The 116,884-nt window shown below is 40.9% G+C and overlaps 2 protein-coding genes across 2 annotated transcripts; both read left to right on the forward strand.

Annotated features, from left to right (window-relative positions):
* Window positions 1–34,332: 34,332 nt before the first annotated feature.
* Window positions 34,333–46,423, forward strand: TMIGD1 (transmembrane and immunoglobulin domain containing 1). Its single transcript, XM_046674671.1, has 5 exons — window positions 34,333–34,414; window positions 36,279–36,557; window positions 39,995–40,273; window positions 45,281–45,384; window positions 46,370–46,423. Exons 1-5 carry the CDS (start codon window positions 34,333–34,335, stop codon window positions 46,412–46,414), a joined length of 789 nt encoding a protein of 262 aa, XP_046530627.1. The 3' UTR covers window positions 46,415–46,423.
* Window positions 46,424–65,162: 18,739 nt separating this feature from the next.
* BLMH (bleomycin hydrolase) lies at window positions 65,163–109,545 on the forward strand. Its single transcript, XM_046676433.1, has 12 exons — window positions 65,163–65,330; window positions 65,652–65,849; window positions 68,847–68,956; window positions 69,748–69,889; window positions 70,492–70,580; window positions 71,931–72,023; window positions 88,707–88,862; window positions 89,734–89,892; window positions 90,003–90,070; window positions 91,141–91,258; window positions 93,912–93,981; window positions 108,577–109,545. Exons 1-12 carry the CDS (start codon window positions 65,318–65,320, stop codon window positions 108,726–108,728), a joined length of 1,368 nt encoding a protein of 455 aa, XP_046532389.1. The 5' UTR covers window positions 65,163–65,317; the 3' UTR covers window positions 108,729–109,545.
* Window positions 109,546–116,884: the final 7,339 nt, after the last annotated feature.

Genomic DNA, 116,884 nt, shown 5'->3' on the forward strand with positions numbered 1-116,884 from the left:
CCTCCGTCCCGGGAGTGCTTAATCATTACACTATGCACTTTTACAATAATCCAAATCAAAGAAGCCCCAGGGGACGTGTTAACCTCTAATCAAATACTTCCTTTGCTACCATTTTCACTCTCCTCTGAAACCTCTTCCTGCCACCTCTCTCCTGCAGCCTCCCTGGTGAGGTAGGCTTGCATTGTAAACAAACAAGCAGGAGGACAATAAAATAATGTGGTGTAACTTGAGCTAGCGCCCTCCTAGGAAGCCCCAGACCTCCCATGGAGCGTTTGCAGTCTCTTTCAGGTCTGGAGCCTCCATCCTTAGCGGATACGCTGTGTCACTTGCTGGAAGTGAAACCCAAAGCTCCTGACCCCATCACTGCTCACTACAGGGGAAACCTCCAGCTAACCACCTCCAGCTGTCCCAGAGAAGTCTTGAACCTTGTGACAGGTGTCCCTTTCCTCCTCTCCCCAAAGAAAGTGTTGGCCTCACCAGTGAAGGAACTGGGAAAAGCTTGAAAGTAAAAAGGCTTCCTGCTCACAGAAGCACAATAGTAATGACCTGGCTTTTCAAAAACAGGACAAAGCTGTTGGATGGCCTGCCTGACTTCGGTAACCACTTTCTTTAAAAGACTCGTAGGTAATTGAAAGTACAGGATAGATCATGAACTTGTTTGTAAACGTCGCAGTGTCTGGCACAAACACCCACAGACTTTCACATTCAGTTTGACAAACGTTTATGGAGCACCCACTCTAGTGAAAAGTCTGCCTTGCTGGGCGCAGGCAGACTGGACAATGAACGAAGGATTCTCCTCTCCCGGGAGGCCAGAGTGTAGAGAGGGATAGAATATAGACAGGACAGGATGTGTCCACAGGGCCAGAGCTATGTAATAGGCACTGTGGTTAACGCTTTCCGTTGGTTGATGCATTTAATCCTCAAAACAGTCCTGAGGGGGCCGGCCTTGTGACCGAGTGGTTAAGTTCGTGTGCTCTGCTGCAGCAGCCCAGGATTTCGTTGGTTCGGATCCTGGGCACGGACATGGCACTGCTCGTCAGGCCATGCTGAGGTGGCGTCCCACATGCAACAACTAGAAGGACCCACAACTAAAATATACAACTATGTACTGGGGGGATTTGGGGGGGAAAAGCAGAAAAAAAAAAACACAGAGATCCTCAGAATGGTTAACAAAAATAAAAAGCACAATTAAAAAAAAAAAACAATCCGGAGGTAGGTACTATTATCATTCCCATTTCAAAGACAAAGAGACTGAGTCACAAGTTCTCACAGCTGGCGAGCCACGGATCCAGGATCAAACCCAGGGAGTCTGGATTCAGAGTCTTTGTCTTTAACCTCTATAATAAAACTGCTTCTATGTAGTGAAATAAAAAACAAAAACCCCCTGTGGTTTGGACCCAGAGGAAAAAGCAATCAACTGGAATGAGGAGTCAGATAAACTTCACCAGTAATGTTAGATCATGAGCTTTGGCATCAGAACTGAGTTCAAATCCTAGATCAACCATTTTCTAGCTGTTTTAACTTGGGGATGTCGTTTCATATTTTTGAGAATTATATGAGATAATACACTTATAATATTTAATGTAATACTTGGCATATAATAAGCTTTCAGAAATCATTATTTTGTGTTTAATAATGAGAAGAATTCTCAAACAGGAAAAAAAAAAAAAAAGGAGAACAGAGTTCTCCAGGCAGAGGAACCAACAGGGATAGATGGTCAGAGGCATGTAGTGAATGGTGGCTGGGATATAAGATGTGTTGGGAGGAGCAGCAGGAGCAACAGCTATGAAGGTAGGATGGTGCCAGATGATGAATGGCCTTGAACACCATGCTAGGGGGGTTGCTTTATTCCACAGCAAATGGAAAACTTACAGAGCTGTTTATGAGGGGAGTGGTGAGGACCACATCCATGTTTCAGCAAGAGAATTCCAAGGGCTGTGTGGGGTAGACTAAAAAGCAGTTACCATGCAGACAAAAGCTGATCCTGGCAAGATTAGCAAGCACAGAAAGGAGAAGATAAATTAGGAAGATGTTTGGGTTATTGGGTTGACGACAGTTTGCAATTGCTTGGGTAAGGGGGGAGAAAAGGAAGTAAAAGATGATTTCACAAGCTAGTGAGGATGACCAGGTAGATGGCCTTGCCATTATCCAAGACAATGAAGACAGGAGAAAATCTCTTTGAGATGAGGACTAAATTGAATTGACCTTTGGATTTAGCAATGCAGAGGTTAGTGATGCCCTTTATAAGAGCAGTTGTGGTCAAACTGTCAGGGAAAACCTGGACGGAGTGGATTCAAGAGAGACTAGAAGACGATGAAGTAGAGTTGGTGAAATAGTTCTTTTGAGGAGTCCTGCTATAAGAGGAGTCGAAAAATGGGACAAAACTGGAGGGGATATAAGGCCAAGAGTTTTTTGGTTTTTTTTTTTTTTTAAGATGGGAGAAATTACAGGTTGTTTGTATACTGATAGGAATGATGTAGTAAAGAGGGGAAATTTGATGATGCATTAGAGAGATGGGGAGCATTCCTGGAGCCATGCCTTTGAACATGAGTTGTGGAGAAAGGGTGGGATCTAATACACCAGTGGAAGGATTGTCCTTAGGGAGGAGCACAGACACTTCATCTGTAGTCAAGATGGAAAGGCAGACTATATGGGCATGGGTACAATCCGGTGAGTAGGTGAGGTGTTGAGAGCTGGTGGATGTTCTCTGCTGATTGCCTCTATTTTCTTAATGAAATGGGAAGTAAGGCCATCAGCTGAGAGTAAGGATGTTGTGGTAGGTGTTGGAGGTTTGAGGAAAGAGAGAAAGGTGTGAAATAATCATCTCAAAGAGTCGGGGAGAGATATGGGCCCCATGGCTGAGTGGTTAAGTTCACACGCTGCGCTTCATCGGCCCAGGGTTTCATGGGTTCGGATCCTGGGCACAGACACGATACCACTCATCAGGCCATGCTGAGGCAGCATCCCACATGCCACAACTAGAAGGACCCACAACTAAAAATATACAGCTATGTACTGGGAGGCTTTGGGGAGAAAAAGAAAAAAATAAAATCTCTAAGAGTGGGAGAGAGAAATGAAGATTAACAACAGGTTTCAGCCATTGACACTTAGTAGGGACCAGCTGTTTTCTAACATATCCTCTAGACCTGAAAGCTAATAAGACATGGAACAGAAGGGTTTTTTGTTTGTTTGTTTGTTTGTTTTGTTTGTTTGATGAGGAAGCTGTCTGGTAGTGTGAAACGTGTGGTTAGAGTCCAAAGAATTGGCTTCTGAAAAGCCAGCCTTAAGGGCATGGGAGGTCCCTGAGAAGATGCAAATAGACAAGGGAGAGGAAGGGCTGCATTACGGTTAAAAGTTCCATTTCAGTTTTGCTCCATGCCCCTGTCCTCCTAGTGTTAACTCCCCCAGACAAGTGACCACTTGCTTTGCATCACCTCTGCAAGAGAAAGGCAAATCCTAGCAACTTGCAGCCCAAGAAACACTAGTAAGAGATTAAATCATTTCAGAACCCCAAAGCAACCATCTGAAAGAAAATTTGGGATTTGAAAGATAAATATCGTGTCAATCACAGTCTGCATAATAATATCACCTTATATTTACATGTGCTCTCTTGTATGTTATCTTATTCAATGCTCACAACAATTCTGAGGGGTAGCAGGGCATTCTAGAAAGCTTCTAGTTTTAAGCTGCCACAAACCAGCTCAGGCACACAGCAGAGCTCAACTCCAGCCCTATCTGCAAAATCTATCCAGAGCTCCTGCCATCACACCCCAGGGTTCATTGCCCTTAGCTGAGTCTGAGTTATACGCGCATCGTGTGCACATCTAAATGACAATGAGAAAGAGTGAGAGAAAGAAATAAGCAACCAAACCTAAAACAGATATGTAAGTTGGTAAAAAGTGTGGAAAGAATGTGGGAATAATTTTAAGGGTTTACTGATCATTAGCAAAGAAATGAAACACACTATTCAGGTGACCAGACACATGGTTAGTGCCTGTGGAGGAAGAAACTGAAGAATTTACTGAGGGCCAGAGAGACATATTAACTTAAAGAAAAATTAGAGGAACTGACAAAAAGTTGTCTACAGGACACAAGGATGATGAAAACATGAAGCTGCATCCAATTAGAATTTTCATAAGTTTGCTGATGTGTTCGAAGCAGTAAAAAAAACAAGAACGATTTAATTTCTGAAGAAGAATTTTTTCAATGAAATGAGGCCTCAAAATGGGCGAAGTATGGGCATTTTCAAGAGAAACTTTGACCACATTGGTTCTTGCAGGTCCTGTTGGTTCTCTGCTCAGATCCTCTTTACTAGGCCATCATACCCATCCCCTAGCTGCCAGTTATGCCTGCACCCTCTTCCAGAAGATTTCCCTGAGCTGACAGGAGCTCCTTTGCCCAGAAATTCCTTCCAAGTTACATACGCTACCTGGACCCTGCCCCCGCCAAGGTCATCCTACTGTGTCACAGATGCAGGGGCCATTGCCTCTAGATGGGATAAACTTTGGAGCAATTTATGTTCCAGAGATTTCTGTGGAATCAGGCTGCAGTGAGAGTTCTTTCATCTTCACTTAGCTTCTTCCCCTATCTTGCTGCCCTTAATCCCTTATAGTCTTTTCCTAAGGGCACTCCTTCAGTAAATCATTCACACAAGCATCCCTGTCTCAGACTATGCTTCTAGAAAACCTGCCTTAAGACAGCCAGGCAGGATGTAACTCCATAGTATTTCCCTCTATGGGTTGGATGGAATACTTTTTGTTTTATGTTTTTGTTGTTGTTTTTTGTTTTTGTTTTTACAGAGTTTGCTCTTACTTCCTAGGAGGCTTTATCTTTCCAGGCCAAAGAGAAATGAAAGGTGTTTATTGAAATCTCCTTCAAAATTTGCCCTTGGCTAGGAAAGCCTGTTCTATTCTAAATTTTAGTTAGGCGTGTTTCTAGGGCGTAGATATGCTGGTGCCCGATCATGAGGCCATGACAGTGATTTCGATTTGTATTTCCAAAAGACTCACTATTAACCAGTGCCGAATGGATAGCAGTTCTAGTCTCATGAGGCAGGGAGGGAGGAAAGCAGGTATTAGATTCTTTCGGTTGTACACGTCAGAAAACCTGACTCATTCTAGCGTGACTAATTAATGGGATTTATTGGCTCATATAACTGAGAAGTCCAAAGGAGAAGTCTGGATTTAGGCATAGCTTAATCCTTTTGCTAAATGGTCACCGAGCACCTGGTTTCTTTTTGTCTCTTGGTCCTGCCTTCTACAATGTTCACTTTATTCCAAGTCTGACTCTCAAGAGGTCTGTGGTCCCAAGAGGGCTGCTAGAAGCTCCCAAAGCCACATACTTTCTCATTCATACTCAGCAAGAAACAGAGGATGCCCTTGTCCTATCAATATTGCTGGGTTTCACTCAGATTGGATCAGCGGAGGTCACATGCCTACTTTTGAACGAATCAGTAGGGCCAGGGAGATGGAGAATACTGATTGGCTTAGCTTAGGATATGACCTCTATTGCTGGGGCCAGGGATGCAGTCTGCTTCCCAGGAATTACATGGATCCCCAGATGGAAGTCAGGGCTTACGGCAAAGTGGAAGTGGGCAAAGGAAGCTGCAAAGACGAGGAAGCAGTACCAACCTGCTTCACCATACGAGAGAAAGCAGCAGAACATTTTATTCATTCAACATTATGAGCTATATCTGTGTGCCCTGTCCTGGGGAGCATGTAACTGTGTATGAGACAGAAGGAAGAAAAGAGAGAGGAGGAAGAAAAAGTGCTGCAATGCAGCGAAATACATAACAGTATATACAGAGTGCTGAGAACTAAAACTACATGGGGCTTAAGAGTTTACAGTATGCTTTTCATACAGTTTGTCTCACTAATCCTCACAATTTGAAAAGGAACGTTTGTCCTCTTTTTTTTTTTTGGCTGCCCAGCCTCTCAACCCCTTCCTTCCTCTGGGGAACACTCTACCTTAGGAGTCTTGGTGGAAGGCAGGGTCTTTTCCCACTACACAGGCTGCAAGTGCCAGGTGCTTGCCCTCTCAGGATATGGGCACACAGCCTAGGTTTGGCCAAGCAGATGAACCTGTGACCGACTTCAAATCGAGAGCTAATGACACAAAGAAGCAGAGACTGTGGATAATTCTACTGGGCTGTGGTGAGGTGAGCATGGCAGCAACATAGAGCTTCTGAGGTGAAAGGGCAAAGAGGACAGCCAGCTCCCAGTGCCAGTGGTGGTGGCAGGACAAGCTGCAGCAGCTGGGACTTGATGACAGTAGCAGCCATTTCCTAAGTTCTGCGGCTTGCTCTGGGGCATTACTCCTATCTTTGTATAACCTTTGATTTTTCCAACCCTCCTAGCAATTCTGTGAGCCAACCAATATCTTTTCAATAATTCCATTTTTAATCAGACTCAGTTTCTGAGGCTGAAACTTATTGAAATACAACCCTTTGAGGTCAGTATTATCATCCTCATTTTTCAGGTGAGAATACAGGCTCTGAGAGATTAAGTATCTGGTGCCTAGGACCACACTATCTTCCATCTTCAAACCCCAGACTTTTTTCAGTATATGCCTCATTCGTATGTGAAGGGGAAACTGAGAAAGGCTCCTCCATTCCCAAAACTGTCCCTTCCTCTCCCTATATGTCTAGTGCCTAAAATGTACCATTAGAGAGGGGTTCCTCTGAGTCTGAAAGGTTTTTCCCTCAATCAAAAGGCAAATACTCCAGGGATCTTAGCAGCTGACCCCAGGGATGGGGTGGGAAAGGTGGGGATTCTTACCGTAGAAAGGACTTGTTTAACAGCTGCTTGAGACCAAGGGCCCTTGAGAGTGGGATACAGGTGAGGGGGATAGGAGAGGAAGAGGAATACTAAAAGAGGAATAACATTGCCATGTGATGGGGGCAAAAACCAGAACTTGCCTCTGCACTTCAAAGGAGGATCTTTGGTCCAGCTGCTTAGCCCACAGTGTAAAGAGTGGAGATGTCTGTAGGGAAGCCCCAGGAAAGACTAGATTGCTTGATACTGATGGTTCTCAACCCTGGTTACCCTTTAGAATCACCTAGGGAACTTTTACAAAATACAGGTGCAGGGGGAATGGGGAGTGGCTGCTTGATGGGTACGAGGTTTCCTTTGGGGGTGATGAAAATATTGTGGAACTAGATAAGGCTGATGGTTGCACAACATCGTGAATGTCCTAAATGCCGTTGACTTGTAAACTTTTAAAATGGTTTTATGTTATGTGAATTTTACCTCAATTATATTAGAAAAAAATATTAGCACCCTGCATTCCCTGAGAGGCAAGGGTATTAAAGAGCATGCAGGAGGGTGGAGGAGTTTCCAAGAGAAAAGGAAGATTGGAGAAAGCTCCTGAGAAGTGAGACTTTCGGAACGAGGGTGGCTCTGCAGTGGGCTCTGTAACTTCCTTCTAGATGCCTCCAAGATAACTTCAGTGGAGACTGACCAGACTTTCCTTTTCAAGGCTTTTACAGGAGCTGGATTTGGATTCCTTTTAGCTAAGACAGAGCTAAATATAGTTTAGTTTTAGTTGGATTATACCTTATACCTATTTTACAGGTTTGCCTAAGGTTGGCCCTAGATTTAGCAACAAATTCAAGTGGGACCAAGTGCTCTCTTGCCCAGATGTAGTGAGGTATGCCCAGATCCGAAGACATCATCCAATAAAAACAGCAAGAAACTGAGACTGTGCACTCTTGCATAAAGACATCAAGTGCAACTCACGCCCCCTAACCAGAAAAAATATTCAGTTACCAGGGAGGCTCCGGCAGCCAGCAACTGCAGCCTCTAGTTTTGATGAAAACACTTGCCGAGACTGAATTGGCACAAATAAAGCACATTCACACCCAGCCAGCTGGACTCCATCTCAAGAGCACAGGATGACGCTCCAGAAGGTGAAGAGACTGATGCTATTTATGGGAACAATCTGCAGTCATCTCTCTGTTGTAGGTCTGGGTGAAGACGGTGCGAGGGAATTATAGCAGCTACAGGGAGAAAGCAGCTACTGAAATGCTGCAAGCCCACACAAGAGCCAAAGCTCCCCAGGAGACCCCAAGTGCTAGGGACACAGAGCAAGGCAGTGTGTTTGCAAAATGACCCTCGTAAGAAGCAATTACCAGCTCATTTGGAAATACTTTTCACAGCACCCAAAGAAAGGAAAGAAGAGAAAATGAAGCCAGATAAGACAGGGTGAACTGATGCAAGCAAAGATAAGACAGAACGGGTGGAAATTATAGCAAATCTCGGAGGGCACCATAGTAGATGTTCCTGTCATGTTCTCTAATGCTGCTTCGCAATACCACTCCACCCCCCATTCCCATCTTTGTCCCCTTCCCAGCACTTCATTCTGCTCTGCAGGTCTTCTGTCCATTTATTAGTTCATCCAGCATGACTTGACTAAGCATGGTCTCTATGCTAGACCCAGTACAAGGCTCTGGACATATAGAAGTGAAGAGAACACAATTAAAGCCAGGTTAAGAAGACCCTCAGAGGCCTTAAGCACTGAAGAGATTACCTCTTCCCCCAAAAAAATTCAAAATAAAATTTTCTTTTTCAAAATGATACAAACCTTACATATACGCTAAAATTAAAATAGCTTCTTTCTAGATTTGAGGATTACAAAATTCAGATTACATTAATTAAAGATGAGTGTTTCCCTCGCTCTCTCTTTGGTGTTCCTGCTTTGCTGATGTCTTAAGCGGTGACCCAGCCATGGACACTTTCCCTGCCTTTAAAAAGCTCATGGGAGGATGACTCTTACTTTTCTGGCTACTATGACTGCACTTCTCTTTCTCAATTTCTATTAGCGACCATGGTTGTTAATGAGTGGGAGGAGGATGGGGTGGCAACAGGGGAGGAATTAACATTCTGGAAAAGGGGCCAGCCTGCTTGCTAACAAAATCATTAGTCTCTCATGTGGGGATGCTGAGTGAACTTTTGGTAGTTGTGTTTCAAAATGTGAAGAAGGTTTTGAAAAGAACACCAGTATATCAGAGGGGCAGAATGGCTTCCATCTTAGGATGAACTAAATCATTTCATACTTTTTGAAAACTATCTAGAAATAGAGAAATTAGGAGATTATATGACCCAAATCATAAAGATATGACTTCATCAAATTTGGCCTTGTCCACTATATCCTTGAACACTAGAATTAGAGGTCACTTCTTGAAACTGAACTCGGGTACCAGTGGAGTCCAGAGGCTAAAGTCTGGAGATAATGTTAAACCAGGCAAGACTTGATGGATGGCAAGTCCAGAGAAAAGGAGTATAAGAGGAAGGGGTCAAGGCCGGAGAGAAAAAGAGAGTTCCCAAGATGGCTTCTAATAGCCAAAATTAGACTTAGAACTTGGGAATTGTAAAAAATAAAGTTTCTAAAGTTAAAAGCTAAACAATGGAAGAGGAAATAAAAGCCAATGATTTACTGAGTAGCGTTGTGTTCTAAAGGCAAGATTAAAGAGCCAAAGGAGTATATGGGAAGAGAGAATGTCAACATGTTAGCAAGGTAGGGTAGGCCTGCTAGGAGGCCTACGTGGAATTTTGGCTACTAGGCCCAACAGAATGTGGTACTCCTCTTCCAGTTCTTAAGTTAGCCTGAGAGGTCATACAGGCCAAAACCTAAATAGGATTTGTTCCAGTATGGCTACATAAACTCATACATCCCTGACTCATGGTTGTCAGTGAATTGAAGAACAAGAGCTCCAAGACTTTTGGATTTCATGGAAATATAAACTTTTCTTAAAAATTAGGGTGAGTATATACACGTGTATTATTTTACCTCCCTCTAAGAGTATTCTCCTTCTTTGGAACTGCCCCTTCGCCATTTCAAACACAGTTATGGTGGGGTTGCCCGATCATAGTTTCTCCGTTCTTCAGTTACTGGGTGGGCACACAACCCAGGCTAGCCTCCACCGTCAGTATGGTGATTGGTTCAGGGGTGGCATGTGTCTCAAGCCGGAATAATCAGAGTTTCTAACAGGAATTGATGGGAAGACGCTTTCTTCTCTATTCAGTTGGAAGACTGTGTAGATGAAAGCCTAGACCTGCCTGAAGACAAGGTTCCAATTTAGTGGGGACAACTGAATTTCGAGAATGAAGTCAACATGCAAAGAGAAGCAGAGAGAAGAGGATATAAAGAGGTGATCTGAAGATGATTTCAGCCACTCCCGAGGGCAGCTCTGTCCCTGCCCTCCAGGGTTAGGGTGCAGGAAGCAGTAAGTTCTGCTTTCCACTTAAACTAGTTTAAGTCGTGTTTCTTTAACTTTTATCCAAACAGTCCTGTCCTAGCAAAAAGCCAGTCTGGCAATATTCCTTGAAATTAATTGCCTGGGGGAATTTATAAAAAGTTGCACAAGTATCATCACACACCAACTAAAATGGTTAAAATTTTAGAAACTGACCATACCAAGTGGCAAAAATATGGAAAAACTGTGATTCTCAAATGTTGCTGGGGAGTGGAGGGTAAAATGGTAAAAAGAAAACACTTTGGAAAAGTTTGGCATTTTCTAGTGAAGTTATACATACACCCCTCCTATGAGGGCAATTTTATTTCTGGGCATTTACCCAAGAGAAATGAAAAAATATGTCCACAAAAAGATATACAAAATTGATCATAGCAGCTTTATTCATGATAGCCCAAAACTGGAAGCAACCCAAATGAGAATGGATAAACAAATTATGTTTATAGTCATACAATGGCATAACACTTAGCAATAAAGAGGAATAAATTACAACAGCATGGCTGAATCTCAGAAACGTTATATTGAACAAAAGCCAGAGACAAAAGAGTACATACCGTATAATTCCACTTATTTTAAGTTCTAGAACAGGCAAAACCAATTTATGGTGATAAAAATAAGAATAGGCGTTGTTTAGGAGGAGAGATCGAAAGGACAAACATGGGACTTTTCTAAGGTAATGGAAATGTCCTGTATTTTGATTAGAGTGGTGGTTTTGTCGATCAATATATTTGTGAAAACTCGTCAAACAGTTCACTTAAAATCTGTGCATTTTATTATATGTAAGTTACACCTCAATTTTTTTTTTAAGATTGGCACCTGAGCTAACAACGTTGCAAATCTTTTTTTTTCTGCTTTTTCTCCCCAAATCCCCCCAGTATATAGTTGTATATTTTATTTTTAGTCGTGAGTCCTTCTAGTTGTGGCATGTGGGACGCCACCTCAACATGGCATGATGAGTGGTGCCATGTCCGCGCCCAGGATCCAAAGCAGTGAAACCCTGGGCCACCGGAGCAGAGTGCACGAACTTAACCACTCGGCCACGGGTCCGGCCCCTATACCTCAGTTTTTAAAAAGGATGTTTGTACACTCTTGTTCATAGCAGCATTATTCACAATAGCCAGAAGGTGTTAGTACAAGTGTCCCTCAACGGAAGAATACATAAATAAAATATGGTATATACATAAAATGGATGATTATCCAGCCCGAAAAGGGAAGGAAATTCTGACGCATGCTACAACATGGAAAAAACTTGAGGACATTGTGCTAAGTGAAAGAAGCCAGTCACAAAAACACAAATTTTGCATGATTCCACTCATACGAGGTACCTAGAGTAATCAAATTTAGAGACAGAAAGAATGGTGTTTGCCGGGGATGGGGGAAGAAAGAACAGGGAATTATTGTTTAATGGGTACAGAGTTCACTTTGCAAGATAAAAAGAAATCTAGTGCTAGACGGTAGTGAAGGTTGCACAACAATGTGAAGGTACTGAACTGTATACTTAAAAATCACTAAGACGATACATTTTAAGTTATGTGTATTTTACCACAACTTAAAAAAAGGGTATTGGAAAAACGTTGCATAGGGACTGACATGAAGTTGTCTACTTCTTACTTTGCCAAGTAAGGAGACTGAAGAACAACAAACAACCTGCCATCTACTATCACCTGCATCTCATTAAAGGAGGGATATTTTTGAAACTGAAAAATGTAATAAGGGCATAGTCTCAGGATAAAAACAGTTCTTTCCCTAAAACTGACATTTGGACATGTTCTCCCACGTTATTCTTACTCTTTTCATTTTATTACAGATTAATAATTTTTAAAAATTCCTCCCACAGCAGCGTCAGTTGGGAGACCAGAGTTTGGAACTGCTCCCAGTAGATACTACAAAGTGGGAGTTGATGGCACCACCAGTGATAAAACGCCTGAGCCCACCGAACTATTATTCTGCCCCAATATGATATTTATGGCGTCCTGAAAGCATGCTTTCATTCACGTGTAGAAGAACATCGTGCACGAATGTCCCAGAGACAGCTATTGAAAGACTGAAGACCAGAGAGGACTCTTCACCAGAGAATGACCACAAGGGCTGGTGCTTCTCACACTGACGCTGTCAGATATGCACTTGTGGCTCTCCTGCACCTATGTTCTAATTTGTGTGCCTTTTATGGGGCGCCTGCTTAGCCAGCAAAAGCTCTCACGGCTGCGGCTTCCCAGAAACCAGGAAGTGAAGCAACCCAAAGTTGATACGGTAGGGGAGGCTGAGCCTGCATGGGTGGTGGCAGGGTGAGAGGAAAAAGCAACAAGTGTGAAACCACAAGGAAATTCATAGTTGGTTCCAAAGGTCAACCTGTGCAGTGAGTAGAGTCTCAGAATAGTCTGGGAGCCTGAACATTGACTAAGCTTCATGTGCCTGCTTAGGAAAGAGATGAATGGGTATTGCAAAGTGGGGTGGTCCAGGAACTCTCAAGGTCTACATGCAGTCCACCCACTTCATATTCTTTAAGTAGTATTAAAATATTTTATTAAATTAGCATAACAAAATTTCTTAGTGATATATCCAAAAATATTTATGTATGAGAAAAGCAAGACATAGTTGAAAGGAATCAGTGTCATGTGATTAGTATGATAATCCCAGCATTTGTATACATATACATCAAATAAGACTTTAAGTACATTTTCTATGTTATTTCCTCCCAGGTAAGTAGCTGCAATATCAGAAAAAAAAAAAAATCTGATATGTTAAGGCACATTTTAAAAAATAGTCACACACTTTCAGAAAAATCACAAAGACAAAAAAAAATTTTTTTATAGGTATGATCCAAATATGGGAATTTTTATGTTCTTTCTTAGTCCAGGTCTCAGGTACTAAAAACTTTAGTATGTAATGTCTAGAATGTAGACTACAATATAGTAGGCTGACATTAAAGATAACATAATAGCCAATTTGTTTTCCAAGAACTACAATGACCAGACAGTAATTAGAACTAATTTTTATTTAATGCTTAAATAATGCTTAAAAACTGTACAAGGCAAGGACATAAGCACTTTACACACATTAGCTCATTCAATTCTCACAGTAGCTATTTATAAGTGCTATTATGCCCTCATTTAATAATGAGGGATCTAAGCCTTGGAAAAGTTAAATAAATCACCAGAGTTGCCTTCTACTAAATGACAGAGTGGGTTTGGAATCTGAGTTTCTTAAAGCAGCGTCTCCACTTTAACCTTCTATATTCTTTCCCTCACCTGTCTTCTACCAAAGTGGGAAGTCCTGAAGGAAAAAAAGATGTGTGTGCCTCTAAAGGGTATTCATATTTTAAGAAGTCAAATCTGTTGGTTCCCAAAAATGCATATTATCTTTACAGAAGTATATGTTAGAATTGTAAAACATATGGACTGTAAAACTTCTCTAAAAAGCCATTTTTAGCCACTGTCACCCAGTTTATTTTTTCAGCTGCTCCTTAGATCGTCTCACTTAATGTCCCAAAAGGCATTCAAGTTCAACATATTTAAAATGAAATTCACTGTTTTATTCTCCAATAACTTTTTCTTCCTCTCAATTCAGTCACTGATACCTCCCTCTCCCGTGCTTTCTACATGCCCTTAGTGGTCAAAGCTGATTGTTTTGGTCTTCTCCTTACTTCATTTTCTTGAATCTGTTCCTTTCCATTCAAAATGTCACCACCCTAATTCAGCCTCTATTTCCACTGACCTGGAATGTTGCATTGTAGGGTGCCTGACTAGTCTCCTGTTTTGTCATCTTTCTGCCATTTCTTCTTTTTTTTTTAATCTCATACATAGGTTCAGACTTTCTAAGCAGTGGTCTTCAAATCCTTTTGAAAGCACACTCTATCAATAAAGATGTTTGAGCACGAATCTCCAGTATATTTATTTATTTACTATTTCTGAATAATGTACACATATGACTAAACATATATGTACGTTGTAAAATGTGCACAAAAATAGAAATTAAAAGGAAATAGAGAGGTAATAAATATTTTAATTTAAATTTTTATTTGATTTCTTAGAGGTACAAAATATTTTTTTCTCCCTATACTTGAATAAATTTCACTGCTTTTGTTTTAATATTGGTTTAATAATTTGTGATTCAGGGGGCCGGCCCCATGGCTGAGTGGTTAGGTTTGCGCACTCCACTTCGGCAGCCTGGAGTTTCACCAGTTCGGATCCTGAGCGAGGACGTGGCACTGCTCATCAGACCATGTTGGGGCAGTGGCCCACATGTCACAACTAGAAGGACTCACAACTGAAAAAATATACAACTATATACTGGGGGGATTTGGGGAGAAAGAGCAGGAAAAAATAAATAATTTGTGATTCAGAGATTCACAACCATATTTCTAACTGGTTTATTTCGAAAATAAGTTTTAATTGTTATCATACCAGGAAAAAGATATTACCAAATTTGTTACATAGTTACAAATGCATCTAAATTGCATTACTAAATCCTGATATTCATTTCCATCCACCAATTATGCAAAGTTTTATTGAAATTCAGCCAATAAGTTTATTGATGTCAAAGAATTATTCTTGCAACCTAACTGAAAGGCATTATAAGTCTATGTCTGGAATATTAATAGGTTAGAAGTCTGTTTCCAAATTTTTTTGGGGGGTGGAGAATATTCGCCCTGAGCTAACATCTGTTGCTAATCTTCCCCGGTTTTGCACATGAGCTGCCACAACAGCACGGCCACCGCAGAGTGGTGTAGGTCCTCACCTGGGAACTGAATCCTAGCCACTGAAGCAGAGCATGCTGAACTTAACCACTAGGTCACTGGGGCTGGCCCTCTGTTTCCAAATTTTTTTAAGCATGCAGATGTAAAGGTTTCATAGGTAATGACACAGTTATATCAATTTCAGGAATGAAAAATAGTGGAAACATATCCAGGCATCCATTTTCAAAATGCTCTCTCAATAAAGAGTTTCTTTGCAAAAGCAGTTACTTTTACATTCACTGTTAAACACCACCTCTTCCTTAAAGGGACTGATTAAATGTATTTATTATTTTTAATTTTTTTTTTTTTGGAAGATTAGCCCTGAGCTAACTGCTGCCAATACTCCTCTCTTGCTGAGGAAGACTGGCCCTGAGCTAACATCCATGCCCATCTTCCTCTACTTTATATGTGGGACACCTGCTAGGTAGCACAGAATTGAAAGGCTCTTGCATAACAGAAAAGGTAAAAAATTTTGGAACGCTAGTCTTTTTGTAAGAGACAATGTGTGTAATTCATCTTAAACTGACAGTTCTTTTAAGTCTTTTTCTCCCAAATGACCTGTGAACCTGTTTGATACAATTGATTTTTACAGTCGCTCCACATGTCATTACACAATATTAGAAAGATTCTACTACTTAAAGGTCTTGTCTTTTTGTTTTGGGTTTTGTTTTTACAAAAATAGCCTTAACAATGATACCCTGCAGCACATAAAGTCATCTCAGGAGACTTCTCTTACCATTTGTGACATTTGACTCATGTACAGACAAGTGTGGCTGCCAGCATCAATCAATATATTAGACATCAGTAAAATTTTATTTTTTTAAAGAAAAATAAATATTGTCATATTTTTTCTGTACCCCAGGGCAGCATCTAATGCACCCCCAGGAACGGGCACACATACCCACTTTGGAGACCACTGTCATAAAGTGCTGCTCTGACCCTGTCACTCTCTTGCCAGAGGACAATGTCAGCAACTCACTGTTTGGCCTGAGGCAGTCTTTCTCCGGGCACGGTCTGACCTTAGCATCTTAGTTCCCAGTTACGGTTTTCCTGCCTTGTGTTCTCATACTTCAGTGCTTGGGTGGGAGCCCCAGATTGAATAATAATAAAATAATCATAATCACCACCACCACCACAATAATAGAAATACGATAGAGCTTACTCCTTGCCTGGTATTATTCTGAGTGCTTTACATATATTTATTTATTAAATCCTCATAACTCCATGAAATAACATTATTATTATTCCCATTTTGCAGAAGATGAAACTGAGACACAGAGATTATATAACTTTCCCAAAGTCACTAAATAGTAAGTGGTGGAGATGAGTGGGTGTGAGTCAACACAGTCTAACTCCAGAACCTCTTGATTATTCCGCCCTGTCTCACGCCGACTTGCCACGGCTAATTGTGGTAGGGGTGGAGAGGCATTTTTAAGCCAGACGGCTTTAGCCAACAGCACGGCCAGGACTACAAGTCCAACACCGAGTGCAATATGAGGCAGTGCTGCGTCTGAGTGGCTCAGATACTCAAGTTCAGGAACAGTGGCACTGGTTGGGAACTGAAATATGAAAGAAGACTAGGAGGTAGAGATGGTATAAAACCCAGAGTGAAAAACAGAGACGGTGGCTGATTCCAAGGAAAGCATCTGGTGGCCAAGAAATAGGCTGACAGAGGATTATGAACAATAGTTACCAGTTATTAATGTTTATTATGTCCCAAACACTGTCTTATTCACCTTATGTTCATTGTCCCTTTAACTCTCACAATGACCTTGTAAAGAAGGTACCATTATGTCTTCATTTTCTAGGCAAAGAAACAGAGGCTCAGAAAATTCAAGTAATTTTCCTAAGCTCCATAGCTAAATTAAGTGGCTCAGACAGGATTTGAACCTACGTATGTCTGAATTATGTTCAAGGGTGGCTTGCATCTTCATAATTTCCATTATACGCCCAAAGCCACCCGCAAATAAATATACAATCTAAGGAAAAACAATGTGTTAACTCTGTAAACATAATTTTATCACAAGGCCTCCTCCCAACCGGGTTGCTGCATCCTCGAGCTGCCCCAGCCTTATTCCAAAGATGGGCTCTTAACCATGGAGCTCCATAACTCCTCACCACTGGGAAGCATCAACAGGTAAGAAAGACAAGACTAGAAGTGCCCTTGCACCTTCCTTCTCCCAACTTTGAATTGAGAGTCACACAAAGAATCAGGAATTGGTTATCGTGCCTACTGGCAGCAGTGGTAGCAGAAACATCCATTTGCAGAGGCTCCAGTTTCAACAGCGGGGCAGTGTCCAGTGCATCTGGGGACAATGGCCCAACCTGTGGCATTCAATGTTTTAGCAGTCGTGGTCACAGCATCTTCCTGGATTGATTTATGGCAATATTTAGGCGGTGGTCCTGGTTGCTGCTGGGAACCCCCCGTCGTTCTGACCATTTTCAGTCTATTTCACCATGCTTCCCAGCAATATCTTTTTAGTACACTTTTTTTTGGGCTTAAGTCACCTAGAGTTAGTTTCTGTTGCTTACAACTAAGAACTCTGGCTGAACAATGATTAAATCTGCAACGTTCATTGTTACTCTCACAGTGCGCTATATTTCCAAAATTTAAAAAAAAAGGTTTAGTAGCTCAAAAGTGGTTCATTAAAATGTTAATATAACCCACATCCAATACTATACTTAATAGTGAAAGACTGAAAGCTTTCCCTTAAAATCAGGAATAAGCCAAGGATGTCCACTTTTACCACTTCTTTTCAGCATTGTACCAGATGTCCCATTTAGGGCAATTAAACAAGAAAGAAGAAAAAAAATATTTTCTAGATAGGGAAGAAAGAAGTAAAACTGTCTCTATCTGCAGATGATCTGATCGGATCTTATGTATAGAAAATCCTAAGGAATCCACCAAAAACTATTAGAACTAATAAACAAGTTGAGGAAGGGTGCAGGATATAAGATCAACATGCAAAAATCAATTGTATTTCTGTACACTAGCAAAGAACAACCTGAAAATGAAATTAAGAAAACAGTTCCATTTACAATGGCATAAAAAAAATTAAAATACTTCGCAATCAATTTAACAAAAGAAGTGAAAGACTTGTACAATGAAAATACAAAACATCATTGAAAGAAATTAAAGAAGATCTAAATGACTGGAAAGAGATCCCACGCTCATGAATTGAAAGACTTGATATTGTTAAGATGACAATGTGCCAAATTGCTACACAGATTCAATGCAATTCCTATCAAAATACCAGTGTCCTTTTTTTGCAGAAATTAATAAGTTGATCCTAACATTCATATGGAAATGCAAGGGACTTAGAATAACCAAAACAATCTTGAAAAAGAAGAACAAGGTTGGAAGACATACTTCCTGATTTCAAAACCTAGTAAAAAACTATAGTAATCAAATAGTGTGGTAATAACATAACAACAGACATATAGATCAATGGAATGGAAGTGAGCATCCAGAAATAAACTTTCCCATTTTTGATGGATTGACTTTTGGCAAGGGTGTCAAGACCATTCAATGGGGAAAAAATAGTCTTTTCAACAAATGGTGCTAGGACAACTGGAATGAATGAATTTGGATTACTATCTCACATCATATGCAAAAATTTAACTCAAAATGGATCATAGACCTAAATGTAAGAGCTAAAACTATAAAACTCTTAGAAGAAAACACAGGGATAAATCTTTGCATCCTTGGATTAGGCAATGTTATCTTTGATATGACAACAGAAGTATAAGGGACAAAAGAAAAAATAGGTAAACTATTTTTTCTTGTAGGAAACTAGATTTCTTCAAAATTAAAAACTTTTCTGCTTCAAAGGACGCTATCAAGAGTTTGAAAAGACAATCCACAAAATGGGAGAAAATATTTGCATATCATATATCTGATAAGAGATTTGTATTTAGAATACATAAAAAATCTTATAACTCTACAACAAAAAGAAAAATAACCCAAATAAACATGGGCAAAAGATTTAAATAAACATTTTTCAAAAGAAAATTTACAAAAGCACATGAAAAGATGTTCAACATTATTATTCATTCTGCAAATGCAAATGAAACCACAATGCGATTGCTAAAGGTACGGAGTGTCTTTTGGGCATGATGAAAACGTTCTAAAACTGATTGTGGTGATGGTTGCACAACAGTGAAGGTACTAAAAGCCACTGAATTGTACACTTTTAATGAGTGAATTGTATGCAGGTGAATTATATCCCAATAAAGCTGTCACCAAAGATCCCACAACGAGATGCCACTTTACACCTACTAGGATGGCTAACATAGAAAAGACAGAAGATAACAAGCGTTTGATGAATATGTAGGAAAATTGCAAACCTCATATCCTTGCTCGTGGGATTGTAAAGTGGTGCAGCCACTTTGAAAAACAGTTGGCCAGTTCCTCAAAATGTTAAACATAGAGTTATCATATGACCCAGCAGTTCGACTCATAGGTATATATACACAAGAGAAATGAAAACGTGTCCACACTAAGACTTGTACATGAATGTTCATAGTAACGTTATTCATAATAGCTAAAAAAATGGAAACAATCTAAATGTCCATGAACTGATAAATGAATAAGCAAAATGTGGTATATCCATACAATGGAATAATATTTGACCATAAAAAGGAATGAAGTAATAATACTTGCTACAACATGGATGAACTTTGAAAACATTATGCTAAGTGAAAGAAGTCAGACATAAAAAGCCACACATTGTATTACATTTCTAGGAAATGTCCGTTATAAGCAAATCTGTAGAAACAAAAAATAGATTAGTGGTTTCCAGGGGCTGGAAAGAAAGAGAAAATAGGGAGTGACTTGCTAAGGGGCACAAAGTTTCTTTTTGGGGTAATGAAAATGTTCTAAAATTAGATAGTAGTGATGGTTGCACAATTCTGAATATTCTAAAAACCAGTGAATCACACACTTTAAAAGGGCAAATTTTATGTGAATTATACCTCAATAAACCTGTTATTAAAGTTTTTAAAAAATAATTATGAATATAGTAATATGAATACCACAAATCAGGATAGCATTATAGGGGCCGGCCCAGTGGCACAGCAGCTAAGTTCACACATTCTGTTTTGGTGGCCTGGGGTTCACCAGTTTGGATCCCAGGTGTGGACCTATGCACCGCCATGGTCTGGCAGGCATCCCACATAAAAAGTAGAGGGAGATGGGCGTGGATGTTAGCTCAGGGCCAGTCTTCCTCAGAAAAAGAAGAGGAGGATTGGTGGCAGATGTTAGCTCAGGGAGAATCTTCCTCAAAAAAAAAAAAAAGAAAAAAGAATAGCATTATAAAGTTAAATACTGAACAGGACTCTAGTGAAAATATAGAGTATGATTCTGTATGTTATTGGACAAGCATCTGAAACTATGATTATTTTGCACAAGTAGCCAAAGAATAACAGTGCAAATAGTAAAAGAGATGATGAGTATCTGAAAATTGGCTTTTACTGAGACAGCGTTTATTCATCTCTATTCCCCAGTGTACTGTTTATCACGGACATGTTCATGAGTGAGCATACAGTCACCCATGATTTTATTGTCTCTTTCAAACAAAACACAGTGACCTCTCTAATAAAGAAATGATTTTTTTCTAGACTAAGAACAAAATAATACATTCCAAGTTGATGACTTTTGTTTCTAAAGGCAGACAGAGAAAATATCAAAACTATAGCAACATCATTGACATCTACATTTCTTCAGCAAAACAAGGCTATAAATCACTCTATTGCTACAAAGGTATAAATCCAATTACAAAGCTAATGATTCATCTTATGTTTGAGGAGAAAGCACATAAAAGTCTTTTATCTAGTGACTCTTTAGGCTGTTGCAAAAATTCAACAGCATACAACGTGAAAGAGCAATTACTACCGTGTGCATCCTGGAAGAAATTTCTCTTCACGTAGGAGGGAAATGGCTGATGTGCTATGTACGAACCAGCCCTTGGCACATATGTGCTACAGATATGATGGAAAAATGCTTCCTGATATCTTACTCTATTTGTCATTGCAGACTCATGCTACAGGAGAAGAGATTTTTCATCTATAATCATTATTTTGTGACAAAATATATGTTGGAGTCAGTACTGATGGAAACCTGGCCGTATGTTTAGCAAAGAGTGTTACTATAGGAATAAAAGGTAGCACCTAAACACCAATCTACACACTGCTTCATTCACAGAGAACAATTAGCAGATAGCATGCACCCTGACCTTGAATCAGGGATGAAGGAAAGAGTGAAGATTGCAAATATGATCAGGTTACAACCACTGAGTCAATGTCCTTTCAGAAAGTTGTGAGAAGACATAAGACTGCTTTTCTATGCAGGGCATGTTGTCTGCTGGGGAAAGGAGCTCCCGCAAATATTTTTAAATAAAGGAAATGATTTATAGTATTTCTTTGTGACACTCATAATGCCTGTAGAGATATTTCTCTATTTTCAAGTGGAGTATCTCGGCTCTGTGGTTACATTCTTGCATGATCTGAAGCTGTCACTTCAAGACTGACCTAGCAACAAATTTGAAAGTTGAGAATGAGAATAAACTAGCAGAATTTCTTGATATAATCAACACGTATTTGTTTATTGCTGCATAACAAATTACCTCAAAACTTAGCTTAAAACAACAAACATTTATGATCTCATGGTTTCTGTGGAGCAAGAATTTGGGTGCAGCTTAGCTGGGTGATTCTGGCTCAGGGTCCCTCATGAGGTTATGGTCAAGTTATCGGCTGGGGCTGTGGTCATCTCAAGGCTTGAGTGGAGAAGGATCCATTTCCAAGCTCACTCCAGTGGCTGTTGGCAGGCCTCGTTCATCCTGGCTGTTGGCTGGAGACGCCAGTTTGTTGCCACATGGGCCTCCCCAAGGGCATCTCACCACATGGCAGCTGGCTTCCCCCAGAGCAAGTGAACAAAAGGGCAACAGATGGTGAGAAGGACGGAAGCCACAGTCTTTTTTTTTTTTTTTTTTGGAAGATTAGCCCTGAGCTAACTACCGCCAATCCTCCTCTTTTTGCTGAGGAAGACTGGCCCTGAGCTAACCTCTGTGCTCATCTTCCTCTACTTTATATATGGGATACCTACCACAGCATGACTTGCCAAGGGGTGCCATGTCCATACCCGGGATCCGAACCGGCAAACCCCAGGCTGGTGAGAATCAGAACATGCGAACTTAACCGCTGCACCACTGGGCCAGCCCCAGCCACAGTCTTTTTGTAACCTAATCTCATAACTGATATCCCATCACTTCTGCCTTATTCTATTTGTTAGAAACCAGTCAGTAGGACCCGCCCACACACAAGGAAAAGAGATTACATACAGGTATGGATACTAGGAGGTAGGGATCATTGGGGCCCTCTCAGAGGCTGCCTACCACAGAACCCACATACTACCGTAGGTGCGGCTTTACCTGGACCAGGGTGCCACATGAGTCACTAGGTCTTGGTCAACGAAGCTCTCTACTGCATCTGGCACGGCCTGGATTCTCAGTGCTCTGTGATCCAGCAGGCAGAACTTGACCAGCTTTGTCAGTTGCTGAAGATGTGTGCAAGGTCTAAGTCAAATCCTCGTTTAGAAGTCCAGTGCCCTTGGGTACACATCTATTGTAGAGCTGATGGTTTCCCTCTGTCCCATCCAGCTGGCATGGCTGTTTGGTGGGACAGGTCTAAGCCTGTTGTTCTTCTTTTCCATGGCAGAGACAAAGGCTGTCTTTATTTAGCACGCACTCCTAGCCAGGATACATTGAAAACTAATTCATCCCAGTTCCTCAAATGAAGTTGGTTTGATCTGACCTAAGAGGTCAATGGAATGGGTTTAACCTGAGAGGATGTTCTATCTTTAAGGCTTGGGAGTCGGCTCCCAAGCTTTAGGCATTGTTCGTTTAGAGTAGTCACCCCAAATAAGAGCAGCCTGAACTGGGGCAGTGACTCTCTTATTGATCTGCTCCTCTAGGGGTTAGAGACTGCTGATTGTACCCCAATTTCCATTTTCCTCTTTGTTCTTAGTAACAAAATCCCCAATTATAGGGGATTATAATTATAGTTATTGCCTGGAGTGAAGACAACAATGATCGGGTTTTCTTGCAGTTAGGTATGGTCATGTGACTATGTTTTGGCCAATGAGATATAAGCAGTAGTTGGTATGAGCAGTATAAATAGTTGGTATGAGCAATTTCCAGGAAATGGCCTTAGAGGAAAGCAGTATGCCCTGCTTTGCTCTTCCTTGTGTTGGCTAGAATATGGATACAATGACTGGAACTCTAGCAGTCATATCGAACCATGCGGTAACCTTGGGAATAGAAGTCATGCAGGATAAAGCAACATGAAAGAAGGACAGTATGGCATGCCACACCAATCCTGCAATGACTATCTTCGGACTTCTTAAATATGAGAGAGAAATAAATTTGTATTTTTCTTTAAGTCATTTCTAGATTTTTCTGTTACTCCTAACTGAATCTAATCCTAAGTAATGATGTCGCTTTGTTCAAGTCCAGATCCTAAACGTATGCAATTCAAATCTAGTCTTGCCGCAACCTGAGCTGCCCCACTACTTCCTAAAGTGTTCTCCCAGTGGGCAGGTGTTGTCTCTAAATATAGGGCAAAAAGTTATAGCAAACACAACCAGGTTCCCACTGGTAACGGGTGAGGACCTAGGATGTGCTGACCGGCTGCATCCAGATCATGGGACAATCTATAGAACTGGATGCTTCTGCGGAACTGCAGGCGTGGGGCAAGGTCAGGGCAGTGGCTAGTCCTTGGGGTTCTCTTCAGGCAGCAGGACTAGCAGGAGGCTGTGGGGTCCTGAACCAAGCTCTCCTGCATCTGCCCTGAGTGCTGCCCGAGTCCAAAGGCCTGGCAGGTTTGAGATCTGCAGGGCAAGTCCCTGTCTAACTTAGACACACAGAGCCGGCAGGTACCTTTAAGAACGAGGAGTGGGAGTTGCCAGGGACAAGGAAGTACAGATAAAAGACAAGTGAAGCTGTCTTCTGGAAGAAGGCAGGGAACAGACACAAACAAAAAGTCCGTATCAAGCACCAACGTGGACAGTGTTTGCGTTGTGTGCGCAAGGCCAGCCAGAGGGCCCTGAGAAACAAAGGCCACGTCTGTTTTCCTTTCATGGCCTCTGCCCCACGGTGTCAATGACTTTCTCTAGTGAAACCCACACCCAGGCCTATGCCAGGCTATGCTCAGCTCCCATTCTCCTTTTCACAGCATGCCAAGGAAATCGCTTGCCTCAGGGCACACATGGAGGCATTTCTGGGGTATTTTGTGCTGATGATAAGAGTGGAGAACCCAGAGTATCCACCAGTTTCTTTCTTTTTTTTTTTTGAGGAAGATTAGCCCTGAGATAACATCTGCTGCCAATCCTCCTCTTTTTGCTGAGGAAGATTGGCCCTGAGCTCACATCCGCGCCCATCTTCCTCTACTTTATATATGGGACGCCTACCACAGCATCGCCTGCCAAGTGGTGCCATGTCCACACCTGGGATTTGAACCCACGAACCCCAGGCCGCCGAAGCGGAACATGCAAACTTAACCAATGCGCCACCGGGCCAGCCCCTCCGCCAGTTTCTTATGCCCAAAGTATCCCTATTGTAAAATGCAAGTCCTGCCTGTGGAAAGGGCGGGAATTCACCTTAGGGAACAGGAGATTTTCAGCAAATTATAACCTGCCATCAAAGTTCTGGACTATGCATATTTTTTGGAATGCTTCTAAACGAAACTTTAGTTTGATAAACTCACTCCATTATCTTCAGACTGTTCTATCTTGCTACACGCCGGCCCAAAAGGCCTCTAGTTCAAAATCCACTTCCCAGGGCCTATTATTTTCAAATATATTTCCCAAAATTAGGCAGAGGGACACTCACTGGTCCAGAAGTGCTCAGTGTGGAAGGCACAGTGTGGAACAGAAAGAGCGTGGGTCCTCAAGTCAGGCAGACCTGCACTGAAACATAACTCTCTCATGTCAGAGCATAAACATATTATCTTCGGCTGTGGAACAGGAAATAAAGGAAAAGGAGCACATCTTAGAGTTACAAAAGTGGCCGGTTGAGGAAATAAAAATATTGGTAAAACCTTAATGAGAAGCACTTGGGGAGGAGAAGGGGCATACTGTTAGTGCACTAGGTCCTTATCTCTTGTAGCAGCAGGTCAATTGATAAATCAAGAAATGATGGTATTTTTTCAACAGATATTTATGATGTGCCAAGCACGGTTCTTGGCTGTGAGGATACAGACATAAAATAAACTTCAAAAAGTCGCTGCACTCATTATTCTACTACTAAGACTATGGGTTAAAGATAGAGACATTAAGGTGACTACCAGAAGAAACAGTAACAAGTCTAAAAAGAGTTGCCTTAGGGAGTGGATTTAGGCACCGGGAAGGGTGGAGAGAAATAGGGCAAAGGATTGTTTTTCCTGACAAGCTCTGCTATGCTATTTGATTTTTTAAGTATAGATAGATAGGTAGATGCTTAATACTTAGATACAAAAAAATTTAAAATTATTAACAAAATATTCTACTGCCTGCTAGCTATCTATTCTTGAATAGATTACTTAAATTCCCTGGGCCTCAGTTCCTTTGTATGGAAATTGGGGATAACAACACTTCCCTCAAAGACTATTTGTTACAGAAGTCCCTGGCATAAACTAGGCAGAAAAATGTCAGTCCCCTCCTTTTCATCTCCAATGTAATATTTTGCAGCTCAAGGTTTTCAGGCTGAGAAGTGACATCCATCCTTGGGTCTGGCCTGAGCAAGTTGCATGACTTTTCTTTGCCTGCTTCTGTCCATCTGACACAAAGATGCGCATCTCAGATTTCTCTGAGTGCTGGGGGAATGGGATGTACATTGGTGACAACTGAGTGTCTTCAAAGAACTCTGACCAAAGATTAACACGTTTTCCATTTGGACAAGACTGTGTAGTTGTTGACAGCATCTTTGCTACACACTTAGGGACAGCTAAGGTAATTTGTCCTGACTATATTACTGCCTCAGAAGCTTTCACAATCAGCTACTTAATCCCTGAGGAACTGAAGGCCTCGGGGTGTAAGGGAGAGAACAATTGTGGACTCAAGAGAGAGATCACTGTCTGGGATAAGGATGTAATTAATAGAAGAATGTAAAAGACGTCAGCAAGACAGAGCAAGGAGGGGAAAAGGGGAAAGCTGTAAAGGGGAAAGTGTATATATGTGATCCTCTGCGTGTTCATGCACACAAATACACAGGGAGACGTGCTTATAGGTTCTCTGACATATCAGTGTGTTTGTGGGAGGGTGGGAGAGTAGGTTGGGGTGGGTGCAGGCAGTAATGTGCTGGTAAAGGTCTAACAACCAGTCCTGGAGAGGAGAGCCCTAATTTGTAGCAGTTGCCAATTTCACTGGTGTAAATACTCCCACCATGGCCAATTTCAAGCTCTGAAATGGAGGTCCGTGAATGCAGAGTTGAGAAGAAATGCGCAGAGTTGAGAAGAAATGCGCAGAGTTGAGAAGAAATGCGCAGAGTCAGTGCTCACTAGTCGGTACAGGCCAATTTTAGCACATTGCTGGTTGCAGGTTTCCAGCACCATTTTCTTTCAAAAATTGAAAAAACTCCCAGCTCCTTAACACTGACGTGCTTCTATAGTTATGGATATTGCTTTAGCTTTTATTCTAGAATCCATCTATACACCCCCAGCAGAATTGTTCATTCAACCCTGATTGGTTATTTACTCCTTTGTAAAGTTCATGGCTCATAGGAACTCTGGTTTTGTTTTCCAAAATCTACACAATGGTTGGCAAGACCATTTGTTTATTCAGAAAGCAGCCAACAGGATGCTACAGGCCTGTCAGTGAACCACCATGCCCTTAAAGATTTGCCCAACTCCTGCGGCCAAGGAAAGCTCTGAGCAGGCAAGAGGGGGCTCCTTCACTACCAGGACCTCACGGTTACAGCTCTTTGGAAATTAAGTGGCTGCCTGGTTCTTTGGTGCATGTACGAATCTCTTCATCTCACAGGAAACCCTCTCTCATTAGCCTGCAGGAGGGCTTCCCTTTGAAACTGCCCCCACCTCTTTCCTCTCTGAAATCCTGCATCCGGAGCCAGACAGGGCTAGGTCCAGGCCCTATGGGGCCTGATGTTTATATACTTTGGGAGGCCTTCTTTAAGGAAAAGAACACAAAATTGCAAATATAAAGCTACAGGGTCAGGGGCTTTAGAAGGGGCCTGTGCAAATGAGGATCTCGAGCAGAAGCTTCATTAACTTCCAGTAAACACGCTCCTGGAGCCAGACTATATTCAGAAGGAAATTGGATGTTTGCCTGGTGACAGTGAGTGGTGGAATGTCCTGAGTTTTTTTTCCTTTTGGACAAGGAGGAAGTTCCAGAACCCTGCTCCTGCTTGAATACTCTGCTTTCCAAGCCTGATACTGAAAAACGTTATCCAACTTTTTCTCGGGAAGCTATTTTATTCTGCATCACTCCTACTGCAGCACACAGCTACTCCTCCACTGCTTGGGACAGAATGCACCAGTCATGCCTGTAGCAGGCAGAGATTCGCCTCACTGGGCCGAGGAAATATCTTCTCTAACCCCCAGCCAAGTCTAATTTCAGAATCACAGTGGACGAGAAGGGACCTCTAGTGGTCAATCCCAAAGGTCATGTCACTGCCAGCTTCTCCTACCTATTCTCTTAAAGGTGTTCTGGCCTGTCAACTCTGGGTTGTCAGTTCCAAGAGGTGGAGAAAGGAAAATATAGGATAAATCAGAGGAATTTTTGTTTTTGATATAAGTAGGCCGTGGAGAATAGGATGGCTTCTGCTGCACGGCATGTAGAGGATGTAGTGGATATCCTTCTGTGTACTTGCAGAAAAAACCTACCTGTCTCCCAGGATGATTGGGCCCCGTGCTGAGCCAAGGAATGAAGGGGTACAGGGGAAGCTGAAACATGACCTCAGCCCAAAGCAGTAGATGTTCTGCATTTTGAAAGCAGAGCATAATACTGTGAAAGTGGATTTTATTCTTTTTTAAAAAATCATGACTCTTTTGAGAAGCTAATTAAAAATCAGAGACCATCTCCCCATAAAAATACCCATGTGCGCTTGCACACACACACACACATCTTTGCCTAAAGTTCAGGGATTTCACTGACACTCTAAAGCCCATCCACAGGGGTTCAAGAAGCCAAGTTAAGAAACTCTGAAATAAGGCATTTGGAAAAGGATACAGTGTGGCAGCCAGGTATCTTGAATGGATTCTAACTCCTGTGTTACTTTGGACAAGTAACTTCACCTCTCTGAACTTAATTTCCTCACCTATTTAAAAAAAGGGAGAATTAGCCAGATGTAAGATTGCCAGATAAAAGACAGAACACCTGGTTAAATTTGACTTTCAGATAAGCAATTTTTTTAGAATAACTATAGATCAAATATTGGCTTTGTCATGAATTAACAGATAGTGGTGTCATGGGACAAACTTATATTAAAAAACTATTTGCTGTTTACCTGAAATTCAAATTTAATGGGGTATCCTGTATTTTTATATGCTAAATCTGCCAACCCTAGACAGGTGGCTTTGCAGGTCTTGATTTAAGGTCTAAGATTTTTGGAGGATGGGGAGTTAGAGAATCATTAATCATTGCTTATAAGCTGGAAATTCTGAAGTGCCATGACCAATTTTAAGCAACTTAGTGGATACTGTGTTGATTCTGGATGGAAAGTCCCTACACTGGGTCCCTGCATTGCTCAAAGAACCACCCTATCATTGCTAGGCTGTGACTGCCAGATTTCTAGCTTTTCTGTCACTTTAAAACCCTCAGTGGTATTCTCAGTGACCTGGCCAGATGACCCTGCTGGCCTGTGACCTCCAGCTTTCTGAGCTGCTGCCTCTGTCACATCAATCTTGGTGACAGCAGATGTGAAGGCTGCAGCTTGAAGGCCTTTGGGGACGGTGCTGGTCAGCAGTCAACTGTGCTGCCCCTGAGGCTTTCCCACCTTCTGGTTGCTTGTTTCCCTCTCCTGTTCTTCATTCCCACACAGCAGGAAGCACCTGTGAGAGGAGTTTTTCCACAGGGCAGCCCTGTGTACACATTCGCTTCTGGGGCAGAGCACCCAACTGGCACCTCTAATTTATCTCCAAGTGGGTATCTCCCCATCCTTTCCTCTCTCCCTTCCTTTCTCCTCTTCCCCTCCCCTCCCTCGCACCTTCCTGCCCTCCTCCCTTCTTTCCATCTTCCTTCCCTCCCTTCCTTCCTCCTTCCCTCCTTTCCTTCCTCCCTTCCCTCTCCCTCTTTCCCTCCCTTCCTTCCTCCCCCTCTTCCTCCCTCCCTGCCTCCCTTTCTTGCTCCCTTCCTGCCTCCCTCCCAACCCTTCCCCTTTCCTTCTTCCCTCCCTCCCTCCCTCCCTTCCTTCCTCTCTCCCTCCCTTCCTGTCTTCCTTCCTTCCTGTCTTCCTCCCTCCCTCCCTTCCTTCCTCCCTCCCTCCCTTCCTTTTTTCTGCTAATGTTTCTTGAGGACCCACCATGTGCTAGGCACTGTGCTGGGCACTTCCCCTTAGCTGAGGGGCTTCCACCTTCGTCACCCTCATCAATGCTCGGTCCCATAGTTCGTGGTTCTCAAAATAAGATTCCTGAACCACTGCGTCAGTCACCTGGGAGGTTATTAAAGATGAGATTCCTGAATCTCATCAGGACTGATGAAGGAAAGGTACTTGGAGTCTCCCCAAGTGCTTCTGATGCTCACCTAAAACAGAAAGGCCATGGCTGCCAGTTCTTGGACCCCTACCTCTCTGTCCAGAAATGCATGGGCCTGATGTGGAGCAGAATGTTTTCTACTCCCAGGAATTTCCAGATTCAAGGCCGCCTCTCTTCCCTCCGTCTGGGGCTGAGCTACCTATGGAAGACGTGGAGCACTGGACTCTATTAATACTCCAACTAGCCAAACTACTTAGGCTTAATGGTTAAGCACTAGGCTTGACTACTTATAGCGAAATGGCTTTCCCTCTCTGTAAGTTTTAGGAAAGAGGAATGTTCCAGGGATGACTTACAGGACCTTGACCAATCTCATCACTTCTTTGACTCTCCAGAAGGGGCGCCATGATACCATTTTCTCAATCTGAAATCCCTTCCCAGCACTGAGTGCTCTCTACCTAGCTCCTAACCACCTTAACTTTTCCCTCTAGAATGAAAGACCCTTGAAGACCAGGAGATTTGTTTTGCTCACCTTTGTGTCTCCCAGGGTACCTGCTTAATGTTGTGGAATTCAGGGAGCACTATTCTTCATATAGTTATTAAAACAATTCTCCACAGATGGCAGTAGAGTGACTTGAGAAGCCAAGTCTCTTACTAATTCATGCCAAAGATACCACATTGCCTTGGCTGGGACTGGCATCCGCAATGCTCAGAGTACTCAGCACAGAGTAGACACTCAAAAAATATCTGCTAAATACTTTTCCCCAAAATTTTAGTAATGAAAATGTCAAACATACAGAAAAGTTGAAGGAACAGTACAATGAATATCTATATACCCCTATCTAGATTCTAGATTTAGCAAATGTTAACATTTTGCTATATTTGCTTTGTGTGTGTATTTATTTTTGCTGAGTCATTTGAAAGTCAGTTGCAATCTTCATGACACTTAACCCGGAAATATTTCAGCAGGCATCTCCTAAGAATGAGGACATTCTCCCACATAACTACAATACCATTATCACACCTAAGAATAATTAACCATTGTTTCCTAACATCATCTAATATCCAGTTGTAGGAGTTGATATTACTGCCCTACCCACATCCTCTTGGCCTGCCTAGAGGTCACTTGCAAACTATTCCCATATAGCAGGTGACTTCCTGAGTGTCTTTGCCTGGACATTGGCAGCTGGACTGAGAGAGTGCATCCGCCCTCACAGGGCAGCTGGAAGAGCTGGGGAGTCAACACCCTGAGACTGCCCCTCAACCAGTGATGGACAGAAGTTGGTGGATAAATTTAAGCTTCCTTCCCCCTCTGGAGTTGATTCTGAGGTCTGTTCCACAGAGCTTGTCAAAGGGTCCACAGGGACAGTTGCCCACAGCAGTAACCTGTTCATTAACATACCCTTCATTAGTTTTCCTTCCTTCCTTATCTCACTTCCTTACTGTGCTGCCTGAGATCGCCTTTAAATAAACTACCTGCATGCAAAGTTTTATCTTAGAGTCTGCTTTGTTGGGACCTAGAACCTAGACATCAATCCATGCTAAATTCATTTAAAAATGGTAATAGTAAAACACATTACTCTTAGATCCATTCAGCAGTAAACTCAAAACCTACTTAGATGGTGCCTGCAACCCAGCCAACAGGAACTGCTCTTAGTTATGATTCTTACTAAAAGAAAGCTATAGTGAGGCTGCATTTATTTATTATATTCTACCCAGCCTATATTAACAACAATAATAGCCACTGCTTATTAAGACCTTACTATGTGGCTGCTTCACATGCTTTATTTCATTTAATCTTCCCAGTGACTTTGTAGGGAGGGCACTATTAGTATGCCCGTTGGATTGATGAAGAACCTGAGGCTCACAGGGGTTAAATAACTTTTTGAAGTCACACAGCTAGTAGGAGGCAGATCGCTGGTGTGCTTAACCAATGCATTCAAATGTTCAGATAAATATAAATATTCTTTCATTCTATTCTTGTATAAATGAGAAAAAGAGTACTTGCCAGATAAAATTAACATTGTAACAACACCATAAACATATGTATTTTTTAACCAGTAAGAAAAAATGTTATCCTCAGGGCTGGCCCCATGGTATAGGGGTTCTGCACATCCCACTTCAGCAGCCGGGGTTCATGTGTTCAGATCCCAGGTGCAGACCTACACCACTCATCAGCCACGCTGTGGCGGTGACCAACATATAAAGTGGAGGAAGACTGGCACAGCTGTTAGCTCAGGGCTAATCTTCCTCAAGAAAAAAAGAGGAAGATTGGCAACAGATGTTAGCTCAGGGTTAATCTTCCTCAGCAAAAATAAATTAATTAATTAAAAAAAAATGTTATCCTTGGGGCCGGCCCAGTGGCACAGCAGTTAAGTTTGCACATTCTGCTTCAATGTCCCGGGGTTCGCCAGTTCGGATCCCGGATGCAGACATGGCACTGTATGTCAATCCATGCTGTGGTAGGTGTCCCACATATAAAGTAGAGGAAGATGGGCACGGATGTTAGCTCAGGGCCAGTCTTCCTCAGCAAAAAGAAGAGGATTGGTGGCAGATATTAGCTCAGGGCTAATCTGCCTCAAAAAAAAAAAAAAATGTTATCCTCAATTGCTAATTCTTGAATGCAAGGATTCTCCCATCAGGTGAGAACCTCAAAGGGATAAAACTTGCTTCTGCCATGCCTGGCTGGTACAGTTTACACGCTGCGCTCGGGTTACCAGTAGTAAGTAATACTTTTCCAGCGTTGTTTAAGTTGTGTGGAATCTTCCAAAGTTTTGGATGCATTGAAAATCAAACCTGTCCTCAGACTTGCCCCATCACAATTCTTGGGCTGTTAGATCATCAAATCACAAGTATCTAACGTGAGCATACAATGTTCAGTGAGACGTGCTACAAACTTTCTAAAAGGTCAGGCTTTCTTGGAACCATTACATCCCTATTAGTAATATCTGGCCCCACCTAGTGACTTAGGTACACATAAAATCTTAGATCTTAAGAAGATGTCTCTCCCAATTACTGTGTTCTCTAAGAATCCATAAGGAGAAACAGACTTTGAACCCAATTTATCTTATTTACCTGACCCTACTGTCATAAACTGTTCAATTTCAAGTACTATAAAGATGGTAACAGGGAAAGGATTCAGGGTTCCCAGATGGAGGAACAATTGGCCAAGGAAGTCAGCTTTTCAGAGCTCAGCAGGTAAGCGGCAAGACTTCGTCTTGTCTAGAAAGACAGTCATGGAAATTAAAAACAAGTCAGGTGAGGGAAATGCATTTTGAAAGGTGCTTTCTTGGTGGGTCGGAAGGAAGGGAAGATATGAATCTTCTTCCTTAATAGGGTGGGGGGTAAGGTCTGCCAAGAAGCCCACACTCTCAGTTTTTATTGAGCACCTGCAGTGCAGCGTGTTTGAGAAAACTCTATTAATGACCAAATTCTGAAATCGTCATTGTTACAATGCTTGATAGAAGTCTTTTGGGAAAATTTTTTAAATTGCAAAATAACAAATATTAGCACCAATTGCATCTTATTGAAAGATTGATGCAGGCTTGCCAGCCCAAGAGGGTGAGTCTGGCGAAAACAAAACTTGCTCCTGTCAGGACAGGCCTGGGATGGGGAGGAGCAGAGCGGGCCCAAAGAAGTCGTAGGTATGTTCCAGCTCTTAAAGGTTTATATCGTATTAAGGGGACAAAAATCCAAGTTGCTAAGGTCTGTAGCGAGGCCAGGGACTAGAAGGGTTTAATGGCAGCTTCTTAAAGGAAGAGAATATTAATCTAGGCCAGTTGGGGTGGTTAAGATCCTGGCCTTGGGAGTCCTAGGTTCGAATCCTGGCCCTGATAATTATGGTCTTTGGGATCTTGGGCAAATTACATGATCTCTCCAAACCTTGAGAAACAACTTCAATAGGGGTGTTAGAGGCTTAATTGAGATTGAAATTAATGTATGTAAAGTGTTTAGCGCAGTGTCTGTTGCATAGACAGCATTCCATATGTGTTTCTACTCTATTCGTAGTGGTACCCCTGAAAGGAAATCATAAATACATGTTTTTCCTAGATAGAAATGGAAAATATCTTAGGGAGAGGGATGGCAGCAGCAAAGCACAAAAAGAGAGAAAAAAGGCCTTTATTATTTATTATTTTTAGTCCATACAAGGTCAAGGGAAAGGAGTATCATGAGGTGGCGAGTAGCGGAGGGATGGAAGAAAGCAGAGATTAACATGGTTTAAGACCAGAGGCCATGTTTTGATGGAGTCTTTTTCTAAGGTACAAACCATTTGAATCTATGGGATTTGGAACACTCTCCAAAACTCTCTATTAGCAGAGAGCAACCTTACAAAAATGATGCAGGGGAGGCTTTCAAAACAAGAATTACTTTTTTTAGTAGGGACCATCTGAGAATGAAGCAAGTTTCATTTCTCTTACTGTTCCAATGACATTCTACCAATTTCTCCAGGGAAGACCGGTTTTACCTAAAAGTACCTTGAACTTAATGGTCAGAACAGGACTGTTTAATTAAAAACTAGAAATAGTACCGTTACAGCTGGGATGACTCATCCGGGACTTTATTTCAAATGTATAATAGACAAGAGGAAGGTTCATAAACTCAGTGTAGACCAAAGTACGGAACCAGCAACGCTCTTTTTCTGCCAGCAGATCAGACTCAAAAGTCATTAAAGATGACCTGGAAGAACAACGGCCTAATGCTAATGTGCAGATTTCTTCTGTTACTGATTTTATTTCTGCCACGTGAGATGACAAGTAAGTGAAAATTCTTTTTGGCCTCTTTTTAAATATTGAAAATTTTAGATTAAAAAATTATCAGTGGGCACTGGGATAATCCAAAATCCAAATTGGGATGTCTACACAGTTGGTAGTACAGGCTTGGAGTACAGGAGTCAGATAACATAATAAAACATTAAATGGAAAAGTATTTCTATGGTTCTGATATTATAAGCCACAGCCAGAATTCTCCTACATTTTAATGCATGTCATTCCTAATCACATCCCAAATGATCTTCTGCTGTTTACTCGAACATACCACTTACATGAAAATCTTTCCTGCATTTTGTCCCCGCTCCAACCTGGAAGTAGCTTTTATCCCCCTTGATTTAAAAAGTAACACATAGTCATTGCAAAATAAATTAGGAGTAAAAATCTCTCCAAAACCCATCATCCAGAAAAAAACCACTCAACATGTTGACGGATATTTTTCCAGATTTTAAAAAAATCCTAGGCAACAATCTCATTATTTTCACCAGTAATTTATGCTTTTTAAAGGAAAAGTTAATGTGTTTACAGAATAGATTAACGAATGTTATGTAGGGGGTAAATTTGTGGCAGCTGAAGTCATTTTTTAGCTTTTGTTGCCTGCTTCTGAACCAGGAAAGTAAAAACTGAAATTTAGGTATGTTACTACACAATGAACAGATTTCTAAAAATCAGAGATGAAGGGGCTGGCCTGGTGATACAGCAGTTAAATGCACCCGTTCCACTTCAGAGGCCTGGGGTTCGCCAGTTCAGATGCCGGTGCGGACATGGCACTGCTTATCAAGCCATGCTGTGGTAGGCGTCCCACATATAAAGTAGAGGAAGATGGGCACGGATGTTAGCTCAGGGCCAGTCTTCCTCAGCAAAAAGAGGAGGATTGGCAGTAGATGTTAGCTCAGGGCTAATCTTCCTCAAAAGAAAAAAAAAATCAGAGATGAAAATAAACTGCTATATATCCTAATCATCCACCCCACAGCATCTTGTCTACCCCACAAACCACAGCTGTTTAAACATCTTTTTATTTTACAACACTGCCAAAACAATATTAAAACATTAGAAATGCAAGACCAAATTCAGCCATAATCCTATTGTCTAGTCAGAAATGCTTTCAGATCAGCTTTTGCCCATATGCATATTCAATTTCGATATACTTAGAGTAATAAGTAGAGACATAATTTACATTCTGCCTGTGTGAATAGGGAGGTGACTAATGTTATGTCTTAAATTTTTTCCATTTTGCTATAGTCCTTTTTCCATTATGTTTCCCCACTCCTGCCCCTTACTGTGCTACTTCCAACACTCTGAAGTAAACAATTTAAGTTTAGTAAGTATTTTCTCACGTTTTTTCCTATTTTTGTCAACCGTATTCAATACATATAGATAGGATTTTTCCCAAGACTTTCCCTCATACATATGTGTGTATGTGTGTGTGTAGACATATAAATGCGGTAATTCTGTACATATTGGTTTCTAACCCAGTGGTTCTCAAACTTCACTGCAGCACATTAGAATCACTTGGGGGTCTTTTTAAAAACTGAACGCCCAGGTTGCACTGATGTCAATTAATCACAATGTCTGGGGGTGGGAGCCTGGCATCAGCACGTTTTTAAAGATCCCCAGGTGATTACAGTGTGCAGCAATATTTGGTAACTATCATTTTAACCTTTTCCTTTTTGTAGTTAATATTACATTATGGATCTTTTTCCTTGTAAAATCATACAGATCAATATGACTATTCTTAATTGTTGTAGAGTACTTCATTGTACTGATATAACATAATTTATTAAACCTATCCTCTGTCGATGGCCATTTAGATTGTTCGCTCTATCGTAATAGTTTCTTCCCACACTCCCAGGTTCTATTTTAACCGTGAATGGTAAAACTGAGAACTATGTTCTGGACACTCAGATTGGCTTCCAAGAATCTCTGAGATGTGCTGTTCAAAACCACACCAATGAGGAAGAACTTCTCTGGTACCGAGAGGCGGGCACAGTGGATTTGAAATCTGGAAACAAAATCAACTCCAGCTCTGTCTGTGTCTCTTCCATCAGTGAGGATGACAATGGAGTGACCTTCACCTGCAAGCTGCAGAGGAATCAGTCGGTGTCCATCTCAGTGGTGCTGAACGTCATTTGTGAGTGAGGGGGAAACTCTGAGTCAGACTGTGTTGTCTACACTACATTAAGTGGTAGCTGAAATCTGGGTCTAGAGAGTATGTGCATTTTAACGTTTGCTTGATATTGCCAAATTGCCCTGTTTATGCTCCCACAACAATGCACGAGGGTGCCTATTTCCCCACACCCTCATAAGCCCTGAATATCCTCAAACTCTAAGAATTTTCCAGACTGATTTGAAATTTTACTTTCATTTTCTAAATTATGAACGAGATGCTCCCCTTTCATTAATGTATTGGCTGTTCATGCTTCTTTTCTGTGAAATGCCTGCTCATGTCCTTTACCCATTTTTCCATCGGGTTACATTCCTTTTTCTTATTGATTTGTATAAGGGCTTTGTATATTAAGGAAAATAGCCTTTTGTCATTTTGGATTTAAGTATTTCTTCTACTTATTTTTGACATTCTTAAATAGTTTTTTGGCGGTATTTAATACGTTGAATACATGTTTATGTATTTAAAATTACCAATCTTTTCCTTTGCGGTTTCTAGCTTTTGTGTTCTACTTAGAAAGACACTCATTGGGAATCTTTTAACATCACCTTAAAATCCAAAAAGGGACACTCTTTGATAGTTGGGTTCCAGGTATAGGTAAACCATTGGTGGAACTCTGTGGGTTTAGGGGGACTTCAAATGAGTCTGTGTCGGTGATCATATAGGTGGTTTGGGTGGAAAGCTGGTTCTCCACGAGGGAGGTATGGATGGTGTGGCGAGGGGCGCTGTGGCAGAGGGTGATGCGCTGTGATTTGGTAGAAGGAGCTCTGGACTAGGAACCTAGTCATAAAAAGTCAAGGCCATTTGACCCCAGTGAGCTCAGCAAACTTTTCTGTGAAAAACTGATGCCACAGTTCCTGAGATAAAAGTAGGTAATGCTGAGGAATACAGCTCTGAAAAATACTGGCATCCAGCAGCTTGAGTTTCCGCAATGAATCATTCACATGTTCCTGGGCAAAGGAGATTTGTTTTTTATTTCCTACGAATTGATAAAATGTGATTTTTAGCAAGCTACCTCTTGGCTACTTTGATATAATCCAAGACCATTGGGGAACTTGGAGGTCTTGTAATCCTTATAAAATGACAGGTGAGGAAACTGAGGCCCAGACTGAGGGCCCGAATTGTCACAGCTGGAGCTGAGAACAGAATACAAGTTCCCAGGCTCCTAATCTAGTGCTCTTTCTTCCTGTTGTACCTTCTTAAGGGAGACATGGCAGAAATGCTGACAGTATCGTTTGGTGGTTTAAAGAAATGATTTTCAGTTTTCTGGACTGAATTCACTTTTAAAGCATCTTTATAACAACCTCCTAAATGTTGTTGTTGCTAAGCACATATATAAGAAGACCAGTTGGTCAGTGATTCATGGTGACAGTAACTGACAAACTCATCAATCAATAAGTCAAAATGAGCTCATAGAAAGTGACAAGAATATCATGTACAATCCTAAGGAAGTATTATTATTGTTATAAATAGCAGATCAAGGACTAAATGTAAGCTTGATAATACACTATTTGGAGGAGGGTGTGCAGAAACAGGTTCCCTCATATATTACTGCTGAAAGTATAAACTGAGACTTTTTTTGCAGTATCGATCAAAATTTAAAGTGTACCTGACCCAGGAACCAGCATTTCTACTTCTAGATGTTAATCCTGGAGAAACACATGCACATGTGCATAACGAGACAAATACAGGGATGTTTATTGTGGCATTGTTTACCATTTTAAAATTGAAAATAACCTAAGGCCCACTAAAATAAAATGATTAAAGAGTCATGTATTATACTGTAGCAGTCTCAAAGCGATGAGCTAGATCTCTGTGATTCAACGTGGATATATCTCAAAAACACACAAGTCATTGAGAGAATGAAGTGTTTTATGTAAACCCCTTCTCGGCCTCCTAAAACAATGCAATTTATTTCCTATGGGACATTAAATGGATAGAAAACTATTCTTTTTAAAAAAAGATCTGCAAGGATTTATATCAAACTCATAGCAGTAGGCATCTCTGGTGAGTCAAGAAGGGAGCAGGAGCGAGTCAAGGAAGACCTTAACTTTATCTGAAATGTACTAATTTTTTTAAAAGGAATACTCATGTATGGCTGATGTGCTTAAAAATTCACTTTAAATAGTTAAATAAAAAGAAACGACTATTAGGACCTGTTCACAAGTGAAACTTGTATATTCAGGAATTATGTTCCCTATTCTAGCAGCTTCCTACATCTCTGAATATCATATAACATCCTTGCTGGATATGGATGCAGAACTCAAACTCATTCCAAAGAGCAACAAAATGTCATTCTTCTGAGAGAGCTATTAATAGCACAGCCTACTCAGGGTCTAATTATTCAGCGTGCAGATTACACATGCTTCTTTTTTCCTCTTTCCCCTGCTCTACCTCTTCCCTGCCGCCCACTTTTCAAGTATTTTATTACTCTTTTGCACCTTGGCTGGAAAATGCAAGGGACATGGAGAAGAGAGGAGAGCCAGCTCAGCCATTTCTCCTCACAGTTGATGGAAAGCCCTGGTTGGGGTGAGGGTCGGAATTATTTGGTGAAGATAAATGTGTTTGACTATCTATGGGTCTATAGCTGCCCTTATGATAGAGGGAGTCAGGAGCTGCTCACACAGACAGATGAGAGGGACTCAGAAGGTCACACTCACCTTCCATCAATGCCAGAGTTGCCACAATTGGAACACCTTCTGGGAGGAGGACATTATTTCTAGAGGATCATTGAGGAAATGCAAATATGCATTGGTATATATGTGGCCAGAGCAAAAGTGGTTAAGTAAAATGCAAAAATAGAGGGTGTGAGGAGCCCTCAAAACCACCACTACCACCACGATAATAATAGTAGCTAGCAATGTGGTAAATTCTTTACAGGCATTATCTCATTTAATCTTCACAGCAACTCATGACGCAGGTGTTATCCCACTTTTTAGATGAGGAAACTGAACAGTTACTTAGCAGTTAAGTAACTTTCTCAAGGTGACAGTAGATAAGTAGTGCAGATGGAATCAAGACTATCTGCACCACCTGACTTCTTCATATTACACTGTTTTATCCAACACTGTATTAACTCTCAGAGAGCATAGACTCAAGGCTTATACTCTTGGGTAGTGTTACAAATTGTCTACTTGGTACAGATTCGTTATTAGATATGTTTGTTTCATGGTCTGTCTTCTCCACCACATTAAAAGTTCTATGAGGTCTGGGACTGGGTGTATGTTATTTACCATTGTACCCCCAGTTCCTACTTAGCCCAGTGCTTGGCATACAGTAGGTATTCAGCAAATTTTTGTCAAATGAATGAATGACCCCACAAGATAGACTGAAGGAAGATCTTGAACACTGACAGTAAACCACTGCTTATCTGCTAATGAAACCTAAATGCTTGAATCTTGCAGTTCCTCCTCTCCTAAGTGGAGACGACTTCCAAACTGTTGAGGAAGGGAGTAATGCAAATTTGGTTTGCAATGTGAAATCCAACCCCCAGGCTCAAATGATGTGGTACAAAAACAGTAGCATCCTGAATTTAGAGAAAAACCATCACCAAGTCCAACAGACAAGTGAGTCTCTTCAACTGTCGATCACCAACGTCAAGAAATCTGACAATGGAACCTACAACTGTATTGCAAATTCAACTTGGAGAGTGGAGACCAAAGACTTTCACCTCATTGTCAAAGGTAACTCTCTTTTGAAGTCATATCCAGCACAGGGCAAAACTCAGAATAGATGCTCAGTCAATATTTTTTGTGACAACAAATTATGATGACAATTATGATTAGAAGTTAGGATTTTTCTGTGAAGAATTGTCCTCATCCAAAGAGTTTTCCACTAAGAATTCTAGTCTTTCTTTTTAGAGGAATTATGCCCATTCCATATAGGACGCTGCTCTTTGAGGAAAGGTCCTTTTCTAGAATCAAGTGGTAGAAGACAATTCTGGTTGGCTTTTAGGGAGGAGTATTTCCATCAATTCTCCCGGGCAACAAGATTTGTAGGAGCTGGACGTTCGAGTTCACAGCCTAATGACAAACAGAAGAGAAGTCAGAAACACACAGAGAAAAAAATGTGACTAGATACTGACTAGATGAGAAAATAGATCTCTAAAGTCACTCCTCACTCTGAAATTGTAACCTGTAGGCTAATCGGAAGAGGGAGTGGGGGGAAAAAGTTCTTTCTCTTGGCTTCACGCCTCTCCTACCCAGGTTTAATACCTGTGCAATAATAGGGAACAAATGAAGCTCCAAGTGTTTTTCCCCTCTCATATTTCTCGTTCATACAAAAAGAGAAAGGCGAGATACCTGGTGTAGCAGATGCAGAAAATGCTCATGCACACATTTCCTGGTCTGGGGCCAGTAGGCTTGCAGCAGCCAAACAAGCTGAGGCTTCTATATCTTGTTAGAACATTATTCACATGGTCATATGCCTCCCTGTGCCCACTCATTGCTTTTCTTGCCAATCCCCAGGAAATCAACTGAACCCTTGCCAGAAGTGTTGGACTGATGTGACCATAGCGCTTATTATTTTCTCCCCCTCAGGGAGGTCTGGGAAACCAACAGAGCGGCTGGTGGGGAGGAAGAGCTGCTGCAGGTTGAACATCCGTTCTGTGATTACTGGCATGTTCAGTAATTTGTCCTGCAGAGCAGTGACAGTATACCCACTGGCTACTCACTTTAAAAACCAAACCCACAAATAACCCAAGTACTTACCGTATAGAAGCAGTGGAAAGGGCACCATATGGAAGCTTGTGGCTATTCACCCCACCCAGGATCACAAAAGCATGATTAGTGTAGCCTCAGGTTATGCCATTCTAACAGGCTGTAAAGACCACATGGAGAGAGTAGGGAATTATGTCGTCCCTCTTGGTTAAGAAGGAATCATAATTGCTTTGTGTCACATAAAAAACATACAGCTTGTGTGGCAAGCAGCATGCCAGCTTGGCAAATTGGCTTTCAGGAGGGCAGAATCCTGTTTCGGGTGGAGCTCTTCCAAACCAACTTGTTTTTCCTATTTATTACTGCTTTATTACTTCCCTGGCTGTTGGCTGCCTTTGCAGCATAAGCATTCTGCTGCTGGTGCTTAGGCTAAATGCCCAGTTTGCCATGAGCCTCTCCCAGCTTCACGGCTCAGTGGGGTAGTTTCTCAATGAGGCCATGCCAAGCTGGAAATGACATCATGGCTCTTTTTTTTTTTTTTTTCAGTTTTACTCATGGCTAAGATTTATTACAGTAATGTAGTAAGGATATATAGCCAGATCATAAAGGAAAAAGAAAAAGACATAGACAGAATCTGGAGGAATCCATGTGTGGACTTCCCACAGTGGTCACAGAGGAAAAGTTTCTATCAGTTTAGAAAATTGTTTACCAGCTAAGTTCCTAGATGTCAGCCAAGGGCAAACCTCGTAAGTAGGTCTTTCTAAGGATAGCAGTCTCTGGCCCACTACGTTAACTCTTTTCTGCACACCATCCACTTATTTTCTTTCATGAAATGTCTGTTTAAATATTTGGCCCTCTTTTTTATAACAGGATTTTTTTTCTCCTTATTGAGTTTGGAGAGTTTTTCATTTATTTTGGATATATGTCCTTTATCAGACACGTGATTTGCAAGTATTATATCCCAGTCTATGGCTTAACTTTTCATTCTCTTAACAGTGTCTTTTGAAGAACAGAAGTTAGTAATTTTGGTGAAGTCTAGTTTAACAATTTATTCCTTTATGGGTCATGCTTTTAGTGTCAATCTAAGAAATCTTTGCCTAATTCAAGGCCACAAAGATATTCTCCTATGCTTTCTCCTCCTTTTACGGTTTTAGATTTACTTCTGGGATTCATCTTGAGTAATTTTTGCTACGGTATGAGACATAACTAGAAGTTCACTTTTTACATATGAATATCTGATTTTCCAACACCATTTGTTAAAATGTTTATTCTTTCTCCACTGAATTGCCTCTGCAGTTTGTCAAACATGATTTGTTTGTATGTATGTGAGTCTATTTCTGGACTTGCTGTTTTCTTTCATTTTCTACTTGGTTATCTTTCCATTAATACCACACTGTCTTAATTACGTCACTTTATAATAAGTCTTAACATGAGATATCATTAGTTCTCTAACTTTGCTCTCCTTTTTCAAAGTTGTTTTGCATGTTCTGGGACATCCTGAATCTTTTCTTGAGCATAAGATTTTAGCCCGCGATTATTTTAGCACAAGATAATTTTACCCTAATGAATATCAGGAGAAAATACCAGGGCTGGTTACAATTGAGAGAGTAAAACAGGACAAGAGGGGAGATGCAGTTACATTTGCCAAAGTCACTTTCAACAGAAACTTGGAATCCAAAGGGAGCCAATGAGTCAGGCCGTTTATTTCAGCTTGTTTGTGGTGTGAAAGCTGTCACATATGGCTTCATTTTATTCAGCTTGGTAAAAAATATTCCGAACTGTGACTGAATTCTGATTTCTTTCCCTAGTTGTCCCAACTTTGCTTCTCTTTCATTTTGACATCTTTCCTCGGTACTGCGGGTAGAGGGGGTCCCCAGTAAGGTGAGGGCCATTTGGTATGTCCCAAGGCTGTTTATTACAGAGCCAGGGCTTACAAGAAGGCCCATTGAGCAGTTTCTCCAGAGGGTTGATGCAACCCATACCCTCGTGAGAGTAATTTTTGGTAACAGCCAAAAGAGAGCAAGAGTAAAGGATGCTTAATCTACTTACTCTCCAAAATTATCCTGGGCAGGAAATGGACAAATAGTGGAGAAGAAAACAATTAAAAGGTAAGTGGTTAGCGTGCCATACAGTTACGGAGGGATAAACCCTGTTTCCTCATCCTGAGACATATATGGCTTGGGCTTTGAAATTCGATTTATCTAAAGTCTTCTATTGGGGCCAGCCTGGTGGTGCAGAAGTCCAGTTCGCATATTCTGCTCCTGCAGCCCAGGGTTTGCTGGTTTGGATCCCCGGTGCGGACCTACATACTGCTTGGCAAGCCATGCTGTGGTAGGCGTCCCACATTTAAAGTAGAGGACGATGGGCACAGATGTTAGCTCAGGGCCAGTCTTCCTCAGGAAAAAGAGGAGGATTGGCAGCAGATGTTAGCTCAGGGCTAATTTTCCTTGAAAAATAAATAAATAAATAAAATAAAAATAAAAGTAAAGTCTTCTCTTCCCCTCTTCCCTGACTTTCGCCCCTCATATACTATCTCATGACCCTGTGTCTTTTATAACACTTACCGCAATCTGTAGTTTTTATTTGTTTAATGTCTGTCTCTTCCACTAGAATATGAACTTCACAAAGCCAGGAGACCTCCACGTGTGTCCTCTTTTTTACAGGGCCGAGTACAGCGCCTAATACACAGTGGTGGTTCAGTAAAAATTTGTTGACTACACTCAACCCACAAACTCAATTTTACAGTAAATAGCACACTCTTTATTTCCTACAAATTCCTAAACTTTTACCTTAGCCATGATTGGAGCCCCTACCCCTCCTAGGATGGCATCAGAATCCAGGGGCTTCGACAGGGTCATTTAAATACCTTTGTTGACCTTGAGCACTCTTACTTTTGAAAAAGTTTCATCTCATATCATATCAAACTTATTAAAACAAAGCACATTAAGGATACTTTTTTGCTGTAAAAATTTTGAAATGATTTTTATAACTTGTGCACATTTTGAATTTTATTATAAATGTTGTTAATTTGGTTCTTAAAGTTTAAGCATTATTTAACAGTTGGGTATAGTTGACACAAAGTTACATTTTATAGATGTTTAAACATTTATTAACGTTGATTAATTTTGCCACTTTATTTTCATATTTGGGGGCCAATACTTCTTTTGTTCAGTTCTCAGGTATTTTCATAGGCTCTTGGAAGGCTTGCAAGCACAGACACTGTGCCTGTAGTGCCTGATGACCAATATAGCTCTAAGCTTACCTGGTGTTTAGAAAACCAGGGACTGGGCTTTCATTTCCAGGCCGTCATGGCTGTTGCTGACCTCTTCCTAGTCCAAGTTAGACGTAGACTCTCTGTCCTTCCACGCCATTTAGAGAGGTATGAAAATCTTGGCCAACGTTGGGCCAAGGCGGGTGCTTAGAGTTCTACTTCCCTAGGGGCTCCCTGCAGCCGCCATCCGTAATGTCTTGTCACCTGTTTGGGGCACTATTGCAGTACAGCTACAAGGTCCCCACTGCTCCTGGGGCCCACAGACCTCTCTCCCCTTGGTCCAGCAGGCTCCTTGCCTTTCCTCTCTTGCTCTTAAAGCCTTCTTTCTTCTCCCTCTCCCCAGGGATGCCTCCTAATTTGGGCTTTTTCAAAAGGCAGGAAAAACTATTGACTTCAGCCTACTTCTGCTTTTCTGCATGGCAAAAATTATGGATGAAGAAAGCAGAAAATGTTCTGACTACCTGTTTTATGGGAATTTTTCATATTACAATAAGTTAACCTTACACAAAGGAATGGATTCAAAACCTGTCTCTGCTATTTACTAGTTCTGTGACTTTGGACAAGTAAACGAACCCCTCAAATCCCCTGGTTCCTCACCTGTAAAATGAGGATAATACACCCACCTTTTGGGATTGTTGGGAGGGTTTAACTAAGAGAATGATAGACGTGAAGTGCAAGGCATCGTGGCTGGGACATATCAGAAGTACCTAAATTACAAGCATATAAATGTTAGTCCTCGTTCCCTGTGTTTGCATTTCCAACAGATAAAGCTGTGGTTGTACCAAAAGAACCCATTATTGCTGCCTGTGTTGTGATCTTTCTGACACTGTGCTTTGGATTGATTGCTAGAAGAAAAAGAATAATAAAGGTATCTGAGTATTCTAAGCTATTTAGGTAAAAAGTCATCTAAATAATGGCAGAGAACTGGCTATCTAAGTGACTATAGCATAGGAACCACACTTGGACAGTCTGGTCTCTCTACCATGACATCTCAAATGGAAGTTGCTCAAAGGAATAAAATTTGTACATATATTATGAATACAGCTTTACAAAGACTAGAAGTGCATATGGACAAGACCTGCATGAAAATAGCTGTGGTGTCAGGGGTAGCGGATTTGGGGCTGCTTTTTCTTCCTTTCAAATTTCCCTTTATTGTTGCTATGGTGCCTTTGGTACAATAAGTAAATATAGAGAGGAACATCTGCTCTGGATTCAGAGACCTGCATGAAAAAGATGGCACTTGCTGCCCACTTCTTAAGTACGGCCATGAGCCCCAGCTGCCCTGGGCTGGAGTTTGAACTGTTGAATGCTTAACCTTGTTGGTTAGCATGATGCAGACTATGTGGGTGCAAGGTTAATGCTATGCATTTGACTCCAGTGCCAGAGGGAGGCAAATAAGGCGGAAAGCCTCTAAGGAAAGGCCAGTGTGGCCTAGGCTGAGTTCATTATCCAGCCAGAGGCATTGTCCTTGAAACATATGGTAATTGGGCGTTATTTAGGGCAACAATGTCTCCCAGGGAGAAATTCACCCACCCCTTGTCCCAATATAAAGCAGATTTTCCCTACAAAAAAAGAAACACTCAACTATCCAAGAATCTTAGAAGCATTTTAAGAGTTATATCTTCTCCAAGTTCAATAAAAATAATTAATGTGGCCAAAGAAATAAGACCTGGATCAGTGCAGAGGTGGCTATATTTCCAGCCACCTCTGTATCGGTGTGTATTTTTCTAGGTAGGAGATTAACAGACATTTGGGTTTCCTGTCCCTTGAGCCATCTTGATACATTCAAAATGTTTACCCATGGGCCTTAGAAAAGCAGGCAAACTCACTGCCCTTGTTGTATTTGCTTTTAGCTCTGCATAAAGGATAAAGATTCTCAGGGAGAAACAGCTCTGTAAGTACTTTGGTCTGGGGCCATGATTTCCCCTAAGCAGATGGGTAGCAGTGATGTGCATTATAAAGCCTATCCCGAGCAAACTCTTCCTGAGATGGAAGGCGCTGGAAGGTGGAGGGGTTCAGCGGCGAATGGAGAGTAGAAGAGAATCTGCCTCCACTTTAGAGGCAGACTGGTGAGGCTAGGTTAGAAGGTTTCCTAGAAGTGAGGATACCTTTGGTCTACTCTCTCTTTAAACACTTTTGGGCTAATGTTTATGCAACTGCATTTTATTGCCACACAATGTAAATAATTGAGAGGGCCTACCCTGGGGGAAGCCATGGCTGCATTCTCTTCCCAAGATCTGAAGCCACATTCCTCATCCTAAGTACTACCTTCTTTTAGGAGCTTCCTTTAGTCTATTGGCTCCAGCATACATGAAGTGGGCAGTGGGTAAAAAGAACGAAGACATTCTTTCCAAGAGTATGAATTTTGTTTAGAATTTTTTTTCTTATTGCTATGATCATCATTATAATTAATTTCTTGAATCATTTCAGATGAGAAAGCTGAGATGCCATCTAATGCAGCAAGAGTTTTGGATCAGGACTTCCTTGATTTATGTAGTCCCATCTGTATTTATTGCTATTATTAAATTCACTCCTGTCAAATTGTCAGAGGTTATGAAGAAGTGTTTCATTAAGCACTTAACAGTAGTTGTTATGACTAATTTGATATACTTGTGGAAGATTTTTGTGGAGAATGCTGTTAACAATGAAAAGTGAGATTTTGTGAAGTTTTCTCCTTGAAGGGTATGTTAATTAATTGAGATATGTTCCGAAAAAAATGTTGGTAACCATTTAGTGTGTGTTTGTCTAGGTAGGAAATTAACAGACATTTGATTTTGCCAAATCAGTGCAATTACCAAACAACAACAACAAAACAAAACTGGGAGGGGCAACATGGAGTGACCGGTTTTTAAAGTTGCCAAGGAAGCATGTAAAAAATATCAATTATCATCTACCTTCACTGTCATTTCACAAAAGAAACATTTTAGGACCAAAAAAAGGATATAATCTCAGAATATAAAACACTCCTTTAAATGGAATAAATTTAGTATTATGAAAAACTAAGCCTATGTCCGTATTTTTCTTATCTCATCATGGTTGACACGGTCACAAACTTTGTGAGCTTTATGTGGTGAGGAAGATGAGAACAGCAGGGGACAGGGGCTGGCCAGCATATTCGTTTACAAGTACCCTTTACTCATTTTGCATAGTCATTGCATACCCTTAGCTCTATTAATTATGTCAGCCTGTGCTCTGCTCACATATCTCAATTTTAAATTGCAGCTCTCTTATCATTTATCATTGACTTTCCCCACTTCGATCCTTTCTTCACTTTTCTACCCCATAAGAATCTCTGCTTCGCTTTCCCACACAACCAGGGTGAGTTAGGGGGAGAGGCAGCCCTGGCCAGAACCACCTTTGATGTCTCTGCTGTGCTTCCCCTCTGTCTTAGAAAAAACATTATTTTTGGTCTAATATTGCAGTAGCTGAATGTGCCACAGCCAGAGAGAGATCTGCTGTCAGACAGGTGGTGAAAAGCCCTTTATTGACATCGAAGCAAAAAGAAGAAATGAGCAGAATGCATGACTTCTCAACAGTCTTCTTTCTAAGAGGAACAGACACATCCTCCTGTTAGGCTTCTCTTTGCTTCCTTGGAAACTTCAGCCTGGAATGGAGAGAGAGAGAGAGAGCGGTCAAGACTGTGGTTTGCAGATTTCTCTGTCTCCTTGGAGACCCCAGGAGGTTTTTGTGGGGAAGCCTTCAGATCATGTTCCTCATTCAGGATTTCTCAGAGTAGGACTTGGAAGCCTTGTGAAAATGCTATAAGGATAAGGTAGGAGGATTGTGGAAATCTGAAAGTTTAGACAATTAAGTAGAAGCCTGGAGACTATTTTAAAAAAACCCGAAAAACAAAACCAGACCTCAGGCAATGGTGGGTTGGGATAGTTTAAAGTGGAAGAGGAGGGCCGGCCCAGTGGCACGCGGTTAAGTGCGCACATTCCACTTCGGTGGCCCGGGGTTCACCGGCTCAGATCCCCGGTGTGGACATGGCACCGCTTGGCAAGTCATGCTGTGGTAGGCGTCCCACATATAAAATAGAGGAAGATGGGCACGGATGTTAGCTCAGGGCCAGTCTTCCTCAGCAAAAAGAGGAGGATTGGCAGCAGATGTTAGCTCAGGGCTAATCTTCCTCAAATAAATAAATAAATAAAGTGAAAGAGGAAACAGAAAAATTTATATATTTAAGTGGACTTGGAATCAGGAGACCCAAATATCAGTTTTGGCTGCGTTACCTTGGGTAAATCCTTTTCCCTCTCTTGGGCCTTTAAGAAATGAGGAGGTTGGATTAGGAGGAGGATTAGGATTAATTTTCATATCATCTTGAAAATTCTGTGATTCTCAAAAGATTCCCACATAGTTTAATTAATTGCTGGAAGGAGCTGGCAAGAAAGATTGAAAATGTAATACCTTTGCCCCACCTAGTAGAATTATGAATCAGCTTTGCTCTAGGGCATATAACAATCCTTGAGAATGACAGGTCATCAGTAGAGAGTTTCTTCACCCTTATAAAATACAATGACCTTGCATGTCAGCACAGACAAGGAACATAAACTAGTTTTAACAGAGCACAGCAATACGATAAATGGTCATTGTATTTCATTTTGCCTTACAGTTTTGAGAAAAAGCAGAGCTTGTATTAAAAACTATATTCTTTATCTAAAATTAGAAGTTAGCTGAGAGTCTGACTTAGAAAGACATGAAATTCCAGGACTCAAAAGAAGCCCCCTAGCCTTTCCCTAAATGTCTTCTCTATTTACTATGAGATAGCTGAAATTCCAACAGTCATTCATCTGGTTTTGACCCTTTGAACTACAAATACCAGCAGAGAAGTGATAGACAAAGCCACGTGCTCCCTCCTCAACCTTTCTACCAATAAGGACAACTTTAATAATTATTATCTTTCTCCTTCTTGAGCCTCATTTTTTGAAAGAACTGGTCTATCAAGCAAACTTTATTTATTAAATAATAATAATCTGGGGCCGGCCCCATGGCCAAGTGGTTAAGTTTGCACGCTCCGATTCTGTGGCCCAGGGTTTCACCAGTTCAGATCCTGGGCGTGGACATGGCACTGCTCATCAAGCCACGCTGAGGCAGCATCCCACATGCCACAACTAGAAGGACCCACAACTAAGAATATGCAACTATGTACCATGGGCGCTTTGGGGAGAAAAAGGAAAAATAAAATCTTTAAAATAAAAAAATAATAATAATCTATTTTCTCAACTTTTAAAAACATTTATCATTGGTATCTAAGTGCCAGTCTGAGCTTCTTTTATGGCAACACAATTACCCAGTTGATGTAATTCCGTTCAAAAGCAAAGAAATCTGGTACTTTACTTAACCTGTGCAGTCTTTTAGAGGTTAACAATATAATTATTGCCATTTGGTTTTTTGAATCATTGATAATAGCTTACAAACGCCCTTCTTTACCAACTTTACCCCCATCATAACCACCATAGTGCCCACCTTCCTAAAATTATTGGCCAGCGGTCATAAGCTCAAATTCTTACAGGGGTCAAGCAGATCAATGAGTGAAGCAGGCTAGATATAAAACAATAGGGAGTGGTGGGGACTGTGGCAAATAGCACATCTATGTCTAAAGGAGGACTAATAATCTGTTCAACTACCATGTCTACTCAGGCAAAGGAAATAAAAGAAAAAATAAACAATTGGCTCTACATCAGACTAAAAAGCTTCTGCAAGGCAAAGGAAACCATGAACAAAATGAAAAGACAACTTAACAACTGGGAAAAAATATTGGCAAATCATATATCCAACAAGGGGTTAATTTCCAAAGTATATAAAGAACTCATACAGCTCAACAACAAAAAACCAAACAGCCTGATCAAAAAATGGGCAGAAGATATGAACAGACATTGTTCCGAAGAAGATGTACAATAGCCAACAGGTACATGAAAAGATGCTCAACATCACTAATTATTAGGGAAATGCAAACCAAACTACAATGAGATGCCACCTTACACCTGTTAGAATGGCTATTATTACCAAGACAAAGTATAACAAATGTTGCAGAGGATGTGGAGGAAAGGGAACCCTCATCCACTGCTGGTGGGAATGCAAACTGGTGCAGCCACTATGGAAAACAGTATGGAGATTTGTCAAAAAATTAAAAATAGAAATACCATATACCCAGCTATTGCACTACAGGGTATTTATCCAAAGAACATGAAATCAACAATTCAAAGAGACTTGTGAACCCCTATGTTCATTGCAGTATTATTTACAATAGTCAAGACATGGAAGCAACCCAAGTGCCCATCAACTGATGAATGGATAAAGAAGATGTGGTATACACATACAATGGAATACTATGCAGTTATAAAGAAAAGACAAAATCATCCCTTTGTTGCAACAATATGGATAGATCTTGAGGGTATTATGTTAAGTAAAATAAGCCAGACAGAGAAAGACAAACACCATATGATTTCACTCATATGTGGAAGATAAACAGATGTATAAAGAGAACAGATCAGTGTTTACCAGAGGGGAAGGGGGTGGTGGAGTGGGCAAAATGGGTAAAGGGGAACATATGTATGATAATGGATAAAAATTAGATTATTGGTGGTGAGTACAATGTAGTCTATACAGAACCTGATATATAATAATGTACACTTGAAATTACACAATATTATAAACCAATATGACCTCAATAAAATAATTGAAAAAAATAAAATAAAATAAAAGAAGGCTAATAGTTACCATTGAGGACAGATCTTCTGATTTTTTTTTTTTTTTTGAGGAAGATTGGCCCTGAGATAACATCCGTGCCCATCTTCCTCTATTTTATATGTGGGACGCCTGCCACAGCATGGCTTGATAGGCAATGCTAGGTCCACGTCTGGTATCTGAACCAGTGAACCCTGGGCCACGGAAACAGAGCACACGAACTCAACCACTATGCCACCAGGCCAGGCCCAGATCTTCTGATTCTTTAAGAGAAGTCAGAAATCTGGATTTTTATGTGTAATTCTCCTAATTAAAGAAAATTCTTTTAATTTGTATGTCCAGGAGTAGAAGAAGCCTCTCACCCCAATATATGCCATTCTCTGTTAGGTAAAATACAATCCAGTGTTGACTTGGGCTTTCATTGTCTCATGGAGATTTTTGTGAATCAGCTCTTGTAATTTTCACTCATAGCCTTCTCCCCCCAAAGCTCAGGCATGATCACGAGGAACTAAGTCAGAGGACAATTGGTTATACTATGCCAAGGGCTTGACCTGCATTATTTGATCCTGTAAACAACCCTATAAGTAGTCATGATTGTCCCAACTTTGACAGTGAGGACACTTGGGCTCGAATGCTTAACTCAACTATAGAGAGTGACTAAGCTGGGGTTCATACCAGGCTACTCCAAAGCCTGGGGCCTGAAGTAGGGGAGAGGATATCACAGAACGGGCAAAGGTTGAATAATAAAGATACCTCTCTCATAACTTGCCAAGAGTGACATCAGTATCGATCCTACTTTTTTTTTTAAAGATTTTTAATTTTTCCTTTTTCTCCCCAAAGGCCCCTGGTACATAGTTGTATATAGTTCTTTTAGTTGTGGGTCCTTCTAGTTGCGGCATGAGGGACGCTGCCTCAGCGTGGTTTGATGAGCAGTGCCATGTCCGCGCCCAGGATTCGAACCAATGAAACCCTGGACAGGCGAAGTGGAACGCGCGAACTTAACCACTCGGCCACAGGGCCGGCCACTTGATCCTACTTCTAATTATCTACGGAGAATTTATTTTAGTAAGTAAAGGGAATTTAAAACAATCTCAGTTGGAGAGCCTTTTAAAAATGTTACGACACTCCTTGAAATAATTGGAGCTGTCCTGGAGTGTTGCAGGATTGGAGCTGAGAATTGCTGCCCTAAATATTTGCTTGTCCTTCTGATGATAATAATCACCAAGTATTACTCTTTGCCAAAGAGTTTGCATAGATCATTTCTTATTGTTGCAACAACCCTAAGAGGTGGGTGTTGGAATCTCCATTTGACAGATGAGGAAATTGAGGATTAGGGAAACAAAATAACTTGCTCAAACTCACACAATTAGCATGGGGTGGAGCTGGGATTCAAACCCAGGGCAGTCTGACCCCACAGTTTATGTTCCTTCCTCTACACTGCACTGTTCTGGGGTGAGGGGATGGCGATAAAGGTACGGAGATGTGACTGAGGGCATCTCAAGGCTTTAGGGGTTGGGGTTGGGGCAGAGATACTTATCATTCACTGAATATCCTTGTGCTGTTCACATTTCCCTGCCCCCTTGCCATTAGAGAGTCCATGTGACTAGATCTGGTGAAAGAGCTTTGGATAGAATTAATGCCGTCACTTCGGGGCAAAGCAAAGGAGAATGGGTGCATGTTCTATAGGTTCTTTCTTCCCCTGACATGGCAACTGTGGAGAGATGTTAGAGCATCTTTCAGCCTGGGATTCTGAATAACTATGTGGAACAGCACCTGCTCATATCTAAGTGAGAAACAGGCCCTTATGTTAAACCATTAGATTTTAGGGTTAATTTCTTACTGTAGGATAACTCAGCCTATCCTGACTAATGTAGGTATTTTCATCATAATAAGAATTCAGGAGAAAGTTTAATCTAGTTCAATGAAACAATTTAATTTCAGGGGCAAGTTCATAAGAACCCCCATCTCTCCCACCAAGGATGCTGAGTCATATAAAATGCTGAATAACCTACAATAAAATCATGTTTTTCCCTTTTCTTTCTTTCTTTTTTTTTTTTTTTGAGGAAGATTAGCCCTGAGCTAACATCCGTGCCCATCTTCCTCTGCTTTATATGTGGGACACCTACAACAGCATGGCTTGCCAAGCGGTGCCATGTCAGCACGTGGGATACAAACCAGCGAACCCCAGGCTGTCGAAGCGGAACGTGTGCACTTAACTGCTGCGCCACCGGGCCAGCCCCATGTTTTTCCCTTTGAATAGACTTACATCTATTGACAACACATCCTAAGGAAATACGGTAGCAGTAGTGCAAGCCAGAAAAAAAATCAATTTGTCTCATTTTATTAAAAAATCCAAATTATACTTAATCTCATGCCAGTGATTATAGAAAACAAAATCTATACATTAATCATAAATTCCTCAACACTCAGGTAATCTTTTCTCAAGAGCTTATCAAGGTTGGTAAATAGCAAACAACTTACATCATAGGTAGTTCTCATTTATATAATACTGCTGTACACGGGTTTGCCAGGAGTTGGAATAAACTCAATGGCACTAATAACAAAAAAAGCCTGAAAAACATGGAGGACACTACTGTGAATTCCCAAAAACCTGAGTTCTCACTCAGAGAATTGTGTGCACATCAAGAAAAAGTTGGAGATCTGGCATTCCTGCCAACAGATTCCTACAGTAAAGTGTTGCTGTGAAAACTCATGAATTATTTGTCTTTATTTCTTCAGACACTTTTGATAGCAACAATAGTGTCAGCCTCTGTTTAAACTATAGGTATTAACAACGATCTCTTACATTTTTATGTTACCTGTTAGTTTATAAAATATTTTTATACATATCTTGTTTGATCCTCATGGCCACTCTGTGAGATAGGTAGAGCTGTCATTATTTGTGATTTGCAACAAGTTCAGAAAGGTTAAGTGATCTGTCGAAGGTCACACAGCTAGTAAGAAGAGTGAGTCCGCCCATCACCCTGCCTTTTGGCTCTAAGTACTACAACTGCTCTCAGTTTTGTACAGGATAATCATTCAGCACTTTTGCCTTAGGGGTGATCACTGCATGCCAGGAAGAACGGAGACAATAGATGAGAAATTAAACTAGTACACACACAATTCTAAGGAAGTGTCAAAATTGAGTTCTCCGAGTTACCCAAAGTACAGTGACATCACACAACAATAGTCACACGCCTATATATCTTGTGCTGGCCTGAGCACTTTAAATATATTGTAACTCACTTAATCCTCATAATAATCACATAACAAGGTCCTATTTTTATCATACCCATTTTACAGGGGAGAAAAACTGAGGCACAGAGAATTTAAGTCACATGTCTTGGGTCACACAGTTTATCAGTGGCTGAACCAGAATTTAGACCAAGAAAGTATGGCTCTTCGGTTCTTAACCACTAGGCAAAATTGCCTCTTACATTAAGAACTAACTTATGTAGTACTTCCTATATGGCAGTAACAAATATATATAGACTCATTTAATGCTGATTACTGACACACTTAACATTTGAATTTAAATAGAAGGTAGACACAGAAAGACAGGGAGGGAAGGGAGAATGGGGAAAAGTGGGGGTAGAACAGAGAGGGCGGGCGGTGAGCGAGAGAGAACAACTTAAAAGTGCCTGTGATGAGGTCTGCCATTCCACTCAAAGAACACGTGACCTGCAGTGAGCATGAGACGAGGAGGAGAATCAGCTGGCCAGTCCTAGTTCTCTCCCGCTCTCCCGGCTCTCAAAGTGTGAGTATCTCGTGTGCTGAGGATGAGTCTAGTGTTCGAGCATTTACTTTTTACTTACAACATGGCCCCTAAACACAAGCCAACCTCTTCATTTGGTTCTCAGCCAAAGAAACAGCAATCTCTTCCCATACTGGAAATAAAAACCTGCTCTGCTGTGATTTTGAAGAGTTGTTCGGGTCTCTGAAGTGATATTTTCCCAAGGAATTTCCAAGGACAATTTTGACTACTATCAATTTTTGCCTGACTTTGTAACTTAATCCTTGAGTAAGCCACACCCATCTGCATCAGTGAACATGATGGTTGGCGAAGGGAGCAGTTGGATCCCCCTAGTTTGTAATGCAACTCTGCTGTGTATGTTCAGCACTGCTTGTATAAAAGTTTTACCTACCAGATGTCCGTGAAGCTACAAGACGTACGAACGGCTGCTTTGACAAACAGGTCTCTCATACTAGCTTGGCCTCTAATGAGCTGTTCAACTGAAGGATGTCTCATAATCTTTCAGAGACTCCAAACTGAGGGACTAGACCAAAAGATAACCTCTAAGATCCTGTGAGCCGTCATATTATATGACTGATATTAAAAAGAATTTAATGACAATAAAACTACTCTTAGGAGCCCTTACTACCTCCTTGTGTGTCGTTTTGCAAACTGTATGTTCCTACTGCAACAGATTCTCAGCCCCAAACAGGTCATTTTTCACTGCAGCTGTCATATGTGGGTTTTATAAGCAGCTCAAGGGCATCATTTAAAACATTCCACTAAGGAGGATATAAACTTTGTTGCTGCTAAGGAATCACAGCCTTGAATTCCTGAATTTTATAGTTATGGTACTCATAAAAGTGTTTAATAACAAACTTGGCTCACTTGGAAATCACCAGTCTAAAGGACTTTGCCCCAGTTTGAGATGTGGATCACATTTAAGAAAATATTTAATGATTTATTAACAGGTTCATATTTCTGCTAAAGATTTCTGCACAATCTCTTTTGATCACTCTAAATGTAGGCATAATGTGTTTTATGATCCCACAATACTATTAATTGTCTAATTAAGGCTTCTATCATTGATCCTTGTTTGTCACGTTGAGTGGTCATCCTGAGTTTCTACGTGTATCAGACAAATTTAAAGAGGCCAACGTGAAAACTTAACAGCTGCATAGGTTATGTGCCTAAGAAAAACTTCCGGATTCTATTCCATTTGTCAAAGGCTATAGTAAAACCATCCACAAATGGAATATCCACAATGGCTGCTTTGTTGCAAACTGAAAAACGACGCACAGCAACACTCAGCAATTTATAAATCTACAGGTTTATTGTTTAGACTGACAGGTGTAAAGTACTTGAGTTTCAAAATGCTTTCACTTACATTATATCTTTCGATCCTTAGGCTTAGCAAGCTTAAAATTCTCAGTCTCTGGAATTAGACTATCCGGGTACATATAGAGTATATCCTAACTCTACCATTTTACTAGCTGTGTGATGATGTGCAAGCTACTTAACCTCTCTGTTCCTGCATTTCCTCAACTATATAATGGGGACTGTAATAGAATCTACCTCCTGACTTAGGGTTATTATGAGGATTAAATGAGCTAAGATTTGTACATTGTAAGACCTGTAGCATAGTCAGCACTCACTAAATTTTAGTTATTACAGCCATGCCCCACTTTTCAGAAGAGGAAACTGAGACTCAGATTAAATGACTGTTTCTGCCTATAAATAGTAGTTGAGACTTGAAACCAGATCTAATGGACTTCAAACTTTGGCCTCTTTTCTTCACTCCATGCTACCTTTCTTATTTAACATAGAAATCAGGTTTTCTAATTGAGGGCTATTAAGGAACATATTCTATTTTTTTTTTTCAGTCTTTTTAAAAAGAGAGACCAATTTTTTCATCCACTTTCATGGCGAGGTGCATGTTATCTTTTTTTTAATTTTTCATTTGCCCTGTGAATGCGTTCATTTTTACTTTTATCTGATTAATTATTTTTCTTGGAACGAGGAAGAAACAAAGTTAAATGAAAGAAAAATAAGGCGAGATGCAAAAATGGAAACCTGATGAGAAAATAGTATAAGGGCCACGCATTGGAAAAGGTAGATTTGAGTCACTAACTCCTGCATGTTAACTTTATTTCTGAGATTTTTATGCTTTGTCTCAAGAAACACCTCTGAAAAGAGGACAAGAATGCCTTAATTATACTTAAATATTTGTGTCAGATGGTAAAGAATGTAGTTCACCAACAAAAGAAATGAAAGAATTAAAGAAAGCTCTGGTTTTGTTCATTGCAGCTTTAAGGAAAACCAGTCTAACAGCATTCCTAAAAGGAAACCAGGATCTTGGTCCCCAATGGTATTTAATTATTATTTTCTCTCAGGTCCAATTTCTCCTTTTCCATCAGTATCATTTTCTCTTCCACATGCCCTTTTTTTCCTTTTGTCTTCATTTCAATCTTTCTGTAATTCTACAAAATTTAGGTTTTGGTGATCATCATATAAAAAATGATTAGTACAAAGAGAAGCGTTTCAGAGTGGCCCAACCAGGACCGCCTCGTGGCTAGATTCCCACAGCATTATATCAGTGTCTTATTTTTTTTTTTTTCCCTCTAAGTATCTGGATTTCTTGTTTTTTTTTTTTGGAGGAAGATTAGCCCTCAGCTAACTACTGCCAGTCCTCCTCTTTTTGCCGAGGAAGCCTGGCTCTGAGCTAACATTCGTGCCCATCCTCCTCTAGTTTACACGTGGGACGCCTACCACAGCATGGCTGCCAAGCAGTGCCATGTCCGCACCCGGGATCCGAACCAGCGAACCCCGGGCCGCCGAGAAGTGGAACGTGCGAACTTAACCGCTGCGCCACCGGGCCGGCCCCATCAGTGCCTTATTTTGTTGTTCACATGGATCTTCCTTTCTCCCTGGCAAAAGAAAATAAAAATGGAGGCAGTTTCCCTGCACCTTCCAGAATAAAGTCTCAACCCCCCAGTGGCACAGTTGGCCCTCCCTGTGTGGCCCCTGCTCTCTCTCTCTCTAGTTCCAGTTCTGCTCAGTCTTCAGTTCACAGAGACTTGCTGCCTTAAGATCTTTGCATAAGCCATTGCCTCCAACTAGAGCGCCTTTCCTCAGTCTTCTTTTTTTAAAGATTTTATTTTTCCTTTTTCTCCCCAAAGCCCCCCAGTACATAGTTGTATACATTTTTAGTTGTAGGTCCCTCCAGTTGTGGCATGTGGGATGCCGCCTCAGCATGGCTTGATGAGCAGTGCCATGTCCACGCCCAGGATTCAAACCGGCGAAACGCTGGGCCGCTGCAGTGGAGTGTGCGAACTTAACCACTTGGCCACGGGGCCGGCCCCTCAGTCTTTATCACTTAACAAACTCCTAATTGTCCCAAACTCAGATCACCTGTCATCTATTCCAAGAAGTTTTCCCTAAAGCTCCCAGTCTGACTTACATATTCCTCTTCAATGCTCCACATTACACCATGCAAACCTCTACCAGAGCATAATGGTTAGGGTTAAGGTTAGGGTTAGGGCGATTCATCTCCAAGATATATCCCATATTCATCCACTTCTTTTCATCTCCACTGCTGCCGTCTTGATCCAGGTCACTATTCACCTTTTGCCTGGACAAATTATAGTCTCCTAAGAGGTCACCTGCTTACATTCCTGTCTCTCTTCAGTCCATCATTTATACTACAGCCAGACCAATCTTTTTAAGAACAAATATTCATATATACAAAAATATAGATAATGTATACAATTATGGATAATGAATAAAATGAACATCCACGTATTCACCACCAGTTTAAGAAATAGAATATTGTCAATATCTTTGAAGCTGACTTTCCCAAAGGTAAACACTATCTTGAATTTGGTGTTTAATATCCTCTCGTTTTTTGAAAAAAATTTTTACCATATTCATATCTCTAAACAATATATTATTTGATTTTGCTTGTTTTTGAACTTTTAAAAAATGGTCCCACGCCTTCTTTGCAATGGGTACTTTTTGCATTCAACATTATGTTTCTGAAATTCATCCATGTTGATTTTCACTTCTGTTTAGTAATCCATTGTGTGAATATGTCACAATTCATGCAAATTCCTATTGATGAACTAGTGGATGTTTTTCCAGGTTCTATGCAATCACCAACAATGCTCAAATAAACAGTCTTGACTATGCCTCCTAGTGCACATACACAAGAATTTCTCTAGGGTGGGGCTGTCCAATAGAACTTACTGTGATAATGAAAATGTTCTATATTTACACTGTGCAATATGGTAGCCACATGTAGTTATTGAACACTTGGAATGTGACTACTACAATTGAGAAATTCAATTTTTAATTTTAATTAATTTTAACTAATTTAAATTTAAATAGCCACGAGTAGCTAGTGGCTACCATATTGGACAGAGTAGCTTTAGAATACATATCCAGGAGTAAAGTTGCTGGCTTATAGAGCATATGCATCTTCAACTTTACAAAATACTGACAAATGTTTTCCAAAGTGGTGATATTAACTTATACTCCAACAAGCAGTACGTAAGAATTATCAGTAGAACTTTTTAATGTCTGCCTTTAAAATTTTTGCCTATCTGGATTTAAAGCGGCATCTTATTATAATTCTATTTTGCTTTTCTATCGCTACTGTTCATTTGCCAGTCATGCTTCCTTTTTCGTGAAATGCCTGTTGAGATCTTTTGTCTATTTTTCCACTGAGTTCTCTTTTCTCTATTTATATTTAGGAGTTCTGTATACATTTTTGATTTTTTTTCTAATTAAATGTGTTACAAATCTCTTCAATGTATCCTTAAAAGCATCATCAGATCACGCCCCTTCACTCCTTCCCATTGCACTTAGAATAAAATCTAAACTCCCTGCTATGGTGTCTTGAACTTTATGGTTGACTCCCAACTTTCCTCCCACCCCTTCTGCACTCAGGAGAAGCTGTGCAGCTTAGGGAACTGACTATTGCACTAGGGCTGTGCCTGACTGATAGAAGAGTAATCCCATTCCCCTAGGCAATGCCAGGTTCAGGAAAAGGCACACGACCTCGTTTTGGACAATAAACTTCAGGAGAAATTTGATGAAAGCCTCTGGGAAAGGTGGTCTTCACTCTCAGAAGGAGTGAGAAAAAGCCAGACTTTTTTTCCATTGGACTGGAAGGAGGAAGCATGAGAGAAATGAACCCAAGGATGGTGCTAACACTGGGTGGCAGATCCCAGTGATATCGACCCTGATATCAGTTTCCCCACATTAAACCCGGCATATATGAGGTTAAAACCAAAACACTCATTCCCTGCTTACCCTCTGGCTTCCTGGCTCCAGAATCCACTATCCTCCATGGAGACAGACGCTGTCAAGGACAAGCACCTGGATCATCTCCTCCCTGCAAAGAGATATAGGCTGGTGGGAAAGCTCCGACCAGCAAGGCCATATGCTCCCCCTCCCCTACCTAAAGCCCCAAATAAAAACCCTCCTTTTAGCTTTTCGGGGAGTTTGGGATTTCAGCGTTAGCTGCCCTCTCTCCTTGCTCAGCGCTGTGCAAAAATAAAATTCCTACTTTCTTCCACCACACCCGGTATCAGAGATTGGCTTGCTGCACAATGGGTGACCGAACTCACTTCAGGTTCGGTAACACCAGTGCCAGAAAGAAGCTGGGTTCTTTATCACCTTGTTGGGTGCTGCCTGTTCCTATTCTGAACTTTATGCAAGAGATACATTCCTGAAACCTTCATGCAAAATTAAAAATGTCCATAATTCAAGACTATTTAGCAATAGTATTTAGCCATAGTATTTAGCAATAAATGTAAATTTATCAATGGGAAGATACTATTTTACCAGCTAAAATGGCTCTGCCAAGTGGCAATAGCATAAACAGTTTCTAATTCACTGAGCCATCACCAGCTTGGAAAGTATGCAGTTCCTGACAAATGTTAAACATTGTGAAGGCTTCACATTGCTTCAAATTCTGTGCATATAGTAAGATGTTATTAATAGTTTATGATGAACTATGTCAATTTTGCATAATTCAAATACTCACAAAACTTGGCCAGACTTTCTCATTGTTCCTGAATCACACTCAAGCCCATTCATGCCTCTTTGCCTTTGTGTATACTGTTTCCTCTGCCTGGAATGCTCTGTGAATTGCTAGCACCTAAAATAGTGAGTGAGTGGCAGAAATGTCATATCCAGAGGTAGGAATAAGATTGCCAATATAACAATGTTGTTTCAGAACACTGGACAATGTTTCAAAAAAAAATGGACATAATTTACAACTAACATGGAATATGTCGAACACAAACTCTGAATCTGAAGGAAGGGAGGGAAAGGTTGGATTAAGCCTACATGGAGTTTAGGAGTGGCAGGGAAGTTAGAAGTCCTGAAGCTGCCAGCTACCTGTACTCAGATGGGTACAATTTATGTACATCACTACGAAAATTGTAGTGAAGGAATATAGGTTCCTCTGGGCCCCCAAAGTCCCAGGATCCAGTATCTGAAAACCTTAGCAGTCAGCTCCTGCTGGCTTTGCTAATCCTAGGGAGGCAGGAATTCTGGGGTTAAGGGTAGGGATGAAGGTAGAAGGAAAGAGGTGGTCCTCCCAAACTTCATCTAGGTCACCCTAAAGCAGAGGTTGAAAAACTCAAATATCTATAGGCAATAAACGTAAATGAGTGAAGCAAGCTAGATATAAAGAAAATTATGCAGGCCCCTTTGATATGTTTTTTGTTTTTTCACTTTTGATGGAGAAAGGGCTATTATGGGGAAACAACAATATTTTCAAGGGAAACAGCAACCCAGATTTGTATACAACCCTTTCCAATTCTAAATATTGGCTCAAAAAGCTTAAAATATCATGCAGGCCAAACAATACATCTAGGAGCTGAATTTGGCCCAGGAGGACACCAACATGTGAACTCTGAAGTTCAAGATCAGATCTGGTGAAATATCAGGAGGCTTTCCAACCAAAGCAAATCTCAGAGTTAATTGGGGCAACAACACTTAAATGTGAATAGGTTTCATAGAATTGCAGAACATTTGTGTTAGATTCTAGTCCAGACTTCACCGAACGTAAAAATCTGGACTTTTCCATCAAAGTAGTAGCAGTGAGCCAACATATGTCAAAGACTGGTGGACAGCAAAGGCGGGGAGGCAGGATGGAGAATTTGCCTTGAGCCTGGACCTGTTTGCTTTAACTGGGAGGAGCCCCATGGAAGCAATAGGCCGAAGGCATATCTGCAATGGCAGGTGATGCCACTTCACAAGATTTATAAAGATTTTCTTTTCTAATACTGTGGATTTTGAACTAGAATTCTGTTTCTGATTGCCTTGTCCCATGAGGTGTCACAGAACCCACCACCACCTCTTTTGGATAGAGTTAGAGGGGTAGGTCCTAAGAATTCTATTCTTGGGGAAATGTCTTCCTGGGTAGGTCATTTGGAGCAGACCGATTGGGAAACTAGTTTTCTTCTGCACCTCTTCTCCATGCCCACATGGGGCTGAGTGTATGGGTGTGAGTTGCTGGGTGGAAAGCTGGTACTAAGGGTACCACCCTGACAATGAGGGCAGAGCTTCCCTGATATTTTCTTCTCTCTCAACTTACTGCAATGTGGCTTCCACCCACCCCGCCCTTCCACTGAAGCTGCCCTCTCTAAGGTCACCACTGACCCAGTTGCCAAGCTTTTCTGAAGCTTTCAGTCCCATTCAACATTTTCTCTTGCCCTCTTGGGATTCCAGGACATAACACTCCAGGTCTTCTCTTACCTCTCTGACTGCTCTTACTGTCTTTTTCTGCTGGCTCCTCTGTCTTCACCCATTCCTGAAATTCCTAGGTTAATGGTACTCCCCATATGGCATCCTTGTAAGAAGTAGTAAAATGTGCACCATAGTCTGGGCACAGCCCTGGGCCAGGTGCATGGCTTGGCAGGCAGAGCTTGGACTGGAGTTCAGGCTCCATTCTCCCCACTCAGCCTGGTACCCTTGTGCCGTGAATACCCTGTACAATTGCATGCTGCCGTCCAGTGTACTATTCTCAGTTCTCATCTCCTTTTTGCTCTACCCTCTTTCCCTCTGAAACCTTGTTGACTTTCAGGCTTTTAAGACCTACATGTGTCTTATTTAATCTCTAGACATTTTTTTTATCTGCCTCCTGCACTTCTCTTCCTGGGTGTCCTGTGGGTACCCCAAACTTGCCAAGGCCCAAAATGAATTCATTGTATGCTTACTCACATGCTCCCATATATGTCTATTTTTCTGTACTCCCTCTCTTGGTTAAGGATGCCACCATTCATCCTCTCATTCAACTCAAAACTTCACTTTTCTGTGCCTCTTCCCTTTCTACAGTTTAAGGCTTTTGTCCTCTCCCCAGGTGCACTACTTACTGGAATAGCCTTCTGACTAGCTTGTCTCTCTCCAGAATCTCTCCCCTTCAAGTCAGCCTCCCCATTCCCAATGGGATTCTTTCTTTACACAGAACTGAGCATACTGTTCCTTTGTTTAAAAACCTATTTGGCTTCTAATTAACCATTAGTAAAGTCCAGATGCTCAGGCATGGCCTATAAAACCCTTCACATCCTGGCCCAAACCTACCTTTCCAGCCCTACACCTTGCCCCTGACCTCGACACCGTCCTTGCTCTTAACCACATCAGACTATGCTGCACAGTTTCTTGAACATGATTTGCCATGTATTTCAATGCCTCTGTGCCTTTGCTGGTGCCTTGCATGCCCTTACTCTGTTTTTTGCCTCTAAGATTGTACTCACTTGTCACCTCTTTTTTCAGGTTCCTCCAGCCCTAATTAACACCTCTTTCCTCACTGTTTCTACAGCTCTACTGGTATGCTTGTACAGACGGTCCAAAGTTATTTTGCATCTCTTTCCCGATACACTGTGAATTTCCTAAGGGCAAGATTAAGCTTTGTTAGTCTCCATTATCATCAGCAGCTTGCCCAGTGCCTGGTACTTGGTAGACAATGAATAAAATTTTGAGTTGAACTGGGCAGGATACTTGAAGAGCATTTTATGAAAGGACTAATGGTTTCTTTCAGCCTGTTCCTTTTCTTCAGAAATCAGAAGAATCTCAATGGGACAGCTGACCGGCCCTGTTGGAAATAGTTGCTATATCGTAACCCCAAACTTTAGCTAGGTCTCTCTATGGACATAGAGACTGTGATTTCTCAAATGACTGATTGGCGTCTGAGTGCATATTTTTCCAGATATTAGAGTTTCTCAGAACCAGTGATTATTTTCAATTTAGGACCTAGATTCTAGGTTCCACAGAAGACTCTCCTTGTTCTGAGTAGTGGAGACAGGGTTTTCAAGGATACGTTAGATTTATTTGTATTTATCACGTTTGGGTCCCATCCCAACATCTCACTAAGGATTGAGACTTTAGGGCACGAAAAACAATATAATAGGGCTTCACAATTTCAAAACTTTGGAGAAACGCTGAGTTATTTTGAAAGGCGGGCGAGGGCGGGCGCGCTCATCGGCAGGTTTTGTAAAGGGCCTGGCACAACCGTATGGATGCCTGAGACCGACTCCTGTCATTCCCCTTGGTTAAACCCCACAGTACATGCTGGGCCAGGTAGAAGACTCACCGACTCCATTAATTAAGCCCAGAATGGGTAGTTTTCTTGAAAAGAGCAGATGTCTATTTGTAGAACCGTGCTAGTAGCTTCTGAGCAAGTGGGAAAGCGCTGGCTTCCAATTTCCCCTCAAATACGAGAACTTGGTTCTGACTAGAATCCAAGCAACAAGTTGCCATTGAAAATGCAGTGATGGGTCAGCAAAGGAGGCCTACAGGAGGAGCCTCTGGCTACATGTTTTGCGACGAGTCAACCCATCCTAAGCCCTGTGCTTAATTCTGCGGCTCCTCAGCTCCACCCTCCCGCCTCCAGTCCCCTTTCGGCTTCTGAAAAGGCGGAATGGGGTCATGCCCCAGCGCTGGAGTATTCAGGCTGTGGGCCCAGCATGGAACCCCTCCGGCCCCCCGCTCGGAGCGGTCCTGATCCCGGGAGGGCGCCCGCCCGGCCAGGGAGCCGGATGCAGGCTGGTCCAGGGCGCCGGCGCCTCGCGGGCGGACTGCCGGCTTCGCCCAAGTGGAGCGCGTCACGAGCCCGCCCCCGCGGGCCCTCCTCTGGGCGGGACCAGCCCCGAAGGCGCTGACTCAGCAACGCGTGGGGGGGAGTTTTGTCCCTCGGCGGACCCCGTTTCTCGCGGCTTCAACCCTCCCCGGCCCTGGAGCCGGTTTCCTCTTTCCGGCGTTCGGGGTACGAGAGGCAGGTCGGGCCGCAGGGCAGCGAGCTGCAGTACAACCCCGGCGTTCGTCTGAGGACCCCCTAAACTACCGTTCCCTCCCGGGCAGCGTGGGCGCCATGAACAGCGCGGGTGAGGCGCGCTCCGCCCCGCCGGCGTTTGCCGGGGGCCTCGGTGGGCGCTCAGCTGAGCCCCCGGGCCCCCGCGGCGGGGAAGGGCCGGGGCCGGGGCCGGGGCTGGGGCCGGGGACGGTGGCGGGAATGGGGCTTTCTGGGCGGGCTGGAGCGGCCTGGAGAGAGAGGGCATCTTGGGGGAGGATGCCGGGGGAGGGCTGCTCCGCTGCTATGGTCACCTGAGGATGCTCTTACGAAGTTAGAGGCAGGATGTGCGAGTCCAGGATCAGCCCTCTTCAGCTTCTTTTTGGTGTTATAATCCCATCTGGTCTTCCAATAGGACTGAATTCGGAGAAGGTAGCTGCTGTGATCCAGAAACTGAATTCCGACCCTCAGTTCGTACTTGCCCAGAATGTCGGGACCACCCACGACCTGCTGGACATCTGTCTGAAGAGGGCTACGGTACAGGGTGCTCAGCACGTGTTCCAGCACGCTGTGCCGCAAGAAGGCAAGCCAGTCACCAACCAGAAGAGCTCAGGTGAGGTCGTGAGACTTCTAATTCTTGCATTTCATGTTTTCTTCATCTTCTTTACTTCATCTTCTTGACAGCATCCCATTTTGGTGTCTTAAGAACAGTCTTAGGAGAACAGAGGTTTGTATTGAAAGAACTTGCAGTAAATTCCTAGAGAACAGTGTCGAGTAAAGGCAGGTTCAAGAACATTACTCTGTGAATTGTGTTGTGCTCTGTGGCTCGTTAGCATATTTGATTTGAGCACTAAAGTGACAAGTCTACGGTCATCTGTTTGAATGTAATTCACTATAGTCTGTGCTGAAGTTATGTGATTGCAGGCCCGTGTCTTGCAGATATATGCTCTTGGTACAAAGCAGACCATGCAAAATGTTGGTGCTCTAGAGAACATCAAAATTGTCCTGAAGGCCATATACAAGTCTATAAAATGGAAAAGACATAATGTAATTGCATAAAAATGTCATCAAGTGTTATTTTAAAGTATGCTTTTTGGTTGCAGCTTGAGCATATGTGCTCATGGGCACGGTTCCCACCAATAGACCAATTTTTTGTAACAGAAAAAAATTCAGTTCTCATGCCTTACTGGTCAAGAGCTCTTGTTTTGCTATCTGCTACCACTGTCAGAAAAACAGCTACAATGGAAGATTGGTTATCCAAGACTCTAAATAAGAAGAGTATTCTCACAGTAAAATTGTACCAAAAGGACTTTTTAAAGTCTGTGCATTTTTAAACTACTTCTAGTCTATTAATTTTGACTGAAAGCAGATCAGTGCTTGCTTAGAGGCAGACAGAACTTAAAATGTATGTTTAACGCAGACGTGTTTTATTGTATGTAAATTATACTTCAGAGAAGTTGATTTTTAAATTTTACGGAAGAAAATCATGACCTTGCAATAATTAATGTTTTACCATAATAGGTGGTTTTTGGGGTGGTATGGACCATCAGGGTATAGTGATCCGGTTAATAATGTTACAGTGGTCCTACATAGTTTAGATTACAGTGACCTCTTAGGGAAAAGCCTGGAAATGTTCATTTGGAACAGATCAGGTCTTATATATTCTGTATTGTCACTTTTATCTACAAAAGATACAAATAACACATGAGCTGTGTAGTTTATTTTCATGCAGTTTTCACATTAACAGTTCAAGCGGATTCCCTTTACCAGAAATATGTAATGTATGTGAGAGAGGTGGCATCCACATGGGAAAGATGAGCTATGCTAAGTCATAGTGACTTTTGAAAAACAGTCCTTATTTTTAATTGTTTTTCTTGTTACAAAATTATTGTTGCTCAATGTGAAATATTTGCAAAATACCGAGTAAGTATTTTTTCTGTTAAGTCTTTATTCTGTGCGTTTGTGTGTTTAATACGGGTGGGTACCTACATGTTGTTAGATAACCTACCTACCTTTTTTATTTACCAATATATTGTGAATGTATTTTTCTATCAGTAAAAAAGGTATGGGCAAATAAAGCCAAGTTTTTCTCTCTAAATTTTTTTTCAGGAAAGAGAGATTTACCTTATATGTGAGACTTTCCAGAGACTGTCATAATGAGCACTCTCAGTTAATATATTTTGAAGCAGAGTATAATTTGGCAGACATTACTCTGAAATGACCTCAGTCTGTGCTAGCTTTGGATACTTATAGAGATCATTTGATTAAATTAGTTTCTTAAAAAGGTGAAAAATTTGAACACACTGTATTCCTAGGACGTGACCTCACATGGAAATGTTGGATATCATTGTCAGTACGCCTTCTAAAGATCACTTCAGTCAGTACAGGAGATGGTGACATTGAGGAGTTTGTGATTATCCAATTACAGGACAAATGAAGAATGTAATTGTATAGTTGAGGTTTGGCATAAAATTTTCAGGGACAGCGTCATGCATGAATTCAAAACATTGCCGTGACTCAGACATACTAGATGGAAGAAAGATGATGTGTTCTGATTGAAAGAGTGGATCTAATAATGGCAAAGGCACCAATGGCAAAATGCATGTGAAGAGAATGAATCAGTGTGAAAATGACCTGTGAAAGTGGAAAAAACAATGCTTCTACATCAATTTATTATGTTAACATGGTTTTAAATATCTGTGTATATTTAAATTCCTAAGTTAAGTAATACAGGTGTATGCTACTATTTCATCTATATCTTTAAATGTTTATGTAACCTAGTTAGCTAAACAACTTGTTTTTGGAATTGTCATTGGGAGAATGGGGGATTGACTTATGTTAGGGTCACCTTATATTGAAGCATATACTGTATATTCCAGATGAAAGGGAAGGACTTGTTAAAGCTTTTGCCATGTATTGCCGAATTGCCCTCAGATATTTTGTACCTGTTTATGTTCCTATCCAGAGTATATAATAACGTTGTTTCCCCAAGTCCCTGCCAATATTGGGCATTATCAATTAAAAAATGATGTTTCCCAACTTAACAGGTGTTTTATGATGAACTTTAAAAAATATTTCTTTGCTATTTGTGTCTTTTTAGCCATTAAATGATCTATTCATGATCTCTGCTCATGTTTTTCCAGCTCTTTTTTTTTTTCTTGGTGAGGAAGACTGACCCTGAGCTAACATCTGTTGCCAGTCTTCCTCTACTTTGTGTGTGGGAAGCCGCCACAGTGTGGCTTCATGAGCGGTGTGTAGGTCTACACCCAGGGTCCAAACCAGCAAACTCAACCACTATGCTACCAGACTGACCCCTCATTTATTTTTCTAATGTGATTTTCTTTGGTGATTTGTAATGGATTCTTTATGTGATAAGTAAAGAGACTTTTTAAAAAATGTTAAGAATATTAACATATATTTTTTCCATATATGTTGCAAATAGTAATTACTACCTTTCTTGTTTTGTTGGTTTCTTTTAATGTTTCTGCTCTGATTTAGTCTGAAGTTGTTCCAAGACCTTTTCATCAGTTCAATGTTGGGAAATACAGTTGTAACAGTGTAATCTATGTGAACACTTGTCATAATTTCTTGATTTGCCTTCTTGTTTCAGGACGATGCTGGATCTTTTCTTGTCTGAATGTTATGAGACTTCCATTCATGAAAAAATTAAATATTGAAGAATTTGAGTTTAGTCAGTCTTACCTCTTTTTCTGGGACAAGGTATGGGACTGATCTTGCAAGGTTCTTTCTGTTTCAATATTAACCTATTAATATTAAGTAGGCACTGTCTCTTCCTTTCTTGGTTTTTCATTGTTGTCTACCGTTCCATTTTGGATGGGATACCATTTATTCTGATTTCTAAAGTATCAAAAATTGACTCTTTCCAAAGGCAGAACTGCTTTTGGTTGGTAGATGGGTGCTTTTTGCAATGAAATAATAAGCCTACTGACTCAACCTGCTGCTTTCTTGTTTCTTTCTTATTTAAAATTTTTAATTTTGTTTTCAATAATTTCCTCTTTTAGCATCTTTGTTTAGGTTATTTGGTCTTTCTAGGATCTAATTTCTGTAGGTAGTACTTGTCTGAAAAACAGTAAATAATTTTACTCCATTTTTTAATCTTTAAAATGTATATTATGTAAGTGTCCGTTAGATGTTTATTAATTGTAGGCTCTACGTATCAGTTTTTATTTCAAAATGAAGCAAAGCCTTGTTTTGGATAAACTCTTGGAATGTATACACACAGATATTGATATTTAATTACCAACTTTAGTTTTTTAAAAACCCTACTGTGTACACCTGAAACTACTATAATGTTATGTCGATTATACCTCAATAAAAAACAAAAAAAACCCACCTGAAAGTAATAGAATGTTATGTCGATTATACTCAATTAAAAAAAACCTCTACTATGTTGGGTCTATGGTAGTTCCAAGACTCCTGTTCTATTGATAATGTCAATGAAGGTATTTGCTTTCTTTTCCTTTAATTTTGTTTAACTTCTCTTACTCTAGGTTGAACGTTGTTATTTCTTCTTAAATGCTTTTGTGGACACAGCCCAGAAAAAGGAGCCTGAAGATGGGAGGCTGCTACAGTATTTGCTTACGAATCCTGCAAATGATGGTGGACAATGGGATATGCTTGTCAATATTGTTGGTAAGAGCCTTCTCTAAGGGAACTGAAACTCAGCATGATCAAGCAAGGCTCTGTAGTTAGTTAGGCATAGGCCATTTCTTTGGTAGTTATGTACAGCGTAATATAGGTCTCCAAGAAGGGTATACAGTTAGCTGTAAGAACCTTTATCTCATATTCTCATGTATAAAGTACCTTTCTTAAGTGAGAAGTACAGACATAGGTACTCTGAAGGGTGGGTTGGAGAAGAAAAAATTGTATTAAGTAGGACTAACTTTCTATGAAAAAGCTTATCTCTTGTCCTGGTGTAATTAAGAAACACATTAAAACTGCAACTGTTTGAAAATGTCTTCATTCAAAAAAGTTTTGTCTTTTGGGAAAACTTCATCATGCTGAGCACTTTACAAAGTATGATAGATAAAAAGAATAGAATTAATCCTAAACTAGATGGATAAATATACAAGTTAAATAACCTGTCTAATAATATGAAGCATAAGATTGTTAAGTTTTCTGAGTTAGTCCAGCAAAATATGGCCTATTTTTTAAAGCAATAGCTATTTTTGCCAGGGTTTCTAATGCTAGAATATACTTTTACCTTATTAACGCTAAAATTTGTTTTCTTTTAGAAAAATATGGTGTTATCCCTAAGAAATGCTTCCCTGAATCTTACACAACAGAGGCAACCAGAAGGATGAATGATATTCTGAATCACAAGGTACCGCGTGTGGAGCAGGGTGGGATTAAGTTTAGGACACTTACCTTAAACCTCCTAACTGATTTTCCAGGGGGATTCCTGGGCATTTCAGTGTACACAGTTTATGTACAAGGTGGCTACTCAGTGTCTTTCAAAAACACTGTAGCTACATATTAACTTCAAAAATAATTGAGATTAGGATGTTTTTTTCTTTTTTAAAATCTTCCACTTTTACTTCTATTGATTTTAATGTTTTCTTATGGGTTATCAGGAAAGAACATCCCATCCTCAATTAATTCGGGCCACAAGCACACTGGGTACCGTGCCTCTCACTTGGTCCCAGTGGAGGTGGGCTAGGGCAGCTTTATGTACTAGCACTTCGGTATTGTGTACCAAAAAAACTGTCTGCAGGATTTCCTTAAAGAGTATGCTGAGTTCAGAGGCTTCCCCAAACCACATCAGGGTGGTTTATCCGCTCACTAAGGATGTGATGTTGTCCCTGAACTGCTCTGTATTGCTTCAGTTATCTTAATAGATCACTCTCTACATAACCCATGTTCCCAGGGAGGATTATAAATCCTATAGAGATGCTGCTCTGCCAGCTAGACATCTTTTTTTAGAACTGGGAGTTGCTGGAATCTGCTGTCTGATCTATGAGGCTAAAATTGGATTTGTCATCCCTGGGAGAAAGATTACATTCTAAAATAAACTATAGCTGTGTTTCCCTAATATTAAAAGTAGGTTATTTTCCACCCAGGAAACTCTGGGAATTCTTCTCTCTAGGCCAAAACATCATTAATAGTATAGCATTGGATTCCATTTCAGATGGGATCAAGATCCTCTTTAGCACTGCGGTTAAATTTCAAACTCACTTTTATCTTAGGTATCTCTCAAAATTGAAAACAACAAAAATGAAAACTATATTGGGGATTGGCGTAGCCGTGGTTATCATGATTTGGCAGAGAAGGAAAAGTGGACAACCAGTAAAATTCTAAATAAAAATCTGTTAGAGTGATTTGGTGGCATAATCGTTTTCAGTCTCCTGGTTTTTCTGAGGGTGATAGGCATGATGGAATCAGATATTTTCCCTGTACCCAGCACCTTCTGTTACAGAGGGTACCATTAGCTGCAGAACAGGAGCAGTTCCATCTAGTATTCCTTGGGAGTAATCCATGTCTTTTCTTCTTATGGAAAGTGTTTTTAGTTACGTAGTTAAGTGGACTGGTCGGGGAAAAATACATTTGCTTTTACAAACTTTGGCCTGGGTCTTGGCTGAGTTATACTTCAAAATAAGACCAGCATTGGTCTGTTAGGCTCATTTACAGTTGAATTAGGGTAACATTTGGAGTGCTGAATACGTTTCTGTCATAGATGAGAGAATTCTGTATACGACTACGGAACCTGGTACACAGTGGAGCAACCAAAGGAGAAATCTCAGCCACACAGGACGACATGATGGAGGAGGTAATAACAATTATTTAGATTTTTTGTGAACCTTCTAAAGAACTCTCAGAATGTTTCCATCTGTTAAACTGATTGGGAAGTCTAGTCACTGCAATAAATGTTGAATTGAATTGAAAATTACTTATTTTACAGCAGAGAAAACTGAAGTATGAACTTTGCGTTTTGTATGGGACTTGTACTTATATCTTCTAATTCCCAGTTTAGTAGTCTGTGTAATTCATTCTTTGTTCAGTTCATAAATACTGAATACCGTCTGTTAGTTTCGCACTGTTGGTTTGTAAACTGGCCCCCATACTCACAGAGGGCAAGGAGAAATAGAAGAGAGAGGCAGCCCACTCCAGGTTTGGAGGTGGCAGGTTTAATAAGCAAGGGAACTTACTTACGAGGCTTGTCTTAGGCGGCTGCAAGACAAGTAGGTCTCTACACCTGCCTGCTAGTTTCTTAAAAGTTTATGTAGAGGCTTTAACTGGATTTAGTCACATCCGCAGTCCAGATGGTCTCAACAATACCTTACTCGCTAAGGCTGTGTCCTTGGAACAGCTCCCACTGTGGGAATGGTAGGCAGAGTGTACCTTCCAAGGACAGGGGAGGGGTGAGAAGCCTCTGATTGCCCAGGTCCAGATCTTGAGTCAGCCGGCAGTCACGTCCTCGTGATTGACTCACCCAACAGGCACCAGGGATACAAAGATGAGAAAGACACAGTCTCTACTCTCAGGAAGGTTAGTCTCTTGGGGGAATAAAGCACATGAATAATTATAATAAATCCTCTGCTGGAGATGTATGGGAAAGGATTTGGTGGTCATAGAAAAGGGAGTGATAGTTTTAATGAGCTGAAGGTTTCATGGGGAAGATAGTTGAACCAGCTCTTGAAAAAGTAGTAGAAATTTGTCAGACGAGTAATAGGGAAGATCATTCCAGACAAAGGGAATTGCGTGTACAGTGGCATGAACAAAGGTGGACTCTCCAGAGAATAGTGTAGCTGAAACATACGTTTTATGAGTGTGATTGGTAGCAATTTAAGCTAGAAAGGCAGAGCTGTGAGAGATCTTAGGCAGATACCAGGACTTTTGACCTTTTCTCTAGGAATAAAGATGAGAAGCTATTGATGGTTATATTGGTTATAGTAACATATGTGAAAACATTCTGGAAAACCTAAAAAGCATTAAACAAATATAATGTAATATTTATTTTCAAAGCAGTTAAGAGTCTTTATCACTTAGTACTATCCATAATCCAGGTGAAGTGCATAAAACTGAAATTGCTTTGAGAAAAGAACAGATATTTCCCTTTTTCATCATTACTTGGAATCACTGAACCAGCAGTCTCCTGTCAAGACTGTTGTGTGGAATTAAGATGGCCTAATTTTTTTCACTGCAGTGGACAGCATTAATGCTTCACTCATGTTTGCTTTGAATTTTAGAGAGGCAGTAGAGTGTAGCTGAGAGCATGGTCCCTGGAGTCAGACTGTCTGAGGTCTAACCTTCTCATTAGTTAACAGTCATGTTACTTGGGACAGGTTCGTTAAGTGTTCACCTCTCAGTTTGTTCGAGTGTGACATGTACACTTTAGCTCAGTGCTTGACATAATAGCTGTCTCTTAAATGTCTGTTGATTGGATGAATGCAGAGGTTTCACCTTGCCAAATGCATTTCAATTATCTCATATTTACCTCTTTCTATACTTCTTAAATGCTCCTATTTAGGAGAGGTATCTGAATGTAGTAGAAAAAAATAGGCTTTGGAGTTAGATGGACATTTCTGGCTCTATCGACTCTCTCACTTAACAGCTCTGTGATCTTGGGTAAGATACTTAACCTGTCTGAGATTCAGTTTGGGGTTTAAAATATATTCCTCATTGAGTTTTTGTGGGGATCAAATAAGGAATTAAATATAGAAACGTAAGGCATAATGCTTGGCACATAGCAGTTGTCCAGTAAATAGTAGTTCTCTTCCCTTCCTGCTTAGAATGATCTCTCTCGTTGAGGCCATATGTCCTGCATAGTTTGCCTTCATTTATGATTATAGTAAGATGATGAGGTGTAGTAAGGATGAAGTTTCCATAAACAGGAAAAGGGCCAACATAATATTTCTTACAGATCATAAGCATCCTGTTGGCTTTTGATATTTGCTTTAATGATCTTTTAAATGATTTATCTAAGATCCATGTCCTGACCATCACTGATAAGAATTAGGGCAGGTGTATTTCACATATCTATCCTCCCCTGCCTCTGCCTGGGAAAAATAGTAAGACACCACCTTACCTGAGTATGGATGATTTTTGGGATTACTTACTTAATGATTCTACCTAAACTGTTGACTACAGAATTCTTTGTGATAGATTTTTAGATTTTTACAATCCACGAAATGAATCCTCTTTATTGAGCCTGACTCTTGGTAATTAAGAGTCTAACTATGGTTTTAAAGCCACAAATTAGTGCCTGTGATTTGCCTAGCCTTGTAGGCAAATCAAAATTATGACGTAAGTCAACAGCCATGAAGAGCAGATGGCTTTGAATGAAAGGTGTTTATGCTAAAGGCATTTATGGTAAGAAAAGAGAACTGTAGGTTGCTTGCTGAGATGACAGACAAGGCAGATATTTTGGAAATGTTTTGTGACCTCTATTGCAATTGTGTCTACTCTTTCTTAGCTTCCAGATACCCTTAGGATTATTAATGTATTCCTTACCAAAACTCTCTCTGTTAACGATAAAACATAAAACAAAGACCAGAAATAGTATTTGTGAATGCCATGAAAAAAGGCAGGATGCTATTAGGATTTACTTGGGAAATTCTAGAGCAGTGGCTCTTAGGTCTTACAAACAGTATATAGGCCTAGGCTTGCTCTGAAACTACAAAATCAGTTTCCTTGAGAATGGAGCCTAGTTATCTGTATTTTTTATTTTTAAGACTTCTTTGAATTAAAAAAAAAAGTTTTTAACATCAAAAACATAAAAAGGTATCCAGTAAAAGTCTTTTTCCTACACTGTTCTCCATCTGTTGAGTTCCCGTGCATTCCCAAATTACTTTTTTTAGTTTGTTATTAGTATTAGCTGTTAGTTATCCTGTCAGAGATTTTTTTTATAATCCAATACAAATATATATTGTTTTTCCCCTCCTTTTTTTGCACAGATGTTAGCATATTCAGATTGTTCTGCATTTTTTATTTTTATTTTTTACTTAATATGTCTTGGAAATCTTTCCATATTGATACACAAAGAATTTCTGCATTTAAGAAAATATTTGCATATTATTCCATTGTCTGGATTACCATAATTAATTTAGCTGGTCCCTATTAATGGATAATCTGGTTGTTTTCAAACTTTTTTTAAAAAAAATACTGCAATAAATAATCTTGTATATACATTATTTTGCATATGTGCATGTATACCTGTAAGTTGCATTTCTACAAGTAGAATTTTTGAGTGAGAGAGAATATACATTTGTAATTTTGATATATAATGCCAGTTTGCCCTCTTGGGGGATTATACCAGTTTACTCTCATCAGCAACATCTATAGAACCTGTTTCCCCTTAGTTTTATCAAGGCAGTGTGTTTATCAAATAATCGGATTCTTACCAATCTGATAGGTAAACGATCTGACATCTAAACTATCTCCTTGTAGTTTTAATTTATATTTTTCTTACTTTGAGTGGGGCTGAGCATTGTTTCTGTAAACTGTCTTTTCATATCTTTTACTCATTTTTCTTCTTGGTCTTTTATCAATTTCTGGGCACTCCTTACGTGTTAGAGAAATTAGCCCTTTGTTGATGGTTACCAGAGGGGAGGGGGGAGGAAGGAGGGTGAAAGGGGTGATTAGGCTCATGTGTGGTGATGGATTATAAGTAGTCTTTGGATGGTGAACATGATGTAATCTAGACAGAATTCGAAATATATTATGATGTACATCTGAAAGTTATATAATGTTATAATCCAATGTTACTGCTATAAAAATTTAAATTTAAATTAAAAAAAGAAATTAGCCCTTTGTGATATGAGTTTCAAATTTTTTCTTAGTTTATCTAAGCTTTTTTTTTTGCTATGCAGAATTTTTTACTTTTATATAGTCAAATTTGAAATCTTACAGTTTTTAATTAGAAAGGCTTTTTCTAATTATAAAAGTATTCTCCCATTTTTCTTCCAGTGCTTATAGGGTTTTGATTTTTATATTTGAATCTCTGATCCATTTAGATTTATCCTAGCATAGGGTATGAGGAGTGGATCTAACTTTTTTCCCCAGAAAGCTACCCAGTTGACCCCCATCTTTCCTGAATATTCCGTCCTCTCCCTACTCCTTAATTTAAGATGCCATTTTTATCATTTCTGAGGCCTCTGGACTTTCAATTCTGTTCCTTTCTTCTGTTTATTCATCTGCCAGTCACTCTGTGTTTTAATTACCGAGGCTTTTTGTAGTGTTTTAATATTTGTAGGGCTAGTCCTATCACATTGTTCTCTTATTGTTTTGCTGGCTGATTTTGTTTTGGCATCTGTCTAGTTAGGGCATTTGTATTTTAAAAGCATCTCAGGTGATTCTGGTTAAGCTCCCCTGCTGCTAAGAAATAACATTTCCTAATATGGTCTTCTCTTTGGATTTTGGAAGAGAAAAGAGCATTGTTCTCTTGCTAGCCTTGGAGGACATCTCTGACACTGAATAAGGGACTAACGTTTCCCCTGAGGTTGTTAAAGGAAATAGATTATATTCACATACTGCATTTCCCTTTTTACTAAATAGGTATAATCAGAAAAACCAATAAGTATTTATATCAGATTCTCTTTAACAGTTAAAATTTTCAAGTAATACTAATTAAACACATTATTTAAACTCAGGCATTCTCTTTTAAGTCTCCTGGAGCTAGAATTTGACTGCATTCCTTCAGAAGTGAAAATTTTACATCTCCAAAGCAATCTAAATTCTCGGTTAAATGGACATAAATTCTCTATCATGTTTGCTTACAATCCTAAATAAATTTTACATCATTATCTGTCATGAAAACCAAGAATCATGAAGCCCTTTATTTCTTAATTTTGTGAACCATTTAAATAGTCTTTAAGGAGTCTCAAGTCATATTTCTCTTTTTTAACCCATTGAAGATCAGACTTGTTTTTGGAAAAAACAGTTATATTTCTCCTATCATAAGTTGGTGGCTATTGTAAAAAGAATGACAAAAGTCCGGAAACATGTTTTGTTCTGAAAGAAGATGAAAAAATTTAAGTCCTCTTAACTCTTGACTTAAAAGAATGTTCAAAATTGCATGCTGAGTCAGACTTGGATCCATCCAGCCCAAGTTTCTATTTCTGATGGTGGCACCCAGAAGGCATACTGTGTGAAGCATTCTGGACCTCCACAGCATTCAATCAGATACTTCTCAGTGCCTGTTATATGGGAGGAATTGCAGATGCTACATATCAAGTAACTAACATCTAGTAGGGCAATAAAATAAGTAATACAAAGTGAGGTAAATGTTCTTAAGAGATACGTAAGCATATTATCTCACTTCAAAGAGGGAGTTGCTGCATCTTATTTGGGGAATCAAGAAAGCCTTTCTAGAGAAAGTTGCATTTGAGATGTGCTTTGAATGAAATGAGAATGGAGTGGAAAACAGTCTAGACATGCTCGAGGTGGGTTTGGGAATCAGTGAATAGGCTAGTTTATTAGAGTCTTAGGGAGGAGCTGGAATCGTGTTCCTCAAAAAGTGGTTTGAGGGGCCGGCCCCGTGGCCGAGTGGTTAAGTTCGTGCGCTCCGCTTTGGTGGCCCAGGGTTTCGCCAGTTTGAATCCTGGGTGCGGACATGGCACTGCTCATCAGGCCATGCTGAGGTGGCATCCCAAATGCCACAACTAGAAGGACCCACAATTAAAAATATACAACTATGTACCAGGGGACTTTGGGAGAAAAAAAGAAAATAAAATCTTTGGGAAAAAAAAAGGTGGTTTGAAGTCCGTCTGCATTAGAATCATCAGATGCTTGTTAAAAATGTAGATTCCCGAGTCCCACTTCAGATATACTGAATCTGAATCTCTGGGGATGGTCCCTATAATCTGCATTAAATTAGTGATCCTGAGGCACATAAAAGTTTGAAGCTAAGAGAATAATGTGGAAAGTTAGAAGTAGACATATATAATAAGAGCTTTGAATCCTAGAATGAGAGTTTGACCTAATTCAGTAGGAAATGAGAAGTCAGGAGGATTTTTGAGTACCAGAGTAATGTGAAGTAAAGCTGTACTTTAAGAGATTAATTTAGTTAAATAGGTTAAACTGGAAGGAGGAGAGATAGGAAGACCAGTTATGAAGCTGTAGCAGTCTAGGAGGTACTAATTTGGCCTAAACAAGGGTGGTGACAATAGAAATGGAAAGGAGTGGAGAAATACGAGAGATCTTAAGAGGAAAAATCTTTAGGACTTGGCAACTTATCTATAAAGGAGGATTCATCATTAAAAATAACTTTAGGGTTTTAAGCCTGGTATCTTTGGATAATGCTGCTGTGGTTCATGCAAATAAGTCAGTAAGGGCAGCTCTTTTCAGAGGCCACTGTGAAGAGGAGAAACGTTGGCTTTAAAATGCCTAGTCCCAAGGCACTGTCCAATTGGAGTTGGGTTTCAAGCATACAGAAACAGTCTTGGAGCACAGCAAAGAGAATGATCTAGAAGAGTGGTAGTGATGATAGTACAGCTGGCTGAAGCATTGGGAATGATTGAAATCCCTGAGGAAAAATAGACGGATAGAACAGGTCTGAGCAAAGAATTCTGGAAAATATCTATTTCTATAAAAGCAAGTGCCAGACCTATTTTGTGATGTAGGCTCTAGTCATCAGTGTCAGAGGCTGCAGACAGGTCAACAGGTCCAAGAATATGAAGATGGAGAAAAAGCTGCTGGATTTTCCAAATAAGGTTTTGTGGAATAATGTCAAGTAGAATGGAGTGGGGAAGGAGCTAGATGGAGAAGAGTCAGACCATGACAAGAAAAGGAAGCCAGTTTCAAGAAGCTGGGCAATGAAGAGAAAAATTGATGCCCATTAATTCCACAACTATTTATGGAGTACCTTCTAAATATTAAGCATGTCCTAATCACTGAAGAAAGAAGACAGACATGGACCCTGGTCTCATGGACTTTATGTACTAGTGGAGAGAAACAGTCCCAGTTGAATACACAAGAAACTATCTGCTGTGATATGTGCTCTGAAGAACTACAGTAATTGATTGGTGGTTGATAGGGTCATCAGAAAAGGCCTTGCTGAGGTGAAATCTGAGCTGAGACATGAGTAACAGGAAGAATCCAGCTACGTAAAGATCTGGACACAGACATACCAGGCAGAGGGGACAGTCAGTGCAGAAGCCCTCAGATGGGAGAAAGCATGGTGTTTTTGAGGAACAGAAAGAAGTCAGTGTGACTTGAGCTTGGAAAGAAGGTGAGACTGGCTGGAATAGATCTTGTAGAGGAAGAGAGAACTCGCTTATATAGGACCTATAAGCCTTGCTAAGGAGTTTGCGTTTTATTCTAAGTGAGGTAACCACTGGGGGGTTTAAGTTGAGGAGTGACCTGGTTTAATTTTTGTTTACAAAAAATTCCCTCTGGGTGTTTTGGAGTGGATTGTGAAACAGCAAGAGAGGAAGCAGGGAGACCAGTTAGGAGGCTATTGTGGTTGTGTAGAAGAGAGACTGTAGTGGTTCAGACCAGGTGGGTGAGAGTGAGGATAGAGAGGAGTGAATAAATTTGGCGGTATATTTCCGAAGTGAAATTGTCAGGACTTGCTGATGTAGGGGACAAGGAAAAGGAAGGAATCAGATGATGTCGTGGTGTCTTGAAGTAGGGGCTTGCAGATGTGAGAGAATGCCTTCTCGAGGTTAGAGCAGTATGTGAGAACTAGTGTGTGGAAAGGGATAGCAGATGCTAATGAGAGAAATAATTGAGAAGCAAGGTTTTGGAGGAGGGAAAGAATAGATGTCTGAAGTAGTGCTTTCAAACTTTAAAGTGCATCCGAATCCCTTGGGGGGTCTTGTTAAAATGCAGATTGATTCAGTATGTCCGGGGTGGCGCTGGAGAGTGTGATTTCTAACTATTTCTTTGCTTCAGCCACCACTCTAAAAGTAGTCTCAATGTCATCATTTGACTGTTATCATCTCTCTGAGCAGTTTTAACATCACAGAAGGGTACATACCCTATGAGTATATCTTTTTTATGTCTTTCCCTGCCTGAAAATGTGTTTAATGGCTCCAGAAAGGATCCCCTTCCCCGCCTGCTTTTGCAGGCACAAGTGGTTTTTTAAAACAGATCCTTGCCTTTCTTTCATTCCCCACCAGAAAGCAGTAGAGAGCTGTCTTCTCTTCCCTCCCCTTTCTCTACTTTCAGCAGTCACCAAGGTCCTTACTCCCTCCCTCTTGTAACTAGCTCATTTACCCTCAGCGCTGAACTTTCTTCAGAGTTCACCTATCTTCTGTGGCCACTTTTGAGTTCTTCCAGCCATTCTACTCTGTGATCAACAGGTCATTCTACCTTTGAGCCTAATTTCTCCGTCAGTAAAACTAAAAAGTTGGGGTAGATGATTTCTTAAGGGCACTGTAACTTTGCATTTTTATAAAAGTAGAAGTAACTAATATTTCTACTCTGCTTTAGACTGTATACCCTCTCAACAACCCGGTATTGTAAATACAAATAAAGATTCTAAGATTATGTCACTCCTGCACTGAAATCTTTTAGCCTTACCAATTTTCCTCCCTTTTGAACTACCTTCCTATTCTAACCTTCCTAATTACTGTGGTTCCCTCCATTCTGTCTGCCTGTATAGCTCACTTGAAACTCTCACCCTTCTAAGTATTCATGGCTGACTCTCAACTGTTGCATCCTGCCTTCCTCTTCTCACTTGATGTCTGTCTCCCAGTTTAGCCATGAGTATGGGAATTGACTCATTCCCACAACAATTGTCTTTAAATTGGGATTGTTACATTCTTTCTCCGTGTTCCATGTCTCATGCTTTCTGTGTCCTCTTTTCTTTTTTCCATTCCAGTTCTTGATTCTATTATTCACCACGTTAGACTTCAGCAAATCATTTAAAATGGATAGATCTCTCTGATTAGGGAAAATATTTTGAGACCAATTAAAATGGGCCTTTTTTTAATAAATAAGACTTTGGAGGCAGGACCCTTTATAATTTACACTCTCCCTACTTATAGACAATGATATAGACAAATACAAAATGGATATAAACTGGAAATAGGATTTAGATCTTACTGACACCAACTGCAGCTTTTCTGATGGGTTATAGGTTGGTAGAGAGGGACTACACATATCCACATTGTAAGGTTAGTATAAATTTCCAGTTTAATTAGCCAAGGGTGTAAAATCTTAGACGTCAGAAGGCCCTAGGGGGCAGGTGCAGGTACAGCATAACTCAGCAGAGCTTCCTTGACCCCCCTAAATGCAGGGAAGGATCTCAGTGGATCTAAAAATCAGACTCAAATTTTGGCATACTACTACCCTTTTACCCTTGGGGCTTGTATCACAATTTTAGGACAACTTTCTCTAATAATCTATATTTAAGGGAATAGTTACAAACATTGGATTTTCCTGTTTTGTTTTTAACTAAATTCAGAATCATGAGGGCCACATCATAATTGGGTTGAGGAGTCAGAGAAAAGCAGAATCAGTTGCCAGGTGTCACTGAGCCATATATCTCTCTGCCTTTACCTTTCCAGCATTTTGGAAAGCTCATATTCCCTGAGTCTACTCTCTTGGCTCTGTTTTAATACCATTCTATCAGATTGGTTTGGTTTAAAATCACAATTACATGTCACGTATGCAGTAAACGTTTCTTTAACACGTATACCTGGCACTGTTCTAGGCATTGGGGATTCAGCAGTGAACAAAACAGACAAGAGACCCTGCCTTCATGTGATTTACTTTCTAGTAGAGAGAAGTGAATAAAATATACGGGAAGTATAATGTGCCAGAAGATGGAAAGTGCTATGGAGAAAAATAAAGCAAGAGAGAAAGATAGGAAGTGCTGGGATGGGGAGTGGGCAATTTCAATTGAAGTCACAAATATATTTCCCTAAATAGACTAATTGTGGTTTTTCAATATGTAATTATATTCTGAGGAATATGGTTGTAGTCTTACTTCATTCAATTCTATGTAATGACTTTTGTTCAATGTCTAGTATCTTTTTTTTCTCCTGAATGTCAGGTGCATTTTGTGTGAAGCAGGCAACACTCCCAAGTTGCCCACCAGAGAGCAGACTTGGCTATCCAAAGCTCACTGCCCCTTGTGTACCTTTGAGAGCAGGGATGTTATTTCAGAGCAGCAGTCTCTTACCGAGAAAATAGAGCATCAGGGACCCTGGAGATTATACTTTGGAGAATTTTTTTTTTTTTAAAGATTTTTTTTTTCCTTTTTCTCCCCAAAGCCCCCCGGTACATAGTTGTATATTTTTAGTTGTGAGTCCTTCTAGTTGTGGCATGTGGGATGCAGCGTGGCCTGATGAGCAGTGCCTTGTCTGCGCCCAGGATTTGAACTGACGAAACCCTGGGCTGCTAAAGCGGTGCGCGCGAACTCAACCACTCGGCCATGGGGCTGGCCCTGGAGAGTTTTTTTTTAATCAGAGCTCATTTAACTATTGTTAGTTGGCTTGGAGCCAAATTTTCCCTCCAAAGTGTTCCAAACTGACTTGAATGTGAATGGCTTTGAATAATTTATAGGCATGGTAAACAAATAATATAAAACAAAGCAACATGTTTCCAATTACAGTTTTACTAAAATCCATGAGGGAAAGATGTCACCCTTATCCTCGTTCATTCTTTATATGTATCTTTGATAAATATTCAGATTTGTAAAACATAGGCAGTAGGGCATAAGTATTTGTCTTGTAAAAGGATTCACCGTAGAATTCATTCAGATAGCAAAAATGCAGATTTCCTTTAATGCATTTTTGGGGAAGAGGGAATGATTTAATGCTTTTTACTTTAGATAGAGAGTCAGATGCACAATAGGGTACGATGTAAATTATATTGTAAAACATTCATATTTATATTTAGAATGTGTTTAAACGTAAACAGCTTCACCTATTTGTCTTAATCTTCATTGGTCTTGGCCCTGGCCTCCCCCTTCTTTTGGCCAGAGCCTGGCTGAGTTGGATAGATCACCTCCGGATGACTGAGAGTTGAGCAGAATGATTCCACAGATATATGATCACACACATGTAACGATTACTCGTGGAAAGCACATAGCATTTAAGTCTGTTAACCCTTCCTTATCCAAACGTGCTCTAACTATAAGCTTTCACTGTCATTGTCAGTTTGTCAATGTCACTAACATTGTATCGTTACCAGTGGCAGTGTCCTCTTCATGATGACAGGTTCCTAAAGTTGCCATTTGTGGCCTTGGTGCTCAGCAAATCAAAGTGACTCTCTGGTCCCTGTGAATCCCAAACATAGCTCATTAATCCATGGCTAGAGTAGCTCAATTACAGTTGCTAATATGATGCCCTGCGTCTTCATTCTGTGCTAGAAACCAACGTGAGAATGATACAACATTAAAAGAGAGTTGGTTTAAGGACCGGCTGTTCAGGCTCATAAAACACTTGGTAAATCCTAGTAAAGGAAGATTCTGTCTTAGAAAACAGAATATAACAAAATGAAAGGCAGACATAACCTCTTTTGGTAGTTAATCTGCTTCTGTTAATATGACAGGCTCTGTCTTCCATAATAATATGTGGACTAAGAGTCTCTTTATCCCTAATCATAGGCCTAATGTCATAGGCAGACCTATTCCTAGTTTTCTAGCTTTGGTTCAGAGAATAAGTTTGGACACTGGTATCAGGTTCCAGTCTTTTCCAAGGCATTTGAGGCCTAGAACACATTGGAGATGACGAAGAGAAATAAATACACAACAGTTTCAGTGTTCAGTGATGACATATGGGTGCAGACTGAGAATTGTGGGATTTTGAGTGTGTGTTCCTTGATGGATGAGGCAGCCAAAAGGGACTAGGGTGTCTAATGAATTTCCCTAAAAGTCAATCTGGAGAATTTCTGGCTACTCAAGTAAAGCTAAGGAGTACCAAAAACTAAGCTTCTTAAATAGTCTTTCAGGATGAAAATGGTGGGGATAGGGTGTTAAGAAGGCAGGCATAGATCTTTTATCTGGTGATTCTCTCAGAGCAGAGGTGGGAGCAGACAATTCTGAAGGAAGAGGAAGGTAAGGTGAGGGAGGAGGGTAAAGTGAGGAAGAGGATGGGTTCTGTCAGGTTAAGGACAACACAGTTCTCCAGAGTGGGGGTCCAAGGAGAGGAGGGGAAGAAGAGATGTGTTTCTTATAGGCTCCAGCTTTGTTTTGCTTGCGAAGCCTTCCCTTTTGCCTACTTTTATAGAGTACCTTTGGGATTCGGCTCAGTTCATCCACTGAGATATCTATCATCTTCCCTGGTTAAAACCAAAGGGATAGAAAAAACCAATAGAATTAGTAGGACATTATTTTAAAAATAAAATAGCTCTGCTGCTTCCAAGAATGACTCCGCAACATGGGTAGGACTGGCTACCCTAATCCTATCTGTATTTGGTACACCTCTTCTTGAAATTTAGAAAGCAAAGTTAGGGGATGATGCCATTCCAGTACAGAATTTGCCAATGTGTAAGTTTCTAATCTATGAAGTGAGAAAATAATTTTTGGGGGGGGGGGGAAGCCATTGTTCTTCCCTTCACTAGAGGAAAAAGAGAGAGAATTGTCCTTAATTATGAAAGGAATTGATAGGTGATGATTTGCTATAATCAGCTTGTGGCAGGTGTGAACCCATCCATGGTCTATCAGTCAGAAATGGACTAGAGCTGGTGTGTTTTACTTAACTACCAAGTTCTGGGTATTGGACTCTTGGAAAACATTGCCTATGCATATGAGTAAGGTCTTGACCATCAGAATGTTTTTAAAGAGAGTAGAAGCCAAATTTGATTTCCTAAATTCAAATTCCACACCAGTCACAGGAGAAAAACTTTTAAGAGAACTGTTTTTAATGTGTTTCTTGTAGGGCTTGTTGGGATATGTCTAAGACCTAGTTCCTGTCCCTAGTAGATTAAGTCTAGCCGAGGAGACATTAGGGAAACATAAATGGCACTATGGAATCAAATGTTAATTTATTATTTTTTTGTGAGAAAGATTGGTCCTGAGCTAACATCTGTGCCCATCTTCCTTTATTTTGTGTGTGGGATGCCACCACAGCATGGCCTGATGAGTGGTGTGTGGGTCCACACCTGGGATCAAAACTGGTACACTCCAGGCCGCCAAAGTGGAGTACACAAACTTAACCACTATACCACCAAGCCAGCCCCTCAGATGTTAAATTTTTGTGCCAGCTGTGTTCATAGAAGGGCACTAGTTAGTGTGAGCTGGAATAATTAATTAGTGAAAACTTTCTGGAGGAGGGGCATCCTGCACTGAACTTTACCGCGTGGGAGTACGATTGGGATCTCAGGAACCGAGGAGATGGCAGAGCTAGGAAGGTGGCAGTGAGCTGAGTGCATTGAACGGACTGTAAGGAAAGACACAGGCAAGCCTGACTGGAGTGCAGGGTCTATGATGGGAAATAAGGTTGGGTGATGTTTCAGAGAACCTTTAAAATCTGACCATGCTCATCAGGGAAATGCAAATTAAAACCACATTGAGGGCCCAGCCCGGTGGCACAGCGGTTAAGTGCACACGTTCTGCTTGGGCGGCCCGGGGTTCGCCAGTTTGGATCCCAGGTGCGGGCATGGCACCTCTTGGCATGCAAGCCATGCTGTGGTAGGTGTCCCACATATAAAGTAGAGGAAGATGGGCACGGATGTTAGCTCAGGGCCAGTCTTCCTCAGCAAAAAGGGGAGGACTGGCAGCAGATGATAGCTCAGGGCTAATCTTCCTCAAAAAACAACCCACATTGAGATACCATTACATATCCACTAACATGGCAAAAATTAAAAATATAATGTTAAGTATTGGCAAGAATGCAGAACAACCGGAATTTCTTACTTTGCAGGTGAGTATACGTAAATTCTTTCAACCCCCTTGAGAACTGTTTAGATAAAAATGTTCTTAGCAGCTTTGTTCATAATAACCTCAAACTGGAAACAACTCATGTGTCCATCAATAGGAGAACAGATAAATTGTAATATATTTACACAGTGGAATACAGCACAGCATTAAAGAACAAATTACTCATACCCACAGCACCATGACTGAATCTCACAGACATTATATCAGCAAAGTAAGCCAGACATGAAAGAGAATATACTGTATTATTCCATTTACGGGAAGTTAAAGAACAGGCAAAACTAATCAATGATTATGTAAGTCAAAATGCCGCTTACCTTGGAGGAGGTGTTGGTTATTGACTGCAAAGGGGCCATGGAACCGCTGGAGCCCTGGAAATGTTGTCCATATTGATCTGAGTGGTAGTTGCATGGGTGTGTATGTGTGTAAAAAATTGAATTGAGCTGTATACTTAAGATTAGTGCACTTTACATACTTAATGTACGTTATGCCTAAGAAAAATAAATGAAGTCCTAGAGTTTGGATTGGTTGTGGGAGGTAATAGGGAAGCGTATTGAATTTTGAAGAGGGAAGTGACTTGAAGAAAGTGGTACTTCTAAAATTATTCATCCTGTAGTGATGTGGAGAATGGAACAGTGTTCAGATCAGCTGTTATGTCTAGGTCAGCTATAGTGCTAGATGCTATAGAAGACACAAAATATCCATGACCTGGTCCTTAGCCTTAAGAAATTTATGATCTTTTGGAGGAGACAAGTTATATGAAACCCAGAAAGTTACGGTGAATGATAAATGCTTAATTCGTAGTGTTATGGTAACAGCCGTGAAGTCAGTTCTGCGTTCAAATCCTAACTCTGCCGTTTATTGGCTTTGTGACTTCAGTCAAGCTATTTATTTCCCTGAATGTTGATTTCCTTATCTGTAAAATGAGGATAATATCTACCACTTTTGTTGAGAGGATTAAGAGAGACGGTGTTCAGAGCTTATAGTGCAGCACAGAAGACATTCAGCAAATGTTCCCTTCTTTGAACCCTGTATCCATGGAGCAAAAAAAAGTTTGGTTTTTTTTGTGACAGTGTGTAACCTCGGTTCAGATCGTGGTTCTGCCACTTACTGGCTGTGTGACCTTAAGTAGGTTATTTGATTTCTTTGAGTCTTGATCTCTCTTGAGGAAAAAAAAAAAGTAGGGGAAATTTTACCTTGAGAGAGTTTATGAAAATTAAGTGAAGATATATAGTAGCAGATATATATAGCAGATATATAGTATCTAGCACAAAATAGTCACACTTAATATAGAATCCATTTCTCTTGACTGTAATGGTGTATACAAATGTGTGGTACAAATAATGCAGGTAATAAGTGATGAAATTGGATCAAGGTGGTGACTGGGGGGTAAGAGAAAGAAGAGGCAGATCATTGTGTACTGTTTTTTAAAAGATATAGTAAATTTGGTATAGAAGATGAAGTACTTTATATACTCTGATCTTATACAAGGTATGTCTCTGTACTTCTATTTTTTTTTTTATTGAGTTATTGATAGGTTACAATCTTGTGAAATTTCAGTTGTACATTAATGTTTGTCAGTCATGTTGTAGGTGCACCACTTTACCCTTTGTGCCCACCCCCCACCCCACCTTTCCCCTGGTATCCACTAAACTGTTCTTGGTCCATAGTTTTAAATTCCTCATATGAGTGGAGTCATACACAGATTATCTTTCTCTCACTGGCTTATTTCACTTAACATAATTCTCTCAAGGTCCATCCATGTTATTGCAAATGGAGTGATTTTGTTCTGTTTTGCAGCTGAGTAGTATTCCATTGTATATATGTACCACAACTTCTTTATCCATTCGTCTGTTGATGGGCACTTAGGCTGCTTCCACGTCTTGGCTATTGTAAACAGTGCTGCAATAAACATTGGGGTACACAGGACTTTTGGGATTGCTGACTTCAGGCTCTTTGGATAAATACCCAGTAGTGGGATGGCTGGATCGTATGGTAGTTCTATTTTTAGTTTTTTGAGGAATCTCCATTCTGTACTTCTATTTTTGTCTTTCTATAAGATGAAAATAATATAAAGTATATCCTTGGATTGTAATGATGCTAACTTGAAGGTGTTGTGATATCAGTAGAAAATATTGTGTTCTCACAACCCCAAAAATGGTACTTTATGACTAAAAGTTATTCTTGTTCTAATAATACTTTCAACAGGCATTGTCATCCAAGCTCCAAATGAAAATCTAATGACTTTTCTGTGAGTGGAGACCCCTGGCACAATCAAAGCAAAATCTAGAAGCATAAAGGGAAGGAAATCCATCTATGAAATACACGTTATTATTTGTTGATTGAAGTGTAATCAGCAGAGCAGCACCCAGGTCTTGTTGTGTGTCAGTGGTGAGCAGTGTCTTGCTAAGGAAGTTTAATTTACAGGGCAAATACCAGGCACTAAATATTAACCTTTCAGAATTATATTGTTAAGAGTGTTTGTTTAAGAACTCACAAATTGACTGATTACAGATCCTGGACACTAGCCTTCCAATTTTTGGAGCAATATTAGATTTCCTGTGAAATTTCTAGCTTGAATTTAGCCACTGATTTCTTATGTTTCCCAAGCTTGAGGAAAATGAAGAGGTAAAAAATAACGCTTCTCCCTAGCCATCACTCATCTGTCCTTCTTTCTTCCAGATATTCCGAGTGGTGTGCATCTGTTTGGGTAATCCACCAGAGACATTTACCTGGGAGTATCGAGACAAAGATAAAAATTATCAGAAGATTGGTCCCATAACACCCTTGGAGTTTTACAGGAAACACGTCAAGCCACTCTTCAATATGGAAGATAAGGTTGGAGACTGGCACAGGCAGCCACTGGCTGTTTACTTTCAGATGCCTATGGACTACAGGGAAGGGTATAAGATTCCTGGGTTAACATGCATGAACATCAAACTAGATGCTAAACAAACTTTTTTCCTCCTTCCTCTGAAATATTTTATGCACTGACTGAAGTTCGCCATATCAAGATCCCCAGTGCTCCTCTTTAGAGACTTGTCTAACTGTAGGCCAGCAGCTTAATTCCCACATGCTTCCCTGGTTTGGACCCAGAATCACTTTCAGGTGCAAAGACAATAAAAGTTTTTTATTGTCGTTGAGTGTTTCTTACCACGGGTTCAGAGCACCCCTGTACTATGGACCCCTCTGGGGATTTTCTTGTGGAAGGGAGCAGTGTCCTATCCTAGTTTTTCCTGCTCTCTTCAGGTCTCCTCCACTTGCCTAGCAGGATGACCAGATACCCCTCCTTTATTGACATCTGGATCCTCTCATAAGCAAATGGCTTTGTTCTATAATTGGAATTCCAACTTCGTTGTGGTATTATAGGGTGTTGAGCCTGTCTTGTAACTTGAGAGCAAGGGTCTTGTACTTGCCTCACTCGGCGCATGGAGTTCTTCAGAATTAGTTTTGGGACAATTCTTGCCAGTAGGAAAAACAGATAGATGCAGCTCCCAGATGTGTCCCTTGCACTAATTAGGTACAAGGTCTGCTCTTACATGACTTTACCATGTTTTGTTTCTTTGTTATTTAACAGTGTGTTTGTGATTCTTATTCTTATGGGCAGAGGTGATGAGCTTGATGCAAACATGAATTTAGAGGAGAGGTGTGTGTCTTGCTTGACATTCCTGGTTTTATGTTCTAATCAACATGTTCTTGATCTCAATAGATTTGTTTAGTGAATGACCCTCGGCCCCAGCACAAGTACAACAAACTTTATACAGTGGACTACTTAAGCAATATGGTTGGAGGGAGAAAAACTCTATATAATAACCAGCCCGTTGACTTCTTGAAAAAGATGGTTGCTGCCTCCATCAAAGATGGAGAGGTTTGTATTGTTTCTGCTTCGTTGGGGTTAAAACCTCTTCTTCCACTTTGGTATAATAGGAAGATAGGATTTATGTTGACTTTTTTTCTTGCTCTGTCCTGTATTTCTAGGCTGTGTGGTTTGGCTGTGATGTTGGAAAACACTTCTCTGGCAAGCTGGGCCTCAGTGACATGAATGTGTGAGTGTAAGAAATTTAAAATAGAAAGTCATTTGTGGGTTGTAGCTGTTGGAGTGTACTCTTGGTACAAAATGACCCAGCTTAGGTTTACCCAAAGATTAAGGTTTGCTTGAGGGTGGGTTTCTTTCTTTCCAACTTGTAGAGTTTGAGGACTCATAGCAGAAACTCCACAGACTTATATGCTCTAACCTGGGAACTCAAGGTTATACTTCATAATTGAGTTGAAATTGTTGAGTGTTCCTAGAAAGCCATCCTATATGAGAAAGACACTTTTAAAAAGTAATTGATTACTGTGTAAATCTGCTCAGCACATTTGGAAATGTAATGAAAAGTTTTCCAGACCTTTTGTTTGCTGTTTGATCCTTCTTAACTACTTCTCTTAATTTGATGCCTCTTGTCTTTATGACAACTTGGGCTAATTTGCATACACACTTTAAAGCCTTCCTCCTGGTTGTTGATGACAGTGAAGGTTCATTTGTGAACTAAATCATATACAGAATTCCTTGACTATAAAATATGCCACTTTAGCGTTATTTACAAGTAATTGTTACTTGTAGGAAGTGAGTAAATATCTTGACAGTTAACAATAAGAGAAAAGAAATCTGCTAAAAGAGAATTCATGAATTTTTTTTTAACTTTGGAAATATTTTCCAATATTTTTGACATCACTTATTTAAATTTCACAGTCAGCAATGGTCTAAATGAATTCAGAAACTGGGTGGTTCTACCAGCTCAAAAGAGACCATTTTTGAAAGAAGTTACTTCAGAACCTTTTTTTAAGGTTTTCTTGCCAAAATGACAGTGCAAAATCATCTTGTCAGCTTTTTGATTTGGAGAATTTATATTTAATCACTTAGTATTTTCCTTAGTACTCTTGTGACACATAGAGAGTGGAATCCCATTGAGAAACTAAATTCTACATGTACCATATTCTCTGGAGAGCTATAAGCCCAAATTTATTTGGAGCTATCAAGCCCCTTCAGTTTCTTTTGTGTTCCTTTTATAACCAGGAGCCAGTTTTCCCCCCATGATTGTATTCTCTTTATTCTGTACTATCATTCTTCTTACAGCTATGACCACGAGTTAGTGTTTGGTGTCTCCTTGAAGAACATGAATAAAGCTGAGAGGTTGACTTTTGGTGAGTCACTTATGACCCACGCCATGACCTTCACTGCTGTCTCAGAGAAGGTACGATCCTCAGCATGCCTGCTGCAGTGTTTGCACAGGTGGACCTACATTCTCCTACAGACTCCTTATCCGGCAATCTTCATTCATAGTGTGTATGATTTCTGTTAAACGTAGCTTCCAAGCAAAACCTTGTGCCCACGTCACTTGGGGTTTGGCTGCCTGCTCGGAGGGAATAAAAATAGGAACTTTTCATGAGGACCAGAATTTGAGTCAGCAGGGAGTAAAGAAGTAACTGCTTTTCTATCACTTTGGAAGTTCTTGTTGGGAAGAGAGGTCAGCAAGGGAACTTGGGAGAAGATAACTTCTGTTTAATGAGGAATTAAAATGTTCTCTGAAAGTGTTCATATCTTGATGACTTATGTTCAGACTTACCTTCCTTTCATTTGTCATTCAGATTGTTCTACAGTAAAATGTCAGCAACAGTAATTTGTGGACTCCATGCCCATTACAGGATTTATGCAGAGTTTCAGGAATTGGGTGTAAAGTATTTTGAATTTCCTGTGAAATACTCTGAATGGTAATATCACTATTTCTAGGACACAGTGTTGTAAACAACTGAAATTTTATCTTTCACAAATAAGCCTCCCCATTTCTAGGCTGTAGAATGGATATTTTATTCCTGTGCTCAGGGATCATAATGAAGAAAAGACTTCAAACTACTTTAATTCTTTACCACCCCAAGCAAAAATGTTCTTTTTCTTGCCGGTCTAATTACTGGAAAGAAAGTCACAGAATGACCACCTTGACATTAGAAGCAAAACATTAGAAGAAACTGTTCACAAAATACTATAAATAATAAAGTAAAATAGTAAAGTAAATAAAATACTAGTAAAATACCTAGGATAAAATACTAAGTTGTTCATAGTCATTTGTTTGGGCCTACTATAATGTAAAATTCAGTAGATTTATAACTAAAACTCCTTAAATTAAAGTTAAGCTTTTAAACTATTTAGAAGATTATTACAAACCACAAACCTTATAATTTCCAAGAGAGGTTAGGCTTTTTATCTTTTTCTGTCTCTGTTATAGAGTATTCCTCTTCTTCAGAGCTAAAAATCATACGTATTCCAGGTCATTTTCTCTGGAACTTCCATTGTTTGGTTGGCATGGTTTATTAACGTGCCATTTTTTCCTGAAGGAAATGGAGCTACCTTACATACTAGTAGCATAAAGCAGAATTTATATTATGATAACTGGAATTGTATAGTGAGATTTTTCTCTTCCTTCCACTTTAAGTTTTTAACCACTAAAACTAGTTTGCACTGCATTTGAATGATTATGTAGAGATAAATGCTAGCAGCTGTATTCTGGGATATTCTTTTTCGTTGCTGGTTTCTTGGAGTCCCTATGACAGAAGTCCAGGTATTATTCTAGGTTTGTAGACAACACAGAGAGCAGCCTGATCCAGGTCATGCAAGAATTCATTGGCAAAGGGAAAGAAGGGGAAACATTTTCTTATAGTAATAAATGACCTTGGGTGATATAGATTCTGAAAGTGATATTTAAAAGGAAAGTAAAGATGGACTAAAATGAGGGGAGTAGAAAACCAAAACAGACATTTAATAGGCTAGCCCCAGAATGTATAGTTCAGTGATATGGTTTTGAAGGTACCTGGGGCTAAGAGTAAGGAGTAGTACAGAGAAGAGTGTTTGAAACTTATGAGTTTGATTGATGGCTATTTCTGAGACTGAAAATTACTGAGATCCAAGAAGACTGCCAAGAGTAAAGTCAAATCCCCTGTAGATGACTCTCATGCAGTTAATGCCAGTGGGAGTTGACAGATGAAATCATTAGGAGATAATTCAGGGGCCAGCCTCTTCTTATGCTACAAAGATTTGAGTTGTTTTGACATCTGCAAATGCCTGGGTAAACATGGAAGAGAAAAGTCTTTTCCCAAATGGAGCCTTTGTATTGTCCCTCTCTGTGTCACTGTAGTAAAGACTAAATGAAGCTTATCATGATGAATTGCATTTCCCTTTAAGAAGATGAAAATTGAGCACATTTTATTAAGGAAGATGGAAGAGGGAGAACAGTAGAATTGCTCGGATTTTGTTTTATGAAAATAGTCTTTCTCCTTTTGCTTTGCCTTTCAGTCTCTATTAAATTCAACATTTGTGTAACTGAATCAGTGAAAGAACACGTTTGCAGAGTATCATTACTTGGTTCTCCTAAGTAGAAAATTAGGCAGTATGATGAGAATGTGTTTGTTTTTGTCTTTGAGCTGTGACCAGTTCTTAGAATTATTTCTAAAATAAATGCAGTGGGGTGCCTTTGCAAAGAACACTGATTGATTACAAACCAGAGACCCTGGTTTCAGTCGTGTTCACTGCTTTTAGTAATTTGATATTTCATTTTTCTTAGCCAAGAAGCATTTTAATATGCTTATTTTTTGTATATAATATAATGTAAAGGAGAAAATAGTATTTACTGCTTTGTTAGGTTTATTGCATTTTTACCCCAGGAGATTCAGACTCCAGTTCTATTCGAGTATTTCATTAGTTATAGTAGAACATGTGTGGTCCTGATCATGCATATCACGTTTGTATGCAGAAGACTGTTTCTTCTGAGTGGCTAAAGAAGAGCTAAAATTCTGTGACACCTCAGCAGGAGGGATCTAGTTGCAGACTGTACACTGTTGTCCACTCTTTTGCAGGATGATCAGGATGGTGCGTTTGTGAAATGGAGAGTGGAGAATTCATGGGGTGAAGACCATGGCCACAAAGGTGAGCTTAATCTCGTAGTACTAAGGGTGACAGGGTCTCTGCTTCCTAAGAATTATGGGTAGAAAGCTGCAGTAGTTTGGGCATTTTTAGTGGTGGTCCTATCAACTAGACTGTTCTAGAGAAAAATGTGAGGATCTGGTTTGTCCCCAGAATCCCAGTGACCTGCATGGTATGCCTGAACTGCCAAGTTGCCTCTAAGCCCAATATGTGCTGGCATTCGTTCCAAACCAGGCTGGCCCTACTAGACCTCTTTGTGCCTGAACTACTTGGCCAGTGAGAAGTTTGAGTGCCATTTGCTAGGATGTTTGCTATGTAGCATTTAGTGCATTTTCATTTACTGCACTGGGCAGAAGCCTTCTGAGGGAGAATGGGATTGGCAAAACTTGAGGCATTTATTGGAGACTCCTTAGAAGTTGTGAAGTTTAAAGAGGAAAAGAATGCTTTGGTTACTGTTTAGAACTGTTTTATTCTGACAAATCAAAACCCAGGCAGCAGTCATGAGTAAATTAGGCTAAAAAAAACAGGTAATATATGAGTTGTAGAAAAATAAAAAATAGAGATAAGCAAAAAGAGGACAATAAAAATCTCTAATAATCCTACCACCCCAGAGATCTCAATTGATTAACACTTTTAGGGTATATTCCTGCAAATTTTTGAGGCCGTATTTTTAAAGACTGTTTTTCATAGTGGATTAAAAAGCCTTTTAAGGAGGTTTTATTCTTTAATTTTTAAGGTTTCAAACCAAAAGCAGCAACTGCCATAGAGTGTTATGCACGTAAGCCTGTATTTGCGTGTGTGCTGTGTCATTTTGTAATAGCTCTGTTCTGGAGTCCACACTCCTTACCCTTAGCCAGTGGATTCTGGCTGAGAAAAGAACATTAACCACAGCTCACTAGACTACTTAAGAGACGGGGAGGGCCAGCCCAGTGGTGCAGTGGTTAAGTTCATGCACTCTGCTTTAGCGGCCCAGGGTTCGCTGGTTTGGATCCTGGCCACAGATCTACGCACCACTTATCAAGCCATGCTGTGGCAGGCGTCCCACATATAAAGTAGAGGAAGATGGGCACGGATGTTAGCTCAGGGCCAGTCTTCCTCAAAAAAAAAAAAGAAAAGAAAAAGAAACCAAGGGGCTGGCTCTGTGGCCGAGTGGTAAAGTTCGCGTGCTCCGCTGCGGTGGCCCACGGTTCGGATCCTGGGCGCGAACATGGCACCGCTCGTCAGGCCACGTTGAGGCAGCGTCGCACATCCCACAGCTAGAATGACCTGCAACTAAGATATACAACTATGTACGGGGCGGGTTTGGGAAGATAAAGCAGAAAAAAAAAAAAAGAAAACAGACTAGGAGGAAGTAGGTAGGGAAGCTCTGGGATACCCGGATGCTTGGGCTCAAACTTAAGCGTACATCTCACCAAGCAGGAATCAGCCGGAAATCTTCTTAAAAAGAAAATAGAGATCTCAGCAACTCTTTGCCTGTTGCATCCCTCATTTCATCTTTTGTTCTAAGTCTTTTAATCCCTCATAAAATGATCATTGGTGGATTTTGGCCAACTATCCCTGGGATCCTGTGGTGAAACTCAGCAGCTCAGGGTTTATATATAAACAAATAAAAACACTGTTAGTTCATTTCTGTTCATTGTCAGGTAGTTACATGTCCCCCTTCTGTGAATTCTGTTATTGTTCTGTGATTATGGGGTGCTTGTTAAATTAACTATTATGAATTAAAATGCAACATATTTTTTAATTAGTTATTTCTTATAAGATGAATTTCATTTTAAGACAAATACATGTTGGGATCAGGTAGAGAGGGGCATAAACCTTAAAGGTAGCAGAAAGATTAAAAATAACTCTCAGTTCAATTATATCTGTAAATTGGTGAAATGGATGCAAGGGAATAGCTTGTCTTGAATTGGAAGGATTTGATATTAGTAACATTGTAAAACATAAGATATTGCTTCAGATGAACATCTGTAGCTTCTGATTCATTTTTGACCTAATTTGATCCCTGTAATTGGGTTTATCATCATAAAGGTGAATGTCTAGGAAAAGAACTGGAGTTTTGGTTTGTTTGGACAAGCCTGGATCCACTGGCTTGCTTCAGTGATATTTTCTATCTGTAACAGTCGTTGAGTTTGTAGATAGTAGTGATATCCATTTAAGAGAGTATGTACACTTGTTAGGCAAATGCTCTGTGTTTTGTGTAGTATGAATTATTGTCTTTATCACTTTGAGCCTAAATATATACTCTTAAAGAGGATTCTGGGCCACTTTGCTATTTTTTTCCCGTTCAGCTGTACTTCTTTACTCCTACTCAGTAAAAGTTTTCCTTCTGCTGACTTACTCATTTCGTTACTGTGTTGAGAGAGCTGGAGTCTTGATCCCTGTGATCTGCCTGTAATCTTTCCAAGTGAAATCAGCTATCTAGTTAAGATTAAACTGACTTTTTTTTGTTGTTCTCAAATAACTAAAATGCCTGAGATTATACAGAGCAAAGCATTTCAGTGGAGAGCCAACAGATAAGAAATTGAACTGAGTGGGGGTGGAAAATAGTTCATTCATAGCCAAAATAAATTATTCTCATGTATTTCTTGGTAATGTTCTTTCTGACTTAACAGGAAGGAAGGAAAAGAAAACATGATCTAATTTAGTTGGCACACTTGGTCTGACCTTAGGAGAGTGTGTATGTTATTATGCTGGTGATGTGTGTTTACCCCAGCAGGGCCCTTCTGTCTGTCATCCTGATGGGCATTGGCTGGCACCTCTGAGGCAGAGCTTCTGTTTGTGCTCTCTTGGGAGATGTGACAGCCTTAAACAGCATTGCTGGGATTTTGTTTCTGTAGATAACATTGTTAACAGTTTGTTAGTATTCTCTTTGGGATTTCTTCCTGTTAAGTTTGATGGTTTCTGAAAAAGCACTGTTGATAATACAAGTTGGAGGTAAACGGAACCCAGATACCTGGGCAGGCTGCCCTTGCACTCTGCCCAGTCCTGGCTTTGGTCTTGCCCATCGGTCATGTTCATGGCCTTTCCTGCACAGAAATTGCTAAATAGATCAAATAACCTGACCATTTCCCCAAATGGGCAAAGGTTCCTTCTGACTATAGGAGACATAAAAGGGGAAATTAATTCTTGTCTTCCTCGACTCGTTGAGTTACTTCATGTTGATGAATTCTAGTATTAGTCAGCTGGACTGAAAATTGGATGCGTATCTAACATGTTGTACAACCAACATGGCTTTCTTTTCTCCTCAGCTTCTTGGAATACTTGACTGTGCATTTTTGCCTTGTTTGTGGGTCATATCAGAAATGGATTTCACAGTTGGATGGGGGAACAGACCTTGGGACTTGTTAAATTGTCTTTCATTTTGAAATGTTGATAGGCTTGTTACGGTAAATAGTCTGTACACTATTTAAGAATTTAAAATAGGGGAGATAACCATTGGTGCTTCTCGCTCTTAGTCAGAAATTCATCTGAGAAACTATCTTTACGTGATTAAGAAATTATCTAAAGTGATCTAAAGAGACAGAGCCATAACCTAGACCGGCTGACAGTAGAGCCTGTTTTCTTAACCACTAAACTTTGCTTCCTCTCAGCTTCTCTCTTCTAGTAGCATCTAGTCCACTCATGGAAATAACAGATCAATTTCGATCTTTGGTGATCAGAAGCTAGTTGCTGAGGGGACACAAAACTGTAAAAAGGATCTGGAGGCATCTTGTAAGTGTCCGATGTCAGGAGACGGGGCTCGTACAGCACCGTAATGGCTGGGAGTCCGGACGAGGAGGGAGGGATGAGGCATCCTGTGAGGGTTTGTGTCCAAAGTTAGCACACTGTGAGTTGGTCAAGTAAAAACTGTATGTAACCTCCCAAAATTTACCAGAATTATTTTGTTCATGCTGCTTTATAACATGTTTTTCTGTTTTTTTCTTAACTTTTTTATCATGAACAATTTTGAACATGTATAAAGTGGACTGAATAGAATTAAGGAATCCCCACGTGCCCATCTCCCATCGTCACTGGTTGTCCGAATTCTACCATGCGTGTAACAAAGTGTTTTTGACAGTCGGTAAATTAAATTCTTGGACGCTCTCCCTAATGAACCAGTCTTATTAGGAAACTTTACTTCTTCATGATCGGTTCACTTAGTCATGGGATGGTATTCCAGTTCTGAAGTCTGCTACAGCAGAGCTGTGAATGTGGAATTGTCATAGCACAGTTCTTAATGCTTGTTTAGTCTAGTTTTTTAATATGCTAAGTAATATAACTTTTAAGTGAGGGTAGGAGGAATATTTTCAAATTCTGTAATGGTCATTGAAGGAAAATCTTTATTTTTAAAAAATTCTCTCTTTCTTTTCATTTTGAACCAAGATTAGTTTTTCATTTTTCAGTTTGCTTTTGTGCCTTTAAGATACATGAACGTGTGAAATTGTTTTTAACCTACGTTCTTCATCTTTTCTTACAAATGAACCTCTTTGTTCCTGAATTCATTTTAGTAAAATTTCCAGACTTCCTCCTGAAAGGGAGTCTCTTGATGATTTCAGTTAAAGAGTCTTTGGCATCTTAGAGATTAATCTGGAAAGAAACTTACGTGGCTGATTCAGATTATATGTGGACTTTTGTTTCCTTAAATCCATCAGTATGGCCTTTAATTGCCTCACCAGTCAGCCTACCCCGTGTGGTTTTGGAGACAGGGTGTCCAAAGCTAGGCACAAAATTCAGCGTATTCCTCATAGAACGTTGTATATATTGTTGAACCAGGAGAGACAGTTAGATGCTGTGGAGTAATTTAACTCCTTATGGTTTTGCGTTTCCCTTATCAGTAACATGGGTAATTACTGTTGCCTTATGAGGTCCTATAGTTTTACAGCCCTTAGATGAAATAGTGTATGAAAGCGTTTTTCAAACTGTTTCCTGTTTTATAACTCTAAAAAGTTTAGTGACTATTCCATATTTCTGTCAGAGGTACTCAGGACGTAGAGTTCATAGCATCTTGCTTCCTAAGAATTTAATTTGCTCATGTATTTGTGTTTATTTCTCCTCATGGCATCAAGATAGAGTAACTGAGGATGTGCATGCCAGTGATTATACCTCTGTTTTATGTGGAAAAAATGAAAATGTGTTGAAAGGTTTCAGCTTATTTGAGTTGCACAGTGTCAGAGATGGAGCTGGAATTCAGATTTCTTAATTTTACTCAGGTCACTTCCCTAAAAATATGATTATAATAGTCCCCCTTATCTGTGGTTTTGCTTTCCATGGTCTCAGTTGTCTGGTCGAACTGTGGTCCAAAAATATTAAATGAAAAATTGCAGAAATAAACAATTTGTAAGTTTTAAATTGCGTGCTGTTCTGAGTAGCATTATGAAATCATTCACCTCACTTCATCTCATCACATAGGCATTGTATCATCATCACATCCTCACAGGAAGAAGAAAGGTGAGTACAGTACAATGAGATGTTTTGAGAGAGAGAGACCACATTCACATGACTTTTATTACAGTATATTGTTATAATTGTTATTGTTAATCTCTTAACTGTGCTTAATTTATAAATTAAACTTTATCATGGGTAGGTATGTGTAGGAAAGCATGGTACACACAGAGCTCAGTACTCTCTGCAGTTTAAGGCGTGCACTAAGGGTCTTGGACTGAATCACTCATGGATAAGGGGGGACTACAGTGATGAAAGATAACTGATTATTTGCAGATCTGTTAGAGATTCAGTTTTCGATTTCTAGCACAGATAATATAAATTATGGACAGTATTGAGCTGAACTTGCTCTGGAATAAGAGAAAATTATATGAACTAGAAGCAGAGGCTTCTCATTTCCTGAAAAGGGCCAAGATACAAATTTGTCATGTCACCTCATGTTTTTCATGTCTCTCTAGGCTTAGGAAAAGTGCTGCTACCATCAAATCTGGGTATCTGAGTTCCTTTAGAGGGACTTCTCATCCTTCATCTTTGTTAACCAAAGAGTCTGCATGACTCGAGCTAAAAAATAGTGCATGTGAGTGGAACAGAGGAAGCATGAGCTCTCAGATGGACTGCTGCTTCCTTATCAAAGTGTGTGACTAGGAGAGGGTTCCTGTTTGTGAGAGAGGAACAAACTATGGGACAGAGGCTCCTCCTAACCTGCAACCAGGCATCAGTTTCAGGGAGAAATCCTCTCACATTTAATAGAGATTTTTGTGTGTGTATTTGCTTTCTCTGTAGAGAGGATCTATTATTTTCACCAGGTTATCTCCAAGGTGTGTTTGCATTTGTTTGAGAAAGATAGAGGTTAAGCATAGAGCCTGGAGCCCAGGTCCACGTCCTAGCACTTCCGCCAATCGGCCGCGTAGCCTTGGTCGTGGTACTTAACTCACTTAAGCCTTGGTTCTCTTCATCTATAAAGGTGGGATAATAATCACATCTACCTCGTGGGGTTGTTGTGAGAACTGTGCCAAGCATGTAAGAAGTGCTCAAAAATCTTAGCTATCATTGTTACTGTTGTTATCTGTGGACGAATGTAGGCAGGAGAACAAGAATGTAAGTCCCTTAATCTGGCCCTTCTAGAGGACGGCTGTCTACCTTGTCCATGGTTCTAGCTTCAGGTTTCTAAGAATTCAGGACCCTAGGGTGACCATTGAGCTACATCCCCAGTTACTGGTTGCATGACTCATCACGTGGGCTTGGTTTCATGAGAGAAAGCAGTGGAGGTGAATAAACTTAGTGCTGAGGAAAAACCATTAGCAACAGCATCACCTCACATTTATTGATGGGATGCAGGGAACCATGCACAGACCATGGGGGAATGAATGTCTCGGACCCTCAGAGGAATTTATACTTACTCACTTATGACACAGGAAGGGGATCTGAAGAGGGCTGTGATGTGACAGAAGTGGCATTCGTGGTGTGCTCTTCAGACTGTAAGATATAGGATAAAGCAGACAGAGAAAAGCAAGAGAAAGGATGATTTCTCAGAGAAGGGAGGTGACAGAGAAAGAAGAACCAGGGAGGACCCCCTCAGTGAGGAGACAATAGGAAGACATTGAAGCTGAGGTTGTTGAAATGGTTGTGGGGTTAGGGAGAAGCCGAGGGACTGGATGATGTCAGGGAGAACCTGGTGGTAAATGATGCAGAGCAGAGCAGTCAGAAGATGAGTCCAGGAGAAAGGCTTTGCGGTTAGACTTTAAGGCAGGTTTTGGAAACTTCAGGAGGAGTGGGGGTGGAAGCGCAACTGTCCTGTTATGCCATCTCAGTGACATTTTAGTGCTTAATTCCTTCAAATGCTAGGTCCTTGGCCGGGGGGCTGGGAAAATTGAAGCTGGAACCATTGATGCTGTAAATCTTGCTCCATATGATGTTTTAAATTTATTATAAGAACAAATATGCAAAACAAAAACGCAGAATAAGTGCAAAATATTATTGGGGATAAACTGCAAGGGAGATGGTGAGTGATTGGAACTGTAAAGGCTCCTTAGCAATTCTTCAGGGGTGAGTGGAGTTTTAGGAAAGGTATTAGGCTTGTGGCTTGTTTTGGAAAGGAAGTGGGAGGTCAGCCAGGGAAATGGTAGCTGAGAAGGGTAGCTTTTGGCATGTGGAGCATGCTGCAGGAAGGTCCAAGGAGTGAGGCCAAGAAATATTGTTGCCTGCTATCCATGGAGCTTTTGAGGAATGATCAAAAAGCAGGCCTTGGGGCTGGCCCCATGGCCGAGTGGTTAAGTTGGTACCCTCCACTTGGGCAGCCCAGGGTTTTGCTGGTTCGGATCCTGGGTGCAGACATGGTACCGCTGATCAAGCCATGTGGAGGTGGCATCCCACATGACACAACTAGAAGGACCGACAACTAAAAATACACAACCATGTACTGGGGGGCTTTGGGGAGAAAAAGGAAAAAATAAAATCTTAAAAAAAAAGAACAGGCTTTGCCTGAAACAAATACGAGTAGTGATAGTTTTGGGGTCAGAGAAAAATCATTGAGTTCGGCAGGAAAACAGACCCTTGGCTGACACCTGAATTTGTGTTTTCCTCTCCTCTCCAACATCAGAGATCCTGGCAGGATTGTGTGTACTCTCAGACTTGCCTGGATTGTTCTCATTGGTCCAGGGAAAGGGGAGATCAGACTGGGTAGTGTGTTGCCTTCTGTCTTCAGCTCAGAGGTGGACAGGCTTCTTCTGGACTCCTTAGCAGAGGGCACTTCCTCAGGAAGTGTATACTTCTGCTCACTAAACTTTGTTGTGGTTTGATGGTTTGAAAAAATACAACCCACAAACCCAAACAACCTCTTTCTCTACCACACTTTTCCCTCTGCTTTTTTCCTGGAATATTTGCCAAGGAAATGGTATCTTCTCTAACCTTTGTTTCTGAAAGAGGCCACAGGTAATATCCAGCTATAAGGGTATCCCTTGTCTTATGTAGAAGGTTCAGGAGCATGAATGTGTCCTCACCACATAGCTGGACTTTGGTCTTTGCTCTGGAGGAAAAAGAAGCCTCTTCTCAGACACTGTCCAAATGTCTGTCTCGTAAGTGGTGGTTTTTGTTCTGTTCCTCTTGTTTTTTTTTAAACATCCAGCCCGTCTTGTTCTCCTTCCTTCTAAATATATGCACTTAGAACACATGGTATCTCTTTAATTTAAAGATATAAAATACCTCATAAATGGACCCCACAAAAACTGGGCACATGACTGTTGATGTGGGATGTGTGAGCAGATGGAATTGGCTCCAAACAGTTAGGTGCTTGAGCTGGATTACGTGCTGTTGTGTTATCTGTTGCTGAAGCCCTAACTACCTGCCATGTCTCCTTGTTGCTGAGTGCTCTGTTGGAGGAAGCTGAGCCCCGTGGACAAGACTGAATTTGAAGTTAAGACTTGAATTTGAGTGTGGGCTTTACTTACTGGCTCTGTGACTTTAGACAGCTCATAGCAGCCCTGCCTGCCTCGTAGTGTTGTGAGGATTCAAATCAAAACAAGCCTAGTGGATGTGACATTTCATTGTGAAGTGTAAGCTCCCAACAGATTTGTGTGTGTTTTTGTTTTGTTTTCTAAAGTGTAATTCTTAATAAATAACAAAACTACATTGTTCCAAAATTAAAGTACAAAAAAGTATAAAGAGGATTTTATTTCCATCTCCGTCACTCTCCACTCTATTCCTCTCCCCTTCTTTCAAGTTGGTTTCTATTCAGTTCTCTTGTATCTTTCCAGTGCTTTTTAGTGTACCAAAGTAGCATGCATATACCCTGCTCTGCATCTTGCTCTCACTTCACTTAACAGCATGTCTTGGAGGCGTTTCCATATCAGTCTCCACATCAGTACAGCTTCATTGTCTTCCATTGTCTGGATGTGCCATAGTTTATTTAACCAGTTCCCTTACTAATGGATCTTGGGTTGTTTCCAGTCTTTTACTATTACAAACGATATTGCATTGAATTAATACATGTAAAATGCTGAGAACAGTGCCTGACACATAGTAAGAGCTGAATAAGTATTAGCTATTACTGTGCACAAATAAGTAAATATTATGTGCATGCAGGTCCTGTGTGTCTATAGGATGAAGTCCCAGAAATGGTGTTGCTTAGTGAAAAGAGTAAATGCATTTGAAATTTTTCTAGGTATTTCCAAACTCCATTCCATAGGGATTGTATCATTTTGCACATTTGCAACATACTCTATACAAATGTAAAATATTAGGGCATGCTTTACACAGTGGGTACCTAACAGAAGTGGTTGACAGATAATCACTACTTAATGATCTGTTTGAATTGTGTGTGTTCGTAATTGGAGACTAGACTGTGCCAAGGCCTCAGTGAGTGCTGGGCTTTTCAGTGACACTGTTTTTCTAATGTTTTCTTACCACTCTTCCTACTTTTTTCTCTTATTTATTTTTTGTTATAGTAGCAGAAAAATGTTTATAAGCATAACACCAAAATTAGAAGCCATAAAGGAAAAGATTGATAAATTTGACTTCATTAAAATTAAAAATTTTAGCAGACTAGAAGACATCATAAACTAAATTAAAAGGCAAATTACATAATAGAAAAATGTTTGCAACCATCATAATGTATAAATAAATAGTGTACTGTTACTGATCACTATGAAAAAGGGAAATACACCAGTTAAAAATAGGCAGATGTCCCAAACAGGCACCTCACCAAAGAAAAGTGTAAGTAGCAAGCAAACACACACACACAAAAGTTCAAATTGGACCCAAAAAGAAAGTTTTAATTATACATACCAAATATTGATGAAGAGATAAGGAAATTAAATGGATAATTAAGGATATAACAAAGGTTTAATTGTAAAAATGTTTATAGCAGTGTTGTTTCTAAGCATGAAAAAACAATCCAGATTCCAACGGTCGGAAATTGATTAAATACATTCTGGTTTACTCATACAAATTCAGCATTTAAAAATTATGGTGTAGATAGATGTAGTTTTTTGTCAATGTGGAAAGAGCAATATTGGAGAACAGTGTGTGTGGTAATTTGTAATAAAAGAGTATGTCTGATGCCTTGTTTGTGTTAAATGTATAGAGTCTACACGTAGGAACTCTGCCAAAGGATATACGTAAAATCTGAACAGGGCTTATCCCGAGGTGGTGGGATTGTAGGCAGCTTTTCAGTTTATATTTGTCTCGTCGTCCTTCTCAGCCACCACTTCCTCCTTCTGCTCCTCTTCCATCTCCCTCTCATCTTCCTCCTCCTGTGTTTCCAAAGTTTTTATAATGAGAGTGAATTATTTGGGTAGTCTTTAGGGAGTCAAAAAGCCGTGTAACATTTCAGAAATTTGGGGGGGATATCACCTACCCCATGATACAAAATTATCATTTTGTTACTTTTTTCGTTTTTCCCCCCTGTGTGTCTGGATTTGTATCATAGCTGTAGTTATATAGGATATACTGTTTTCATATACTTTACTTTTATCACTTAAACGTTTTTCCATGTTGCTGCATAGTCTTCACAACTTCATTTTAAAAGACTAAGGTTTTGAGGAGTGCTTTCTCACTATTTTTTAGGAAGTTTGAAGCATGAGACAAGTGTCAGTGAGGTTTTGCTTTCCTCTCTGGAAGCCTTTCTTCAGTCCTGAGTTGTCACCATGAGGTGAAAGATTGGTAGTGACTTAATGAGGCCTCGGTGGTCTGGCTTCCTTAGGTCCAGGCTGCCAGACAGACCCATCAGAGCAGAACAGATGACTTGATTTTGTTACACTTTTTTTTAAATAGAAGAAAAACCTCATTATAAATAGTGTATTAGTGAGGAGAAATACTTCACAGAACAAAGCAAAAAATATAAAATCTATATAATTCATAAATGATATATTTGGCACCTTACTCTAGTCTGAGAGGATTAAATCTTAGATCCCTGGTAGGATTTCAGAAAACTGTTTTCTCAGGTAAAGGTCTTCTTTCCCTTAAACTGACCCATTCAGAACTGTTCTGTTTGTGAGTGAATTTGGCCTAACCAGTCTAGAGCTGTATCTGCAGACGCTGTTTTTCCCTTTACAGACAGATACTACGCTTTCATTTAACAAATAACAGAAACATTGCCAGTTGCTTTGAAAGACTGTTCACTTATTTTCTTTCTTTCTCTTTGCATGTAAACAAGAGTTAAAGTCGAAACAAAGTTTAATTTCACTTTAGTTCCTAAAGCTGAGTTTATCTGTTGTTTCCCTAAATGTAACCTGGGGATCCCTGGAGCAGGTTCTTCTTTTCTTTCCCTTCTTGCTTGTGGACACCTGTTTAGTGGCCAGGGTGCTTAAAGGCTAGTGGCTGCAACTTTCCTCAATTCAAAATGGCCACTTCCGTCCTGCCCGCTGCGTACTTGCTGCTCCTTTACACAGCACTTGCTTGAGTTTCAGACGTACTGATCCTAATCTTCTCAGTCAAACTCCAAGACACACAGTATCAACAGCTACAGCAGCCGCAAGTTCATTATCTACTCAGGGTGCAATTACTTGGCAGCCACCTAGACTGTGGGGGTTTTTGTGGGCCCCCAAAGAACTCATATCCTGAAGAGAGAGACTAATCAAGGCAGGTCCTCTTGGCAGGGACACTGAAAGGGTGGATTGGAATTGATAGGAGTTTTAATTTGTGAGGACTTAATCTGATCTGCTTTTGGAACAAGATAGTGTAGATGTACTTATTGTCCATTTTCTCTGGGCATTCTTTGAAGACTCATTTGATTGTGTGATGATAGTATTGTCGTAAGGACACAGAACTTTATTACATGAATCTGCTTCTATCTTTCACCTGCCTCAGTGCCCAGAGCTGCTCTGAGGATTTGTTCAGCCTGCATTATGGTACGGGAAGGATGACTAATGTTAAATGGTGTAGTATTCAGCAGTCTGGTCTCCTGCCCTCTGAAAGCTCCTTTTTGGGAAGGCAGATGCTGACTTTCTTAGGAAGCGCTTGGAGTGCAGCAAGAAATGGTACTGATTGGCCCTTCAGCTGGGCAACCTTTGGTTGCTAGAACTTAGTGGCAGTAGCGTAGGTGATGATAAGAGCCAGGTCCTGACTGAGTGACACGAGCAAAGTCAGGGACTTTGGAGTATATGATCAAGACAGAAACCAGAAATGGGGCAGGCCACAGCGTTTGTCTTCTCTCCTTCCCTGTATCTCCTCTTGAGAAGAGGAGCACTGGATCCGGGGGCTGGCATCAGGGGACAGGGATATGTGCCATTACCTGACTTGGTCAGAGCCCTGGAGCACTGTTCCAGGGCATTTTCCTGTGAGGGTAAACATGCTGTGCCACGTCACGATGTGTTGTCTTTGACTTCTCACAGGGGAAGGGAAGAATTGAGCGTAGGTGACCTCACCAAACAAACTGTGTTTTCAAGTTAAATGACTTCTGACACACCATTTAGCTTACAACATTAGACTTACCATCATGTTGCCTTGTAATTATTTAAATCAGTCTTGCTTTTAGAACAGCAGTTCTCAGAGTGTGATCTGAGGACCCCTGCAGGTTCCTGGCACCCTTTTAGGGGGTCTGCAAGGTCTTCCCTTCTCCAACAGCCTATCTGTGTGAGACCAATTTTCTTCATCTACTACAACCAGAACAACAGATTGCGACAGATGGAACACAGAAGCAGAGGAAAGAATTTAGCTATCTTCTGCGAAGCCAGGCATTACATTGTAAAACAGTGCCACTTTTCTAACTAAAATTTATTTTGTTTTGGAGAACAGAATTATTTTTTCCTAAAAATATATTATTTATATTCATATTTTTCATTCTTATTTTTAAATGAATTAATATTTTTAACTTTCTCTTTTAATTTCTAATACAGTAAATATCAGTAGGTATAATCCACAAAATGTAAAACAACTTTTTGGCGTCTTCAATAATTTTAAGAATATACAGTCTTGTCTTGGGGCCAAGAAGTTTGAGAACCGCTGCACTAGAGGACCATGTTGGCAGAAATACCTCCATCTTCTTTCTTTCTCTTGGTCCTGTGTAGTGGGAAATGAAATAGCACAGGCCTAGATTAGCACAGACACTTTCAGAGAAAAATGACTCAAGTTTCTAGTATGTAGTAGGTGCCAGATATGGTAAGATGATGGTGATGATGATGATGATGATGATGATTATTGCTATTTCCTGTGAGACCTGAGATGTGTACCTGCTTGCAGTGCCCTGTGTAGGTACACATTTTGTGCTCTGTGCTCTCTCCCTGGCCCATTCTTGTTTTAAATACACACACTTTAGTTTATCACCTTACTTTGCTTTTTATGTTAACAGTAGTTCAGGTGAAGCATCTTCCCCCTTGCTGAAGTTTGTTGGAAGTATGTTCCTGAAGGGGAAATTGTGTTGTCCCGGTAGAGATAGGAAGAGGCAGTTTTCTAGGATGGATGCCTCATGATACCACACTGTTTCCGTCAGATGAGCTCTCAGCCTGGGGTGTCAGTACAGCTGTGCCTCTCTGCAGTCCCACCCCCGGAGACACCCATAAAGCCAGGGCCTTACTGGGGAAGAGAGGCCGAGCAGCTGTCTCAGTTTGCCAGTTCTGCCTGATCCTCCTCAGAGATTTCCTCCCAGGAAAGCAAGGACTGTGTTATCATTTGACTCACACAGTATCATCTGCAAATAAGTGACTACCTGGGAATGATGACATGGCCTCCGCAGGATTCCCCCAGCAGTTTAGCTGGTTGTAGGAATTTATGGTAGAGAGGAAGGAAGGAGAACAGCCAGCGATCCTGAGAAGGTGGGTGGGGTCAGAATGGAACTGGTATGCTTGCCCTTCTGACCCTAGAGTTAACCCCTGCGTGTGGCTGTATGAACAAGGAGCATTTCCATCTCCTTCTGGGATCATCCACTCACCTTCATCGAGGCAGCCTGGGCAGCGGAACAGCCAGGATCTGGTAACAGCCTTAGGTCCAGAACCTCACTCATGTGTCCTGGGCACGTCACTTAGTTACTCCGAGCCCCACTTTTCCATTTGGTAAAAATATAGCCATGCCTGTCCTGTCTGCTTCACAGAATTTCTAATAAGACTTAGATTAAGTGAGATTTTAGATGAGAAAGCTAAAAACACGGACAAATGTTAGTTTTTTTAAAAGGCTTCTCTGTTGTGCTAGTAGGGTTTCTGCTCTTTGCCCTTGCCCTCATGAGGCTTCTCTTCTTTTCTCCAGGTTACCTGTGCATGACAGATGAGTGGTTCTCTGAATATGTCTACGAAGTGGTGGTGGACAGGAAGCATGTCCCTGAAGAGGTGCTAGCGGTCCTAGAGCAGGAACCCATTGTCCTGCCAGCCTGGGACCCCATGGGGGCTTTGGCCAAGTGATATTGCCTCCAGCTCTTTCCTCCTCCCTTGGGACCCGAAGTAGCTGCAAAGGACAGATCCAGGGACTGAAGCCAAAGTTACACAGGTGACTGTGTGTTCCCACAAGACACAGCCAGACTCTTGGATTTCTCCTCCAGGAACCTCTTCGGGAAAGTGTGCTTTATGCTGAAACAAAATATTCTTAAAGAAAAAAGGGGGGAAAGATCGGGTCACACTATCTACTCTCCTCATCTCCAACAGCTCAGGACCTCTTAGCATTTTAGTTAGATGCAATTGTTTGTCTTAACTTTGTCAAAAAGATTTGGTTCAGTGTTTGTTTTAATAAGACAGGAGAGGATGAGCAATCGAGGTGTGTGGAGAGAAAATGGACCTAATGCTCCTTGTTCCTAGAGTAGAGTGGGGGGAGGGTCACCCTAAGATTTGAGCTCTCGAAACTGCATGCTGCCCGACAGTGTCACTGTCCTCCCTACGTGGCAGTCGCTGAATTGAATTTTTTCAAGGTAATTTCATGTGCCTCTGATAACCTAGGAATGGGAGGTTGATCACATCTGACATGATTCCTTCCTATTGTTCTAAACTGTAGGGGAGCACAGCCCTCCTTGAGTCAAGGGTAAGTAGAGGCCTAGAGAAAGGGGGGTGAGAGAACAGCCAAACCGTATCATGATCTGAACGATGATCATTGGGGGGGGCTCTAGCCAAATGCTTTAACTTCTGCCTTTGGAATTGGGCGTCGGGTGGGCAGGAAAAGGTGATATCCATTCTTTCTGACAACCAGATGGTGCTGAGAAGCTTTTGAATAAAACTCTTTGCTAAATGAGAGGAATTTGGCTTACTTGATCTAAGAAGTGTTTCTTTCTTTAGCTACAAAGGAAAGCAGCCGGGTCACTCATGTTCTTCAAAGTGAAAAAAGAGCAGGTTGGTTCAGGGCTTCCCTGCCTCAGCTTCTCCATGGGACACCTGATCCTTCCCGGCTGTGCTGATGCTCACTGGCTTCTGCAGAGGGCCGCCAGCACCGTATTCACGAGGGCTTGGGCCCCTGACACCTAACCATTCTTGCCCTCAGATCCAGGGTCCCTCCAACGGTGGGAATTGAGGCTCTACTGGGTCCAGCTTTAGGTGGGGCTGGAGAATATGTGTTCTACCGAGACTGGGCCTCCCTGTCACTGAAAGCAAATCAGTCCAGCACCCTCATCAGCATCCCCATCAGTGCCTGAGCCCCTACCTTTCTGGCTCTCCAAGAATCGTCTCAGTCCTAGCAGGGGGTGTTTTCTGTCACAGCACTTTCCAAGATCATATTAGATAAAGGCTCAGGTTTTAATCACAGTGTTTACAATATTCTAGTAATCCTGTTCCAGCAGGATAAGTAAGTCTATTTCTAGACACATCATGGTGAAACCCCAGAACAGATGTTAAAAGCATCTGGGAAGAAAAGACAGATTACCTCCAAAGGAAAGACAATTGAATTGACAGCCACCTTCTCATCAGCACCTGTATATGCCTGAAGACAGTGAAATACATCTTCAAAGTGCTAAGAGAAATGAACTGTAAACCCAGAATTCTGTACTCAATGAAACTGTCTTTCAAAAACAAGAGTGTGGGCCGGCCCCATGGCCGAGTGATAAAGTTCGCACGCTCCCCTTTGGTGGCCCAGGGTTTCGCCGGTTCGAATCCTGGGTGCAGACATGGCATGGCTCATCAAGCCATGCTGAGGCAGCATCCTACATGCCACAACTAGAAGGACCCGCAACTAAAATATACAACTATGTGCGAGGGGGACTTGGGGAGAAAAAGCACAAAAAAATGAAAAAAAAAAACCCAAGGGTGAAATAAAAGACATTTTCAGTCAAAAACTTGGCCAAACAGAAAGAGAGTGATCCAGTATGGAGGGTCTGAATGCAACAAAGAATATAGATCAGAGAAAGTGACACATATGTGTATCATTAAAAAGTGATTGTAGGAAGTCTTGTAGTGTTCAAAAAAAGAGAACCGAAATACATGAAAATAGATAAATAATTAGGGAAGGAAGTTGTTGGAGTAAAGTCCTTACGTCATTCCAGAAGAAGAAAAGTATGTTGATTAACTTTAGACTTTGGTATGTTAATTGTATATGCTAAAAATTTCTAGACTAAGTACAAAAAGATAAAACAGAGGATGCAGTTTCCAAGCAAGAGTGTAATCAATCTATAAAAAGAGAGAGGAGAGAAAAAACACAGGACCAAATAGAGGGTCCAAAATGAGACAGGAGAAGTAAATCTAAATGTCAGTAATTACATTGTATATAAATATTCCAGAAAAAAGACAAATTGTCAATCTGGATTTTTAAAAGAAATTCAGCCGTAAGTTGCATATAAAAGCATAATTACATGTTTACTTGATTCTCCAGACAAGTATAAAGATACCAAATAAGTATACACCTAATATAACCTTAAAATACAAAAACAAAAACTGAAAACTTATGGAAAAATAAGTAATTCAATATAATGGAACATTTTAACATACTTCTCAATTATTGATCAAGCAACTGAAAAATCAGGTGAGTATATAAGAGACGTAAGCATTTAATAAGTTTGATATAATGGACGTCTGTGGAACACTGCATCTGACAACTGCACCTTCTTGCTGAGCACACATGGAACTTTTTCAAAAATTGACCACAGCTGGGCGGTAGAGCCAACCTCAACAAATTTCAAAGGATTGTCATCATGCAAACCACAATGCAATTAAGTTAGAAACCAACATTGAAAGAAGACCCCTAGATGTTTGGAGTTAACTCATAGGTCCAAGAAGAAATCATAAAGGAAATTTAACCTGAACAATAATAAAAATACTACATGTCAAATGAGAGAGACAGCTAAAACAGTCTGTAAATTTTATAGCATTAAAAGTTTACTAGAATGTAAGAAAATTAAAAATTGAGCTAAGCTTCTGTTTCAAGAAATTAGAACAGCAAAATAAACCTAAAGGAAGTAGAAGGAAGTAAAAAAGATGGCAGAAATTAAACAGGATCAACAAAGCCACAAGTTCTTTAAAAAAAAAAACAGATTAACAGATCTTTGGCAAGACTGATAAAAAAAAGGCACACACAAAAAGGGGAATACTTGTACAGATGGTGCAGATATTAGAAAAGTAGAAGATACTCTTTGTCAAAAGTGACAGTGGAGAGATTTGTTTAGAAGACAAATCCACACAAGCTCGAGAAGAACAGGAGGAGAAACAATACGCTGGAAAGCCTGAATGCTGAACGATTTAGCAGAGCCAAAAAAGTTGAATCCCAGAGACGGCCAGTGCAGAGCCATTTACATGGCACAGTCCCCACACAGCTCAGCTGCGGGTGCACCAGAGGGCAGTAGTCTGGGGACGGGGAGTCCAGGGAGAGTTTCTGAAGGGTTGGCTGTCTGCTCGGTCCCCTCCCTACTTGGAGCAGCTAGGTGACTGTCCCTCCCCAGCTCAGCAGCCCATTCAAGATTTATTATTTATTTATTATTATTATGGTCCTGGAGGTCAGGAACGTAGCCGAGAGTGGAAATGCCACAGGCGAGTAAGTGAGCATTTGCATTTTGAATGTGCTCGGCCACGTTGTGCTCCTAGAACTCTAGTGCCCAGGAGTTTGGAAGTCTTCTCTGGGGAATCTTGATTAGTGCAAGAGGAGAGATGCAAAGAGCTACCTTATGGCAGAAAGAATTATTTTATGAGGCTGGCATAACCCTGACAAGGATAGTGAAAGAAAAAATTACATGCAAATCTCACCCATACTTACAGATGCAAAAATCCTAAGCCAAATATTATAAACCAAATCCAGCAATACATAAGAACCTTCATAACCAAATATTTTAATAAAAGCTATTTTTCAAATGAAATTAGGATCCAGTGGGGAGAGACGAATGGTGGCTATGTCTTCTCTGCTGAAGATGAAGCCAGGGATCTGAGCTGGAAGAACTTGCTAATATCTGGGTGACTGGTGAGCTCAGAAGTGGGAAGGTGAGCATTGTCTTCCCCTGTAACTCTGAATGGTACTCTGCCCTCTGGAAGGTCTTCGCCAGCCCCAGGACCCTCTTGAGACATGTGGAGTCACGGTGGCCCCGCACGCCCAAGAAGCCAGGGCCTGATAATGAGACGTGCCTTCAGGATGTGGTTGTGGGCCCATCTGCTTGCTCTGGCTTGTCCTTACAGAGCAGCTCAATTCCGATTTGCTCTTGGCAGTGCCAGGGTGCCCGCCCTTTCGTTCCCTCCCCCAGTCGAGTGTGGGAGAGTGTTGTTGCTGACTGCGGCCACAGTCATTGGTTCCGTTGGATTTTTTCTTTTGAGTAGTTCCATATGAGCGTTCTCCTATTTAGAACAACTTGTTCAGAACCATTGTTGTTTCTCACGAAGATGACTCTTCCTCCCTGGGGTCGGTGATACAATTTGAAAACTGGGAATAAACTGGCAGCGTTGTTTTGCTTTGTTTTCCTTTGCAAACCCCAAGCCCTTTACACATTACCACAAAGAGAAGGGAAAAAGGGAGGGAGGAAACCTTCCCTTCTTCCCAGCTGCCCTTCTCTGGGAGCGGGATTGTGTGAGGATGGGAAGCCCGTCCGCACCCTCTTTTGTTGGTATACTTTGGATCCTAATTGCTCGCGCTCTTGTTTATCCCTCTGGAAAAACTGTAGCTCAGTAGCTCCTCTTGAAGTGGATGGAGTGGACTCTGGAACCATCTGTCAGGATACCCCATCACAGTTGTTTTGTTTTTTAAAATCAGCTGCTTTGCAGAAGGATGGGGCAGCTGAGGCAGGGCGGGTCTGTGGTGGAAAGCACCCGAGTGCTCTTGACTTAGAATTGTGGACTCCCTGCACCTCACCTGGGAGGGCCCTTAGAGATTGTCTCGTCCAAACCGCTCCAAAGCAGAAGAGAAATCCTCTAAGTTCTACTTGGACACATTCAGTGACAGCAGCACACCGCCCCCGCCCACCTCTCCACTCAACCTCCTCACTTCCCTTCTCGTTCACTGTGCTCCAGCCAACCCCCTTGACCCTCAGACACACGGAGCACATTCCCGCCTCCTTGCTCTTCCCTCTTCCCAAAGCTCTTCCATCAGGTCTTGCATCACTGTGGCTGGAATGTCAAGGCCATCCCTGGTCACCTTATCCAAGCGGCCAGCTTCCCCCTCCTCACTGCTGCTCCCCACTCTCCTACCCCCGCACCTGTCACTCTCTACACCGCCACTGGGGTCTATTTTCTTCACAGTCCTTACCACCTTCTGCAGTTTTTTATTTATTTGCCTGTGTCTATTTTCCCCAAAGTCGATACAGCCTGTCAGCTCCTGGGGAGTTTTGTCTTGCTCACCACTGTATTCACAAGCCCAGCTCATGGTAAGTAGTGGTTGGCTGACTGATTGAAAATGCCCTATATTCTGACAGCTGCACTCAATTAAAAGTGTATACATAGATCTGAAGTCTGCTTCCCTATCACCTGCTCTAGGGGGACGAGGAGAATGAGAACAAAGCCCTGTGCTCTTCATATTTCAATGCTTAACACAAAGCTCTGGATTTCATGGAGGTGACTGGCGTCAGGGGAGTAGAGGGAGAGGGAACCACAAAGGTCTGCTTCACTTTTCTCACCGCTGCACCATTCTCATTTCACATCAGCCCAGCCCAGCAGGAGCACAGGGCAGATAGCCGGCCTTGCCACCTGGAGCCTGTGTGAGCATGGACACATGACTGAACCTCTCTGACCCTCAGTCCAGACCACTTCTATTGAAAAATCATTTTTAAGTGTATTAAATGTGAAAACTCACAGCTTGAAACAGGAAAACTGTAACTTATTTTTAATAGCATTTACAGCAACATGCAGCCAAAGAGTTTATACTGCAGTTACCCTTATGGAAGGAAAAGAGCAAAAGAGAATGTGGATCGTGTGCCTGGTGGATGTTCCATAAAGGGTGCCTTTTATTAATCACCAGTCTCACCAAGTTCCTCCAACATGCCCAGTATCATGCTAGGCCTTCTGGGGGTTAAAACAGTTCTCCAGAAGTTTATCATTTAGTTGGGAAAATAAGATGTACGTACATGAGCCAGTTGAAAAAGAAGGTGACTTCTAGTAAGTGTCATAATAGTTATGAAAGGGCTTGAAGATGGAGAAGGAAAAGAAATGCTGGCTGGTCTTAAACTAACCTAACCACAGTGACCACAGACCTCAAGCATGAGGGCGATCAGCTTGCCAGGAAGAGACTACGAGAAACCTCCCTCTGCGGAGCCTCAAGTTATCTTAAAGTTCCTGGAAGGGAAGAAGAGCCAGAGGGAGGGTGAGTGTTTTCTAATCTCGAGCAGACAAAGGAAAACCCGAGGTCGGACCGCAGGAGAGAGGAGTGACTTCAGGGACCAGAAGCAGAGGACCCGAGTTCTGGAAATAATTCTATCCCTCTTGACCTGATCCTGAGCAAAACCCTGGACTTCACCTCTTGCTTCACAGCATCCTTGCTAGTAAATTAAAGAAAATATTTGCCTCCTTCCCAAAGGAAGAAAAAAAATTACAACGTGCTGAGTAATTTGGCCCCATGGGGGAAGGAAACGTGTCTGTGCTGCGGAGAGCGGAGCTGTGGCCCAAGAATGCCCCCAGGCTGCTTCAGGCTTGTGATAAGCTTGGGGCGCCCGAGAAGATCTTCCTGTGTTCTTTCTTTCCCCTCTCTCGTTTTTTTCTTCCTTTCTTTTTTCTTATACTTTTATAACTTAAAAAAAAAATGCTGCTTTTCTGAAAAAGTTTTATGAAAGTATTGCCTACACATGGCAAATATTTAAGCAGTTAGAAGGGTACACAGTGAAGAAGTAGGCTTCCCCTCCACCCCGATGTCGTTTCCCTCACGGCCCTGACTAGTCCGGGGCTCCTCTGTGTACTTAGAGAGATTTCAATACACATATCAGCCTCTCTCTCTCTCTCAACAAACTAGAGTAACACCTGTTCTGTGCTTTGCTTTTGTTCTCATTTAGCAATAAATCTTGTGAACCTCCCCCAGATCAGCCCAGATGAAACCGCCTCACTCTGTCACAGCTGTGTGGGATCCATGGTTGGATCTGGCAGGATTTAGTTAACAGTCCCCAGGGCCCTGGTTTTTATGGCACGAAGCCTGTTAAGAGTAAAAGGCCTTTCCCCGGTCATTCATTGCCAATACACCTGTTTATGGGGCCTGCCGTGCGCCGGCTTGGTGGTGGGGGTTGAGATGCAGAGGGAGGCAGAGCCCCTTTCCTTGGGAACTGGGAGCCTAGTGGGAAGGTGGGCACTGAGGAGACATCAGAAGGCCATTGCAGGGCTGTGGGTACACAGGGCTGTGGGACCCCTCCTGGTACCCCGTGCATCTCCTGGCTTCGACTTCTCCCCCAAGGTGGAAAGCCAAAACAGCCGCCCTGCAGGATGTGGCCCTAGCTAAGGGCGTTGACAGTCAGGGCAGGGAATCCTGTAGCAGGGAAATAAAAATCAGCAACTCTCGTTCAAAAATATTACAGATAGAGCACCTTAGGGTAGTCACAATACCTCTGAAACCTGCAGGAAGAGGATTTGTTTAGCAAACGCAGTAGGCTCTTAGGGAACGGGAGAGAAGGAGCCAGAAAAGATGGGCAAAGATACAATTCATCTACTTCCAAATGCTTCCTGCCTTCCGCAGGGCTGAGCCTGACCCAGCCTCCATTCCTCTCCTACACCCCAGCCCGGCACTCCTGAAGGGGCTTGGCCTCCCATTCGCTTTGCTGCGTCTGGATCAGGGAGAGCCTGCCACAGGGGGCTCCCACATAGTCCTCTGTGGGGACAAGCCCAGCAAATCCCGCCCCGGAGGTGCCACACTCCACACACAGTTGGACATGAACCCAGTGACCCAAACTATGTCACCTCTCAGGAAAAACGGGGAGGATCCCTGGGGAGGAGGAGCAGGAAGACAAGCCTAAGGACTGGGCTGAGCAAAGCCCACAAGAAGGGGTGGGTCTCGCCTTCCATTATTGTGTAAACAGAGCAGAGGCAGGACAGACAGACGGCACCAGGGCTTCCGGAGGGAGAGGCTTGGGTTTACTCGGCTTTGTCCTGCCTGGCTCTGGCTCCACGGGGGAACAGTTGCTGGGCCTTGAGATGCCCAGGAAGCGGGTCTCCTTGGTGGTGGTGGTGTTGTATATGTGTGTATGTGGGGGGGGGGGGGG

The sequence above is a fragment of the Equus quagga genome, chromosome 11 (genome assembly GCF_021613505.1).
Source record: "Equus quagga isolate Etosha38 chromosome 11, UCLA_HA_Equagga_1.0, whole genome shotgun sequence".
Lineage (NCBI taxonomy): Eukaryota > Metazoa > Chordata > Mammalia > Perissodactyla > Equidae > Equus > Equus quagga.

Excerpts from the sequence above, each read along its gene's own strand:
- TMIGD1 (XM_046674671.1), top strand. The coding sequence starts at position 34,333 with ATGACCTGGAAGAACAACGGCCTAATGCTAATGTGCAGATTTCTTCTG. Across the intron at positions 36,558-39,994 it reads AGTGGTGCTGAACGTCATTT|TTCCTCCTCTCCTAAGTGGA; the intron begins GTGAGTGAGGGG and ends TGAATCTTGCAG. Across the intron at positions 40,274-45,280 it reads CTTTCACCTCATTGTCAAAG|ATAAAGCTGTGGTTGTACCA; the intron begins GTAACTCTCTTT and ends CATTTCCAACAG.
- BLMH (XM_046676433.1), top strand. Across the intron at positions 70,581-71,930 it reads ATGATATTCTGAATCACAAG|ATGAGAGAATTCTGTATACG; the intron begins GTACCGCGTGTG and ends TTTCTGTCATAG. Across the intron at positions 89,893-90,002 it reads CCTCCATCAAAGATGGAGAG|GCTGTGTGGTTTGGCTGTGA; the intron begins GTTTGTATTGTT and ends CTGTATTTCTAG.